At 44.0% G+C, this 140,991-nt stretch overlaps 10 protein-coding genes and 1 non-coding gene across 11 annotated transcripts; 5 read left to right on the forward strand and 6 right to left on the reverse strand.

Moving 5' to 3' along the window:
- Window positions 1–42,336: 42,336 nt before the first annotated feature.
- Zmat2 (zinc finger matrin-type 2) lies at window positions 42,337–46,922 on the reverse strand. The gene is made up of 5 exons (XM_032885749.1): window positions 46,520–46,922; window positions 45,735–45,858; window positions 44,583–44,656; window positions 44,029–44,174; window positions 42,337–43,689 (listed from the first exon to the last, which is right to left on the reverse strand). Exons 2-5 carry the CDS (start codon window positions 45,740–45,742, stop codon window positions 43,546–43,548), a joined length of 372 nt encoding a protein of 123 aa, XP_032741640.1. The 5' UTR covers window positions 45,743–45,858; window positions 46,520–46,922; the 3' UTR covers window positions 42,337–43,545.
- A 2,069-nt stretch (window positions 46,923–48,991) lies between these two features.
- Hars2 (histidyl-tRNA synthetase 2, mitochondrial) lies at window positions 48,992–57,806 on the reverse strand. Its single transcript, XM_032885381.1, has 12 exons — window positions 57,551–57,806; window positions 55,298–55,375; window positions 54,926–55,045; window positions 54,718–54,813; window positions 53,416–53,541; window positions 53,017–53,124; window positions 52,759–52,857; window positions 52,343–52,436; window positions 51,732–51,859; window positions 51,405–51,647; window positions 50,781–50,897; window positions 48,992–50,569 (listed from the first exon to the last, which is right to left on the reverse strand). Exons 1-12 carry the CDS (start codon window positions 57,656–57,658, stop codon window positions 50,345–50,347), a joined length of 1,542 nt encoding a protein of 513 aa, XP_032741272.1. The 5' UTR covers window positions 57,659–57,806; the 3' UTR covers window positions 48,992–50,344.
- An 84-nt stretch (window positions 57,807–57,890) lies between these two features.
- Hars1 (histidyl-tRNA synthetase 1) lies at window positions 57,891–74,289 on the forward strand. The gene is made up of 13 exons (XM_032885382.1): window positions 57,891–58,025; window positions 58,270–58,359; window positions 64,722–64,841; window positions 67,311–67,406; window positions 68,583–68,708; window positions 69,586–69,693; window positions 69,827–69,925; window positions 70,129–70,222; window positions 70,458–70,585; window positions 70,675–70,917; window positions 72,527–72,643; window positions 73,506–73,652; window positions 73,842–74,289. The coding sequence occupies exons 1-13, from the start codon at window positions 57,936–57,938 to the stop codon at window positions 73,908–73,910; spliced, it is 1,527 nt and encodes a 508-aa protein (XP_032741273.1). The 5' UTR covers window positions 57,891–57,935; the 3' UTR covers window positions 73,911–74,289.
- On the forward strand, window positions 65,112–65,243 carry LOC116885105. Its single transcript, XR_004385970.1, has one exon. It is a non-coding gene; the product is annotated as a small nucleolar RNA SNORA72 (small nucleolar RNA).
- A 114-nt stretch (window positions 74,290–74,403) lies between the features above and the next one.
- Dnd1 (DND microRNA-mediated repression inhibitor 1) lies at window positions 74,404–77,234 on the forward strand. The gene is made up of 4 exons (XM_032885385.1): window positions 74,404–74,693; window positions 74,825–74,942; window positions 75,284–75,745; window positions 76,373–77,234. Exons 1-4 carry the CDS (start codon window positions 74,670–74,672, stop codon window positions 76,825–76,827), a joined length of 1,059 nt encoding a protein of 352 aa, XP_032741276.1. The 5' UTR covers window positions 74,404–74,669; the 3' UTR covers window positions 76,828–77,234.
- Window positions 77,098–80,620, reverse strand: Wdr55 (WD repeat domain 55). Its single transcript, XM_032885383.1, has 7 exons — window positions 80,354–80,620; window positions 78,836–78,936; window positions 78,666–78,753; window positions 78,385–78,564; window positions 78,159–78,258; window positions 77,898–78,067; window positions 77,098–77,817 (listed from the first exon to the last, which is right to left on the reverse strand). Exons 1-7 carry the CDS (start codon window positions 80,536–80,538, stop codon window positions 77,493–77,495), a joined length of 1,149 nt encoding a protein of 382 aa, XP_032741274.1. The 5' UTR covers window positions 80,539–80,620; the 3' UTR covers window positions 77,098–77,492.
- Window positions 80,621–83,235: 2,615 nt separating this feature from the next.
- Ik (IK cytokine) lies at window positions 83,236–98,163 on the reverse strand. Its single transcript, XM_032885552.1, has 20 exons — window positions 97,989–98,163; window positions 97,081–97,147; window positions 94,958–95,050; window positions 94,094–94,153; window positions 93,510–93,677; window positions 93,252–93,366; window positions 92,953–93,023; window positions 92,775–92,821; window positions 89,252–89,415; window positions 88,217–88,325; window positions 87,303–87,342; window positions 86,963–87,188; window positions 86,707–86,725; window positions 85,813–85,898; window positions 85,344–85,417; window positions 85,098–85,155; window positions 84,238–84,326; window positions 83,942–84,050; window positions 83,550–83,584; window positions 83,236–83,463 (listed from the first exon to the last, which is right to left on the reverse strand). Exons 1-20 carry the CDS (start codon window positions 98,002–98,004, stop codon window positions 83,436–83,438), a joined length of 1,674 nt encoding a protein of 557 aa, XP_032741443.1. The 5' UTR covers window positions 98,005–98,163; the 3' UTR covers window positions 83,236–83,435.
- A 91-nt stretch (window positions 98,164–98,254) lies between these two features.
- Window positions 98,255–100,238, forward strand: Ndufa2 (NADH:ubiquinone oxidoreductase subunit A2). Its single transcript, XM_032885551.1, has 3 exons — window positions 98,255–98,390; window positions 98,522–98,628; window positions 100,034–100,238. Exons 1-3 carry the CDS (start codon window positions 98,296–98,298, stop codon window positions 100,123–100,125), a joined length of 294 nt encoding a protein of 97 aa, XP_032741442.1. The 5' UTR covers window positions 98,255–98,295; the 3' UTR covers window positions 100,126–100,238.
- A 54-nt stretch (window positions 100,239–100,292) lies between these two features.
- On the reverse strand, window positions 100,293–106,828 carry Tmco6 (transmembrane and coiled-coil domains 6). The gene is made up of 12 exons (XM_032885549.1): window positions 106,608–106,828; window positions 106,371–106,483; window positions 104,459–104,574; window positions 104,187–104,370; window positions 103,817–103,921; window positions 103,567–103,652; window positions 103,276–103,392; window positions 102,956–103,067; window positions 102,666–102,852; window positions 101,357–101,451; window positions 100,853–101,020; window positions 100,293–100,627 (listed from the first exon to the last, which is right to left on the reverse strand). The coding sequence occupies exons 1-12, from the start codon at window positions 106,690–106,692 to the stop codon at window positions 100,511–100,513; spliced, it is 1,485 nt and encodes a 494-aa protein (XP_032741440.1). The 5' UTR covers window positions 106,693–106,828; the 3' UTR covers window positions 100,293–100,510.
- Window positions 106,829–117,726: 10,898 nt separating this feature from the next.
- On the forward strand, window positions 117,727–119,580 carry Cd14 (CD14 molecule). The gene is made up of 2 exons (XM_032886019.1): window positions 117,727–118,025; window positions 118,117–119,580. The coding sequence occupies exons 1-2, from the start codon at window positions 118,023–118,025 to the stop codon at window positions 119,230–119,232; spliced, it is 1,119 nt and encodes a 372-aa protein (XP_032741910.1). The 5' UTR covers window positions 117,727–118,022; the 3' UTR covers window positions 119,233–119,580.
- A 14,741-nt stretch (window positions 119,581–134,321) lies between these two features.
- Window positions 134,322–139,422, reverse strand: LOC116884910 (flavin reductase (NADPH)-like). Its single transcript, XM_032886133.1, is given in 3 exon segments — window positions 134,322–134,613; window positions 134,616–135,074; window positions 139,383–139,422. Coding segments are annotated over 3 exon segments (756 nt in total). The 3' UTR covers window positions 134,322–134,356.
- Window positions 139,423–140,991: the final 1,569 nt, after the last annotated feature.

A 140,991-nucleotide genomic window follows, 5' to 3' on the forward strand; every position in this document is an offset into this window, starting at 1 on the left:
GCAAATAGGGATATTTTGACTTCTTCTTTTCCAATCTATATCCCCTTGATATCCTTTTGTTGTCTGATTGCTCTGGCTAGAACTTCAAGAACTATATTGAATAAGTAGGGAGAGAGTGGGCAGCCTTGTCTAGTCCCTGATTTTAGTGGGATTGCTTCAAGTTTCTCTCCGTTTAGTTTAATGTTAGCTACTGGTTTGCTGTATATGGCTTTTACTATGTTTAGGTATGGGCCTTGAATTCCTATTCCTTCCAGGACTTTTATCATGAAGGGGTGTTGAATTTTGTCAAATGCTTTCTCAGCATCTGTGGTTTTGTTCTTTCAGTTTGTTTATATAATGGATCACGTTGATGGTTTTCCATATATTAAAGCATCCCTGCATGCCTGGGATGAAGCCTACTTGATCATGGTGGATGACTGTTTTGATGTGCTCTTGGATTCGGTTTGCCAGAATTTTCTTGAGTATTTTTGCGTCGATATTCATAAGGGAAATTGGTCTGAAGTTCTCTTTCTTTGTTGGGTCTTTGTGTGGTTTAGGTATAAGAGTAATTGTGGCTTCATAGAAGGAATTCTGTAGTGCTCCATCTGTTTCAATTTTGTGGAATAGTTTGGATACTATTGGTATGAGGTCTTCTATGAAGGTCTGATAGAATTCTGCACTAAACCCGTCTGGACCTGGGCTCTTTTTGGTAGGGAGACCTTTAATGACTGCTTCTATTTCTTTAGGAGTTATGGGGTTCTTTAAATGGTTTATCTGTTCCTGATTTAACTTTGATACCTGGTATCTGTCTAGGAAATTGTCCATTTCCTGGAGATTTTCAAGTTTTGTTGAATATAGGCTTTTGTAATAAGATCTGATGAATTTTTGAATTTGCTCTGATTCTGTAGTTATGTCTCCCTTTTCATTTCTGATTTTGTTAATTTGGACACACTCTCTGTGTCCTCTCGTTAGTCTGGCTAAGGGTTTATCTATCTTGTTGATTTTCTCAAAGAACCAACTTTTGGTTCTGTTGATTCTTTCTATGGTCCTTTTTTGTTTCTACTTGGTTGATTTCAGCTCTGAGTTTGACTATTTCCTGCCTTCTACTCCTCTTGGGTGTATTTGTTTCTGTTTGTTCTAGAGCTTTTAGGTGTGCTGTCAAGCTGGTGACATATGCTCTTTCCTGTTTCTTTCTGCAGGCACTCAGAGCTATGAGTTTTCCTCTTAGCACAGCTTTCTTGTGTCCCATAAGTTTGGGTATGTTGTACCTTCATTTTCATTAAATTCTAAGAAGTCTTTAAGTTCTTTCTTTATTTCTTCCTTGACCAGGTTATCGTTGAGTAGAGCATTGTTCAACTTCCATGTATATGTGGGCGTTCTTCCCTTATTGTTATTGAAGAACAGCTTTAGACCGTGGTGGTCTGATAGCACTCGGGATTATTTCTATTTTTCTGTATCTGTTGAGGCCTGTTTTTTGACCAATTATATGGTCAATTTGGGAGAAGGTACCATGAGGTGCTGAGAAGAATGTATATCCTTTTGCTCTAGGATAGAATGTTCTATAAATATCTGTTAAGTCCATTTGGTTCATGACTTCTCTAAGTCTGTCTATGTCTCTGTTTAATTTCTGTTTCTATGACCTGTCCATTGATGAGAGTGGGGTGTTGAAATCTCCTACTATTATTGTGTGAGGTGCAATGTGTGCTTTGAGCTTTAGTAAGGTTTCTTTTACGTATGTAGGTGCCCTTGTATTTGGAGCATAGATATTTAGGATTGAGAGTTCATCTTGGTGGATTTTTCCTTTGATGAATATGAAGTGTCCTTCCTTATCTTTTTTTGATGACTTTTTAGTTGAAAATTGATTTTATTTGATATTAGAATGGCTACTCCAGCTTGCTTCTTCAGACCATTTTCTTGGAAAATTGTTTTCCAGCCTTTCACTCTGAGGTAGTGTCTGTCTTTGTCTCTGAGGTGTGTTTCCAGTAGGCGGCAAAATTCAGGGTCCTCATTGCATATATTCATATTTGGATATGAGGTTATGTTTGTGTGCTTTTCTTCTCTTTGTTTTGTTGCCAAGACGATTAGTTTCTTGCTTCTTCTAGGGTATAGCTTGCCTCCTTATGTTGGGCTTTACCATTTATTATCCTTTGTAGTGCTGGATTTAAAGAAAGATATTGTGTAAATTTGGTTTTGTCATGGAATATCTTGGTTTCTCCATCTATGTTAATTGAGAGTTTTGCAGGACACAGTACCCTGGGCTGGCATTTGTGTTCTCTTAGGGTCTGTATGACATCTGTCCAGGATCTTCTGGCTTTCATAGTCTCTGGTAAGAAGTCTGGTGTGATTCTGATAGGTCTGCCTTTATATGTTACTTGACCTTTTCCCCTTACTTCTTTTAATATTCTTTCTTTATTTTGTGCATTTGCTGTTTTGACTATTATGTGAGGGGAGGAGTTTCTTTTCTGGTCCAATCTATTTGGAGTTCTGTAGGCTTCTTGTATGTTTATGGGCATCTCTCTCTTTAGGTTAGGGAAGTTTTCTTCTATGATTTTGTTGAAGATATTTACTGGTCCTTTGTGCTGGGAGTCTTCACTCTCTTCTATACCTATTATCCTTAGGTTTGATCTTCTCATTGTGTCCTGGATTTCCTGTATGTTTTGGACCAGTAGCTTTTTCCACTTTACATTATCTTTGACAGTTGTGTCGATGATTTCTATGGAATCTTCTGCTCCCGAGATTCTCTCTTCTATCTCTTGTATACTGTTGGTGGTGCTTGTATCTACGGCTCCTTGTCTCTTCCTTTGGTTTTCTATATCCAGGGTTGTTTCCATGTGTTCTTTCTTCATTGCTTCTATTTCCAGTTTTAATTCCTTCACCTGTTTGATTGTGTTTTCCTGGAATTCTTTCAGGGATTTTTGTGATTCCTCTCTATAGACTTCTATTTGTTTATTTATGTTTTCCTGCGTTTCTCTAAGGGAGTTCTTCATGTCTTTCTTGAAGTCCTCCAGCATCATGATCAAATATTATTTTAAATCGAGATCTTGCTTTTCTGGTGTGTTTGGCTATTCAGTGTTTGCTTTGGTGGGAGAATTGGGCTCCGGTGATGCCATGTAGTCTTGGTTTCTGTTGCTTGGGTTCCTGTGCTTGCCTCTCGCCATCAGATTGTCTCTGGTGTTACTTTGTTCTGCTATTTCTGACAGTGGCTAGACTGTCCTATAAGCCTGTGTGTCAAGAGTGCTGTAGACCTGTTTTCCTGGTTTCTTTCAGCCAGTTATGGGAACAGAGTGTTCTGCTTTCGGGCATGTAGTTTTTCCTGTCTACACGTCTTCAGCTCTTCCTGTGGGCCTGTGTCCTGAGTTCACCAGGCAGGTCACTTGAAGCAGAAAAGTTGGTCTTACCTGTGGTCCTGAGGCTCAAGTTTGCTCATGAGGTGTTGTTTATGAGCTCTCCACAAGGGCAGCAACCAGGAGGACCTGTGCCACCCTCTCCAGGAGCCCCATGCACCAGGGTCCCAGATGGCATTAGGTGTTTTCCTCTGGAGTCAGAAATGTGGGCAGAGTGTAGTCTCTTCTGGCTTCCCAGGCGTGTCTGCCTCTCTGAAGGTTTAGCTCTCCCTCCCACAGAATTTGGGTGCAGAGACCTGTTGATTCGGTCCCTTCAGGTTCTGGCGGTGTCTCGGGCGCAGAGGACCTGCAGCTCCAGTGCCCCTATCTACCGGTTCCCAGAGGCCATATACAGTTTCATCTTGGGCCAGGGATGTGGGCAGGGGTGGGCAGTATTAGTGGTCTCTTCCACTCTGCAGTCTCAGGAGTGCCCACCAGTCCGGGCGGTGAGCTCTCTCTCCCACGGGGTTTGGGAGCAATGAGCTCCTTTCAGTTACTTCTAATAGAAATATCTTGTAAAGACCCTAGTAATTAACTCAGAGCCAAGAATTTGCTATCTGGCCTTTAACTCATATGTTAAATCATCTCAGAACAGTTTGTAATGACATTTATAAAAGAACTTGGTCCAAGTCTTGTACTTTTAAAATTTTTGTAATAATAGAGGATATTTATGTCAATGAAAACCCTGAGTCTGCCTCAAAACAAATTCTGTGCCAATTTGAGAAATTATAACTTTAACTTAGTAACAATTATAAGGATTTGTGCCAAATATTATTAATGATGTGCAATCAATTCTAGCTAATTCCTCCCTGTTAAATTATGACCATTTCTAAATTCCCCAAAAAGACAACCTTAAAATATCCACCTCCAGCCCCCCAAGTCTTGGGAACCATGGTGATGAGTCTTCATAACTACTTCTAGCTGTATATAGGCATTGAGATATCTTTGAGGGGGATGGGTAGGGAAAATGGGGGAGTTATTTGATCTTAAGAAGGCCACACCAATGATTGTTGTAGTCTCTGACATATGTCCTGACTGGATCCAGCTGAAAGTCCATGAGGTTAGGAGTTCAAGCAGATCAGTTCAACATGTCTGACAATGGATCTCACCAAAGCTGTATATTCTACAATATACAAATCTCAAAACAAAATTCAAGTATCTTCAAGATACCTGTAAGGTTTGTATCAGTCGGTGTAGGATGCACAGACTCGTTAGGATGAAATCCTGCTTCTTTTTTTGTTTTATTACCTTGAATCTAGTTCTTCCAGGGGTCTTCCTCTAACAAATATGATCCTTATAGCTCTGGAAGAACTATATCACCTTTTCTAAAAACATAAAACACAAATTCTTTCTTCCAAATCAGCATATCCTTCAGCCGGCAACCAGGAAAACTTGTAGCTTGCCCTCTGTCCCAGGGGAACAATAAAACAACCATAATACTCAAAATCACACCCATTTTTAAAAATAAAGACATTTTAAAACTAATGAAGTAAACTAAACAAATACTGTATAAGCCTATTTAGGCCTTTCTTATTTGTCATGTCAGGATATAAACCCAAAATTCTCATGGAGCCCATATTTAAAGAATATGAGTTTCATGTAGACTTAAATATACCATCTATCTGTTATGTTCTCTACTTGAAGTCGTAGACTTTTATTAATTAACATCTATTCATAGGAAGCAAATTATCACTGCTCTCTACTTGGAGTCAATGACTAGTTGTCTCTATCTTAGCTCTGAACCATGGGTGAAATTCCCCACATGATTCAGACAAAATCTATATACAAATCTATCCTAAAAGCAAATAATCCCAATTTGATAAGTTCACAGTTTAATTAATATCTGCCCCAAGAAGTAGAGAGCTTCCATTCTCCGGCTCTCTGACTCAGAGCAGACATCTTGTCTCTTTTCACAGCAGGGGACCTCAGAGTTCTCTATTTTTTTCAAGGTTCTTGCACTTGGCCATCACATGCCCCGACTTTGTCCTGCTTGCCAAACCTCCAATTTCTAACTAAATTTCTAACTATAGGCTAAGAATCTTAAATTTCTTGCCTGCCATGTTGGTTGTCATCTGTAGCAGGAAATACTAAAAAAGCAATCCACACTAGCACCAGCAAGGCACCGTTCTGTTCTCATCTCATGGAGACTCTCTGACCCAGAGCTCCAAAATCTCTCCAACCGACTTTTTTTTTTTTTTTTTTTTTAGTGTAGAATCAAGCTACATTTTTTCTTCAAGTTCTCCCCATCCAAAAGAAGCAAGGCACCTTTTCCTGCTTCCTCTCTTCTCCTCTCTGACCCGAAAGTCCTACCTACTCCTCACCCAGTAATTGGTCCCCTGAAGTCTTTACCCATTAGGGGATAGGTTTTGCCACAGCGTCATGCTTAGACAGATGGCCCTAAGCATCATAAGAAAGGTAGCTGAGCAATACACAGAGAGAAAGCCAATTAATCACATTCCTCCATGGTTTCTTCTTCAAGCTCATACCTTGAGTTCTTACCTTAGCTTCCTTTGATGACAGATTATAGACTGGATGTATGAGCAAAATAAGCCCTGTCTTTGCCAGGATGATTTTGGTCAGAAAATTTTCTTACAGCAACAGAAAGCAGACTAGAACAGGCCTTAGCTGTTCAATCCACAATATCAGAAAAGAACAATCTTGCCACAGGAGATACTACCTCAAACTTAAAGGGCAACTCTCTAAAAACAAAAATTGAGGGGCTGGAGAGATGGATCAGTTGGTAAAGTGTTTGCCATGGAAGACTGAGAACCTGAGTTCAATTTCCAACACCTCTTTATAAAAGAAAAAAATCAAGACACTCTTCCAATCTGAATCAGTGCCCTGAACAGACCTTGGACACTCGTTCTACACCCACTACTATAACACCCACAGGGAGTCTGACTCCTAGGTCCTCTGAAACACCCAGGATCGCAGAAGAGACTACAGCATCTGCCCAAACACCGACCCCAACACTTGAAGTAACTGGGTCCCCCCAGGATGCAGGGATGCAGGAACCCCAACCCAGCCAGTGACACAGGTTCCTTCTGGTCTGAAAAGTGCCCTGGGCAGACCTTCGGCTCTAGCTCCCAACCAAATCCCACAAAACACAGAAAGTTTGACTCCCAAGTGCTCTACGTGCCCAGTATCAGAGGTGAGAAGGCCACAACATCTGCCCCAACACCCAGAGTAACTGGGACCCCCAGGATCCAGGGATACAGGAACCCCCACCTGGACAGTGGCATGGGTTCCTTTCAGTTTGAACCTGCACTAGGAGCAGACCTGGGATGCTGGCTCTGCATCCACTCTTACAACACCCAGAAGAAGCCGGACTCCCAGGTGCTCTGAAACACCCAGGATCACAGAGGAAGGTCGATTACCAGGAAATCAGGCACAACTAGGAGTACTAAAGCTCTGACATACTCAAGATCACAGTTGAGGCCACAATATTTTCCCAACATCCAGCATAACTGGAACTCCCACAGGAACCAGGGAAACCCAAACACTGCCCAGCCAGAGGCACAGGTTCTTTCGCGCTTGCACCTGTGCACTGAGCAAATCCAGGGCTCTGGCTCCCCATCCAGTCTTACAAAACCCTCTGACACAACAGGATCTCAGGAACTTGGTAACACCAGGATTTCAGGATCCCTGAGGCAGCTTAATTCCCAGTAGCTCTGACATACCCAAGATCTCAGAATCAGAGGAAGCCAAAATCACAGGATCACAGAGACAACTGGACTCTGAGGAATTCTGACACAACCAGGATCACAGGAGGCAGAGACTCCAGCCATATACAGCAAAGGCAGGTAGCACTAAAGATAACCAGATGGTGAGAGACAAAGACAAGAACATAAGCAAGAAAAAAAAAAAAAAAAAAAACAAGGCTACTTGGCATCATCAGAACCCAGTTCTCCCACCAAAGCAAATACTGGATATCAAAACACACTGGAAAAGCAAGATTTGGATTTAAAATCACATTTCATGATGATAAATGAGGACTTTAGGAAGCACATAAATAACTCCCTTAAAGAGAACACAGGTAAAGAGGTAGAAGCCGTTACAGAGAAAACACAAAAGTCCCTTAAAGAATTGCAGGAAAACACAACCAAACAGATGAAGGAATTGAACAAAACCATTCATGATCTAAAAATGGAAATGGAAACAATAAAGAAATCACAAAGGAAGACAATCATGGAGACAGGAAACCTAGGAAAGAGATCAGGAGTCATAGATGCAAGCATCACCAACAGAATACAAGGGATAGAATAGACAATCTCAGGTGCAGAAGATAGCATAAAAAACATTGACACAACTGTCAAAAATGCAAAATACAAAAATTTCCTAACCCAAAACATCCTGTATACCCAGGACACAATAAGAACACCAAACTTAAGAATAATAGGTACAAAAAAGAGCAAAGTATCACAACTTAAAAGGCCAGAAAATATCTTCAACAAGATTATAGAAGAAAATTTCCCTAACCTAAAGAAAGAGATGTCCATGAACATTCAAAAAGCCTACAGAACTCCAAATAGACTGGACCAGAAGAGAAATTCCTCTATCACATAATAATCAAGACACCAAATGCACAAAACAAGGAATATTAAAAGCAGTAAGGGGAAAAGTGACATATAAAGGTAGACCTATCAGAATTACACCAGACTTCTCAACAGAGACTACAAAAGCCAGAAGATCCTGGGCAGATGTCATACAGACAACAAAAGAACACAAACACCAGCCCAGGCTACTATACCCAGCAAAACTCTCAATTACCATACTTGGAGAAACCAAGATATTCCATGACAAAACCAAATTTACACAATATCTTTACACAAATCCAGAAAGAAAAATAGATGGAAAGCTCCAACACAAGGAGGGAAACTACACCATAGAAAAAGCAAGAAAGTAATCTTGTAATAAACCCAAAAGAAGATAGCCACACAAACATAATTCTACCTCTAACAACAAAAATAACAGGAAACAACAGTCACTTTTCCTTAATATCCCTTAACATTAATAGACTCAATTCCCCAATAAAAAAGACATAGACTAACTAACTGGATACATAAACAGGACCCAGCATTTTGGTGCATACGGGAAATGCACCTCAGTGGCGAAAATAGACACAACCTCAGAGTAAAAGGGTGGAAAAATTTTTCCAAGCAAATGGTCCCAAGAAACAAGCTGGAATGGCCATTCTAACATTGAATAAAATCAAGTTTTAGCCAAAGTTATCAAAAAAGATAAGGAAGAATACTTCATACTCATCAAAGGAAAAAATCTACCAAGATGAACTTTCAATTCTAAACATCTATGATCCAAATGAGAGTACATCCACATTCATAAAAGAAACTTTAATAAAGCCCAAAGCACACACTGAACCTCACACAATAATAGTGGAGACTTCAACACCCCAATCTCATCAATGGACAGATCATGAAAACAGAAATTAAACAGAGACACAGTAAAACTAACGTAAGTTATGAATCAACTGGATTTAATAGATATCTATAGAACATTTCACCCTAAAACAAAAGAATATACCTTCTTCTAAGCGTCTCATGGTAACTTCTCCAAAATTGACCATATAATTAGTCAGAAAAAGGCCTCAACAGATAGAAGAAGACTGAAATAAATCCATGTGTTCTGTCTGAATACCAGGAATAGGGTTGGTCTACAATATGAACAAAAACAACAGAAAGCCCACATACACATGGAAGCTGAAAAACACTCTACTCAATGATCACTTGGTCATGGAAGAAATAAAGGAAGAAATTAAATATATTTTAGAATTTAATGAAAATAAAGGCACAACATACCCAAAACTATGGGATACAATGAAAGCAGTGATAAGAGGAAAACTTATATCTCTGAGTGCCTCAAAAAAAAAAAAAAACTAGAAAGAGCACACATTAGCAGCTTGACAACATATCTGAAAGCTCTAGAACAAAAAGAACCAAATTAAGCCAAGAGTAGTAGACAGCAGGAAATAATCAAACTCAGGGCTAACATCAGTCAAGTAAAAACAAAAAGAACTATAAAAAATATCAAAAAAGAAAAAAGAAAAAAACAGGAGCTGGTCCTTTGAGAAAATCAACAGGATAGATAAACCCTTAGCCAGACTAACAAGAGGGCACAGAGAGTATCCAAATTAACAAAATTAGATATGAAAAGGGATACATTGTAGGGAGCAGCGTGGTCTATAAAGATGGCGCCGACATCTGGTATTTGATTGTGGTAAACACCCACACAGCACATGTGTTGACATGTCTCTGACAGCTATCAGGCCAGAGTGATATTTATGTTAATGAAATATTTTATGTTCTATCAATCTCTAGAGGACAAATATATAGTCATAGTCTGTTATGTATATAAAGCGAGCGCCTTTGTTGTTCGGGGTCTCCGTATCAACAATGAGGTGGTCCTACAATAAAGGCTGTTGAAAAAAATTGACAGTGTTGTGTCATTCTTTGTTGGCCGAGGTGGGCGCGACAGCTGGTGGCCCATAATTTTTGGCCCTGGTATCAATGGGTATTGTCAAATGGACAGGCAGCATACACACCTCTGATTCCCTTTGCCCAATTGTTGGGTGAAGACTTTACATTGTATAATATTTCAGCCACTAGAACAAATAACAAAACCAGTTTAGTAAATGTAAAGATTAATGGCCTTTTACCAAATGATACTGCCATTAGTGCTTCAGTATGTGTTAGGCCACCTTTCTTCTTTCTGATAAGCACTAATGTAAGCAATGATGCCTTGAATTGTAATAACTCTGACGTAGTCTGCTATTTAGCTGAATGCTGGAATGGCACAAATGATACCACAGTGATGGTCAAGATTCCCTCCTTTGTGCCTATCCCTGTGGAAACAATTCCAGATAGTTTTCCCATACTTCATTTGCTAAGAACCAGAAGGGATTTTAGAATTACGACAGCCATAATTTCAGCTATTGTGCTGTCTACTGCCACAGCTACCACAGCCGAGATTGCTATGACTAATCAAGTACAGACAGTTGAGACTATCAATCAGATTGTGAAAAAGACCACAGTGGTGCTAGAGATACAAGAAGAATTTAATACCCACTTGACATCTGGCCTTCTATTAGCTAATCAACGGAAAGATTTAATCCAAGAACAAATTGAAACACTATATCATATGACACAGCTGTCTTGTGTTTCCTCCCTTAGAGGTTTATACATTACTCCTTTACAAGCTAATTTTTCTCAATATTCTCAACAGAACAAAGAAATCTCTAATTATCTGAAAAGAAACTGGTCCATGAAAACAGAACAACTATCGAGACAATTGCTGATACAAATTGCTGTCCTTAACAACACTAGACTGGACCCCATCACGTTTAGAGATTTCACCTCATGGATTACCAATGCTTTCTCCTTTTTTAAAGAATGGGCTGACATGTTTGCCTGGGGGGCCATTGTTCTTTTGGGATGCAGAGTTATGTCTATGGCTCTTCTGCCGTTTACAACGAGAACATGCCAGACACAAAGCGATTGTTTACCAGGCTATGGTCGCCATTAAAAATGGTGCTTCTCCCAACATATGGCTGGCCTCTTTAAAAAAATTAAGAGTTCGCCCTAGATCATTCTTGTCACTATTAAGTGAAGTCATTGTATCCAGAGATGGACAACTTTCCTCGGGTTCAGACCAACCTAAGACATGGGGCCCGGTGGCGATAGGATAACCCAATGACGGGTAAGTAAGTCCGAGTCGCCGAGAAGAACGACCTAAGACAAGAACAATGACAAAAATTGACGTGACACCCTGATCTAGACCAGTCATTTTAGAAAACAAAAAAGAGGGAGATGTAGGGAGTGGCGTGGTCTATAAAGATGGCGCTGACACCCGGTACTCGATTGTGGTAAACACCCACACAGCACATGTGTTGACATGCCTCCGGCAGCTATCAGGCCAGAGTGATATTCATGCTAATGAGGTATTTCATGTTCCACCAATCCCTAGAGGACAAATATATAGCCATAGCCTGTTATGTATATAAGGTGAGCACCTTTGCTGCTCGGGGTCCCTGTATCAACAATGAGGTGGTCCTACAATAAAGGTTGTTGAAAAAATTCTGACAGTGTTGCATCATTCCTTGCTGGCTGAGGTGGGCGCGACAATACATAACAAAAGAAACAGGAAATTCAAAAATCATCAGATCCTACTACAAAAGCCTATACTCAACAAAACTGGAAAATCTGCATGAAATGGACAATTTTCTAGACAGATAGCAAATACCAAAATTAAATCAGGATCAGATAAACTGTTTAAACAGTCCCATAACTCCTCAAGAAATAAAAACAGTTATAAACAGTCTGCCAATGAAAAATTCCAGCACCAGATGGGTTTAGTACAGAATTCTATCAGACTTTCATAGACCATAATAAAAATACTCTTCAAACTATTCCACAAAATAGAAACAGAAGGAACACTACACGATTAGTTCAATGAAGTCACAATTATGCATATACCTAAACCACACAAAGACCCAACAAAGAAAGAGAACTTCAGACCAATTTCCCTTATAAATATCGATGCAAAAATACTCAGTGAATTTCTCCCAAGCCAAATCCAAGAACACATCAAAATGATCATCCATTATGATCAAGTAGGCTTCAGCCCAGGGATGCAGCAATGGTTCAATATACAAAAATCCATCAACTTGATCTGAAGGGACCCAGTCAAACAGCTCCCTGCACCCAAATCCTATGGGAGGGAGAGCTAGACCTTCAGAGGGGCAGACACACCTGGGAAGCCAGAGGAGTCTACTCTCTGCCCACATTTTCATGATAGAGGAAAACGCCTAGCACAATTTGGGCCCCCTGCGCACAAGGTCCCAAGCGAAGGCAGGGCAGGCCCTTCTGGTTGCTGCCCTCACACAGAGCTAAAACTCGGATCTGAGAAGTGACTCAAGTCCTGAGACCAGAGGTCAGACCAACTTTTCTGCTCCAAGTGACCTTCCTGGTGGATTCAATACACATGCCCACAGGAACACCTGAAGACCAGTAGACAGGAACGACTACAGGCCTGAAAGCAGAACACTCTTTTCCCAAAACTAGCTGAAAGACAACAGGAAAACAGGTCTACAGCACTCCTGACACACAGGCAGGACTATAGGATGTTCTAACCACTGTCAGAAATAGCAGAACAGGGGTTGGAGAGATGGCTCAGCGGTTAAGAGCACCCGACTGCTCTTCTAGAGGTCATGAGTTCAATTTCCAGCAACCACATGGTGGCTCACAACCATCTGTAAAGAGATCCGGTGCCCTCTTCTGGTGTATCTGAAGACAACTACAGTGTACTTATATATAATAAATGAATAAATCTTTTTAAAAAAAAGAAATAGCAGAACAATATAATACCAGAGACAACGTGATGGCAAGAGGCAAGCGTAGGAACCCAAGCCGCAGAAACCAAGACTACATAGTATCATCAGAGCCCAATTCTCCCACCAAAGCAAACACTGAATATCCAAACACATCAGAAAAGCAAGATCTAGATTTAAAATCACATTTGATCATGATGATGGAGGACTTCAAGAAAGACATAAAGAACTCCCTTAGAGAAATGCAGGAAAACACAAATAAACAAGCAAAAGCCTATAGAGAGGAAATGTAAAAATCCCTGAAAGACTTCCAGGAAAACACAATCAAACAGGTGAAGGATTAAAAATGGAAATAGAAGCAATAAAGAAAGCACAAAGGGAGACAACCCTGGATATAGAAAACCAAAGGAAGAAACAAGGAGCTGTAGATACAAGCATCACCAACAGAATGCAAGAGATAGAAGAGAGAATCTCAGGAGCAGAAGATTCCATAGAAATCATCAACACAACTGTCAAAGATAATGTAAAATGGAAAAAAATGGCCCAAAACATACAGGAAATCCAGGACACAATGAGAAGATCAAACCTAAGGATAATAGGTATAGAAGAGAGTGAAGACTGCCAACTCAAAGGACCAGTAAATCTTCCAACAAAATCAAAAAAGAAAACTTCCCTAACCTAAAGAAAGAGATGCCCATAAACATACAAGAAGCCTACAGAACTCCAAATAGATTGGACCAGAAAAGAAATTCCTCCAGCCACATAAGAGTCAAAACACCAAATGCACAAAACAAAGAAAGAATATTAAAAGCAGTAAGGGAAAAAAGTCAAGTAACATATAAAGGCAGACCTAGGGCTGGAGAGATGGCTCAGAGGTTAAGAGCACTGTCTGCTTTTCCAGAGGTCCTGAGTTCAATTCCCAGCAACCACATGGTGGCTCACAACCATCTATAGAGTGATCTGATGCCCTCTTCTGGTGTGTCTGAAGACAGCAACAGTGTATTCACATACACGAAATAAATAAAATCATAAAGGCAGACCTATCAGAACCACACCAGACTTCTCACCAGAGACTATGAAAGCCAGAAGATCTTCAGATCCTATATTCAACAAAACTTGAAAATCTGGAGGAAATGGACAATTTCCTAGACAGATACCAGGTACCCAAGTTAAATCAGGAACAAATAAACCATTTAAAGAACCCCATAACTCCTAAAGAAATAGAAGCAGTCATTAAAGGTCTCCCTACCAAAAAGAGCCCAGGTCCAGATGGGTTCAGTGCAGAATTTTATCAGACCTTCATAGAAGACCTCATACCAATACTATCCAAACTATTCCACAAAATTGAAACAGATGGAGCACTACCAAATTCCTTCTATGAAGCCACAATTACTCTTATACCTAAACCACACAAAGACCCAACAAAGAAAGAGAACTTAAGACCAATTTCCATTATGATATTGATGCAAAGGTACTCAATAAAATTCTGGCAAACTGAATCCAAGAGCACATCAAAACAATCATCCATCATGATCAAGTAGGCATCATCCCAGGCATGCAGGGATGGTTTAATATATGGAAAACCATCAACGTAATCCACTATATAAACAGTGATAAAAAACCTGTATGGTATTGGTACAGAGACAGGCAGATAGATCAGTGGAATCGAATTGAAGACCCAGAAATGAACCCATATACCTATGGTCACTTGATCTTTGACAAAGGGCTAAAAACATCCAGTAGAAAAAAGACAGCATTTTCAACAAATGGTGTTGGTTCAACTGGAGGTCAACATGTAGAAGACTGCAAATTGATCCATTCTTATCTCCTTGATAAAAATTGACAAATGAGACCTCATAAAGTTGCAAAGCTTCTTAAGGCAAAGACACTGACAACAGGACAAAATGGCAACAGATTGGGAAAAGATCTTTACCAATCCTACATCCCATAGAGGGTTAATACCTAATATATACAAAAAATTCAAGAAGTTAGACTCCAGAGAATCAAATAACCCTATTAAAAATGGGGTACAGAGTTAAAGATTTCTCAACTGAGGAATATGGAATGGCTAAGAAGTACCTAAGGAAATGTTCAACATCCTTAGTCATCAGGGAAACGCAAATCAAAACAACTCTGAGATTCCACCTCTCACCAGTCAGAAAGGCTAAGATAAAAAACTCAGGTGACAGGTGTTGGGTCTGTGTGGTTTAGGTATAAGCATAATTGTGACTTCATAGAAGCTCAAAAACTCCAGTGACAGCAGATGCTGGTGAGGATGTGGAGAAAAAGGAACACTCCTCCATTGTTGGTGGGATTGCAGACTGGTACAACCATTCTGGAAATCAGTCAGGAGGTTCCTCAGAAAATTGGACATTGAACTACCTGAGGACCCAGATATACCTCTCTTGGGCATATACCCAAAAGATACCCCAACATATAACAAAGACACATGCTCCACTATGTTCATAGCAGCCTTATTTATAATAGCCAGAAGCTGGAAAGAACCCAGATGCCCTTCAACAAAGGAATGGATACAGAAAATGTGGTACATCTACACAATGGAATACTACTCAGCTATCAAAAACAATGACTTTATGAAATTCATAGGCAAATGGATGGAACTGGAAAATACCATCCTGAGTGAGGTAACCCAATCACAGAAAAACACACATGGTATGCACTCATTGATAAGTGGATATTAGCTCAAATGCTCAAAGTACCCTAAATGCACAGAACACATAAAACTCAAGAAGGATGACCAATATGCAGATGCTTTACTCCTTCTTTAAAAGGGGAGCAAGGGGGTTGGGGATTTAGCTCAGTGGTAGAGCGCTTGCCTAGGAACCGCAAGGCCCTGGGTTCAGTCCCCAGTTCCGAAAAAAAGAACCAAAAAATAAAAAATAAATAAATAAATAAAAGGGGAACAAGAATACCCTTAGCAGGGAATAGGGAGGCAAAGTTTAGAACAGAGGTAGAAGGATACTCATTCAGAGCCTGCCCCACATGTGGCCCATACATATACAGCCACCAAACTAGATGAGATGGATGAAGCAAAGAAGTGCAGGCCAACAGGAACTGGATGTAGATCTCTCCTGAGAAACACAGCCAGAATACGGCAAATACATAGGCGAATGCCAGCAGCAAACCACTGAACTGAGAACGGGACCCCTGTTGAAGGATTCAGAGAAAGGACTGAAAGAGCTTGAAGGGGCTCAAGACCCCATATGAACAACAATGCCAACCAACCAGAGTTTCCAGGGACTAAGCCACTCCCTAAAGACTATACATGGACTGACCCTGGACTCCAACCTCATAGGTAGCAATGAATAGCCTAGTACGAGCACTAGTGGAAGGGGAAGCCCTTGGTCCTGCCAAGGCTGGACCGGCAGTGAACCGGATTGTTGTGGGGAGGGGGATAAAGGGGGGGATGGGGAGGGGAACATCCACATAGAAGGGGAAGGGGAGGTTTGCCTGGAAACCAGGAAAGGGAATAACAATTGAAATATAAATAAGAAATACCCAATTTAATAAAGATGGAGAAAAAATGAAAGAATATCAAGATAATTCTTTTTTTTTCTTAATTGAGGCTCCTTCATCCAAAATATTTGTAGCCTGTGTCCAGGTGACATAAAACTAGCCAACACAGGCAGTTTCTTGGTGCTTAAACATATCCGCATTCACATGTGCTCTCTCTCTCTGTCTCTCTCTCTCTCTCTCTTCCCAATCTTTGGGTTGCCATTTTGTTCTATTGACAGTATCCCTTCTCCTTACAGAAGCTTTCAGTTTCATGAGGTTTATTTGTCAATTGTTGGCCTTAGAATCTGAGAAATTGGTGTTCTGTTCAGGAAATTTTCCCCTGTGTCAATGCGGTATTTCCCACTTTCTCTTCTTTGGGATTCAGTGTAGCTGGTTTTATGTTGAGATCCTTGATCCACCTGGACTTGAACTTTGTACCAGGTGATTAATATGGATCAATTTGCATTCTTCTACATGCTGACCTCCAGTTGAACCAACACCATTTGTTGAAGATGCTTTCTTTTTTCCAATGTATGGTTTTGGCTTCTTTGTTAAAGATCAACTGTCATAGGTGTGTGGGTTTGTTTCTGGGTCTTCAATTCTATTCTATTGATTGACCTGTCTATCTCTATACAAATATCATGCCTTTTTTTATTACTACTGCTCTGTAGTACAGCTTGAGGTCAGGGATGATGATTCCCCCAGAAGTTCTTTTATTGTTGAGAATTGTTTTCACTATCCTGGATTGTTTGTTTGTTTATTTGTTTGTTTTTCCATATGAAGCTGAGAATTGATTTTTCCATGTCTGTGAAGAATTGTGGTTGGAATTTTGATGGGGATTGCATTGAATCTGTAGATTGCTTTTGGTAAGATGGACATTGTCACTATGTTAATCCTACCAATCTATGAGCATGGGAGATCATTCCATCTTCTGAGGTCTTCTTTGATTTCTTTCTTCAGGGACTTGAAGTTTTTGTCACACAGATCTTTTAATTGCTTGGTTAGAGTTACACCAAGACAAATGGTCTTCATGTGGTCCTAATTCAAATGAAATTAAAGCAGGCTAGGAGTTAGAACATGACTTTCTCCTTCCTTAAACCCACTCATGTTTGTTAACAGTAAATCCAAAATCTCTGTCTCATATCAGAAGACCACCTGGTATGGGACAGAGGAAAACAAAAAATCATGGACTCTTCTATTGCCACTAATCTCCTAATCTTTTGGTTTTCATTTGACTCTTTAAAACTTTTCTTAAGGTATAAATATTAACTCAAAATCTGTAAGATTATTATGTACATATAAGCTTTCTGCCATGATACTAGTAGTTATACAGGATACTAACTCTAGAAATAAGCTTTATCTAGCTTTCTGTGTTTTCAGGTTTGAGTCTGAAGCAGATAGGCAGGAACAAGATTTGTGTGCCTCAGATACAGTTAATAGAGTGTGGTTCTCAAACCTTTCTGAGACCTCCTGAATATGGCATTTAAAATGTTTGTGTTTTATACCATTCCTGTCAGTAACCTTTGTGGTCTTCAAGAAGATGTGAGACCTCACAATGAATCTACCAGGTTTGTGGTAATGCTAACCACTGGGAAAAAGCGTCCCATGGCTCTTCTGCTACCAGGCTCTACACAAATGATAAACACCTTTGGGTTCACCACTGTGTTCCACCTAGCCAGGATTGCAACTAAATTTACAAACACCACCGAAGATCAGCTTCAGACTACAAACTACTCAGGATATTCAAATTGCTTAGTTCATAGGAAACTGACATGAACATTTTATAGAACTCTAAACTTGAAAATACTTAATCCTAAAACTACTAAATACAACCAAGCTGGACAATTGTGAAGATAGATAGATAGATAGATAGATAGATAGATAGATAGATAGATAGATAGATGGATGAAGGTAATCTTTAAACACTTCAGAGATCTGCAGAATATGGCATTTCACATGTTTAATAAAGGACTTTTTTGGTAGAGAGACACATAATCTTCTTCAAAGAAGATGATAGACACAGAAGAACTTCCACCTGGAGCTTGCTTCAAATGTGACAATGCTGAACACTGAGCTATAAACTGCCCTTTACCTCAAATGCTGACAGCACACTGTCCAAATTGTGGACCAGCAGGACACTGGGGAGTTGACTGCCCCACTTTGGCTAAACAAGGTAGAACAGTCTGTTGGGGTAGAAATCTCTCGGCTTGCATCCAGACAGACCACACCAAGCCAGCATGGTTCCACATGTAAAGGTTTAATGAGAGAAGAGTAGAAGAGGAGAGGAATAAAGGCTGGCCATAAGCACGTGGAGGGAAGGAGAGAGGGGAATGGAGAGAGAAGAGACAAAGGGGAAGAAATATAGAGCAGGGAGCAAGAGAAGAAAAAGAGTGAGGAGGAGGCACGCAGCCTCCTTTATAGTGCCAGGCACAGATGGCTGTTGCCAGGTAACTGTGGGGCAGAGCATACCTGGCTGTTGCCAGGTAACTGTGGGGGTGGAGCTTAGACAGAATACCAACATTCCCCCATTTTGGTTTAGTTAAAAAGGAAAAATAAGAAAGGCAGTGATGGAACAGGAATAGGGGCGTTGTGATCTCTGACTATTTCCTGCTTGCTTTGGGGTGACTGTCTCTAGGGAACTTAGAAAAATGGTTATCAGATGTTTGTCCAGTCTTAAGAGTTGGCTGTTTCCTTGTTGTCCAGGGTCTGTGGAACCATCTGAGGATAGTTTAAAAGGAACAGGGCCAATAGATGTGTCTGTGTCTGTGAGAGGAGATTGAACATCTGGAGGTCACTTCTCTAGAGCTGTCCTGGGTGTAGTAAGCACCTGGACTTGACAAGATGCTGGAACACACATATATGTATTATAGGTAGAGAATAAGATTAAGTGCATTTGGAAAAAAAGAAAAAGTTTTTTCTTAGATGTACATTTGAAACCCAGAGGAATCCCACACTTTGAAATAAGTAATAAGTGGGAGCTTTAGGCAGATGTACTTATCTGGGTAGAGTCTATTTGGTCCATGAGAGGTAAGTCTGAGTGGGTTTTCTGTAGCTTATAAGTTTACAAAAGAGATTACAACATGAGTTAACAACATGAACATTCTTTAAGATAGGCTTTTTGTGGAGCAGAAGGAAGAATTTGTGATTACAGTTGGATCATATAGTGTTAAATTTAGCAAGAAGAGGAAATATGAAGCATTTAACCAGTTGTGGAAAGTCAAGTTATAAGATTGAGTAATTTACTGAAATTCTGTAATAAAGGCAGAGGAGTTACAGGTATAGGAACCCAGTCTGCTTTCTATCTGAGAAAGTTCATTAGCTAGCTCGAGGGTTGTATTATCATCTGGTGTGTGCCTCATAGCTAAGAGAAGTCAAGTTCAAAGACAATGAGTTACCCATGGGGAAAGGTATTGAATTATTCATAGGGGCTTCCCAAGAATAACCTCAACATCCAAAATTTCTGCCAGGCTAGATGTCTAAATCATCACGCAGACCCTCTAGAGGCCGTACAGTGAGTCCCGGACTCACCAGAAAGTATCTCTACCCAGGCTTGGGAGTTTCTAATCAGCTACAAGAGCCCAGAAGGGGGAGGGGATCGAGAATTGCTCTCGAGAGAACACTTGCCCAAGGGTCAAAGTCTACTCCTAGTTCAGGGAAAAGGAGTACCAACGTATACCTGAATGCCATAAGGCAGAGATGAGGCATCACGGGTTGTGATTCTATTGCAGTTTAGGGAGCCCAGTATTCCTACAAAATGTGTCCCAGAGGTCTTAAAACAGTTTGTCACACCAAAAAGACAGAGAAAGCAGTTTCTAGATCCTATTTGGAAAGATTATTTGTTTAGCAATAGAAGGGTTCTGGACCTCCCAGACTCGGGAGGTCTACCTGAGAAGCTGGTAAAGGAAGCAACATGTCTGTGTTAGTAGGTTGGCTGGCTAGAAGGAGCAGAAGGACTTCAGGAGAGCTTGGGTTTAGGCAAATGGGTGGAGCAAAATAGAGGCTCCCAACTTAGCTAGAAGATCCCTTCCCAATAAGGGGACAGGGCTTGTTGGCACCACCAAAAAGGGATGGGTGAGAGGTACACCCCTAAAAATGTAGTTTAACGGTGGGGTTTGGTGAGAAAGGTTAGGTTGCCCCCTTCCCCAACAATAGAGAAACAGGAGAGAGAAACGGGTCTCCAAAACTCCATTAGAACCGAGTAAGTGGACCCAGTGTCCAAAAGGAAGGAGATGGGCTGCCCAAATACCACGATAGTTACCCGGGGCTCCCTGCTGGTGATAGTAGTGGTCAGGTCCAGGGAACTCAGGCCCCTTCAGTCATCCATAGGCAAGCCTAGGAGATTAGCTGGAGAGCTATCTGGACATAATGTCCCCCTGTCCTGCACAACATGAGGGCAATCGACAGCCCAGTGTCCCTCTTGATGACATCTAAGACATGACCCCCCCCCTTGACTTGTAGAAGTTAGGGCAAGCCCTCGCCCAATGACCTTATTGACCACATTTGTAGCAGGAGCCTGGTGGTCTCTTAGCCTTAGAAGACCAGGAGTTCTGGGCAGTGGCTGAGGCTGGTCAGACAGCCTTTGCCAGCATATGGTCTGCAAGCCTTCTCATCCCTTCCATAGTTCACTTTAAAGGCCACCACCAAAACTTCTTCCTGTGGAGTTAGGGGCCCCCTCTCTAGCTTTTTAAGTTTGTCCTTTATGTCGGGGTAGCTCTGGGAAAAGAAATAGGTCATCAAAAGTTGCTTACCTTCTGGGTTTTCAGGGTCCAAATTAGTGAATTGCAATAAAGTCCCTGTAAGGCCAGCCACGCAGAGGGAAGGGAGGAGGGGGATGGGGAGAGACGGGACAAAGAGGAAGAGGGGAAGAGCAAGAGAGCAGAGAAGAAAGAGCAAAGAGAGTGAGGAGGAGCCAAGCAGCCCCTTTTATAGTCAGACATGCCTGGCTGTTGCCAGGTAACTGTGGGGCGGAGCATACCTGACTGTTGCCAGGTAACTGTGGGGGTGGAGCTTAAACAGAACACCAACACAGTCCCCTCCCCCACAAGTTCCTGCTTCACCAAAAATGTCTGTCAGGTCTTCCAGGTCTGGTTGCTGAAGATGGATGCCCCCACTGACACAGAGGAAAGTTTAGTGACTGTCCAGGTAGCCAGTAAGTTTGTCATTTTTATTAGATTTTGAAGCTGCTTGCTCTTCACTTCCTCTTTACTCAGGTGAAATATATTCTTCTCAGGTCTCTGATAGATTTGAAGACTAGACTAGTGGTAGACTTCAAAGGTTCAGAGCTTTAACATTAATCAACGGAATTCTGATAATATTATCATAGTCACAAGCTCAAGATCTTAAATTTATTTTGGTTGGTGTCTAAATACAAATTTAAAAGGGACTTCTCATTGTGCTCATTTAACACAAACCCTCTACAAAACTTTAGACTCAGCAAGATAGAGCCCATTCTCCAAAGTTGCCAGATACAAATGGGTTGAGCATTGTGGGTAGAATTCTGGTCCTGACAGTTTTCACAATTGTTCTCATTGTATATAGTTCACTGATGTTAGAAAGAAAGCCATTTCTCAAACTAAAAGTTGGAGATGTTGGAATAACCCACCCCCATACATATTGTGTCAACTAGCTGTGAAGGTGCATCCCTGTATTCTCAAACATCAATTGCTATACCAGCAGCACCAGGCTAGCTTCTTCACCTGAACAAAAAGAAAGGCAAGTTGCTGTGAGGGAGGAATCTCTCTCACTATGTTAATAGCTTTTTGTTAGAGAAAGAAGTGTGGCATTTGAGTAATAAAGTGCTGGTGGCTGAAGCTGGGGAAGAAAGAAAGAGGCAGAAAAGGATAGAAGAGAACAGGAGCAGAATAGGGAGATTAGAGCAGAGAAAGCCCCAGCAAACAGACCAACGGTCTTATTATACAGGTGTCTCTGGGTCTGTATTATTAAACCCCAAGTGGGACCCCAAAAGCCCCACAATATGTGACATATGGAAATTCATCTTCTTCTGGCCTACTGAGAGAATGAGCAGAGCCAAGAGGATTTGAGTTCCCAAAAAGATGGCACAGGTCTTAAGTCAAGGGGGTGAATCTTGGACCAGAGAAAGCCATCAGTCAATGTAGGGAAACTGGTCAAGTCTCCTGACACCACATTCTAGATGATCTGAACCATCTGGGGGTCCCGAGATCTGTCATTGGGCCATCTGACTCCAAAAGCAGACCAATCTACTTCACAGAAGGGCCAGAGTTTCCTGGATAAGGGAGACACACCATATCTATCATCATCAACAAAACCTTCTTTGAAGTGTTTTAACATACACTTCAATGGTATCTTGGAATTTCTCATTCCCTCTCCCATCATGGCTCCCTTTATTCCACCCAACAAAACTGACAAAAACACAGAGAGAGAGAGAGACACGAGACAGTAATAAAGATAACCAGGGGTGGCCACCAAACAGATTTAAGGGGATCCAGTGACATATCTTTAGGATCCTAGACACTGGAATTTAGGCTGTATCCAGGATTTCTAAAGTGTCCTATCTAGAAGGCACTATAATCAGACTCACCTCTAAGCCTCTGGGGCAATAGGAGTATAGACTGGAGTCTGTAGGACCCTGAAACATCTCAGGGTTCTCAGCCCCCAGGAACTGTCCGTTCTCTGCATTGTCACCCAGAGGAGGTCCAAGAACCCTGGTGCCTCAGTGTCTCAATCTCTAGGGATCTCTCTGGTGCTTCCAGAATGCTACAAGGTAAGGCTACCAGATAATACACAGGGAAACCTTTAAAGCCAGAAAGTCTTTATTGCTGAACAGTGGTTACACAGGAAAAACTTGCCCAAATAATGCAGCCCTCGAGCTTCACTGTTGTCTTTCATGAACAAAAGACATACCTGGATGACACACCTTGGTTAGAAAGAACAATTAACAAGAAGCAAAACAACAGGAGCCAAAATCAAGAGGCTTTGGTGGATCCCAGAACTATAAACTTGGGTCTTTGATGGATTAGGTCTTTGTTCCTGCTTTTGACATGTGTTAGAGCCTATGTGCTGGGTTTTAAGGTCATAATTATGCCTTCAGCATGGTGTCAGTTGTGGTAATGTGTACCAGGGAATGTTAGTGATCCCTAAAAATCAGACAGGAGCTGATCTGATGCAACTCACAGCAGGGTCTTTATTCTATTCGAGCTAGTTTGAGCCACCAGCTCACAGCTGATGTGCAGGATGGTTTGGGTAGAGAGAAGCCCAGAATATCTATCAGGGCAAGGCTTAATAATAAGCAGCAAGTGGGGGTAAGTGTGTAATCATCTATTTGGAAAGCTACTGTAGCCTTTAACATAATTGGCTGGTACTGGGAGCCATATCATAAACTTAATTTCTGTTCTCCTCTACATTGGTTATTATAACCTGGAGGTTCAGGTTTGTTGAGGGTTTGTAACCTGGAGGTGCTGGTCTTGTTGAGGGTGTAACCTGGAGACTGGAGCTAGGCCCGGGTTTTGTTGTGGGTGGGCAGGGGTGGGAGGGGGTGCCTAGCAACTTGGAAACTAATGCAAGGTACCAGCCTGTTAGTTTACCTGAGTTCGAACTTAAGTTCTCTAAAATGGAGTCTGAATTTAAAAGATTTGGTCTCACATCCCTCCTCCCTTCTCTTGTGACTAGAAGTCCCAATCATGGGACTTCCTGAAGCTTCATGAAAACAATAACAAGGTTATGCCTTTGTGGTGTCCCTGGTGCATGGGTAAGGGCCTGATGGGAGATAGGAGGGAGTCCTTTTTTATTATTATTATTAATTTGAGTATTTCTTATATACATTTCGAGTGTTATTCCCTTTCCCGGTTTCCGGGCAAACATCCCCCTCCCCCCTCCCCTTCCTTATGGGTGTTCCCCTCCCAACCCTCCCCCCATTGCTGCCCTCTCCCCAACAATCTAGTTCACTGGGGGTTCAGTCTTAGCTGGACCCAGGGCTTCCCCTTCCACTGGTGCTCTTACTAGGATATTCATTGCTACCTATGAGGTCAGAGTCCAGGGTCAGTCCATGTATAGTCTTTGGGTAGTGGCTTAGTCCCTGGAAGCTCTGTTTGGTTGGCATTGCTGTACATATGGGGTCTCGAGCTCCTTCAAGCTCTTCCAGTTCTTTCTCTGATTCCTTCAACGGGGGTCCTATTCTCAGTTCAGTGGTTTGCTGCTGGCATTCGCCTCTGTGTTTGCTGTATTCTGGCTGTGTCTCTCAGGAGCGATCTACATCCGGCTCCTGTCGGCCTGCACTTCTTTGCTTCATCCATCTTGTTTAATTGGATGGCTGTATATGTATGGGCCACATGTGGGGCAGGCTCTGAATGGGTGTTCCTTCTGTGTCTGTTTTAATCTTTGCCTCTCTATTCCCTGCCAAGGGTATTCTTGTTCCCCTTTTAAAGAAGGAGTGAGGGGTTGGGGATTTAGCTCAGTGGTAGAGCGCTTGCCTAGGAAGCGCAAGGCCCTGGGCTCGGTCCCCAGACTCTGAAAAAAAGAACAAAAAAAAAAAAAAGAAGAAGAAGAAGGAGTGAAGCATTCACATTTTGATCATCTGTCTTGAGTTTCATTTGTTCTAGGCATCTAGGGTAATTCAAGCAATTGGGCTAATAGCCACTTATCAATGAATGCATACCATGTGTGTTTTTCTGTGATTGGGTTACCTCACTCAGGATGATATTTTCCAGTTCCAACCATTTGCCTACGAATTTCATAAAGTCATTGTTTTTGATAGCTGAGTAATATTCCATTGTGTAGATGTACCACATTTTCTGTATCCATTCCTTTGTTGAAGGGCATCTAGGTTCTTTCCAGCTTCTGGCTATTATAAATAAGGCTGCGATGAACATAGTGGAGCATGTGTCTTTTTTTATATGTTGGGGCATCTTTTGGGTATATGCCCAAGAGAGGTATAGCTGGATCCTCAGGCAGTTCAATGTCCAATTTTCTGAGGAACCTCCAGACTGATTTCCAGAATGGTTGTACAGTCTGCAATCCCACCAACAATGGAGGAGTGTTCTTCTTTCTCCGCATCCTCGACAGCATCTGCTGTCACCTGAGTTTTGATCTTAGCCATTCTCACTGGTGTGAGGTGAAATCTCAGGGTTGTTTTGATTTGCATTTCCTTATGACTAAAGATGTTGAACATTTCTTTAGGTGTTTCTCAGCCATTCGGCATTCCTCAGCTGTGAATTCTTTGTTTAGCTCTGAACCCCATTTTTTTAATAGGGTTATTTGTCTCCCTAGCGGTCTAACTTCTTGAGTTCTTTGTATATTTTGGATATAAGGCCAATAGGAGGGAGTCTTAAGGCTGAATCCTCCTCCTGCTGGCCAGGGTCTTCTTCAACTGCAAACAGATGTGTGGTGGATCCACGCTGTAACTCTGTAGCATAGGGACCCTTTCAGTGAAGCTCTAGTGACCCCTGGCAGTCTCTTTTGGCTAGGACCCAATCTCTAGGGTAAAGTTGGTAGAGCTCTGGAGATGGACCTGTTTTATGGAAAGCAAGAAGTTTAAGCCAAACATGTTTGTGTGCTCATTGGACAACCTTGAAATTTTGTAACAATTAGCAATCATCTGCTTCTGTAACAACTTCTGTCAGTAGGTGAACCAAACATAACTTTAAAAGGGTGAGTCCCATCTGGTATGGGGAGTTCTGTACTCTATAAAGAATGAAGGGCAGAAGAGTCACCAGTCACCATCAGTCTCTGAGGTCAATTTAGTTAAGGTCTCTGTCTTAGTTAAGATTTTACTGTTGTGAACAGACACCATGACCAAAACAAGTCTTATAAAGGACAACATATGGGGCTGGAGAGATGGCTCAGTGGTTAAGAGCACCCGACTGCTCTTCCAGAGATCATGAGTTCAATTCCCAGCAACCACATGGTGGCTCACAACCGTCTGTAAAGAGATCCTATGCCCTCTTCTGGTGTGTCTGAAGACAGCTACAGTGTACTTATATATAATAAATAAATAAATCTAAAAGAAAAATAAAGGACAACATATATTTGCAGCTGGCTTACAGGTTCAGAGGTTCAGTCCAGTATCATCAAGACAGAAACATGGAAGCATCCAGGCAAGCATGGTGCAGGAGGAGCTGAGAGTTCTACATCTTCATCTGAAGGCTGCTAACAGAATACTAGCTTTCAGGCAGCTAGAATGGAGGGTCTTAAAGCCCATGCCCACAGTGACACACCTACTCCAACAAGGCTACGCTTTCTAATAGTGCCACTCCCTGGGCCAAGCATATACAAAGCATCACATTCTACTCCCTGGCCCCATAGGCTTGTCCAAACATATAAGTATGGGGCAGGTGCATGCCTAAACATAGCGTAATGCATAATACATTTACTCCAACTTCTGAAGCACCCATAGTCTATAGCAGTCTCAACAATGTTAAAAGTCCAAAGTTCAAAGCCTCTTCTGAAATTTATCCAATCATTTAACTATAATTCCCAAAGCAAGCCAGGAAACCAGCTGGGCAAACTCTAAACTCTGCATCTCCATATCTGATGCCAAAGCATTCTTCAGATCTCCAATTCCTTCTTCATCTTTGTTGACTGTAACAAACTTGTTTCTGCTGGGCTGGTTCTACTCACTGTTAGCATCTTTCCTATGAGATATCCTATGGCTCTGGCATCTCAAAAATCTTGGAGTCTCCAAAGCAACTTCATTATTACAGCTTTTTGTTTCAATGTCTGGGATCCACACATGATCTGGGCTCCTATAAAGGGCTGATGTCACTTTTCCAGCTCTGCCCTCTGTAGCACTCTAAGCTCAGGTTAATCTACTCCACTTATGCTGGTATTCTTGGTGATCATCCCATGGTACTGGCATCTCCATTACACTGGGGTCTTCCGCTGCAACTAGGCTTCACCAATAGCCTCTCAGAGGCTCTCTTCATGGTGCCAAGCCTCAATTCCTTTGAATGACCCCCTCAGTCCTGGGCCATCAACTGCAACTGAAGCTGCACATTCACCTTGGCCTTTCATGGCCTCTCACAGTGCCAAGTCTCAGCTGTTCTACATGACCCCTTCAGGCCTTCACAACCAGTACCACCTGAGTGATTCTTACACATCACCAAGTCCAGCTGCAGCACGAGGTAAAAACCTTGGCTATTCTGAAACACAGCTCCTTTGTGCTCTCAGAAAACACTCCCCCAGAAGATTTCATCTCAGTGATGCTGGTCTTTTCTTAATCTCCGATAACTTCTTAGCTCCAGCTCACCAGCATCAGTTGTTCCAATAGTCCCTCCTATTTTTCACTCTAAGGCCAGAGCCACATGTTGAGTTCTACTGCTTGTAGGAACTGGAACATGGCCCTCCTGTTCTATTATATCGTCACTAGCTTTCTGTTTTCCAACTCCTTCATTGCCTAAGCTTGGCTGTTCTGGATGTTGCTCTGTGGATTGACCTTGAACTCAAGAGATCTGCATGCCTGCCTCCTGGAATTAAAGGTATGGACCACCATGCCTGGATTTTCTTCGCCTAGAATTTGCTCTGTCCCAGTCTGGCCTTGATTTTAGAATCTGCTTGGCTTTATCTCCTGGGATTAAAGGTGTGCACCACCATGCCTGAATTTAAATTTAGCTGGGTAGAATCTTGCCCCAAAATCCCACTCCCTTAATCTGCTATCTCCTAGAATATAGGATTCAGCTCCATTCTACTTCCTGGTTCATCCTTAATACACGAACCATATATTTTATATTTTTTCCTTTCTAAGGTTGCTATGCTTGTTTAAAATGCTCTTCATGAGACTTAACTAGAAAACAAAGTTGATGATGGGTATTTCTGAGATTTCCTTTGTCAATGCAATTAATCTGAGTCTCTTCATCTTAGCCTCAGGCAGACTCCAGAAAAAGATAAAATGTAGTGGCATTCTCTAGGCCACCTATTGAAATTCTCCACAGAAACCTCTTGGGCCAGGTAAACACAATTCAAATCATTCTCAGAAACAAAGTCTTCCATATTGCTACTAGGATGGCCCACTAAGCCCTAGTTAAAGCATTCCACTGTTTTCCAAATCCAAAGTCCCAAAATCTACATTCTTCCAAACAAAAGGATGGTCAGGCCTATCATAGCAATACCCCACTCCTAGTAACAACTTCTATCTTAGTTAGAGTTTTACTGCTGTGAACAGACACCATGACCAAAACAAGTCTTATAAAGGACAACATATATTTGCAGCTGGCTTACAGGTTCAGAGGTTCAGTCCATTATCATCAAGGCAGAAACATGGAAGCATCCAGGCAGGCATGACACAGGAGGAGCTGAGAGTTCTACATCTTCATCTGAAGGTGAAAGACCCCCAGAGTGGGGAGACCCTCACTCAAGTCTCGGGATAACGTAACCCCCCAAGAACTCACACAAGACCGTCCTTGTTGTAATCACATGAGGTTTATCGATAGCAACCAGTGCACTGGGGTCGAGACTCGTATCCCACGCAGGGGCAGTGGAGTTCGACCCCGAGAGGCTGGGAGAAGAGGTATTTAAAGGGAGAAACCACAACCCGAGGGGGCAGGGATGGTGTCATAGAATAACAGTGAAAATCACAAGGAAGAACTCTGTCTCCCAAGATTGTTTCCTAGGAGAAGCTGTCTCCTACTTCTCAGATTGTTTAACTTCATGGTCCGCTAGTTCCTAGGAGAAGTTGTTTCCTGCTTCTCAAGATTGTTCTCTAAGATTTATGGTCAGCTAGTTTCTGGGAGAAAGCTGTTGAGCTGGCCAATGTAATTATCCATTCTATAGCCCTAGGAGAGGCTTCTTGGAACATACAATTCTGGGGCCTAACCTGTTTTCTTTTTCTGCTCTAAACTTTGTGTCTAGGGGGGCAACTTTAAAACTTTTATCTTTCAAAGGCTTCTATCAGAATACTAGCTTTCGGGCAGCTAGAATGGGGGGTCTTAAAGCCCATGCCTACAGTGACACATCTACTCCAACAAGGCTACACCTTCTAATAGTGCCACTCTCTGGGCCAAGCATATACAAAGCATCACAGTCTCTTTTGGGGTTCTGTTTCTCTTCCCTGTCTGTCTTGAACTCTAAGGTCTATAAGCAAAATGAGTTTCCAATCATTCCCCAGAATATTAGCTCATCTTTAACTTACCTGGGACACAAATGTAGTCAATTGTCTATCCCTATAAACTTAGAAAAACCATACCTTGGAAGAATTTTTTTCAATAGTTTGTTACCGTCTGTAGTCTCATGCTTAGTTGGGAAAGTCTCAGTCCATCCTGAAGAGGTATCTAAGAACAACAGCAAATATCTGTATCCAGATTTCTTGGTTTTACCACTGTGAAGTACATCTCCTCATAGACTCCTGGTTTGGTGCTCTGGTATTGAGTACTGGGGGTTCTTTTCATTAGCAACCACATTAGTCAATTGACAGGCCTTACAGTTTTTTAACAATTTCAGCTATTATTGATTAGCATCTCTAATTCTGATGTGGGACTGGTGAACTAAGCCTTGCATTCTCTGGAATCCCATATGTGAAGATCTTTTTCAGTATGTGTATATCCATTTTCTCTGGTACAATTAGTTCATAGTCAGCTGTATTCCATCATCTCTTATGACACTGAGACATGGACAGGTTTTTGGCCCCAATCACATCTTATGTCTGGTCAGAGAGTATGGGATCACCTGGGTCTATGGCTATCAAGGACTTGTAGGGGTGGACAATTTCTAGGGCTACCCACTGGGCTGTCTTATTGCCCTCTAGTTGGAGTTTAGTCCTTCTTTCTGCCATCAGAAGGCCTCTTTCCCTATAAATAGCCTCACAGATATGAGCTGTAGCAAAGGCACACCTACTATCTGTGTCTCTTGTCTTTTCTCAACTCTACTGCCTTGGTCAGACTTTCTAGTGCCAGTTCAACTTTCTTGGCTGACATTACTGCCAGGAGTGACTCTGCCCATATGATCTCAATGTTTGAGACCACTGATGCTCCAGCATACCTCTGTCCATCCTGAATGAAGCTGTTACCATTGGTGAACGTTACTTCTGCATCCATCAAATCAGTCATGCAGAGGCCCATCAATCCAGTCAGGGTCAGGCAGCAGGGCAGCTGAAAAATTATCTTGGGGGCATTCAAGAAAATGAGTCATTCTGGCATCATCTTTAACCAGAATGTTGTTGTTGCACTGATGTGTAAACAGGGGAGGGGCCATCTTCAGTCAATTGGTGACACATTGGCCATTGGTTGATGCCAGGGCCTCAAGTCTGAGTATGCATCCCCTAGGTCCAGGGAGGTTATCTGCAGTTGGCAGAGTAAGGCATTCTTACAGAGGCTCAATAGTCCAATTTTTCAGGGCCTCTAAAAGGTCTTGAGTTTTCATTTTGTTTCTGTTGCCACTAGGAAATAATTTATAAACTGATGAAGAAACCTTTATCTTCAGGTTTTAACAAGATAGAATGTTGAATTTATTAATTATCAGCAAAAAATTTGGTGAGTTTTCCTTTTACTTTTATGGTTATTCTGGGCTTAGGGAGAGGGCATTTGTTATCTTCAGCACCTTCCTTACTTCCTTCTTCTGAAGCTATCTGTTTTAGGCATCTCCTATAGTCTTCTGGTTTGGCCATAGTTGCCAAAAGGATCTTTGCCAAGTCTGGAGTCTGTTGCTTCTGTCCTCTCATCTGTTTCTCCTCTGTAGTCTTTCTTTTATTAAACATTCTCAGACTCCTTTCTCCTAACTTCTCAACCCTCTGGAGCTTTTGTTTAATATCTGGTGCTGCCTGATTAATAAAAGCTAGAACAACTGCTGCCTTTGCTACCAGAGAAAAAGCTGTGGGCCTTTTATTTTCTCTCTGCCTAATGTCATTCAAATTTGTGGGAAATCTTGTGGATGCCTTGAGACCTGCCAACAGAGCCTGATGGTAGACCAAGAGCCTCCTCTTACCTTCAATGGTGTGAAAATCCCAGTCTGGAAGAGTCAGGTAAAAGCAAGCATATGGGGTTGGGGGGGGGGTTTCCCTTGTGGAGCCAGGAACCAGCTTGTTTGCCTCTTCTGTAGTGAAGGGAACTTGCAGAATGTGGTAGCCTGTCTCATGTTAATAAGCCCTTCAAAGTCAAAGTCACCTTGTCAAAGTTATCAAAGTTACCTCATCAAAGTCATCTGTCAAAGTCATTTCATCAAAATTATCTCATCAAAATTAGTTCATCAAAGTCACCCTCATCAAAGTCATCTTGTAACAAGAAACATAAACACGACATATAAAAACACAAATAAAACCTTCCCTGTCTGTCTAGCAGAAATAAGAAACGACCAGAATACTCATGAAAAAGATCTCTCTAAAACACCCAAAACACAAATTCAACCATCTCTATCAGGCAGAAATGAGAACTAACCAGAAAGTGGTGCATACCCACAGAAAAAAAGGACCAGATTGGTGGGCATCTCTCAGCTCCCCTGAACCCACGCCCACCTCAGACCTAGACTCAGGATGTCTCCTGACCCTGCTGTAACCACAGCTCCCAGACACATCCATCCTAACTGAAAACCAGCCACGGAAACAAATCCAAGGCCTTATTGAATGTGGTGCCATTTAGAATCAGTGAACAGAAAAAGGCACAACCAGAAACAAAAACCAACCAAAACCAGAAAAAGATACATACAGCCTATAGTAACAAGAACCAACCAGAATGTAGCACACACAGATGACAAATGTGGCACCATTCAGAATCTGAACAGAGATAGCCAGCAACAAAAATCAAAACCAGAAAAAAGTACCCACAGTAACAAAAACAACCAAGAAGGTGGTGTTCACACACACCACCACCACCAACAACAACAACAACAACAACAACAACAGCAACAACAACAACTCTCAGTACTGCACAAATGTTTACTCAGTCCTGGAATAAATCATCATGGCGACATAAGTTGTTTATCTTTACACAACTTTTTCTTACATTCTATAGATCTGACAGAAAGTTTCTAACATTCAGACAAATTAGCCGCCACACAAATCACAAGCTTTTGCGCCACTGCTCAAATACTCACCTGCTCAAACCACATAGAAAACTTCTGACACTCAAATTCCTCAGCAGGGCTCAAACCTAGGAGAATTACGATGGCAATGGAAGCCACCAGCTTCCACACAAATGAATCATCTCAGCACACCACAGCTGGAAGAGTGACCACAATCACCTCTACACAAGCTTGCTTCCATTCCTCTCTGCAGATCTCACGCAGAAAGCTCAGACAAATTCAGTGCTCAGATAGGCAAGAAGCCGGAAGTTTAACACAGTGTTACAAACATGAAAACACAAATACCTAGACTATTTTTGCTGGCTTCAAGATCCTCCAGATCGGTAGTCCTCTATGTCCTGGTGAACTTCCCAGCTAATGCACCAAAAGGTAGTGCCAGGGAAATAGTAGTAGTCCACCAAAAAACAGACAGGAGCTAATCTGATGCAACTCACAGCAGGGTCTTTATTCTATTCAAGCTAGCTTGGGCCCCTCAGCTCACTGCTGACATGCAGGATGGTTTTGGTGGAAAGAGGAGCCCTGAATATCTAACAGGGCAAGGCTTTATAGTAAGCAGCAAGTGGGGATAAGTGTGCAAGCATCTATTTGGAAAGCTACTGTGGCCTTTAACATAATTGGCTGGTGCTGAAAGTCATAACATAAAATTAATTTCTATCCTCCTCTTCATTGGTGGTCATTAGGCAAGGGATGGGCTTGTAGCCTGGGGGTACAGGTTTGTTGGGGGTGTTACCTGGAGGCTGAAGCTAGGCCCAAGTTTTGTTGGGAGGCAACTTGGAAACTAATGCTTGGTACTAGCCTGTTAGTTTACCTGAGCTCAAACTTAGGTCAGGTTCTCTAAAATGGAGTCTGAATTTAAAAGATTTGGCCTCTCAGCAAGGTCTGGGGGCCTTTTAGTCTTGGTTCAGTTAAGAGAACTTGTCTCAAAAAAAGAAGGTAGAGCAATCGAGGAAGACACAGACACAAATACATTCACCTGCCATGTGTGCACAGGGCTGCACACACACACACACACACACACACACACACACACACACACACACACACACATACAAATACATATACCACCCCCCCAACTCTGTAAAAAAGGTAAAGGTTACACTGAAAATGTGCTAGTGAACTTGTAATTAGGCTCAGCAAGTATGGGAGCTTCATGTGCATTCATGAGGACCTGAGTTTGAACCCCCAAACTCACATAAAAAGTTAGATATGGAAGGTTGGAGAGATGGCTCAGCAGTCAAGAGCACTGGCTGCTCTTCCGGAGGTCCTGAGTTCAATTCCCAGAACCATGTGGTGGCTCACAAACCATCTGTAATGAGATCCGATGCCCTCTTCTGGCACACAGGTATGCATGTAGATACAGCACTCATATACATAAAATAAATACATAAATATCTAAATAAAAGTTAGACATGGCTGTGCATGCCATGGAGGGGTGGAGACAGATGGAATCCTGGTAGCTCACTGGCCAACCAGCTTAACCAAAATTTTGAGTTCTCAATTCAGTGAGATACTCTGCCTCACTGGAATAAGACAGAGGGTGATACAGGAAGACATCTATCATCCTCGTCTGACCTCTGCATGAATATACCCAATAATGTACATGCATATACATACACCATATGAATGCATATGCACACACACAAACACACTCTTTTAGAAAGAAATGTGTCGGGTTGGGGATTTAGCTCAGTGGCAGAGCGCTTGCCTAGGAAGTGCAAGGCCCTGGGTTCGGTCCCCAGCTCAGAAAAAAAAAAAAAAAAAAAAAAAAGAAAGAAATGTGTTAGTGAAGATATGGAAACAGGTGCTAGAGAGATGGCTCAATGGTTAATACCATTGACTGCTTTACCAGAGGACCCAGGTTCAAATCCCAGTGCCCACATGGCACCTATCTGTAACTTCAGTTTAGGGAAATTGCTGCCCTTCAAACTCCAAAGGCACCAGGCATAAATGGTGCACATACATGCATGCAGGCAAAACATTCACGTGTATAAAATAAAAGTAAATAAATTCTTACTACCCAGAGTCTTTCTACACAGCCCTAACTGTTATGGAATTCACTATGTAGACTAAGGTGGCCTTGAATACACAGAGATCCACCTGCTTCTGCCTCCCCAGTGCTGGGACTAAAGGTGTGTGCCACTGTACCCACCAAAAGTAAATAAAAATACTGTAACACAGAAGTTCTTATGCTAGGTAGAGTCTAAAATGACTGAGCAAAGAAGTTTAAACACATACCTGTATATCCATTGTTGCAAGGTATTTGATCACACTGTGAACCCTGAGATTGTATTATTTACTTGAAAAACCTGTTTATAGTTGTAGTGTGGCTCGATCCTAGAAAACACCTTTAATCCAAGAGCTTTCTGTTTATTGTAAACAGGAATAAGTAGTCAACCATAGGTCAAGAGGCAGAGCAACCAGTTGACAAGGAATGAACATAGGAAAAAGACATAGACTGTAAAAAGGATTCAGGAGGATGGATAGAGACACACACAGGAAGAAGAAGGGAGGGACACTGAGTTTGAAAGGGTTTTTCAGGGCTGGAGAGATGGCTCAGAGGTTAAGAGCACTAACTGCTCTTCCAGAGGTCCTGAGTTCAAATCCCAGCAACCACATGGTGGCTCACAACCATCTGTAATGGGATCTGATGCCCTCCTCTGGTGTATCTGAAGACAGCTATAGTATACTCATATATAATAAATAAATAAATCTTTAAAAAAAAAAAAGAAAGGGTTTTTCAGACAGCAGAGAAGGAGAGTTTGATTTCGCTTTTGGGACATCAACTGAGGAAGGTCAGCTGGGTGCTTTCTCTGTTTCTCTGAGCTAACGGTATCTGGCTCCCAAGTCTTTATTGGTAAAATCTAACAATTGGGATTTTGTTAAAAACAGCAATCCATGTTCTTAAGAAGCATTGTGTTCAGCAAACCTAAAACTACCTATATGTCCAGCCACAGATAGATGCTAAAACAAAATGTAACATTTCAGAAAACAAGATTTTTCTAGCCTACTTATGTTTTTTCAGATGCAATTTTATGTTGGTTTATGTGTATGTGTCTGAGTGTACACATATGGGCAGGAACCCCCAGGAGACCAGAAGATGCGTTCAATCTCCTGGAACTGAAGTTCTTGGCAGTTGTGAATCACCTCATCTGAGCACAGGAAATGGAACTAAAATCGTCTGGAAGAGCAGTAAGTGCTCTGAACTGCTTTGCCATGGCTCAGATCCACGTCTTTCCTTTTTAAAAGGAATGAAATTCTGACTGCACATGCTACAACATAGATGGACTTCACTGCCATTATGCTAAATGAAGAATTAATCTTAGAAAAGACTTATACAGCTGGGTGTGGTAGCAGGCACCTTTAATCTCAACACATTGGAGGCAGAGGCAGGTAGAGAGATCTCAGTGGGTTTGAAGTCAGCCTGGTTTACCTAGGAGTTCCAGAACATCCAGAGTTACATAGTGAGACCTAGTCTCAAAGCACCAAAAAGAAAGACAGAAAAGACAAATAGGAGCTGGGTGTGGTGGCTTATTCCTGTAATCTCAGCATTTGCAGGTCGAGACAGTGGGAGTTCAAGACCATCCTCTGCTACATAAGTTCAAGGTCAGCCTGGGATACATGAGACTTTGTCTCAAAAAAACAATAAATAATGAACAAACAAGCGTTGGATTATTCTACCTTTATGATATTCTTAGAAATATCTATGAAAACAAACAAATAGTGGTTACTAGGGTTTAGAAATGGGAGACAGGAAGTTGCTATGTCGTGTGTATGGAGTCATAGTCTTACAAGAAAAAAGAGTTCTGTATATGGAGACGGGTGGTCATTACACAGCAGCATGGATGTACCTACTGCCACTGATTGAACAATGGAAAATGTTACTATACTCCATTCTGTTATGTGTACTTTACCATAATGAAACAGTTTTAAATGTTTAGATGCACTAATTGTATGGGTTGTAGTGGTTTGAATAAAAATGGCCCCCATAGGCCCATAAGGAGTAGCACTATTAGGAGGTGTAGCCTTGTTAGAGGAAGTGTGTTACTTGGAGTTGCTTCGAGGTTCCAGATGCTCAAGCCGGACCCAGTGTTTATTTCTCTCTTCCTGCTGCCCACCAACCCAGATGTAGAATTCTCAGCTACAGCCAGAGGTTATAGCACATGCCCATAATCCCAACACTTAGGAGGCAGAGACAAGCAGATCTTTGCATTTGAGGCCAGCCTGGTCTACAAAAAGTGAATTCCAGGACAGTCAGGGTTACACAGAAAAACCCTGTCTCAAAAACCAACAACAAAAAAAGAACTCTAAGCTACCCCTACACCACCATATCTGCCTGCATGCCGACATGCTTCCCGCCATGATTATTATGACTAAAGAAGCTCCATTTTATGCTAAGCATCCATCTCTGTACCTACCAACCAACTCCAATCCCTGGAAAATATGTTCCTAGTAACCCTAGCTCAGTGACATCCCCCCAAAAAACATACGGTTGTGACTATCTACTTGTTATATCACTAACTGCTTTTTTTTATTTTTGCTCCTGTAACTCCTAAGTTTGTTTTAAATTGTCTTAACCAGTTAATTTGGCAGTTTTTACTTGCTTGCATAGATATCAAAGGTCTTCCTGTGGTTTTCCCCTTTAAAAGTCATTCCCCACACTCCTCTTCCACGGCAATCTCAAATTTGGCTCAGAGATTGTTCATCCTGCTAGCAGCTAATCAATAAATCTTTTACTTATAATTGGATCGAGTTTATGTTTTTCTTCTCCAGAGATCACAAACTCCATAACAATGGTAATGGACTAAGCCCCTGAACTGTAAGCCAGCCCCAATTAAATGTTTTCCTTTATGAGAGCTGTTGTGGTCACAGGGTCTCTCCACAGCTGTGGAAACCCTGACTAAAGACAGAAATGTAAGTATTTTGTATAGCATGTATGCATTTTTATGTATCATTCAAGTGTCTGATCTGGTGCCTGCAGAAGCCAGAATCCCCTGGAACTAGAATTAGAGATTTGTTATGAGCCACCATGTGGGTGCTGGGGCCAAACTCGGGTCCTTTGCAAGAGTAGTAAATACCCGTAACCACAGACCATCTCTCTAGCCCCATACTCAAAATTTTAACAGAAATGAAGCAGGTATGGTGATGAGTATCTGTCATCCCAGCATTCCAGAGGCAAGAGAACCACACACTCCAGACCAACCTGGACAACATTCACAAAACAAAGAGCAGTTAGAAAGGTGCTGGCTCCCAGGTGTCCAGAGAACTACATCAGCCTTCTGAGTTTGAATCTTCCACATTTCAGCCACACTCTAAAAACAAAGGGCAGAGAAAGCAAATAAAACCACACGCGTTGGGACTGGAGGAAGGACTCAGTGGTTAAGAGCATGTACTGCTCTTGCAGAGAACCTGGATTCTGTCTGCACATAGCTTAGGTAGCTACTGACGGTAACTGTGACAACTGTGGGCACCTACATTCACACAAGAACATACCCGCCTACGGCAACAGCATAAGGCAGAGACAGTTCGCATGTAATTTTACAAACATGCCCGTAAAATCTTCCTAAACCAGCAAACACAGTTACAGAGTCACGCTACAGAAGAGAAATCAAGATGGCACACGGTAGGCTAGAAAGCCTACTGATGACGAATGAAAGAAACTGAGAACGCTAAAAGAATGTTCTGAAAGAGCTTGAAACGAGAAATGGCAGTCTGGGAAGCGATTCCTTCCAGGGAAAAGAGGTGATATGAAGGGGTGTGTTGGTTTTGTGAGGAGAAGGCTTGGAGCATACACAGGAGACTCTTGCAGTCCGGAACGAAAAGCAAACCCAGAATCAAACCTCTAGCCAACTAAATAGGTGCATTCTACTCTAGGGACACGAGAGGGCACTCGAACTCAGAAATCTGATTAACCTCATTGGCAATTGCTAACACCGGAAAACAAAACATTCAAAATGCACAGAAAATAGCAGCGATTGCATAACGTGAAGGAAATTAAAATCAATCATCTTATTTAAAAAAAAAAAAAAAACCTAACCATGAAATAGGAAAATTTGAGGACAATACCCCAATCTAAATTAAATAGCCTTAAATATCACTTAATGATGTGAAAGGGAAAATAAGCTTTAACCCAAAATATAACTCAGAAATTGACATAAAAAATTAAAAAAAAAATAAAAGAACAGAGGTGTCTAAAAACACAAGACGTTGGAGAAAATAAATCAGTTCGGGGGAAAAACAAAATTTGTTAGACGACCTAAGGGAAATTTTATTTAAATGAAACCACTGCTACTGAGGAAAAAAATACAAGTAAAATCAAGAAAGCAGTAAGCAGGTGCTTGGAGAACGTGAAAGATACAGATCCAAAGGAAAAAATAATGGAATACTTTCAAAATGGTATCAGAAACATTTTTGGAAGTAAAACTTGTGTCTGCACATTTAAAAGGTCTTACATGAACTCACCGGGCTACTCCGAGGAGTAGCGTAGAAAATCAATTAAACTGAGTTCGATTCCCAGAGCCCAAGACAGTGCATACGTGATATACATTCACACCATCACATAAATAAAAATTAAAATCTTAATTTTTTTAACTAAGTGAAAAAAATCCTCCAGATTTCAAGGGGAATATGACATAAAAGATATGAATATACCTAACTATTGGAACAAAAATATTACTAAGTGCTCTAATTTTTTTAATTAAATTCTTCTTGCTGTTGTTGTTGTTGTTGTTGTTGTTGTTGTTGTTGTTGTTCAGCCTCCCACCCCCATTTTTTCTTTCTGGAGTTACATCATGTGTGTCAGCTATCTCAGTATTTGAAACTGCAATTTATTCAAGAAGTTCTGGGGTTGGGGGGCAGGAGGGTTTAACATGCAAAAGTAGCCAAAGGTAATTCGCAGCAAGCAAAAGGGCCAGAGAGCGCCCGCGGGTCTCGAACCAACCACTCGCCAGATAGGCAAGCGGCTGGTTGTGTTGCTCGAACTGACCACGTTACATAGCCTACGCAAGCTGAAGCACGTCGAAGTAACCGCTGAGCTAAAGCTGGCCCGTCCACCACTTCCTGGATACATATACTTGACTGTGCGAGAAACCTACGTCATACGGATACTTTGAAAGTTCTGTGGTAACAGACCAATCGGATTCCGTTCCGGCCATTGAGTCCTTCCCGGGCACCTAGAGCGCCTGCGCAGACTCCAGCACCTCCCTGGTGCAGAGCACTTCCCTCATCTAGTCCGCAGTGGGTAACCTCCGTTCTTCCTTACCGGCAGCAGTCACCCGCACTACTAAACCACGCCAACTCCGAGCTCGCCCAGCAACCGCCCTCGTCACTGTGTTACCTTAAGCTTTTCAGTCACTACCTCAATCACCCAAGTGGAAACTTTGCAAAGTGTAAACTGTTACTCCAGACATACCTTGGAAATTCGCTGCTTAAAGAGGTTCTCCCACATTATATATTCGTATGTGTCCTCCTGTCACTATATAATTTCAAATACCTAGTCAACTCTTATGCCTTTTTTTAAAAGAAGATTTATTTATTTATTATGGTAAAGCATACAAGAAGAGGGCACCAGGCCTCATTATAAGTGGTTGTGAGCCACCAGATGGTTGCTGGGAATTGAATTCAGGACCTCTGGAAAAGCACACAGTGCTCTTAACCGCTGAGCCATCTCTCCAGCCCCTCTTATGCTTTTTACGTACTGAAATCAACTAATTTCCTCAAAATTCCTGTCTTTCCAGTTAGCCACCATATTTCAGTGTGAATTCAGATTCAATGTAGAACTTTTGATGTTTTGCTATGAATGTTGAGTATTCTTTTTCATTTAGGTAACTTAGACAGCATTTGAAAGGTGAAAGGCAGAGACTGGCTACATATGACTCTGTCTCAAACAAAAAACAAAACTTAAGTCTTGGAGAGCTTTTCTACGGTGTATAGGTAACTCATCTCCATTGTAGTGGCCGCCCTAAATGCTCTGGCTTTTAACATTCCTTTATATCTACTGATGTATACAGAAGAATGCTACTTGTGTATGACTTGTTTTGGAGACAAGGTCTTACTCTTTAACCCAGGTTCTCCCTCAGGATTGTCATCCTCCAGCCTCAACCTCCCAAGTAGGGTACCCCTACACCTGTTTGGAAGGTATAGGCTGGGGATCAAACCCAGGCCTCATGAAGGCTATTCACACAAGAATCATTTCTGTCCATAGACAGGGTCTCATACAACCCAGGCCTGAACATGTTATATAGCTGAGGGTGACCTTGAGTTTCTGACCTTCTTGGATTGCAGTGCCCCAACACAGCCAGTTATAGGAGTTTCCAAGGATTGAACCTAGAACTTTGTACACGGTAGGCAAAGCACTTTACCAACTGAGCTATATTACACACCCACAAGAATTTTGAAAGACAAATCCTTACAGCAGCATGGTGGCAAATGTCTATTATCCCAGCGCTTAGGGGAAGTGGAGGCAGAAGGAACAGGATTCAAGTCCATCTTTGGATACATAAGTTAGTTCAAGGTCACCCTAGACCATTTGAGATCTTCTCTGAGAAGCTACAGAGCCACCTTTTATTCGGTTTTCACTTTGAGACAGGGACTCACTATGTAGCCTTGACTAACCTGGAACTCACTATGTAGACCAGGCTGGTCTCAAATTCAGAGATCGGATGCCTCTGCCTCCCGAGTCATGGGTTTAAACGTATGCATCACAACACCTGGCTCCTGGGTATTTTAGGTAACATTTATCAGGGGAAATTCCCTACCAGTGGATCTTGACACTGTTCCAGAAGATACTAATGACTTAACGAGACATGGTCATGCATGCCTGTAATCCCAAAGTACATGGGAGACTGACACAGGGGATCATAAGATTTTGTCTCAAATATAACGAAGTTTATCTTCTAAACACTCAATGAATAAATGGAATATATAAGACAACAGGTGCATTCACCTAAAGTACAAATTCTTCCATGGATTACAAACTTCCCTTTCAGAGATTCCTGAGTTATATGGGATTGTTCAGTGTTCTAAATCCCCCACCGCACCCAATCTTGACTTCCCAAACCACCATCTTAGACACCACACCCCCCCATAGAACCTACCCAGGTCATTCCACTTACCACTCCCTAGAGAGTTTACAGAACCTGGAACACATGATTATAATGGAAACAGCAGAGATGACCTCACCATACACTAATTAGCCATTACCGAGTTGAATGGATGACTTCCCAAGCTGTGAATATTGTTAGAATCTCACTGAAACCTTGTCCTGCCTTGAAAATATGGAATGATCCATTCTACAAGGGTAATCTAAGACTTGTAGTGTAACTAATCCTGCCAATGAAAGCATACATGAATAGCAACTGGCCTGCAACTGTGAGGTTTCTTTGATATAAGGTCTTAGTATACAGGTATAGTAATCCTGCTTCTGCTTCCCAAGTGCTGGGGTTACACTGTATTTAAATTCCCAAGCCAGGAGTTGAGCCAACATATGGATGGAGTATTTATGCAGCACTCCCAGTGGCCAAATCCCATTGAGAATTCATTAAGCAAAAAAGAGTCATCAGTAAGGGATAGGGTAGAACATTTTGTGGGATCCTGTGCTTCAGATGCTACACACAGGTGAGGAGCTATATGGGTCAAAGAAAAGTCACTGTGGCAATCTTGTCAAATGGACCCCTTTATTGAGAGTATAGAGCCAGCAAAGGGAGCTTCATCTATTTACAAGACTTATATCCCCTCTGCCCTCATCCCCATCTCTCCCTTGAACTCCTTTAGGCAAGGCACAGTATGTGATCTAGTTCTGAGTGTTTGGGAGGAATTTGTTTTCTAACTAGTCTGTCATGTAGTTCACAAGTTACACCACAGTAGATAAGAGTTTCTTAGTCATTTTCAATGGAGAGCCATTTGCCCACTCCCTGGGAACAGAGATTATTTGTAGTTGTCACAAACTGGATGGGTGAAGGCCAGGGAAGCTGCACAACAAACTACAGAGCACAAGACAACCCCTTAAAAAAGACCTGGCCGGGGTTGGGGATTTAGCTCAGTGGTAGAGCGCTTGCCTAGCAAGCGCAAGGCCCTGGGTTCGGTCCCCAGCTCCAAAAAAAAAAAAGAAGAAAAAAAAAAAAAAAAAGACCTGGCCAGGCATGGAGGGCACACCTTTAATCTCAACACTGGAGAGGCAAGCAGAGTCAAGTGCCCGCCCGTGTGCAGATAGTTAAGTTTAACCCTGAGTTCTCCTAGGAAGATCAGAGGGGACGAAAATTATAGGGGACTGAAATGTTTTGTTCGGACTCCCAAGGGCACAGATCCTGTGCCTATCTGCAGAGGGAAAAACTCACACTAAGGAAACCTCTATGTAAGGGGGGAGGGGTGTTAAAAGACTCTACAGAAAGGCTCTATAGAAATTCTTGGTGTAGGAATGTGTGGGGCAGGGAATGATATGGACATGTTCCCAACAAATGTGAAGCAGGCCTCATCACTGTCATTTATTGTACATGTTGAACAGTGTCTGAGAACCGGGGTCTCCCAGCATGAGTTTCTTTGTTTGGTTTTAGGGTTGTTTTGTTGCTTTCTTTTTTGCATCAAACAGGTTCTTCCAAGAACCATTCCCAAGGAAGACAAAACCAGAAATCCTCAGTGAAGTGAAACGGAAGAAACAAGGTTAAAAACTCACCAGACACAAACCACACCAAACACTCATCCCATTTAATATCCTGTTACATGCACCGAGGAAACCAAGAACATTAGGTCTCAGGGCAACAATGCTCTGAGATTCTAGCCCAGGTCCCCTCTTTGTGACACATCATGCACACATACCCACACACACATTGACCCAGGCAGAAATCACATGCATGCACAAGTGGGTAGAGAACCGCTGGGTGGGATGGGAGGAAGAGCTGGGCCAAGGATATGCCAGCACCTGCATACTGGAGACTCAGAAAACCCTTCTGTTGCAAGCTGAACAAAAGTAAAAATTAAAACAATAGCAGGACACAGGAAAAAGGAGGATGTTCAGACAAAAGGTGGAAAGATGAAGAGGGAAAGATGCAGGGGAATTTGGGGAGAGCAGTCTCAAAGAGGGAGATCTTTCTTTATTGGGAACACAGATGGGCAGAGGTTCTGTGACTCCAGTACTGTACTGAGGCTGAAGGAATACGCCACAGCATCTCCTCTACATCCTGTGCCCTCTCCCAACGTAGAGGGAAACCACCAACACCCACCCTCTAGCCCTGCCCATTAACACTCTTAAGGACCTTCTCCAGTACCCAAAAAAGAAATGACACCCCCACCCCACCTCAACACACACTCAAAGTTAGGTCCAGTAAAGGCCAAAGTTAGGCCACAGAGAACGCTTCAGTAACTCTTCTTGGTAGAACCAAAGCCAGAGAAGCCCATCACAGCCGCCATTTCATCCTCCTCCTCAAAAGTCAAGTCCTCCTCGGCCCTCCTTTTCTTCTCCTTCTGTTTCTCCTTCTTGTATGCTTTAGCCTTTTCCTCCTGACGGGTAAGGAAGAAAAAAATCACTCAGAATCAGTTGGCTCCAGAGCTGATACTGCTGAAAGAGAAAGGCTTTCCATCTGTAAGCATGATAAAATCCACAGTAAAGACTGAGGGGGCAGTGATAAGTCAGTGACTTGCCCAATATGCATGAGGACCTGAGGCTGATTCCAGGAGGGCAATGGGGGAAGACTATAAGGAAAGATTTTAAGGGATAAGAAGAGATTTACTAAGTCTCTGGAGTTCTTAATCACACACCCTAGTTCATCTCTAGTTTCTAACCAGACAACATTACAAGGGGAAAACTCAAAGCGGGGAGCACGGTTAGGAGAGCCTCACCTCTTCTCTGAGCTCCTTCATCCTTTCCTCAAAATCATAATCTTTCTGCTTCTCCTCCATCTTCTTCTTGTTAACCTCAAAACGTTTCTTTACCTGATCCAGAGTGGAACGTTCCACGCGCATAGACATACCCAGGTTTCGCTGATCTGGGTAAGGTTAACAGTGAAGACAAGCAATCATTATAACATCCTCAGCCCTTCAAAAAGTCTGGTCCTGGCTTTTTAAAGTTTGTTTACTTGTTTTTTACCTTTTCATAATCAAGTACACAACAAAAATAACTATGGCTAAAAGAAGTTCTTGGCCTCACCTGCTCTCAGAAGTGGCAGCCCCAAATAATAAGCAGTCTCTGTCAACTGCATTTACAAGGCAGATTATCATCAAGGCCAGCCAACCTCCTCCTCTAGCCTCTGTGCTCATACACAGGCAGTCACATAGCCAGGAATACTCATACGCACACATACAAAAGGCCCAAGAAAACCACTCTACCACATTGCCCTCCACCACACCTTTAAAAACAATCCTAGCTCCAGTCACAAACTACCTCCAAGTCTTACGTTTCTTTCCATTAATGTGATCCAGGAAGTTAATGGAGTCCTTCACCACACAGTCACAGACATTGCAGTAGTAGCTGACAAATGAGAAGAAACAGTACATGGTCAATCTGGTTTTTAAGGATCTTACTGTTTTCAGTGAAAGAAACTCAAATCTTTAGGTAAAGTTATATGATGTCTAATGTCTCAATTAACAAAACAACAAACTTCATGACTAGCTTTGGGGAAACTTCCCTCTTTACACTTTTTTTATGATGATTCACAGAAATCTTTAGTTAAATTTCAAACTAACTTACACGCAGACTACTCAATAGTAAATACATTTAGAAGTATATTATTAAATATTAGTATAAAAACAGAAACACAATTTTTTAGACAGGGTTTCTTTGTGTAAGTCCTGGAACTTGCTGTGGAGACTAAGTCAGCCTTGAAATTAGAGATCCCTCTTTACACTTTATTGTGAACAACCTTACAAATAGGCCCCAGAATAAACTTAAGCCTCCAAACCACAGGCATGTGAGGGCCTGGAAGAGGATCTTCTAATATGTAAGCATCAGTGAATGCAGACCTAGTCAATTCTACAACTGCAGCTTTATTAAAGACCCCGATCCAAATCCCTAACCACCCCTAAATCCCTTGCCCATGGAAACTATGAGCTATTATTATGTTATGCTACTAAATATTTAGTTTGCTACTTTACGCTGCAAAGGCATCACAACAGAGGGTTTACTAATTAATCTGCATACAGATTGCTTTCTGTCTGATTCTCCTAACAAAAGTTGTTACTTGACAGACTTTAAGGAATGGTGGCAAAGGGTGACAAGTTCTGTGGAACTCTTGTATAGGTCCCAATCTTGGTACACAAAGCTATAGTTAACAGCTTCACCTAAAACACTTCCTTAGTTTTTTTTAAAGATGTATTTATTTATTATATGAGTACACCGTAGCTGTCTTTAGACACACCAGAAGAGGGCATCTCATTACAGATGGTTTTGAGCCAACATGTGGTTGCTGAGACTTGAACTCAGGACCTCTGGAAGAGCAGTCAGTGCTCTTAACCACTAGCCATCTCTCTAGCCCCCTCAACACTTCCTAAAACCAATATAGTTTATTAGGCCAGCCTTGGTATTAAGAGTCCGACAAAAAGCAACTCACCCTCCCATTTCAGACTGTGGGGTGGTCTTGGTGATAACAATTGTCTTCCCAAGCTTGGACTCCAAGTCCACCTTGTAATCCCTGTGCCGTAGAAGCTCCCGCTTAACTGGCTGCACTGGTTTTCCTGAAAAAAACAAAATTATGAACCCCAAAATTCTGATGACTACTCATTTCTTAATTCTTCAAAGAATGGGCACAACAGGTACTTTATGTAGCAGTTAAAAGAGGCTAAAAAAGACTCTAATTGGCCCAGAATTATGTAGACACAGGCCTGGTCACTATGTGGACCAAGCTGGCCTCAGACTTGTTATGGTAACGCCGACTCTCAAGAGCTTTTCTCACTTTAAAGCCAGCAAATTTAAACAGTGTTCCCTGTGTGTTGTCTAGTTGAACTGAGGAGTTCTGAATTTTTTCCTAGAGGTAACCCTTTCAAAAGGTGGGATACTCACATCCAATAGCATATGTTCAATGTTTTCATGCAGTGTGATGGGTAATCCTGGTTGTCCAATTGACTACATCTGGAATCAACTAAAATCCAAGCAGCTAGACACACTTGTGTGGAAGGTTTTTATTTGGTTTGATTTTAATTTTTTTTTCATTTGGTCTGGATTGCTTAAGATAGGAAAACCCGCCCTGAATATGGGCCATACCTGAGGGAAGCTCATGTAAAGAGAGGAAGAAGCTTTGTTTACCTTCTTGCCCTCACTCCTTAACTGGCAAGTGATCTACCCTGCCACTGCATCAACTCTGTCATCCCCTTATCCCTTCATGGACCAAGCACCCACCATCCTTCTTTTCTCTCTCTTCTGTGAGTCTCTTCTCCGCGAGCTTCTCATACTCATCTTTGTCCCACTTTCGGCGAAAGTCCAAGTTTTTAGTCTGTAGGGGGAAAAAGTGCTCAAGATCCGTCGCTGTGCCTGCTCCCCTGGAGAAACTAAGGGAACCGCTTAACGGCCACCGAGACGGCCCCAGGACCTTTCGAAAGAGAAGTCTCTCTGGAACGCCCAGGGGTCTGGTGTACTCGGGACCCCAACCCGAGAGACTTCCGAGATTCCACTGTCCCTTCGCCAAGGCCTTACGGGGGAGTTCTCGAACCTGAACCCTGAGATCGCGAAGAGGTGTCGGGAAGTCAGTCAAGTCTCACAGCCTGTCTCTATTTAGTTCTGAAAAACCACCCCAGACCCCTCAAACCTCACACCAACACCTACCCCGCTGCCAGACGCCATCTTCACAGCGAAGTGAATGGGAAGCCGTAAAATGCCGTAAAACGCGCCCTGGAGCCAGAAGGCAAGATCACGCTCCAATAAGATTCGAGCCTCGCATTCTAACTGCGTTAAGACTGGAGCGATTCTAAGGCAGTCCTGTTGGCCCCGCCCACTACTCCAAGGAGATGGCGCAGGCGCAAAAGGAGTATGAAGCAACACGGAAGTAAGGGCACCGGCCAACGTTTTTCTCACTGGCTTTAAAAACAAGCCCAGAAGAATAATAACTCAACTCTTCTATTATGCAAAGAATCAGAGTTTTGGAAATAGTGCCCCAAGAGCTAACCAACTTTACATGAATCTCCAGGATTTCTAAACTTTTTCTTAAAAGACAGGTTCTCAGGTAGCCAAAACTGAACTCTAATTGGCTATGTAGTCAAGGCTAATCTTGAACTTCTGATTCTCCTGCCTCCACTTTCCAAGCGCTGAATTTACAGGCATGTACCACAATGCCCAGTTCATGTGATGCTGGAGGCTTTGTTCATGCTATCAAGCATTCAAACAATTGAACTACTTAGCTCAATTCCCTGCTAGGCAATTTCCTGCCTAGCAAACCTATTTTAAAAACTAAAAAACACTTGCGGGTCTGGATGTCCTATTCACTAGCATGTACTATGAATGTGACAGAAGACAAGTAGTTTACATTGCCCCTCCCCCCCCCCCCCAAAAAAAAAAACGGTGCTGCTTTTTGGCTCAATTCATTTTCATGTCTGGAGAACATCTAAACTCATTCCATCTATACAGTATAATTTAACCTTGAAAATGTCATCAGCCAATACCCTAGAATGAAGCACTCGCCACTCTGACAAGTGCTTCAAAATATGTTTGTGGGAAAGGCTAGTGCTTGAGTCAGGGTGGCTTGTAACCCAAGCTACAGTGCAGCAGCAGATGACTTCAACCTCCTGAACTCCTCACCACCACTTTCCAGCGGCTGGTATTGGATTTTAGGTGTGTTATGTTTGGAGACAAAGTCTCACTATTTGGCCCTGGCTGGCCTGAAACTCTTTGTAGAGATTCGTTGATATATTACTAGAGTCACAGAACCTCTGCCCATCTGTGTTCCCATAAAGACTTCCCTCTTTGAAGCTGCTTTCCCCAAATTCCCCCTGCATCTATCCCTCTTCATCTATCCAACCTCCAATCTAAACATCCTCTTATGTCCTGCTAGTTTTTTTTAAACGTTTCTTTTTTTTTTTTAAAGTAAATGATGTTGATAGAACTCAGTTCTTTTTTTTAACAATTTATTTTATTTGTGTACTGTCCCTCTCTTCAGACAAACCAGAAGAGGGCATTAGATCTTATTACAGATGGTTGTAAGCCACCATGTAGTTGCTGGGAATTGAACTCAGGACCTCTGGAAGAGCAGTCAGTGTTCTTAACCACTGAACCGTCTCTCCAGCCTGTGTCCTGCTAGTTTTAATCTTTACTCTTATTCAAGTGACCCCACACTCAAGAGATTCCCCTGCCTCTGCCCTACCAGTTCACTGCTAAGATTAAAGGTACGTAGCTTCAGGCAAAGGGTTTTTCTTTTGTTTTATCGACATAGCATCTCATGTAAACCCAAGGCTGAATGAATTTTTATACAGGGTTTCACTATGTAGCCATGGCTAACCTACAACACAGATAACTGGCCTGTCTTTACTTCCCTTGGACTAGGATTAAAGTCCTGTGCCACCTTGCCTGGCGCCAAAGCTGACTTTGAACTTCTGATCTCTTGCTTCACTTCCCAGGTGCTAGGCAGACATTCTATCCAGAGAGCCATGTCCGTAGCCACACTTGATGTTGGTGTTTTGGTGGATTGTTTTGTCTTTTATACTTTATTTTGTATATGAGCCTGCGTGTGAGCTTTACAAGTCGTGGTAAGTGGGTAGAGGCCAGAGGACAAACAAGGGTAGGTTACTCGTAACTCACACGATTCTCCAAATTACACTCAAACATTTCCTAAAGCCTACACAGATTAATCCTTCGGTGACAAATTACTCAAAGTGTGTTTACTTTTTAAAATTATTTTATTCTTAATTATGTGTATGTGTCTGTGCATAAGTATGTGCACATTAAGTGCAGGTGTTTGTGGAGGCCAGAAGAGGGCCTCAGATAACTGTTACTGGAGTTACAGGCAGTTGTAATCACTCTGATGTGGTTGCTAGGAACTGAACTCAGGTCCTCTGGAAAAGCAATATGCCCCCTTAATCAGTGAGCCATCTCTGCAGCCCACTAGTACATTTTTGAAATGTAACCTATCATATAACCACTTCTAGAACAATCTCCAGAGCAGGATATGGAATAATCCAGAAAAATTACTATAACAAATGGAATGGTGTTCAAAACCTCAAAAGAGCAGATCACTAACTTATCATCCATTAAGGTCAATGTTCAAAATTATGAAGTAGCCCAACCTTCTACTGTTAACTGGAAGAACCAACAGATGCACTGCTGGGCCCATGGTACAGCATCTCTTTTTTCTGTCCATTCCTACTGTCCATGTAACTCCATGGACAACCCATAGTTGATGTAGACAAATTCTCCAGAATCTGGTTCCTAAGCTACAGTCAAAAGTGAAGTACATATTAGCTTCTCATTTCAATGGGTCAGAGTCTTAGCCTTAGGCAACTAACTCTTCCAGAGCTTTTCTCATAGCAACCATCCTAACATCCCTTTGACAGAATTCAGAGGCACTTTAGATCTGCCTTTGCAGCTACAGGATGCCTCTTTGGCATGACAGCCATGTGCATTCTAACAGAGCAGCTGCTAATGTTAGTCCACGAGTCCTCAGGTCCTTCTGTAGCTCTATATCCAGGAGAGAATAGAAGCAGAAGGCACTTGTACAACATCCATGCTGGCCAACTTGGGTAAAGTCCGTCAGAACTCGGTCCTAGCTGAAAACTTTTCTTCTAAGAGCAGGAGATGGAAATCAGGCACTAATCAAGGCTCAGACAGTCGCTTCTGAATTTCAGCCACAAGACTTTTTCGATTAACAGTCACCTAAAACATAAGAGAATCTGTGTGTGACAAACTAGAAAACGATACTAGTGTCTTAGCCAGTTTTCCCAAATTCACTTCACTCTGTACCCATTCTTATTATTTACACCTGGGATCCATATGGTGGAAGGAGGGAACTGACTACTGACTCCTGCAAGTTGACATACACACACATGCATGGAATATGTGTGCACAAACACACACACACAAATGTAATTTAAACGACATATTTTTAACACATCTCTTAAAAGAGAGTCTGGGATCTAGGCATGACAGTATATGCCTGCTGCCATAGTACCTAAGAGATTAAAGCAGGAAGATCATGAGTTCAAGGCCAACCTGGCTGACACAGTCCCAGACCAGTCTGGGTTATACCACAAGATCCTGTCTTTTAAAAAGTGAGGGTAGAACATTTAGAACTCTGTATTTCCACCAGCTCCAACTCACTTCTTCTCTGCTGGCCACTGAACGGAGCTTGACAACACCTTCATTCTGTTCTTGCTCACCAATAATGACCATTAGAGGAATGTCTTCTTTCTCACAATAGTGCAGCTGGGTTAACAGTTTAGGGTTGTTTTTATAAAGCATCTCTGCCTGAAAAGAATACATAGAAGGTTAGAGGACTTAAAGTGATTGTGGCATATATGTACCCAAGAACATACATTTCCAAGGGAGCCCAAATCAAGTGGCTAGCCCTCTAGTGGTGAGCAAAAACAGCCTGAGTACCACTGCACACATAGGGTAGACTCATGATCACTACATACATTCAGATCACTCAGATCACTCAGACACCGACACCACACACCTTGATCCCTGCATCCCAAAGCTGTGCAATTATCTTCAAACGCTCTTGGAGGAAGTTCTTTTGGGGCGTGGCCACAAACACTTGGGTCTCTGTGGTTCGAACCTTCTCACAAGAAATCTAATAAAACAGAGAAGAAACTAAATCTACAGCCAAGGGCAGTTCTCATAACTGTAATCCCAGCACCCATGTAGCCAAAGCAGAAAAACAATTAAGTTCAAGGCCCACCTGAACTCAGAACGAAATCCTATTTCAGAAAGCTATTTTAAGAGGGCAGAGAAAGGGAGGGGCTGGAGAGATGGCTCGGAGGTTAAGAGTACTTGTCCTTTCAGACCAAGTTCAGTTCTCAGCACCAGCACTGTGGCTCCCAACCACCCATAGCTCTGATTTCCCCGACTTCAGACATCCACTGGCAGCAGGCGTACACATACATTTAGGCAAAACACATACATTTTTATTCTTTTTAGAAGGAATAAATCTTTAAAAAAGAAGATATTTCTGTTGCACTAGCAGTTCCAAAAGGCAAAAGGATCATTAAGAAAAGGGAAAAAAAAAAAAAAACCTAAATGCACCTCCAGAAACTAGTTATTAGCTTTCAAGATTACTTCACCTCTACTTAGGACCTACCTTCATCTTCTGCTCCACAAGATAGAAGATTCTCTCTACTCCAATGCTCAACCCCACACAAGGCACGTTATGTCCCTTGGGATCAAACTGGGCTACCAGCCTGTCATAGCGCCCACCAGCAGCCACACTACCCACATTCAGAGTCTCCTTTCCGGCCTGAGCTGGAGACTCTAGCAGTACTGCTTCATAAATGACTCCTGTATAATAGTCCAGGCCCCGGGCCAGACTCAGATCAAGGGAGATCTGTAAGGAAAAAGCTAGTCAGTCTCAGACCAGACTCTGAGAACCCAAGAGCTCGACAGGAGGCCCAGTCCCAGCTGTGCCTACCTTATCGGCAATTCCAAATAACCTCAGGTATTCAAAGAGCAGCTTCAGGTCCCCTAGGCCCTGCAAGGCCAGCTGGTTTTGGGACAGTCTGGGATCCTTGAACAACTCCTCTACCAGGGATATCCCCCCTGGGAAGAAAAGTTGGGTAATATCTCTGCTAGGTACCTGGTACTATTCCATCCCTAGTTTTTGTTATTGTTGGGCTTTGGGGTTGTTTGTTTTGTTTGGGGTTTTGGTTTTAGACAGGGCTTTTCTACATAGCCCTGCCTATCTTGGAACTCACTATGTAGACCAGGCTGGCCTAGAACTCATTAGGATCCACCTGCCCCAGTCTCCTGAGTTCTGGGATTAAAAATGTATGCCACCATAGCCAGTTTGAATTTATATGTTCTAGCCAGATTTCCTCGCCTTCTTTAAAAGGACCACAGCCTTGGTCTCATGGCTAGACCTTCCTCTATTCCTGCCTTTACTAAGAAGACATAAGGTAGTTAGAATACATAAAAGGCAAACTTTATCCAGGTCAGATTCTGGAGCTGATCCAGAGGTAGGAGTTCAACACACACATCAGCCTCAGCCTGTTCTATCACAGCTCTGAAAACCCCAGTTCTTACCATGGCATTGGACGTAGTCCCCGATTCGATCAGCCACCTCAGGAGCTAGGCCTTTCCCTGCCACCATCTCAAGCCTCACATCTTCCCAAGACATCTGCATTAAGATCCAAACATCAGTTCAGCCCCAAGTCTTCCTTTCCCTAACTGGAGCAGGACCTCTCATTTTCATTTGGCATGGATATCTTAAGGGACTAACAGTAAATTCAGCAAAACCAAGGGCAACTCAGGAAATCCAGCCACAATCCACACTGCATGGCATAACTCAGACCTTGTTTAAAAATGTCTCTTTCACTTTTTTCTTTTTCATGAATAACCACTTCTAGCCATGCTCTCCTTACTCTACCCCTAATGACAGGGATTTGAGAGCAGGGCAGAAACTCAGGCAGGATTTATTTAATGCATGTTTTCTTGGTTACCTTGTCTAGTTTGTCCATTGAGGAGCAGATGGTACGGAACTTGCTCTCAGGAACACCACATACAGCAAACATCCCGTCTACAACCCGACGGTCATTTACCTGTGAACTCAATATAATTAACCTATGTCCTGGCACTCAATGCCCTTTCCCTCAAAACAATGGCCAGCTCTAAATTTCTTGACTCATTAAAGCAATACTAAGACATTTTCACAGGCTGAATTCAAACTTCTCCCTCATTATGCACAAGGCTGGCCTCACCTTAATGAGAAAGTCCCCCAGCTGCAATCCACTTAGGATTTCACACATAATCCTCAAACACTCTGCATCAGGGATCATTGGGTCAAACTCACCAGCAATGTCAAAATCCTACAGAAAAAAAAAAAAAAAAAAGAGGCAGAAAGTCAGGTATGGTGGTGCACGCCTTTAATCCTAGCACCTGGGAGGCAGGGGCAACTGGATCTATGAGTTCAAAGCTAGCTACATAGTGAGTTACAGGACAGTCAGGATTACCTAGAGACCCTGTCTCAAAAACAAAAAGCAAAACAAAACAAAACAAACCCAAACAAACAAAATGGCAGAAAAACAAACCTTCCACTGATCAGCTAAGCCCAACTTCAAACTATCACGTAACCATGCTGTCCCAGTCAGGCCACTTACACACTGGCAGAACTCCCGGTAGCGGCCCTGGACTATAGCTGGACTCTCTCGCCTCCACACCTTTCCCACTTGATACCGTTTCATCCTCTTCAATTTATTCATGGCCAGATATCGAGCAAAAGGGACCTTACATAAAGAGGTTGAGGAAGAGAGATACTATGTTCGATGTGAAGACCTACCATTCAGACAGGAGGGATAACTGAGTTCCTGCAAATCCTCATTTCACAGAAGGAAAACAAGGGCCTCCCTGGGCTTGTTTCCCACTGCTCTGAAGCCTAGCAGTGCTTGGTGTTAACAAAGGCATTTCACTTACGGAAACTGAAAGTTGACCAGGAAAAAGAGGCAGGGAGAGAAATGACCTAAGAAAGCAGGCCTGGTCTGTTTCTTCTCATTCAGACCATTACCCAATTATCTATAGATTAGTCAAGCTTTCAGAACTGACTTCACCTACAAATTAAAATCCTGTTCCTGAAAGCATAGGCCAAAGACCACATGCATATTTTCCAGGATTCTGTTTTTAAATGTTCAGAGCAGTGGTTCCCAACCTTCCCAATGCTGCGACCCTTTAATGCAGTTCCTCTTGTGGTGAACCCCCTCACACACACACACCATAAAGTTATTTTGTTGCTATTTCGTAACTGTTTTTGTTTTGTTTTGCTACTGTTATGAATCATGATGTAAATATCTGATATGCAGGATATCTGACATGCAACTTCTGGAGGGTTGTGACCCACAGGTTCAGTGCTTACAGAATGGCGGAGCAGGGAAAGGGATTGCTGTACAGGTCTGGCAATCTGAGTTCTATGCCTAGGACCCATACAGGAGTTAGGAGAGAAATGACTCCACGAAGTTCTCCCCTTATCTTCACATGCATATCCACATAAACACCATCTACATGTGAACAATAATTAACAAATTTTCTTTTGGTTGGGGATTTAGCTCAGTGGTAGAGCGCTTGCCTAGGAAGCGCAAGGCCCTGGGTTCGGTCCCCAGCTCTGAAAAAAAAAAAAAAAAAAACAAATTTTCTTTTACAGGCACATTTATAAACACCACTCCAGTTATAGAATTTAGGATCTCTGGAGCTAAACTCAGTATTCTGTGTTTGTGCAAAATTCCTGGAGACAATCTCATACACACTGAAGTTAAACAACAGGGCTTTCATGTTAGGCTCTGAAGGAAGAAATGCCCTCTGAGAGAAACTGGACATGAAGGCACTGTCAAAGTTCCTCTATTCCCTTCTGCCAGAGAAAGTCCTCTGGATTTGGGTAGAAATAGGTCGGGCTCCTGCATTCTGAAGGATACAGTAAGGTCATAGCGCAGAGACAGCAACTCCCCACCTTGATCCTTCAAATCATACATGAGGCCGAAGTTGTCTTCATACTTCTCGGTGAGCATTTCCTACAAGAGTCAGACAGAATTCAGAGGACTGACTAGAGGCCACAGATGAGAAGCCCTGTGGGAGACCAAAGGCAGGCCAACAATGGGGCTCTCGGTACCCTTCTGTTCTTACTTTTAGCTCAAATGCTGGCGTGTCCAACCCCTTTGCCCCATGGCGTTTAAAACAGCTGATAATCTTATCAAGAATTTTCTCCCTCACAACCATCTGTTGAGGACTTAAATCCCTGGTGCCCTGTAAAACAAAAGTAGCCAAAGTAAAGCTCAAGACCATTTAGGAGGATAGGTCAGGTCATGTCCATAATCTAATGTTTAACCTGAGGCCCATCCAAAATTTCAAGAACAATAAAATAACACACACACACACACACACCCACACACACACACACACAAAAAAAAAAAAAAAAAAAAAGGATTTAAAAGGGAGAGGCAGGGAGAACGGGCTTGCCTGCACCCCACTCTAACAGCAGGCAGCAAAGGGTGTTACCTTTGGAACCTTGATGATAAAATTCGGTTTTTGTTGATGTGGTTTCAGTTGCTCACATGTTAACACTGCCTTCGCAACCTGTCAGAAAAGGAAATAAGAGATCTGCCCTCTCTGGACACAGGCCAGACCTGTGACATCTTGGACCCCATGGACTATCAGCCTGAGAAGACCCTTGACCGCAAGCAAAAAGTTTCCTGAACACCATTTTCTCCATCCTGATTTCCTGCTACCCTCAATAATTCATGTTGAATTTCCAATTATACTTGCAATATATATGAAGTCCAGTCTTTTTACTCCATAAGCATCTTCACTTAAATGTCCAAAAAAGTTGAAGCATCTGAGAATCCATCTACACATCACAAAGACACTGAACCCAGAACTGCCACCATTAAACTTCTAGAAGCAGGGATTAGAACTCCAGTTCTCAGCTGGACATGGTGGCGCACACATGTAATCCCAGCACTTGGGAGACAGAAGCAGGAGGATCTCTGTGAGTTCGAGGCCAGCTTTGCCTAAAAAGTTGCAGGATAGTCAGACCCTATCTCAAACAAACAAAAGCAACTCAGTTCTCAGTTCTTACTCAAATAGCAAAAAAGGCTGCCTTTAATCCCAATAGCTAGAGGCAGAGGCAGGCAGATCACTGGGGGGGGAAAAAAAGAAAAAAAGGAAGAAAAGAAAGAGAAGAAAGAGAGGGGAAAGAAGGGAGGAAAGGAAGAAAGAAAGAAGAAAAGAAAGAAAAAGAGGAAGGAAGGAAGAAAAAGAAGGAAGAGAGAGAGAGAGAGAGAGAGAGAGAAAGTAAATGGAGCATAAAGACAGAACCAGCTTAAGAAAAAGGAACAAACCTGGGCCAACAAGGTGGCTCAGTGGGTATTCACCAAGCCTGACTACCTGAGTTGGATCCCTGAGACCCATTCACATGGTTGAGAGAGAAACCAATTCCCACAATTCTCATACTCTCTCTCTCTCTCTCTCTCTCTCTCTCTCTCTCTCTCACACACACACACACACACACACACACACACTATGGAATGACAGCAATAACTTCCTGGTTGAACAACAACAAAACCGGTAAAATGCTGTGACTGAAAATGGTGAGCATGATGATAGAAAGCACCCAGTTTCTGAAGACAGGTAACAACCACTGACTTAGTGCTGGTGAGATGGCCCATGAGCACGGGTGCTGGCTGCTTATCACGACCACCTAAGTCCAATCCCCAGACTACACACGGTGAAGCAAGGACCAGAAATGCCCCATGGCACACCATCACCCACCCACATCAAATGACAGATAAAAATCCTGTTATGAAAAAGGAATTAGGCCTAAAGTCCCACAGGTCCTTCCAGAAATACAAACAGTGGTAATTCCACACTTTGGAGAGCCTCTCCCCAAAGAGAAACTGAGTTCAAGTCCCCAAGCCCTTATTCTAATTCCAAAACCCAACTATGTCTGAAAATGTTTCTCTGAGATTCATGTTAGGGTAAATTCACTTGATGGTCATAAACTCAGTTCATTTATAGTTTGAGGGAACATCTGTATAGATTTGGCTCAAATTCTAATATGTTCAAGAATTTCAGATGATTGAGAGTAAACCTCACATTACTCAGTTGCTATGTAGCCACAGAAGTCATTTAACCCTGTGATCTCTGCTTACTCAACTGTAAAATGGAGATAAAACCCTCAACCTCTAGGCTGGAGAAACGGCTCAGTGGCACCGACTGCTCTTCCAGAGGAACTGAGTTCAACTCCCAGCAACCACATGGTGGTTCACAAACATCTGTAATGAGGTCTGATGCCCTCTTCTGGTGTGTCTGAAGACAGCTACAGTGTACTTATATGTAAAAAATAAATAAATCTTAAAAAAAAACAAAACCTCAACTTCTGAGATTGCTCCAATAAGAAAACGACAAAAGCATCCAAAACGCTTAGGACAGTGCAGGTACAAAGTGGCTAATCGATACAAAACAACTGCAGGGCTGGAGGGATGGCTCTTTTAGAGGACCCAGCCATTCCCAGCTTCCACATGGTGGCTCACTATCGGCTCTAACTCCAGGCTCAGGGGATCCAACGCCCACTTCTGGCCTCTGCGGGCATGTGCACAGGGCACACATACATGCAGGCAAAATACCCATACTCACAAAATAAATAAAACTTTAAAAATTAAAAACCAATTGTAATGATACAATAGAAGTCACGAATCTAGGCTTTAGGGCTAAGAGGCCCCACCGGGACTGAGCCGGCTCAGGGCGGCTCACCTGGCTATGACAGCCGACCGCCCGGTTGCACACAGTGCGGGGAGGTCGCAGGAGTTGGCGGAGCAGTGCAGCCCAGGTCCTGCAGCGCAGGGGCCCTAGGTGGGACATTTGTGCAACAGGACGCCGGCTTTCTGGAACAGACGTCAAGGGACTGGGAATGAGACCAGTCCGATTTCAGGAAGGCTACGGAGAGCTGGAAACGCCTGAGCTCGGAGTTAGTCCGGATGGTGGAACTCCGATTATCTCACGCTCCCTGACCCGGAAGTGTCTTCTCCACCTTCGCCAGATACGCTCTAGGCACGAAAGCGGGGACTCGGTAACCGGAAGTCATCCGAACCTAGGCTGAGTCCACTTAGACAGTCCTCAGTTCCGGTTGGCAGACAGGATGGCAGATCGTGCTGCGCTGGAGGAGCTGGTGCGACTCCAGGGAGCGCATGTGAGGGGCCTTAAGGAGCAGAAAGCGTCCGCTGAGCAGGTACGACTCAGATGGAAAGAGAGGGGCCCGACAAGACCAGAGGAGCATAGAAGGTGGTCTGGCTGGAGGACAGGCATGTGGATGAAAGAACTAGGTTGGTAGAGTGAAAGGGGCTGAGTGGGGAGATAGCTAGGGTGGGTCCCCAGAGAAACGAGGCTAGGCCTAAGAGATAGGAGTATCGAGTGAAAGAGAAGGGAGGGAGGGGGTGACAAATGGTCAGTCAGCGGCATTTTTCCCTCCACAGATCGAGGAGGAGGTGACGAAACTCCTAAAACTGAAGGCACAGCTGGGCCATGATGAAGGCAAACAGAAGTTCGTCCTCAAAACCCCCAAGGTAAACTATTCCTGTGAGAGGCCTCAGAGAGAGGCCCTGATCCACAATCTGAAATATTGCAAAGGAGCAATAGGTGTAAGCACGGGGCTGGTTTGAACACAACCTGAGTCATTCGGTGATGACAGAAATGAGACTGCTCAGGGGAGACGGCCTGCTAACTGCTACTCCTTTCATTCATTATGTATTTATTGAGTAAGTCTCTGTGGGTGTCATTGTACTGGATACCTGCCTTTGTGATGCTTGCATTCCACTGAGAGATTTAGGGCAAATAATTCCACCCAGGGATGCGCAATTACAAAATATGAGTGGTGATGTGAAGAAATAAGGGGGAGCTGGGGAATCTGAGAAGCCAAACTGAGGAAGTGACATATCTGATGAACCGCTCAAGTGGGTGAGAGACGGCCAGGGAAAGACTGTTAGAATCATAAGCGCAGTACAGTATGTCAACTCTGAAGCAGAAAAGAACCTTGATACTTCCTAGGAACTAGAAGAAGGCCTGCACAAACAGAACCAAGTAAAGTTGGAGATGCTTAACTCAGCTGAGGGACTTCGGTTCAGATGCTATTCTGTAACTTCTATAAACAGAACTCTGCACCTTTTCTGGGTCGCCTTGGCATGTCATACATAGTTCTGTTATTGTACTGACTTTGAATTTTCACTTTGGTGTATGTGTGTGTGGATCTATATAAGTGAGTATGGGTATGTGCAGAGGCCAGAAGAGAATGTCAGATTCCCTGGAGCTGGAGTTACAGGCAGTCGTAAGCCAAAGTGCTGGAAATTGAGTGAATTAATGTCTCTGGAAGAGTGGCAAGAGCTCTTAATCCCTGAGTCATCTCTCCTGCTCTCTACAACAGTTTTTAGTAGTTAATTCATGTTATTTAATGTAATCACTTATTAACTATATTAATTAATAATAAATAAAATAATGCAGTATTATTTAGTAGTTAATTTAGTTTATTTACCAGAGGTAAGACTGGGTGCCTGGAAATAAACATATATTTAATGAATATATTTCAAGTTGATTTCCAAAGATGAGAGAAGCCATGTGTGGTGATCCACATCTTTTTTTTTTTTTTTTTAAGATTTATTTATTTTATGTCTGAGTACACTGTAGCTGTCAGACACACCAGAAAAGGGCATCGGATCCCATTATAAATGGTTGTGACCCACCATGTGGTTGCTGGGATTTGAACTCAGGACCTCTGGAAGAGCAGTCAGTGCTCTTAACGACTGAGCCATCTCTCTAGTCCCAGTATGGAAAATCTTTAATTCCAGTATGAGGTTTTATATTATTGAGACAGGGTATCTCCATGTAGCTCTGGCTGTCCTGGAATTCTCTATGTAGTCCAGGCTGGCCTTGAACTCATAGAGATCCACCTGCCTCCTTTATTTCACCAATGTTGGGACTCAATTCTCTTAAGATTTTTGTTTTTTAATGATGTATTTTTATTAATGTATATATGTCTATGTAACTGTGTGCTCTGTGTGTGTGTCCGTGTCCTTGGAGGGCAGCTAGAGTCACAGGCAGTTGTGAACTGCCCAGCTAGGTACAGGGAACTGAAGTCAGGAGAAGCCTGGTGTACAACTTCCAGGCCAACAGGAACTACATAGTAAGATAGTAAAACCTTGTCTCCAGAAGGCTAGGGGTAGGGTGGAGGGGAGGGGATAGATGGTATGATTAATTCTTCTGTGTTGAGGTTAATTCTTTGAGCTAAATTCACAAAGCTGTGCCTTTGTACACAGTTTTAAAAACCAAAGGAAACAAAATTACAAAAAGCCCTGACCAGCCTCAGACTTGCTATATAGCAGAGACTGGCTCTGAAATTCTGATCCTCTGGTCTCCACCTAACAGGTGCTGGACGTATAGGCAGGTACCACCATGCCCATCCCACACAATTCCTTTTCGGAGGTTCAAGAGGAGTTTAAAATCTCAAAGAAATGGTGGCTGGAGAGATGACTCAGTATTAGGGGTGCTGGCTGTTCTTCTAGAAGAGCGGAGTGGTTGCACCTACATATAGCAGCCCACACCTGTCTGTAATTCCAGCTGGCCTCCAAGGGCATCCACACACATGCCATTCAAGAAATGGTCAATAGGGTTGGGGATTTAGCTCAGTGGTAAAGCGCTTGCCTAGCAAGCGCAAGGCCCTGGGTTCGGTCCCCAGCTCTGAAAAAAAAAAAAGAAAAAAAGAAAAAAAGAAAAAAAAAGAAATGGTCAATAATTGCTCAGAGTATTGAATGGAGAGAAAATGGGGAATTTTTGATAAAACAGTCCCTCCTCACCTCAACCCACTGACCAGTCAATGTTGCTGAAGCAGAAGCAGCAGATATTATGTCCCTGCAGATATGATGCAATAAAAAATACATAGCACCACCTATGAATTCTCATCAGGGGAACTGGAATGTAATTAGGCCTTTAGACTAAGGTGGAGAAACACAGAGCAGAGAACAGGTTAATGACTCATTGGTGACTGGATCCAGAATGTAATAAACTTTTTGGGACAAATTATGCAGTTTCTTCAACAAATAAATAATGGGATGGGGGTGGGGGGAGATAAGAGTGTGGTTCAGTGTTAGAAGACCTAGAGTCCAAATGAGACACCACAAAAGAAGAAAAAAGGAGGGGCTGGAGAGATGGCTTAGTGGTTAAGAGCTCTGACTGCTCTTCCAGAGGTCCTGAGTTCAATTCCCAGCAACCACATGGTGGTTCACAACCATCTGTATTGGGATCCGATGCCCTCTTCTTGTGTGTCTGAAGACAGCGACCGTGTACCCACATACATAAAATAAATAAACACATCTTTGAATGAAAAGAATGTATTAAAAAAAAGAAAAAAGGAAAGAGAAAGCTGTTGTTGATTAAATGAAGATATCTAAAAATAACATGTTTAGAAATTGATTCAAATAGAAAAGATATTATTGAGATAGTTGGGGGAAGTTGAACATGGCTTGGTCTTAGATACTATTAAGGGATTCCACAGCTATTCAATTTCCTTATGGAAAGTGGTATAGCATTTGCATATACCCTATGCACATCCTAGTGATTAAGTCATCTCTAGGTTACTAACACCTAATTTAAGTAGTTATTGCTCAAGGATAATGACGTGGAAAACATCTATATATTTAGCATAGCAAGAATTTTCTTTTAACCCCAAGTACCTTCAGTGCAGTTTACTGAACCCGTGGATATGGAACCTGCAGATACAGAGGACCAACTATATGATCCATACACTGTGCACTCACCATTAAAACAACCGGGCTGGAGAGATGGCTCAGAGATAGAGCACTTGTTGCTCTCGCAGCCAGATTCAATTCCCAATGTTCACATAGTGGCTCACATAGTGGCTCACGAGCTATGGTAACTCCAGTTCCAGGGGCTTCAACATCCTCTTCTGACCTCTGTGGGCACCAAGAACACACACAGTACATAGACATACATGTAGGCAAAACACCCATACACATAAAATAAGATAAATCTTTCAAAATAAAAAAACTGAACTTAAGATGGCTCAGTGGTTAAGAGCACTTGCTGGAGGCTCAACCATTTCTAACTCCAATTCCAGGGCGTCTGATGCCTCTTTCTGACTTACATAGGGAACAGGTAGGCACATGGTGCAAATAGATACTTTCAGACAAAACATACACAAAAATAAAGCCCTTATATGCATAAATTTTAAAAAATAATCTTTTTATAGTTAAATTATTAATTTTAACCAATCTTGGCTCTTGTCTATAACAAGTATCACTAGTAAGAAGCCAGTATTTATTTATTATATATGAGCACACTGTAGCTGTCTTCAGACACACCAGAAGAGGGCATCAGATCTCATTACAGATGGTTGTGAACCACCATGTGGTTGGGGATTTGAACTCAAGACCTTTGAAAGAGCAGTCAGTGCTCTTAACCACTGAGCCATCCTTCCAGCCCGTGGTAGTGTTAATAAATGATTTTCTGAGTATTATATAATGAAATATGTCAACGTTATAGAGCGTTCTAGTTTATCAATGAGCCAGTGTTTTCTAGATTACCAGTGTAAGGTGGTCTAAAATCATACAAGGGTAAAAGATTCATTCAACACATAAGACACAAGGATGGGCTTTAATGTGTAGTTCTGAGCATGAAATACACTGATATTATAATCATCATTACTTATCTTTTGTTTTTCTTCCAGATAGGGCCTAGTTTGTAGTCTATGCTGGCCTAGAACTCACCACAATCCTCCTGCTTTGGCCTCTGGAATGTGGAAACAGGAATGTGCTATGACTGCTTTTCCAGCATTTTTCATCATTCAGAATCGAAACTGCACCCATTTAACAATATTCCTCTTCCACCCTCCCTTCGTCCCATAGGTGGTTGCTATCCACTGTCTCTGTGTATTTAACAACTCTAGTTACCTATATCACTTAGAATGGTACTTGTTCACATTTGTTTTCTTGAGCCAGAATTTTGCTATGTGATCCTGATTGACCTGGAACTTACTATGTAAACCAAACTGGTCTTGAACTAAGGTTGATACTCATGCCTCTGCCTCCTAAGTGCTTGTATTATGAACATGCACCATTCTCCCCGAATGACCAGGCCTTCTAAATGCCACAATATGAAAAATGTATTGCTACGGCTTTCAGATCCCACATTACACCAGTCTTTAAGAAACGAGTACTAAGAGCTGCGTTGTCTGGATTTGGCACCTCCTGAGCTGAACTGTCTGTCTCGAGACTACATGTATTAAAGTCTGTGTGTCAGGTTTGCAGCAAGACCATGTGCATATCACCCCATTGTAAGGCAACTTCGAAAATATGGGAACAGTTAGTTATGACTACACAGTTCTTTTTGTTTGTGTGCTCGCTGTTGCTTGTCGACAACAGTTCTTTGTTTTCCTCAGCGAGGAATGTTGCTCATTTGTGAGCCTTCATTAACTCAAAGTGAAATGGTTAAAAATATTTATCCTGTTAGAATAGGCTGCATCTTTTTAACAACTCATTAAAAACAACAATGAAAACAAAACTCTGGCTTTTGAGATGACTTACACTAATTCACATTGTTTACCAAGCTGTAGTGCTTTAAGAACACTACTTAAAAGGCAAAATAAACTTGGTTTACATTTTAAAAAAAGGAAGGAAGGAAGGAAGGAAGGAAGAAAAGGAAGGAAGGAGTACTAGTTGGATTTTGGTGGTGTAGTACCAAAAAAAGAATATCCAGAGTTGAGAAGCTCATTGGGTACTCTTATAAGAGCACACCTGTTTGACTTTGAGTTTCTTCATATTTTCAACCAGACCAATACACATCATTAGAAATTTAATACAAAAAGCACATAGGAAAATTAATTGTCTTTATTAAGGGAAACATTGAAAATTTGCAAAAATGGGCTGGAGAGAAGGCTCAGCTGTTAAGAACACTTGCTGCTCTTCCAGAGGACCTGGGTTTGGTTCCCAGCACCCACATGGCAGCTCACAACCATCTGTAACTCCAGCTCCAGAAGGTCTGGCATGCTGTTCTGGCCTCCACAGGCAGCAGACATGCAAGGGATGCATGGACATACGTGCATGAAAAGCAGCACACACATCAAATAAAAAAATAACACTGTAAACAGGATGTGCAAAACTGTGATCAGTGTTAACTCCTCTCACTACATCTTTTAATTCACTCAAAATATTATTTGTGTTAACGTGTAATGGTACGTCGATAAAATGTTGCACTTTGAATTTCGTATGTACATAGAAGTAATACACTGTGGCTGGAGAGTTGGCAGCTAAGAATGTGAGAAGGTCCCTAGACCAAAGCTCTGGCCAGGCTGGTAGACAGGCTTCACAGTGCATTTGCTGAGTGCTCTGAGGTGGTGACTTGACCTCTTGACAGCCTGCAGTTTAGCTATAGAATATATCTGCTTAGCCTGTCTTGGAGCTTTTTCCCTTCTTAGAAAGGTCTCACCGTATGGATCAGGCTAGCCTTGAACTCAGTGGTCCACCGGCCTTTGCCTTCCAAGTGCCACCACACCAGACTGGGAGAGCTTGCAGTCAGAAATAACTTTGTTAAATAGAATTTGAAAGGAAATTATGTTAGAAAAAAATTGCACATAAACTTTAGAATTCAACCTGTGGGGCCACTTTGAATTGATAGTATTTGTGTTGAGCAAGTATTCTCTGCTGACAAGGAGATGCTGTTACTGTTGGGTACTGAGAAAATGGCTCTGACGTCTGGGAAACAGAGCCTAGCTGGCCAATGGAGTCACGGGGCCTGTTCTGAGCTGTCTTCCCACTTTTACAGCATCACTTGTGTCCCTTGTTGCTGTGCTGGACTTTGGATATTTCTAGAGTTTATTCTTTGTTTTAAATGTCATCCTTGCCTTTTGATTTTGACTCTCAAGGGCACGAGAGACTATAGTCCCCGGCAGATGGCAGTCCGAGAAAAGGTGTTTGATGTCATCATCCGCTGTTTCAAACGCCATGGAGCAGAAGTGATCGATACACCTGTGTTTGAACTAAAGGTAAGAACTGGGTAAGGAGAAACTGCACAGTGGAGCCATGATTACGTAGAGGGGAATAGAGGAGCCTAAGGTTAGAATCTTGACATATTGATTGAACAGGAAGAGTCCAGTCCACGACACCACCAGAATACAGATGTTCGTGGGTTCACACACTGGGGTTTTTACAGCTTTTAAAATCCTGGCTGGTTTGGTCAGAGGGATATGTCATAGCCAATTGAAGACATCGAAAGGGCATGGACTATTGCTATGCCTTTAAGACTTTCTATTTTGTTGCGAATATTCTCGCTGTTGTGATTTTGTGATAATCAGGACAGGCTAGACATTCGCTATAGTAAGACCATGCATGTGTCCCCAGACCTAGTTCTTTACCTGGGTCTGGTTTTCTAAATGCTGGTGACAAGCCAGGGAAAAAAAGAAGAGGAGGAGGAGGAAGAGACGACTTTGTATTTTGGTTTCTGACACTGTTCAGATCTCTGATAATGTATTCCTATAAGCTTATCTTTCAAGTGCTAGAAAGCTGTGTGCATAGATATGCCTTGTAACACATTTTGGAAGTGTATTTTAACTGGAATAGCATGAATGTCAAACAGGATGGTTTTAGCAAACAGATAAGTGTAGAGCTTCTTACTGTAGTTCTGAGATAGTCTCATTATAACCCAGGCTGGCCTCGAACCACAAGCTGGGTGCTTCTGCCTTCCTGAGTTACAGGTGTATCTCACTGCACCTAGAGTCTCACTGGAAAATTATACATCTTTTTTATTTGCTTACTTTTTAATGGTGGAGTTAGATAGATTGTGTGGATGTGTGCACATAAGTAACGGGTGCCTGGGGAGTCAGGTATAGGACTCCCTTGGAGCTGGAGTTACAGGAGGCTGTAAGCTGACTGACAGGTGCTGTGACTCAAACTTGAGTCTTCTGCAAGATCAGTACAAAATCCTAACTACTTCAGCGGGGCTGGAGAGATGGCTCAGCGGAACACTTGTTTCCCTGCAAAGGATCTGGGTTCAGTTCCCCACATCCATGTGGTGGCTCATAATCACTTGCAACTGTTCTAAAGGATCCAACAACTCTTCTGACCTCCACAGGCACCAGGCGTGTGTATGATGGACATACAAACATGCAAAACATTCACACACATAAACGAAGTGTGTGTGTGTGTGTGTGTGTGTGTGTGTGTGTGTGTGTGTGTGTGTGTGTGTATGAGGTAATGATACCTTAGGACTGACAAAGATGGCTCAGTGGGTAAAGACATTTACTACCAGGGCTGGAGAGATGACTTAGTAGCTAAGAGGACCTGGATTCCCCAGTACCCACATAGGACTCCTGTGCACAGACAAACATGCAAGAAAACACCAATCTACATAACATAAAAATAAAATCCTATTTAAAAAAAAAAAAGACATTTATTATCAAGCCTGATGGCCTGAGTTTAATCTTCAGAACTCATGAGATAGGAGAACTAACTCTCAACAGGTTATTCACTGACCTTATGCATGCCTCGGCATATGAACACACACACTATAAATAGTTATAAAAAAAGTAATACTTTAGCAGGGCCTGGTGGTGCACACCTTTGATCCTAGCATTGGGAGGCAGAGTTTGAGGCCAGCCTGGTCTACAGAGTGAGTTCCAGAACAACCAGGGCTAAACAGAGAGACCCTGTCTTGAAAAGCATGGGGAGCGGGAGGGGAGGAAGGGTAATACTTCTCTGCCACAAAATAGAGAAAAGAGCAGAATACCAACCTGAACCTGAATTGTTATTCTATTTTCGTTTTTGCTTTGTCTTTTTGAAACAGTCTCTCTATGTAGACCAGGCCAGCCTCGAACTCAAAGAGATCCACCTGCCTCTACCTTCTGAGTGCTGGAATTGAAGGTGTGCTGGGCACAATACTTTTTAATTGTACCTACATCAAATTTACAAGCATTAGGATGAAAAGCAGAGGGACCATAGAAATATAGACAAGGTGAAATTAGTCATATTAGAGTAGTAAGTTTTTCTGTTTACAATGGTCTTTTTTTTTAAGATTTATTTATTTATATCCTTTATGAATATTAGTGCTCTATTTGCATGTATGACTGCATGACAGAAGAGGCATCAGATCCCATTACAGATGGTTGTGAACCACCATGTGGTTGTTGGGAATTGAACTCAGGACCTCTGAAGAGCAACCAATGCTCTTAACTGTTAAGCCATTTCTCTAACCCCTATAATGGTCTAAGAGCAGGGAATACAGCTTAGTGATAGAGTAATTGCCCACCAAGTACAAAGCCTAGGTTCAATCCCTAGCATCAAATAACAACAACAACAATAATAGTAGTAATAATAGCAATTTTAAAAAAATATTTATACCCAGATGTGGTGGTCCAAGCCTATCCCAGCATTCAGGAGGTAGAGGAAGATCTCTGGTAGAGGATGATCTCTGGTAAGTCATTCGTTGTTGTAATCATATTTCTCCTTCTTTTCTCCAGGAGACACTAACTGGAAAATACGGGGAAGACTCAAAGCTTATCTATGACCTGAAGGACCAGGGTGGGGAGCTGCTGTCCCTCCGTTATGACCTCACTGTATCCTTCTAAACCTGGGTTCTTAAGACTTTGCAGGAATTCGCACTCACAGGAGTTGAACTTGGGTTTAGGGGCAGTGGGCACAGGTAAGATTAAATATGAAGCCATTGACAGTGAAAGGAATTTTCTTCTCTAAAGCAAGATAAAGGACTTTGGGTAAGCAGAATGCAGTACAGCCTTAGAAATCGCCACTGTTGCCAGGTGGTGGTGGTGCAAGTTCCGGGACAGCCAAGGCTACACAGAAAAACACTGTGTCCCCACTCCCCACAAAAAACCCAAAAACCCAGCTTTCTGTCAGGACCCTGTTCCCAATTTTACAACATTCTCCCGTCTCAATAACAAAAGTGGACAGAGGGGTTGGGGATTTAGCTCAGTGGTAGAGCGCTTGCCTAGCAAGCACAAGGCCCTGGGTTCGGTCCCCAGCTCCGGGAAAAAAAAAAAAAAAACTAAAACAAAAGTGGACAGACTTTTCTGTGATTGATTACTATTTCCTTTATCTTCAAGTGTCTCAGTTAGTGTTCTATTGCTGTATAGAGACCAGGTCCAAGGCAACTCTTAGAAAAGAAAGCATTTAATTGATGGCTTGCTTATAGTTTGTAGGATTAGCCTATTATCACCATGCCAGGAAGCACGGCAGCACAAAGGAAGGCATAGTGCTGGAGAAGTAGCTGAGAGCTTTACATCCTGATTCACAAGCAGCAGAGACACAGACAGACAGACAGACAGACAGACAGATACTGGGCCAGTGGTGGGCTTTTGAAACTTCAAAGCCTACTCCCAGTGACACACCTTCAACAAAGCCACACTACCTAATCCTTCCATAGTTCATCAACCGGAGACTAAGCATACAAATGCACAAGCCTATGGGGGCCTTGCAGTCTCATTCAAACTATCAATCCTCTGATTAGGGATCCCACATGGGCCCTTTTCCTGCTGTGTCTCATCTCCAAGTTCCTTGTCTCCTCTAGTCCGCACAGTCCAGGGGGACAGTCCAAGGGGAGGGAGCCTTAATCAGCTACCTTTTGTGACTATACAGTTAATCCTTCCTGACAGACGGAAGTGCTGTTTCTCTTATAGGTAGTGGTTTTATCTCTACCCACAGGGAATAGCTTCTGTGGGTGACGATAACTTCCAACAGCCACAGGAGGCCCTTTTTCCTTAACACTGTGTTATCAGGTCCCTTTTGCTCGGTATCTAGCAATGAATAAACTGACCAACATTAAACGCTACCACATAGCAAAGGTGTATCGCCGGGACAACCCAGCTATGACCCGAGGCCGTTACCGTGAATTCTATCAGTGTGTGAGTGTTAGAAAACCATGGAGCAGGATGTGTGACTCGGGCCCTCTCTCAAGTACTGTGTGCTATGGCGTCCTGAACAAACCAGATGGTCTCAAAAATGCTCTCAGATTTCCCTGGTGTTTGCATGTAGACCTCTAAATGGCTTGGTGAACATGAAGAGTAAGATAAACAATCAAGGGCGAGCTTACCTGGTTTGGTAGGAGTTTCTCAGAGGAAGTGGGTTGTTTTGTTTGAAGGAAAAGAATTGTTTTTTAGTGCTGGGGATTGGATGCAGGGCTTTGTACATTAGGACACCAGGCAGTCGCTCTGTCGTTGAGTTCTGCCTGTGGCTCCTGTTTCTTTATTGCCCACAGTATTGTGATCACACCAGAAAATGAGGAAGTTCAATGTGTTGTTCTCAGATGAAGGTGGGAAGGGCTTGGGCAGTAGCTCAATGGTAAAGTGATCTCCTCGGTGCTCGAAGCCCTAGGTTCAATCCCCACAATTGCCACACAGAGAGACAGACAAACAGACAGGCACAGTGACAGAGATACACTGATGAAGGCTGGGAAATTTCCCCACAACAGTAGGAGAATTTAAAGAAGATGAATTGGAGGGGGTTGGGGATTTACCTCAGTGGTAGAGCACTTGCCTAGCAAGCGCAAGGCCCTGGGTTTGGTCCCCAGCTCCGAAAAAAAGAAAAAAAGAAAAAAAAAAAGATGAATTGGAGGAAGAACAATAGTTCCATAATTGTTGTCTGCCCAGGATCACAGGACCAGTGAGAGCCCGAGCGCTGATGAGGAGACAGAAAACAAAAAGGAAGGCCTGTGTTGGATGCCAACAGAGTAGAGGTTTCAAGAGTCCATCACATGCTACCCACCTTCCTCTCTCCCTGCAGGATTTTGACATTGCTGGACAGTTCGACCCCATGATTCCTGATGCAGAGTGCCTAAAGATTATGTGTGAGATCCTGAGTTCACTTCAGATCGGCAACTTCCAGGTCAAGGTCAGAGCTGGATAGGACTGGGAGGGCAAGGTGGGGCCTGGCCTCTCACAGATCAGTAGCCCATGTGATAGAGACTATAGGGAATGATGCCAAATAAACAGATTCCTTCTTCCCTGTACCTTGCTCCTCTCAGGTAAATGATAGGCGCATCCTAGACGGGATGTTTGCTGTCTGTGGTGTCCCTGATAGCAAGTTCCGTACCATCTGCTCCTCCGTGGACAAGCTAGACAAGGTAACAACCCAAACCTGACTCTTCCTAGACCCTACCCTGTTTTGAGCAATGAAATTTTATGAGAAGAGGAGTAGCTACCTCTATGCCTACCTGACTGGCCCCAGCATGTAGGGTGAAGGGTGATTGCTCCTTGAGAAGGGTCCATATTTGTTCTGTAGTAGGGAAGATGTGTTATTGGCCTCTGACTGTTGTTGCCTGTCCAGGTTTCCTGGGAGGAAGTGAAGAATGAGATGGTGGGAGAGAAGGGCCTTGCACCCGAAGTGGCTGATCGCATCGGGGACTATGTCCAGCAGCATGGTGAGGAAAGAACCCAGCAGCCATGTCACTGCCCTCAGTCCCTGTATGTGCATGCGAGCGTGCATGCGTGTGTGTGTGTGTGTGTGTGTGTGTGTGTGTGTGTGTGTGTGTGTGTGTGTGTGTAGACGAAGTGTTCATTGTACATGTAACTGCAGTCCTGACATAATGTAGACCTAGTGGGGTTTTTTTGGTTTTCTTTTTCTTGTCCATCTAGCCTACAAATTTGTTTCCTCAGGTGGGGTGTCTCTGGTGGAACAGTTACTCCAGGATCCTAAACTCTCCCAAAACAAACAGGCTGTAGAGGGCTTGGGAGACCTAAAGCTGCTCTTTGAGTATCTAACCCTGTTTGGCATTGATGACAAGGTAAATGAAGTTGGAGATAGGAGCCTCAGCTGACCTTGGACTTGGAGTCCCTGATCCTGTCTGCTACTGACATTACCTTGCCTCCACAGATCTCCTTTGACTTGAGCCTTGCTCGAGGGCTGGACTACTACACTGGGGTCATCTATGAGGCAGTGCTGCTACAAATGCCAACCCAAGCTGGGGAAGAGCCCTTGGGTGTGGGCAGCATAGCTGCTGGAGGGCGCTACGATGGACTAGTAGGCATGTTTGACCCCAAAGGGCGCAAGGTGCCATGTGTTGGGCTCAGTATTGGAGTGGAACGGATCTTCTCCATTGTAGAGCAAAAATTAGAGGTAAGTCCTAGGGCAGGTGACGGTACCCACCATTCCCGTGATCTCCTAGGGACAGGCTCTGCTTTAGATAGGAGGCATCTCTGAAAAATGCAGAAAAGAAGATTAATAGCCTTCAGACTTGCTCCTTTATAGACCAGTATTGTGTGTGTGTCTGGATAGATATGTTTCATGATCCTGGAAACTGAGCCTGAGCATTGTGCATGCCAGGCAAGCACTCTTATCACTGTGTTCTTTTTCACTTAGTTTAAGACAGGGTCTAACTAAGTTGCCCAGGGTGACTTTGAACTCAGCCCAAGTAGGTCTTAAATCCTCCTGGCTCAGCTTCTGAATAGCTGGACTAGGTTGAGCCATCAGGCCTGGCTTCTAGGATCGTTTTGTGAATCTTGGTTCTTTCCCCACTGGAGAATAGTGGAAGAAACAGTATTCATCCTCTCAGTGGAAAACATGCCTGAGGCCCTGGGCTTACTCAGATGGCTGCTCTGACTCCAGAGGACCTGGATTAACACCAAGGAAGCTCCCCACAATCCACAGGACCCCTCTGCTGCTGCTCTAGCTCTCCGCCATTCCTGCCTTGTTTTCTCTAAGATGACCCTACCCAGGGTTCTCAGCGGACATCATTTTTCCTGCAGGCATCTTACATTGTGGCTTTGAAAACAGTTTTTCAGAAAGAGTCAAGGAGCAGTAGACATGTTCTTTGTTCCTGCATCCACACATACCTAGTCTCACAGATGGGGGAGTGGGAAATGAAGACTAGATACCAGTGGTGGCTTGTGACCTCCTGGGGAGAAAGGAGTTTGAACTTTACTGTGCTGCTACCTGGAATAGTAATACCTTTTGTTATTGTTGCGTTTTGGTGTTTTGTTCTGTTTTTGTTGTTTTATTTTTTTACCTTATGTATATGAGTGTAATGCCTACATGTGCATCTATGCCTGGTCCCCACAGAGGCCAGAAGAAGGCATCAGAGCCCCGTAGACCAGAATTACAGATGATTGTAAGCTGCCAAGTGGGAGGCAGTCAATGCTCTTTTTTTTTTTTTTTAAGGTTTATTTATTTATTATATATAAATACACTGTAGCTGTCCTCAGATACAGCAGAATAGGGCATCAGATCTCATTACAGATGGCTGTGAGCCACCATGTGGTTGCTGGGATTTGAACTCAGGACCTCTGGAAGAGCAGTCAGTGCTCTTAACCTCTGAGTCATCTCTCCAGGCCCATTATTTGTTTTCTTGGGTTTTTGTTCTGTTTTGTTGTATGGTCGTTTTGTTTTGTTTTGTTTTTGAGACATACTAAGCTCAAACTCACGTATTCAAGGCTAGCCTTAGCTGCCTGATGTTTCTGTCTCCATCTCCCAAGTACTGCAATTATAGACGTATACCACATCACATCAAGCTTTCCCTCCACCTTTATTCTGGCAAGCCATTCAAGTCTGTTCATTTCTTATACCTTCTAAGATCTGTTCCATGTCCAACTGGTAGGTCAGACGGCTGCCATCCTTCCCTAGTTAAGCTCACTGAGTTTGACTTAGTCTCTCAGGATCCCAACTACAGCCTTCCTGTTTGTTCCTTGATAGCATAGTCCAGCTCTGACTCTTACCTGCCTCTCCCTAGGCTTCAGAGGAAAAGGTGCGGACCACAGAGACGCAGGTGCTTGTGGCATCTGCACAGAAGAAGCTGCTGGAGGAGAGACTGAAGCTTATCTCAGAGTTATGGGATGCTGGGATCAAGGTACAGGGGCCATCCCTAAGCTGGCTACAGACTTGGGAGTACTAGACACAACTATACAAGTTTACATAGTGCCATCTTCCCATTGCTTCTTCGAATGGAGCAAAGAAGGTGCCTCATACATTATAGTGTGTAGCTTGGTCTTCTTGTGATATTCCAGACATCAAGAGCAGGGTCTGTCTCTGACTCCGGTTGCCTGCCTTTGGGACCCTTTCCTCCTAGTGGGTTGCTTTATGGAGCCTTAATATTGAGGAGGTGCCTAGTCTTGCTGTGACTTGATATGCCAGGGCTGTTTGATATCCACGGAGGTCTCCTCTTCTGAAAAGAAACACAGGAGGAGTGGAGGGGAGAGGTAGGGCATAGGGAGGAGAGGAGGAAGGGGATACTGTGGTCAGGAAAGAGAAAACAAAAAGGAAAAGAAGAAAGAAGGAAAGAAAGAAAGACAGACAGACAGACAGACAGATACAGCCTAAGAAGGATTGCTTGATTGAGGGGGCTTTGTCAATTATATTCTCCCAATTCTTATACGCTATTAATAGCCTTTTTATTCTTATCAATACCAACATCATATGTTATTGAGATTCTACTTTATAGTGCATCTTAAAGAATTATGAGGGGTTGGGGATTTAGCTCAGTGGTAGAGCGCTTGCCTAGGAAGTGCAAGGCCCTGGGTTCGGTCCCCAGCTCCAAAAAAAAGAACCAAAAAAAAAAAAAAAAAAGAATTATGAACAGGATTTAGTAATTTATTGAAATGAAAGCAAAAGTACTTAAAAAAAGAAGGTGCCTGCTGCATCCCTGCCCCACCCCCCAGAGTTTGTCTGTGAGAACAACAGAAGCCTTTGTTTTCTTCCTTGGTCATTTGCAGGCTGAGCTGCTGTACAAGAAGAACCCAAAGTTACTGAACCAGTTGCAGTACTGTGAGGAAGCAGGCATCCCACTGGTGGCCATCATTGGTGAGCAGGAGCTTAAGGATGGTGTCATCAAGCTCCGTTCAGTGAAGAGCAGAGAAGAGGTAAGGAGGCAGGCAAGAAGGCTAAAGGGCAGGGGGGCCTGTTTGAGACCTGAGGCGTAGGCTTATAATCGTGGCATCTAAGATCTCTGGGGTCCTAGCTGGGTATATGTCCCAGTGAGCCAAACCTGGTAACTAGAAGGGAACAGCTGAGTGGGAGATGTTCATACCTTCTTCCTCTGCTGTGGCCAGGTGGATGTCCGAAGAGAAGACCTTGTGGAGGAGATCAGAAGAAGAACAAATCAGCCCCTCTCCATGTGATGAACTGAGCAAACTAGTGGAAGAAACAGGATTGGCCTTAACTGAGCTAAAACAAAACTGCATATGTACTTAAACAGTTTGGACGTTTCTGATCCAGCAGAAGACTGAAGGGTGGTCAGAACAGAGGCTTTGTGGGGGGTTGGGGTTTTTTGTTTTTGTTTTTTTATCATTATTATTATTATTACGTTATTATCCGTAATCGCTGGCAAAAAATGGCTAGGCACTACACTTTCCTTGTGTGGGGGATGGGGTCAAGCAGTATAGGTGGATTAATCAAGTCTCTAAACTCCTGTTTGGACTTGAGATGGCTTCATTGAAAAGCCACACCTCAGATGAACAACCTCCGGCCAAAAATTCCAATAAACGTCTCTGCCGCTAACACCTGTCTGTGTCCATGATGCCTAGCGCTACCTTCCTCCGGTTCTGAACCTTCAAACCACTAGTGTAAAAAGGAGGAAACCATCGCAAACTCACTGCGCCTTGCTATAGACAGAACGTTCTGAGGTTCCTGTGTCCACCCTGCCCCAGAGCTTCCCTCCACCCCACCCCCTTTAGGCGATGGAGCTCCTCCCACCCACGGTCTTTAGAGGGGGTTCGAGATTTCCAAGAGCGTGCGCAGCGTGCAAGGATGCCTCCTTGAGAGGCGGGGTCGTGCCCAGAGCCAATGAGAACTGGAGGGGGCGTGGAGGATAGGGAATCTTCCAGAGGCAGAAACCCAAGGAAGTTCTAAAGAGGAGACTGCAAGACTTTTGGGAAACTATGCAGTCCAAACGGGAGTGTGAGGTAAGGAAATGAAGACCTAAGTGATCCTTGGACCCTACATGCAGAGGGGGTAGTTACAGTGACCCCCAACACCTCTAACGAGGTGGGACAGGGCCAGTGATACGCCATTCCAACCTACCTCTTTCCCCCAGCAATGGTGTGAGAGGGTGAATCCAGAGAACAAGGCAGCCCTGGAGGCGTGGGTAAGGGAGACTGGCATTCGTCTGGTGCAGGTCAACGGGCAAAGGAAGTATGGCGGGCCACCCCCAGGTACAGTAGCCCCAGCCCCTGTGGTACTACGCCATTCTTGGCCACTCTATAGAAAAGCTCCAAAGTTAGAAAACCCAAATAACCTGACATACTCTATACTAGATGTGGGTATTTGTCTGACTTCCCTTAAACTCTTCACGTCAAGGATGGTACGCCTATTCAGTGCCAGCCTAGTTGTTTTCACAGTCTAGTTGCCCGATTATGGTAATGATCCCGGGAGCCAGAAAGATAGCAGTTTTTCCAAATGGTCGCCCTTCTTGCCCCTCCACACCCCAGCTTTATCCTGGAGCTTAAAAACATCTTTGTGGATGACAGAAACCAACAATATCCTCTCCCTCCAGGCTGGGTGGGCAGCCCGCCACCGTCAGGGTCCGAGGTGTTTATCGGACGACTACCGCAGGATGTGTACGAGCACCAGTTGATCCCACTCTTCCAGCGCGTGGGACGCCTCTATGAGTTCCGCCTAATGATGACCTTTAGTGGCCTGAACCGCGGCTTTGCCTATGCGCGCTACAGCTCACGGCGCGGTGCCCAGGCCGCCATTGCTACGCTGCACAACCACCAGCTGCGGCCTTCTTGCCAGCTCCTGGTATGCCGAAGTACCGAGAAGTGCGAGCTGACGGTGGACGGGCTCCCTCTTAGCTTGAACCGACGTGCGTTACTGCTGGCCCTGCAACCGCTCGGTCCCTGCCTGCAGGAGACATTGCTGCTACCGAGCCCTGGGTCTGCGCCCTCTCAAATTGCACTCCTCAAGTTTAGCACTCACCGAGCTGCTGCCATGGCCAAAAAGGCTCTGGTAGAAGGTAGGGGTAGAAGCTGCGGGAGGGTGGCTGGCTACTTAATATATCCCCAAATCTTTACTCAGACATGAATTCCTGAACCGCCGCTATATAATAGTGCTACAGCCACTACTTACCTATATTTAAGCTACTTAAGTTCCTCCCTTTTGATGTATCCTATTGTTTTGGGGTTTTGTTTCTCCAAGACAGGGTTTCTCTTTGTAATAGCTCTAGCTGCCCTGGCCTCCTTTGTAGACTTAGGCTGGTGTCAAACTCAGTGATCTGCCTACCTTTGCCTAAGGATTAAAAGGTAGCTCCCAAAAGTGCCAGTGCAGCCAACACCACTTCTAATTCAGTGGAGGATGAAATCTTACTAAATCTTAGTTTCAGTTTTCATTGACCAGAAAGGTAGCTATTGTGATGATTATTAAGCAAATGGAGCCAGGCAGCTCCGTATTCCCCCAGGGACTGTTAGAAGGTATTGTTACACCTTCTTTACAAATTAAATGAAGCCTAGGGAAGTTGTCACACCAAGAAGTGGAGAGGCATTCAACAGAGCCTGTGGCAAGTCACTTCAAAGTCTGGTCTTAAGTGCTTGGCTCCAGGTCCCAGTGTTTAGCTCTGCCCTTGTCTCTCGCCTTTTTCTTGCAGGGCAGTCACGCCTCTGTGGAGAGCAGGTGGCTGTGGAGTGGCTCAAGCCAGACCTGAAGCAGCACTTCCGCCAACAGCTTGCGGGTCCCTCACTGCGGTTTCTAAGGCCAGATGTCAGCCAACTAGCCCAGACCAGGGACAAGCTGGGGTCCCAAGGGGCTCGGGCCGCTCTGCAACAGCTGTGTCAACGGATGAAGCTAGGCTGCCCAGTGTTCCTTACCAAGTGTTTAGGAACGGGGCCTGCCGGCTGGCATCGCTTCTGGTACCAAGTTGTGATCCCTGGGCATCCAGTGCCTTTCAGTGGCCTCATTTGGGTTGTGCTGACCTCTGATTGGCAGGATGGGCATGAGGTGGCCAAGGATGCTGTATCTGCACAGCTGCTGGAAACACTGAGTGAATCTAGGACCAGCTTATGGTCTCCTAGGGCTGAAGCAGGTTCTGTGGTGAAGCAGTGACCCCTTCTTCCTACAGGCACCCTAATGGGTAAGCAGAGCCTGTGCCAACCCCCAGCCCAGCAGGCCTGGGCAGCCACTACTTATCCCAAGGAGAAGGTCTGGTGACAGCTTTCCCTGCTGGGACAGGACCCTGTCACACCTAAGTGCTACTTTAGTTGTGAGGAACCTTGCCCTCCCCCACTGAGCCCAGGGTCTGATTAGACCTCTGACCTATTATCCTTAGTCAGTTCCCTGCTTGACAAATAACCCGCCACACACACACACAAGGGCTTACTATGAATCTGTGATTTTATTTGGAGAACTGGCTGAACCAAAGAGCCCTTCCTCCCACCACTGGTCACTGGTTTGGGCTTATATGGTTCTTGTTTTCCTATACCGGTTTTATTTATATTAAAACCCTGGTTGGTATACATGTTTCTGTGTTGTCTTGCTCTAGTGGTAGTAGAGATTGTTTTACCATAGGCAGAACAAATATTCTCCTACTTCGGGGCCCTGAGTTCGTGTGTGTCTTACATGATTCAGTAGAATACAGAGATCTCCTGTCTGGGGAGTTGGGTGTAGCTCAGTGGTAGAGCTAAGCTTATCCTGTTCAAGGTAGCAGGGTCAGTCTACAACATCAACAGATTCCGTTAGGGAATCTGTCCCAGAAAACAGCTCCTTGTCCCTCAGTCACTGTCATCATCGCTCTCCCCCGCCACCTCCTCTGGAGCCTTGGCCGCCTCCTCATCTTCTCTCAACCCTGCAAAGAAGTCGTCCGTGCTCCAAGCTTTACTGCTCAGGGCACGAAGCGGCCCTCCTTTTTTCTTGCGTCGACGATAGTCATCCACAACCACAGTTCGAAGCTGAGTCATGTCCCAAAACTTGAGGCGCTGGTCGTGGCCACTACTAGCCAGAAAGTGGCCACAGTGGGATAGGGCTAGCTCCTCCACAGGCTCCCCGGCATGCTGGCCCACGGTGCCTACCACTCGGTTGGGCAGGATGTTCACAGCCCTGAGCAGAGCAGAGTGTCAGGAACTGGCTAGCTTGGGTTATCATCCCCGTGTTTGAGGGCTGCTTCCAGCTTCCCTTACCTGATGATTCCGTCAGTAGAGCCAGTGCATAGCAGATTCTCAGTGATTGGAACCATGCAGTCGATGGACTCCGCTCTCAGGGCAAAGCGATCACTTGTGGCCCCGAAACCGTTCCAATTGAAGAGGTAGATGGTACCTTCGCTAGACCCACAGGCCACCTTCTTCCCGTACTGCAGGTTAACAGGGCAAACCGTGTTTTTGGAACCATTTCACAATAAACTCCCTGGTATGTGTACCCCATCCCCTCATACCCAGCTGTACTTTCATGAGGGCGACGGAGGTTAGATCTCCTGACTGAGGCTCTGAGAGTAACTCAAACCGGCGTCTCTTGATGTTGAAGACACCAAGGCAGCCATCTCCGCTGTAAAGAAAAGCAGATGAAAGGGGACGCTCCAGTCTAGGGAGGCTGTAATAAAAGGTGGGCACAGGCTCCTGTTTGCCTGCTGTAGTGGGAAGAAGCGAGCAGGGGGTGAGCTTTCAGGTTTACCTGGCTGTCAGCAGCAGCTTTTTGGCTGGGTCTAGAGCCATGTCAGCAATGTACTCCTCATGCTGCCGCATATCCATCAAAGGGCCCTCTTTACGCTGGTCCCATAGCCGGATGCCACCAGTGTCATCCCCAGTAACCAGGACATTCTCATCCACGAGCAGCAGACTGTTAATGGGGGCACTGGAAACACAGAAACAGGGATGCGTTGTGGTAGAGACCTCTCTACTACTAAGGTGAGCCCTCAACCCTAGGTCCACAGACACCTAACTGATTTTCCTTACCTGTGAGCCTTGGAAATCCGTCTTTCCAATTGTCCCTGTTCCACATCTAATACATGGATTGCTTTGTCCTTAGAGACAGTAACAAGTTCTAGGGGGGAAAGGCCCAGGTTATGGGATTGCTCATTGTCCTCTACCCTCTACCACATGTTGTTGCCTTCCCGAGTACTTACTCTGCCCATCCTCTGAGAAGACAACAGCTCGGCAGGACTTGAGGTGGTGTCCTGAGGACCACAGCTCCTTGGTTTCTCCCTCCTGACAAGAGTAGGCAAAGCTGAGGAAAAGGAAGTGAGAGTGAATGATCCCACACCACACCCAATGCATGGAGCACAAAGACCAAACCTTCCCACGTAGACAGGACACTTGCAAGAGCAGAGAACGCCTATTCTATTTTCTTTGTAGTACTGGAGACTAAACTCACGTCTTCACACATACCAGGTAAATAATTTGCAACAATCGAGTCACACACTCCCAGCCTATTTATCCTTTTTTTTTTTTTTTTTTTTTTTTAAGCTTTTTTGGTACCGGGTTTCTCTATGTAGCCCTGGCTATCCTGGAACTCACTCATTCTGTAAACCAGGCTGGCATCAAACTGATGAGTTCACCTGCCTCTCGGGAGCTGGGATTAAAGGTGTGCACCACCCAGTTTAGCCTGGGACCTGTAATCCTTTTGTCTCATCCTTCTGGAGGCTGGGATTACAGGTACACACCGTCAGACTCCACCCTTTTCACTGTTCTCAAAACCCTGAGCCCAAAGAAAGATTGGGTGTGGACCACTGTGGGGGCCCAGAAACAAATGAACTAATAGCAAGCTGGGTGCATCCATGGGTGCCTATAGTCTTAAGAATTCTGAAACCGGGTTGGGGATTTAGCTCAGTGGCAGAGCGCTTGCCTAGCAAGCACAAGGCCCTGGGTTCGGTCCCCAGCTCCGAAAAAAAAAAAAGAATTCTGAAACCAAGATGAGTGGGGTGGTCCATGCCTTTAATCTCAAATGCTAGGGAAGCAGTGGTAAGCAGCCAAGTCTACAGAGCAAGTTCTAGGACAGCAGGACTACAAAGAGAAATCCTATCTCAAAAAACCAAGGGGGGGGGGAGGGTACTAAGACAAAAGCCAGAGAATCCTTAGTACTCTAGGCCACAGTGATATCTGTATCAAAGGAAAATAACTATTGGCAGAGATCCAGTCCCAGAAGTTGAAGGAGTAAAAATTAGGCAGGGCCCACTAATGCTAAAGACAGTTAATTACGGTATATTCTGACTAATGTCACAGTGCTGACAAGTTGAAACAAAATAGAGGTGGAGGGCTGGGGAGATGGTTCAGTGGACAAAGTGTTTGCCTCAGGTTTGGGGATCCCCAAAACCTATGAAAAAGCTAGGCAGGTATGGTGGCCAACTCTAATCCAAGCACTTAGAAGGCAGAGATGGGATCTCTGGCAAGTAGCTAGCTAAGACTAGCCAGGATCATGAAGCTCCAGACTTAATAAGACACCCTACCTTAAAAAAAGAAAAGAAAAGGAGAGGGATGTGGAAAAATGGCTGGACTCAATCTGAGCCTCCACAAGCACACTTGCCTTATGTTACTGAACGATTCGGCCCGCCTGAGTTTCATAAAATGTCTTCCTGCCACACTCCCTATTCCTATCTCCTCCCAGAAGAAGAGCTTTAACACACACCGCCCTACGCCCCACTCACACGAACACGTCCCCATCCACGTCCCCCGCTGCCAGCAGATCTCGAGTCGGATGGAACGCCAGGCCACTGGCTGGCGCTTCCAGCACGATGTCTTCTGGGGTATCACGGATCCGGGGTGCTGCCTTCGTGGAGTCTTCTTTATTGTTTGAGTCCTCTGCAGGACTCTCTTCACACGTGGGGTCCATAGGATCTACGCGCGCTGGGGAACAAACTACAAGAATAGGGGCGTGGCCTAAGTAGTTGCTTCCGCGAGTAGGCCGGATCGGAAGTGCACTGGGAGGACGTCAGAAGAGGCGGGCCTGCCGCAGCTGATGTGAGTGGAGCGAGCGCAGCGTCCCGCTTCCACTAAGACTCAACAACCCACCCCCTTTTATTTTTTTAAATGAAGCCGAGTTACAGCTCATTAAAGTTTTTAGTTGTTGTTTTGTTGGTGTATAAATACGTTTTAAACACAAAGTCTAAGAGAAAAAAGCTGAGGAAGAAAGGCACAGCAGAACGTATAGGGGTGGTTTCAGAGCATCCCCTTCCGCAGGCCCCAGTTTGTTTTCCGTGTGTTATGAATGCCCATCACGGAGCGAGTGTAAGTCAGAGATAAACCTTATTAAGTTGTTTCTCGCTTTCCACCTTTACGTAGATTCAACGGATTAAACTCCAACCTAAAGGTTTGCTCTACTACCAATTTATTGGCTATGCTATCGCCCTGCTCCCTCACCCCCAGATCAATTTTACTTGACCTACTGTGGCCTGTGCTTGGGGTAGCTAGATTTTGTGACCTTCAAGGCCTGCCCTCTCCAAGCCGCTTCCCATATTTGGAAACACCCTTAATTCGTTTCTCCACCCAGTCCTATCTTAACAGAACAAAGGGATTTCAGTTATTCCTGACTTGGTGATACCTAAAACCCAGGACAGCAGCAGGCAGGTTGCACAAGAAGGAACAAAAATCCACATATCCCTAAAGTTAATAGACAGGGGTCACCAACAGGAGGCAGCCCGCACACATGCTCAAACTGCCACCGGCACCAACATCTTCCTGGCCTCCAAAGTAACAGTGCTGAACATTTGTACTTTAGCTCATGACAAATTATACTTAGGCTACCAGGAAAACAAGCATGACAGCTGATGTTCTAGGTATTCCTTTTTATCAAAGGTCCCAATAACGAAAGTGCTTTGCATGGTGGAGCAGTCCCTGTGACTGGCTGAAAAGGTGAACCTAAAACCTAAAAAGTGAGGTGAGTTGAACACGGTAGCCAGAACCTTTAGTTACCGGTGTGGGAGGCAGGTGGATCTCTTGAGAATTCCTGGCCAGCTTGATATAGTGAGAACCCATTGAAATGGAAAATAAAAATATGACCGCGAAGTGGGGTTAAGGGTTACAAAGAGCAGGAATATCCTTTATGCCTAGTGATTGGAGCATTAAGAGTACAATATTAAACTGATAGTCAACCCTCAGATCTTTTTTTTTTTTTTTTTTTTTTTTTTGGAGGTGGGAACCAAACCCAGGGCCTACCACTGAGCTAAACCCCCAACCCCTTAACCCTCAGATCTTAATTTTATCGACTCTAGGTGTCCATATGAATCATGTCTCTGTGACTTTTTTCCTAATTAGGACTGTACCTACAACCATGGGACCAAGGCATCATTTGTTTAAAGCCATTTTAGGTACAGTTGAAGATAGCCCTTTTTTTTTTTTTTTAACCTCTGAAGCACTATTGGGTTCCATAAAAAGGCACTTTCCTACAGCTGGGGCTTTAGTGGTAGAGTGCTTGTCTAGTATGCAGAGCTGAGTTTGATGTGAAACAGCGCCAAAACAAAAATACCCTTTCCTATCAAGATGAAAATGATCAAAGTCAAGAGCTAAGCTTGGTGACGTTCTAGATTCCTTGGATCCAGTGAAACTACAGAGCATGGGCTCAGTGTTAAGCAGAAAAAGTAGAGCCTAATGAATCCCTAATGAAGCCCAGGCCAAAGTGCTGGCAAAGAGCAGAAAAAGACTTGGTAGGCCTGCCCTGGGCCTCCCCAAACTTCTCAGGGTAAAGGATCAAGAGGATAGACCAGTTTTAACCTCAAGGAACCCACCACCCATTTAGTCTTTTAGCCAAGGTCTTGAGTTTAATTCAACACTACTAATGCTCCCCTAAAGGCATAAATTCATGAAAGACGTTTGTTTCCACAGGTGACTTCCATTAATACAGCTTCACTAAGAGCTCAAGCCTGTGAAGCCGTGACAAGTTCTCAGGATGATCTTAAATCCCCAGAGAATCTGTACTCTTGGATTAGGACCCTGGCCAGATAGGACTGAGTAGGTCTGACCATTCATCTTGACAATTCTCTTGCCCACAGTGACTCTTTCCTTCTCCCCTGGAAACTGGCCTAGTAAACAGCCTTGCTGTCTAGGAACCTAGAATCCGAACAGGGAAAACAAAGCAGACTGATTGAATGAAAAGAAGAAATAAGAAGACCTGACGGTTCCTAGGTACGGTGGAGGTTTAGTGTAGATATGAGGGAGAGCATGCCAGAGGCATTTGGAAGGTGAAATGAACATGAACCTAAACCAGGCCATGTGAGGATGGGGCAGGGGGGAGGGGCTTACCTGGAGCAGCTGCCAAGAGGCCAAAGGGGCGTGTAACCAAAATGGATGGGTTAAACAGTAATCAGAGAGGCTAGGGGAAAGGAAAGCCCAGGAGTTTAGGGTGGAGAGTAGGGTATGCCACCAGGAGGACCCTGGAACAGGTAGGGACTGAGGTATGCTGGGAGAATCTGGCAGCCAGTGTCAGCTTTGATATGTTGAGAGGCACCTCAGATGAGACCTAACAGTCCATACACTACTGGAACGAGCCTTCTTATGGGACCCTTAAGATGGAAGGCCCAACACAGAAAAGACGGCAGGTTTAACTGATTTTAATTGAACATGCTGGACACATGGTGTTGCATTGCCATTAATCTTAGCATTTGGGACACAGATCTTAAAGAGTTATACAATAAACATTTATAAACATTCACAAACAAAAACAGTTTGCAACTTTTTGAGGAATTGTAGAAACAAGCAACTAATAACAGCCATGTGGTCAGCTGGAACTTGAGATTAGTACTTTGGTCTTTTCACTTCAACCCTGAAATCAAAAGAGAAGTAGATTAGCATAGGATCAGTGCAGTGAACAGTTCTCACCAGGCCAAGGACAAAAGGGAGGCCGCTTACCCGTCAGCTTCCATCTTCTTCCTCTTCTCGATGATCTGTAAAAGGACAGTAGTAGTTAATAAGCATGCCGTTAGCCGTCTACGTCCATGTAAAGCTCAAAGGTAATCTCTCTCCATTTCCATGGCTGCTCCACCTGCCTGTTCCTGGATCTGTCAATGTCTCTTCTCAACTGAAACCCCCCCACCTAAGAACGAGTCCACTATGCCAAGTGGTGGTAGAGCACAGGCCTTTAATCCCAATACTCAGGAGGCAGAGGAAGGCAGATTCCCGAGTTCAAAAACAGGCTGGCCTACAGAGTAAGTTCCAAGACAGCCAAGGCTACACACAGAAACCCTGTCTCAAAAAAAACCAAAACAACAAAAAGAAAGAAAGAAAAGAAAGAGTCCACTAACCGCACTTATTTTCTTCCACTGTCGATCAAGCTCTGCCTTATCATTGGTTTCTTTGAAGCGCCTGGTTTTCCGTCCTTCAGACATCTTGATGCCATACTGGAATGCAGCTCTGGAAAGGGCCATTGTCGGAAGAAGGCATTAGAGGTCTCATAGCAGTAGGAAGGTTTTCTTAAAGGGCTCTGTGGGCAAAGTACTTATCTAGAAACATTGCAGCTACACTACAGAGTACCACTTAACCCAATACGGGATACTTCACCGAAATGCCCCATCCTCGTTCTCTGCCCATGTTTACTCACTTGGGCAAAGCCTCCTTGTTGTTCATATACTCGCTGTACTCCTCCTGAGTATCAAAATCCCAGCGGCCTAAGGGGCCCTTCTTGTTACCCTGTAGTAGAGTACATAGAGCTATCAGTGGAAAAGGCATTTTCTCTGAAACAAAACCAGACACCCACAATTCCAGATAATAGTCATCCACCCATAATAAATCCAACCCTAATAGTTCCTATGCACTTACAATGCACACATTACTCTAAACACTAAACATATACCTTAATTCTAACAAAAATTCTAAAGTGAGAATTATATTCCTATTTTTCTGATATAGAAGCAAAGGCATTTGTAGACAGGTGAGGAACATGGCAAGGCCACAAAACAAGCAAATGGCAAAAGTAAAATTAAACAAAGCTCCAAGATTAAACCATGTTCTTGGGAACGTGGCTCAGCAGTAAGCACGTGCTTAGCACGAGTACAGCCCTCAGGCTGATCCCTAGGACATCAGAAAACAACTTTCTCTGAGTCTGCGAAGTACTCAGTGGTACATTATTAGCCGAGATGCTAAGGTTCCTGGGTTCAATCCCCAGCAGTGGAAGGAAAATAAGTTTTCTTTTATTTGGGAATGATAGTGCCCCGCTGTCATCTAAAATCACAGGACCAGAGAAGGATCGAGAGTTTTAAGTCGTCCTCAGCTGTATGTCCAGCCTGGGCTACAAGATCCTGTCTCAAAAGCAAAACCATCTTTATAGCCAATCACTACAAGGAGAACAAGTTGTACTCTGACCTCATGCTCATGAATGGCACATACTAAATAAAAAAACTTTTTTTTAAATTGCTGATCAAAGGTCCCCCAACATCCTTAAACACCCTTTTAACTTCATACCTGATCCATTTTGCTATAATCTACTTCTTCATCACTATCTACAGCCATGTCATCCATCCTAAAGAGAAAGAGCAGTTGATTAGAGTCTTTAGATGTGTATTACTATATTTTATTCAGAAACCCACCCGATAAACATCCCACAACTAAATAGAAGAATTTACCCAAATACAAAGTACCTTTAGCTCCCAACAGGTCAGATTTCTATCTGGTCACCCAGTCATCTCAACTCAGTTAGGTCTCACTTACGTGGCTGGATAGCATTCTGCGTAACTGTTGGACATGCCGAAGAAGTCACCCAGCTGCTTCTTATCTTCCGGCTTCTTCAGCATATGCTTTGTTAAAGAAAATTCCACCACTGGCAGAAAATTCAGCCAAGAGGGACCAGAGGCCAGAGGCTTCAACATGAACACTTCAGAAAGCCAGTTGCAAGCCTGAACTGGTTCTCTGGTTGACACATAGCATTTCATCCTAGCCAAAACACAGCATAAAACAAAGAAAGCAAAGACAGGAACAGAGAAACAACTGGAGGTGGATGAAAAGAAAATGGCTCTCTACAACCCAAAACAGCCAGGCATACGAGTGCATATTAATCTCAGCACTCAAAACACAGAAGCAGGAGGATCTCAAGTTACAGGCCAGCCTAAGCTACAGAGAGAGATGCTGTCTCAATATAAGTAAGGAAAATTAATTAAAACCCAGGGAGAAATGTAAATACAGGATATGATTCAGTGCCTTCCCAACCAGCAGACCCAGCAAATTTTTCATTGATGGACTTGATCAACTCTTTTGCAGATCCAGGTCCTGGAAGAAAAGACAACTCTGCTTAGATTTGAACTGATGCTTTTACAACCTCCTCTCACTAACCTCATTCCAGCCTTAAAAATGTTTTTATGGGACTCACAAGATATCTAGCAGGCAATAACCCCTGCTACCAAGCCTAACAACCTGAATTTAATTCCAGGAATGAAATAAATGTGGTAGTTCTGGGAGTTTTGTTTTTGTTTAACTTTTTGTTTGAGACAGTCTCACCATGTTGCCCAGGCTAACCTAGAACTATGGAGTTTAGACTGGCCTTGAACTTCTGATCTTACCTCAGCCTCTAGAATGCTGAGGTTACAGGTGAGTACAACCACATCTTGCTAGTTAAAACATACTTGTAAAGTGAAGGAATACTTTTATCTATCTAGACTTTAACCAAACTGCAACTACTGAGCTTCTCTGGTCACCAGGATAACTAGAACACTCCACGCCTGAGCTGGTCACCAGGATAACTAGAACACTCCACGCCTGAGCTGGTCACCAGGATAACTAGAACACTCCACACTTGTGCTGGTCACCAGGATAACTAGAACACTCCACACTTGCGCTAGTCACCAGGATAACTAGAACACTCCACACTTGTGTTCAGCTTCACCTCAAAGCTTCAGAATTGAAGGGATTATATGGAAGAGCAAATGTGCCCCATCTAGTCCATAAATTAAGACATGGTTCCTATGGAGGCCCAAACTAGGCAGTCCCCCAAATTCTGCCTTCATCAGTTGAGAGCAGGAGGGTTCTGCAAGGAGAGTAGACTGTCGGAGAAATGGAAAACACTGTAGACACGACCCACCTTTGTCAACATCCATGGGCTGAAAAGAAAACAAAACTGAAGTAAGTTTTATTATATGGAATTTACATTCATCTCTCCCTCAAATCTGAATTGATTCCCTAATCCACTTCTGCCCCATTTCCAAGATGCTTCCCACCCTCAGTTAGCTGGTCAGTTATTACTGTGAAACTACAAAGCTACTGAGGAGGAAATGGGTCCTGTACCTGGCTAGAAAGGGTCAGTTTTCACAGTCTGGTATCAAGAGCGCACAGCTCACCTCATCATCCACTTTTGGCTTCTCAAAGTAGCTGTGCCTTTTCTTTTCCTCCTCTCGTTCCCGTTCCCGGTCTCGCTCTCTCTCCCTCTCACGGTCTCGCTCCCGATCTCTCTCCCTGTCTCTGTCCCGTTCCCGATCACGTTCACGTTCCCGGTATCTCTCACGCTCCTTGTCCCGAGGTGTCTTGGTTGTGGAAGGAACATAATCCCCGATGTCTTCAAAAATGCTGGGAAAAACAGGTTTCACTAATTGCTAAAATCATACATACCCATGCTGGCCATTTCTCCAAAGACAAGAAACACATATCTTGTTCCCAGATACATGGGGCTGGGATACATACTTCATGTCAGCCTCAGGAGGTTTCTTTTCTTCCAGTTTTCCTGCATTATAAAGAATATCATTCAGTGCTTTCTTAATTTTTAAAAGAATGTTCTATTTTTTAAATAAATAGTGGGGAGGAGGGATTTGTAAGGATGGGAATGGGAGGAGGGGCAGGAGGCCTCAATGGGGAATAAAGAAAAAAAAAGCAACATTCTGCAATTAAATAAATAATTTTTTTTTTTTTTTTTTTTTTTTTTTCTGGAGCTGGGTTCTGAACCCAGGGCCTTACGCTTCCTAGGCAAGCGCTCTACCACTGAGCTAAATCCCCAACCCCTAAATAAATAATTTTTAAAAAATGAGGCACGCCTTTAGTCCCAGGGCTTGGGACGTAGAGGCAGGCAGATCCCTGTGGCCAGTCTGGTCTGTATATTGAATTCCAGGGCAGTCAGGACTACATAAAGAGACCTGTCTAAAAAATCAAAACCAACATAACAACAGATTTTATGTGTATGGCTTTTGCCTATCTGTATGTCTGTGCACCACATCTGTGCCTGGTGCACTTGTAGGCAAGAAGAAGGTTCTGGGTCCCTTAGAACGGGGAATTGACAGATGGTTGTGAGAATCATGAGCATGCTGGGAATTGAGCCTGGATGCTCTTTACTGCTTAGCCTCTCCAGCGGCCTCAGTGCCTTTTAACATCTGCTGTTTAAAACAGACAGAACCTTTCCACTCTCCTTAACGCTTCAAACCCAGCCAGTGGGTTCTGAGTGGGTCAAGCGGAATTTAGACATACTCGTGCTAATGCTCCATGTCATTCTTTTCCTGCTATCTAGAAGCCATCCAATGTCTACCAAACAGAGGCTGCAGGACACTTTGTTCTCACCACCAAATGCCCCTCCAGGAGTAAAGTCTCCTTCCCTTCCCATAAGGTACCTTTATCCTTCTTCTTGAGCTTCTTGTTCCGGGTCCCCTGTCTCAGATATGACAAAATCTGGGTGAGCTTGCTAATAACAATGTCATTTGTAGTCAGTGTAGTCTGGGCCTAGAAAACCAAGAAGCAAGAATATCTCTTAGCAGGAATCTCACTGTCTTATAATCAATTCGATTAAATTCAAGGATAAGATACATACAGTTGTTAGCTAGGTAGATGACTTGTAAGAAGGTGAAATGAAGAGGCACTCAAAATAGATGAAATGGTATGAAAAAAGGCCCTGGATCAAAAGTTAATATAAAACATTCAAGAAACCAAGGAGATTTAGAGAACATGCTGAGAAAAGGCTAGTCCAGCTATTGCAAGACCACAGACTTTTTACTCTGAACCCTAAGAACAAGAAACCACAGAAAACTTCTACACAGTGGTGAAACAAAAAATTTGCATTTATAAAACATCACCTTAGCTATGTGTAAAATCTATTAATGAAAGGTAGAGGAGAGATTCAGGTAATGGATGTTAAAAGAGTACCAGGTTTCTTTTGAGGAATGCACTAATATAATGGTAGTGGCTATATAATTTAGTGAATATGATAAAACTAATTGCAGTGAACCCTAAAAGGGTAAATTATACAGCGTGGAAATTACACTGGCCAGTTGGTAGTGGTACACACCTTTGATCCCAGCATTCAGGAGGCAGAGACAGGCAGATCTCTGAGTTTAAGGCCAGTTTGGTCTACAGAGTAAGTTCCAGGACAGCCAAAGGTATAAGAGAAAATTTATCTTGAAAAACCAAACCAACAAACAAATAAACTAACAAAAAATACTCTGAACTAGAGTAGGAAAAATTCTCTTTTAGTAGCTCAAGTAAGAAACTGTGGTTTAAAGACTATTTCTGGTGGAGACAAATGTATGCAACTGAGACCGAGGGGATTTTTAAAAATAAAACAGAATGTAAGGATACAGTAGATGAGGAACAGGACAAGGGCAGGCAGATTTGAAGATCATACGACAGGTTCTCAGAACTTGGTTACTCACCTCCATGGTGGGGCAATCAGCTTTGCTGCGGATAAGAGTAGTAGGGATATCCGTATCTGCATACTCATCATCCAGGTCCACCACGTAGGCCATCCGGCCCGGTAAGAACAGCTCATTTCGCTCATAAGATTTACTCTTGAAAAGCATCCGATACACATTTCGGCCTATACAAAGGAAAAGATTAGCAAACTGCCATTGTTACAGTAGTCATGTATTAACTACCCACTCTGGGCTGGGCATCAGGCCAAGTGCTATTTATGCTCTGCCACATTACATCTTCAAAAGCCCTATGCCATGAGATAAGCATTATTACTTTTTACTAAAGCTAAATACTAAAGCTGCCACACAGTGGTGCTAAATGCCTTTAATTCCAATACTTTAATTCCAGCAGAGGCAGGTGAATCTCTGTGAATTCAAGGCCAGCCTGCTCTACACAGTAAGTGACAATAGCTACATGAGATCTTCTCAAAACAAAAGCGAAAGCGAAAACACAAAAAACCCTAAAACTGAGAATTAAGTGATTTACCTAGATTCACAGCTACCAAGTAACAAAGTAGGTCAAAGGCAACCTCCAAATCTTGAGCTATTACTATTCCATACTGCCTTCTCAAGAATACTACATGCCCATCTTATATTAGGCCCCTTTGAGGAAGAAGGATGAAGGTTAAGAGGTTCTAAGGGCTTGTTTGTCTGTTGTTGTTTATTTTTAAGAATTACTATTATCATTGTATATACGGATAATGTGTTTTATGAATGCATAAAGGACGTGTACACATCTGGAAGTCAGAGAATAACTTTGTATAGTCAGGTCTACCCTTCCACCTTCATGTTGGTTCTGAGGATCAAACTCAGATGGTCAGACTTGAAAGATAAGCACTGTATCGGCTGAGTCATCTTGCTGGTCACAAGGTTTAAGTATTTGGAGTTTTTGTTTTTGTTTTTATTTTTGGAGGGGGGATCTCAAAACAGGGTTTCTTTGTGTAGACTTGGTTGTCCTGGAACCCACTCTGTAAACAGGCTGGCCTCAAACTCATGATCTGCCAACCTCTGCCTCCTGAGTTTTGGGCTTCAAGGCATGTGCCAGGGGATGGGAACAGGAGGGAAAGACATAGGGAATACGGTGGGTGGGGGTTGGGGGGACTAGAAGGGGGTCCTTTAGGGTTAGATGCAGACGCCTAGTGCAGTGGAAGTTTCCTGGAACCTTTGAGGGTGACCCTAGTGGGACTCCCAGTAATGGAGGATACAGAGCCTAAACCAACATCTTCTGTAACCTGGAAGGCTCCCAGTAGTGGAACCAAGACACCAACCCAGCCACAAAACCTGACCCACACCTGTCCTGCCTGGAATATGTGCTGGGGCAACGGTGACTCAAAACTGATGAGAGTGAACAACAATAACTGGTCTAACTTGAGGGCCAAGTCACAAAAGGGAGCTGAAGCCTGACACTGAATGGGAAACTGGATGGCTTGGAGAACTATCATGAAACCAAACACAACTGACCCAAAAAAAAAGTCAACTGAAATGACTCCTAATATATTCTGCTATACTCATAGATCAGTGGCTAGACCAATCAATATCAGAGGTTTCCTCTGGCAACTGATGGGAGCAGATGCAGAGAACCACACCTAATATGAGCTGGAGCTCGGGGAACTCTGCAGAAGGAGGAAGGATTGTAGGAGCCAGAGAACACAACCCACAGAATCAACTGAGCTCATAGGGGCTCACAGAGATGAAAGGGCCACCATGGAGGCTACATGGGTCTGTGCTGGGTTTTGTACACATGCTGTAGTTTTGGCCTGGAGTGTTTGTGGGACTCCTAACAGTGGGAGTCCTTTCCTCTTACTGGTTTGTCTCATCAAGGCTTGATAGGATGGTTTGTACCCAGTCTTACTCCATCTTGTTATGCTGTATTCGTTTGCTATCCCAGTTCTTTCCTGAAGAGAACTGGAGTAACAGTGGATCTGAGGGGATGAGTGGGGGATTGGTGACTAGGAGGAGTAGAGGGAGGAGAGGCTGCAGTTGGAATGTGTTGTATAAAAGAATTTAACAACAAAAAAGTGTGCACCTCCACCAGAGGCTTAAGTTTTTTTCCAAACAGGGTTTCTCTGTGTATCCCTGGCTGTCCTCTCTGCAGACCAAGCTGGCCTTGAACTCAGAGATCCCCTTGCCTCATGCACCAGCTCCACCCAGCTGGTTAAAGATTTTATTAATGACAATAGAAAAAACTACACTGCATACACATTATACACAGTATTATACATTCCATTTCTCTTCATTCCTAAACAATCACATGGTACACATTAGGCTAATCTTTATATATGAAAAAAGTGAGCAAAGTTACACACCTACTGTGATTTCATCGTTAAGAATCAAATCCAGGTCTCTCCATATTCTTCTTTTTTTTTTTTTTGGTTCTTTTTTTCGGAGCTGGGGACCGAACCCAGGGCCTTACGCTTCCTAGGTAAGCGCTCTACCACTGAGCTAAATCCCCAGCCCCTCCATATTCTTTTAATCACTAACCATGCTACATTCTTTTCATGTATGTACACTTGAAAGCCAACAGTCATTTTAGGTGTCAGCCCTTAAACTCCATCCTCTTATCGGTCTGTTGGCTAAGCAGGCTGGCCAGGAAGACCCAGGAATCCACCTGTCTCTGGGCCTCCAGCACTGAAATTGTAAGAGTGCCACCACACCCAGCATTTATATATGGGTTCCAGAATTCAGGTCTTCCTGCTAGTGCTTGTGAAAAACACTTTACCAACTGAATTATCTCTCTAGTCATCCATGCTACCTTCTCTATGTCTTTGTTGTTTTATGTTCAGCTTTTAAAAAATTAATTAGCTTTATTTATTGACTCTTCCCCTCCTTTGTACTTGAGGTGGGAGTCTCCTCATGTAGCCCAGGTTTGCCCAGTTCTTGATTATCCTCCCAATACTGGGATTACAGGGATGCAGCACCATACTATCAGTTATTTTGAGCTTTTCTTTTTTTTTTTTTTTTTTTTTTTTCTTTTTTTCAGAGCTGGGGACCGAACCCAGGGCCTTGCACTCTGCCACTGAGCCAAATCCCCAACCCCTATTTTGAGCTTTTCAAAGCAGGTACTTGCTAAGTACCTAATGCTGGCCTTCAACTGGCAATCTTCCCACCTCAGCCATGTGAGTTCTAGGTCTACAAGGATGCACCATCACCTCCAACCTATCCATCCTTCTTTGATAAATATCTAAAAAGACGTGAAAAGGCTTCTGGTCTAACTGAAGAGACATAAATGATATGGAAAATAATTAAGTCCATGTCTGAGTCCTATAGAAGTATTTCACGCCAGGTGGTGATGGCCCATGTCTAATCCCAGGACTTGGGAAGCAGAAGAGACTAGATCTCTGTGAGTTTTAGGACAGCCTGGTCTACAAAGTGAGCTCCAGGACAGTTAAGGTTACACAGAGAAACCCTGTCTGGGAATAAACAAAAACAAAAGCCGTCCTTACAACCCAGCTAACATGCAGTTACTGCTATAGAAATCACTCACCAAGCCGAGTTTTGAATTCAATTTTGTTCTCAGGATCCTCATCTTTCCTAAAAATAGAAGAAAATATTGTGGGTGTGTGGGAGACAGTAAAAACAGAAGAAAATGTGGGGAGCACTAAAATATGCCCCACTTTAAGCATACCCTTCCAACCATCGAGCCCTCTCTGTTGCTGACTCACTTGGTTTCCTTTTGGGGCTTTTCCATGAGTTCCTCTTCCTCCTTCTCTTTGCTGGCAATCTCAGCTCGCACCTAACAAAGTGCACAAGTGTACAAAGAAGGAAGTGAGGGATCCAGGCCCTTAACCACACCAGGGTGACAAGGGAAGACCTTCCCAAGGAATTCAACCACAAGTTCTACAGACAGGCCACCTATAATTCTGCCAAACCAATGGTCTGGGCAATCGTGTCCTTCACTTCACAAATGTCCAAACATGAACACTAAATAGTATTTCTCTCCCCATCTTTAAACAGAACTCACCTTTTGAAGCAACGCAAAATCCAAACCTTTCACCAAATGGGTGTGTTCCATATCACCACCCAAGAATTTAGACTCCTGAATCAACTGTCTTCTCTTCTCTGCTGCTGATTTGTCCCTGAATAATGAAAGAACCATGTTGAAGCAGTCCATTATGAAAGACAAATTCCTGCTGAAATTCAAGCATGTGCTCCCGAGCAGGTTAAGCTGTAAGAAACCTAGAGTGTGACTGTGGCTCTGCTCGGAGGATCCCCTACTCACGCCTCAGCAGTGGGGCCCACGGCCCTGTAGTTGGCTGTTGTACTAATCAGCTCAGTTTCCTCGTAATCTTTGTTCACACCATCTCTCCGTTCCTTGGCACGGTCCCGGTATTTCTCTGCGAGTTCTCTCTCTCTCTCAATTTCTTGCTGGCGAAGCTTGGCATAATAACTGTGACCAGAGAAGAGAAATATACACGGCTTACCAACTCCTATCTCAAGGCCAACATAAGTGGTCCTGTTTCCTTATATCTGTGGTGAAAACTATGTATATACTGACAGAACTGCCAGTCGACTCTTGATCATCGTCAACATCAGAAATTCAGTTTCCGGGGTTGGGGATTTAGCTCAGTGGTAGAGCACTTGCCTAGCAAGCACAAGGCCCTAGGTTCAGTCCCCAGCTCCGAAAAAAAGAAAAAAAAAAAAGAAATTCAGTTTCCTCTACCTCAGATCTTCCTTTTTACTGCTACCACATGCCCTCTCTAGATGTACTTTCACAGTAGGAAACCTGTTACTGGACAACTCCTCTGCTCCTTCACCCACAGACAGTCTCACCTTACAGAGCACTCTCCTCTCCCATCCCTTTACCTTTTCTTCTTCCTCCTCCGTGCAGCTGGGTCTTCATCCTCATTGTACTCTCTTGGCATCCTAGAAGATACAAGAGACTCACTCATAGCAAAATAATGCCCCAGTCCTTAAAACTCACAAGGCATTGAGAACACATCAGAGGATGAGATAATAGGATAAATTCAAGGCCAACCTGGACTACATGGTAAAGTCCAGTCAGGTCAAGACAATGTCTCAAAAAAGGAAAAAAGGCAAAACAGCCAGCTGTGCCAGGACACACCCCTGGGCTCAGCACTCAGTAGGTCTCTATGAGCACAAGGCCAACCTTATCTACAGTGACAAGGCTAGCCATGGTTACACAGTGAGACCATTCTTAAATAAGAGAGAACAAAAAGGAAAACAGCACAATACAAAAACCAGTGTTGATCAGGCAGTATATTATCAATATCTGTACCTCTCGTTATAAAAAGCATCATAAATATCTAATTGACATTAACATTAAATACTACCTTAAAAACCTGTCATAGACTATCCAGTAATAACAGGCCCAGAAATCTGTCCATTTGCACAAGCAATGACTCTATTACAATATTCATGAAGGAATAATAAGAACCCAGAGGGGTTGGGGATTTAGCTCAGTGGTAGGCGCTTGCCTAGGAAGCGCAAGGCCCTGGGTTGGTCCCCAGCTCCGGAAAAAAAAAAAAAAAGAACCAAAAAAAAAAAAAAAAAAAAAAAGAACCCAGAGCATCCCAGTCATCACTAAAACTTCAGTCTTCATAGAGAAAAAAATTGGAAGCAGAGGCTTGAAAAGAGGTCTGGCTCTTGAGAGGAGTCTACCAAACTCTGGCTCCACAGAAATGGACAGGCAGGAATGAGAAGGCTTACTCATGGTGACGTGACTTAGAAGGTGGTGCAGAAGTAGGTGCAGCTCTTGGGGTCATAAGAAGTTTCCTGAAGTCTTCATTGGTAAGTTTTGATCTGTAAGAAATTATAAAAAAAAAAAAAAAAAATCAAAATCAAAATCAAAACCAGTAGTCAATAGGAAAGAAGACGGTAAAATACATGGTTAACTGTACTAAAATAAGGGAAATGCCAATTCCAACACAGTACTGTTAATATTAGAAGTCCTTTTTTTTTTTTGAAGATTTAATTATTTATTTTATGTGAGTACACTGTAGCTGTTGTCTTCAGACATATCAGAAGAGTTTATCAGATCCCATTACAAATGCTTGTGAGCCACCATGTAGGAGCTGGGAATTGAACTCAGGACCTCTGGAAGAGTAGTCAGTGCTCTTAACTGCTGAGCCATCTCTCCAGCCTAACACTAGAAGTTCTTGCTTTTGTTTTGTTTTGTTTTGTTTTGTGTTTTTTAAGACAGGGTTTCTCTGTGTAGCCCTGGCCATCCTAGAACTTACCTCTATAGACTAGGCTGTCCTCAATCTCAGAGATTCACCTGTCTCTGCTTCCCAGAAACTAGGATTAAAAGTATGTGCCACCACCTCCTGGCTCAGAAGTTTCACTGAATCAAATGTGAGTAAAATTTGGGAGTATGGATACTCTCATATAGATTCAAGAATACTGTGATGGGGGCTTAATTCTGTACTAAAACTAGGCATACAACAAAAGGGGAGGTTAAGTCAAAACTGGGGACTTGCAGGTCATAGTGGCACACATAGTGACAAAAGATGAAAATAGGAGGATAGCTAATTTGAAGCAAGCCTGGGCTATATCTTAAAGGGTAAGGGTACAAGACCCTAGGTTCAATCCTCAGCATTATCAGAGAGAGGGGATGGGAATAGGCGGTAGACAGAGAGAAAGACAGAGAGACAGAGAAAGAATTTTAGATTAGAATGTAGGAGTACAAGTATATAATCCCTGCACTCGAGAGGCTGAGACAGGAGGATCAGATTAAATCCTCTCTGAAATAAATAAAAACTAAAAGAAGGGGTTGGGGATTTAGCTCAGTGGTAGAGTGCTTGCCTAGCAAGTGCAAGGCCCTGGGTTCGGTCCCCAGCTCCAAAAAAAAAGGAAAAAGAAAAAAAAAATAAAACTAAACAAAACAAGGTATAGTAGTTTTGTATGAGCCTGCAATCTCAGCACTTGGGAGACTTGGGGGAGGAGGAATGCCATGTCAGTCTGGGATAAAGAGTGACCCTATCTCCAAAAGGGAGGGCTGGCAAGAGTGCTAAGTGGGCAAAGTGTGTGCTCTTCAAGCTTAACAATCCAAGTTCAGGTCTCCAGAACCCAGGTAAGAGCTGGGCACAGCAGTACAAGTGTCTGTAATCCTAGCACAACCCTTCTCAGGAGATGGGAGGCAGAAACAGAAGAATCATCAGAAGCTTGCAGGCCTACCAACCTGGCTGCCAGCAGTGGACAAAAGAAATCCTATCTCATAACAAAGTGGAAGATGAATACCTCACCCCAAGGGTATCCTCTCATCTCCACACGTGCATCTACCCGCACACTCAAAGTAATAGTAAGTATAAAAGGGATTGAATTGGTGAAGTTACAAAAGACAATTTTACATTTTCCAATGCTTAACTTTCACCAGGGAAAATTCTTATATATGCTTACATATGCAACACAAACACTAGACTCTTCCTGCCCATAACTTCTCTTCAAATTCTCTTATGTGGGATTCCTAGTTCACTTAAGGTTCACAGAGATAAAGAACTAAATGTTCTGAATGTTTTATGTTTTGGTTTTTTTTTTTTTAAGTCCTTAATTACAACTTTACTAAAAACCTGACACCAAAGTAATCATTTTGTATGACTTACGAAACTAAGCATAATTACCCCATCTTGGTAACTGAACTTACGATAAAGTTTTCTGTGGGAAAAATAAGTTTATCGTGTTATACAGGTTAGCATTTTTCTCTCAATAAACCATTTTCTAGGAACTGTTGGTCCATTCTTGCCAACAAAATACTCTGAATTCTTTCAGCCTGTCTACCGTCTCTCTTGCTCATGGCTCAAATCATTCTGTTCTCCAAAGACAAAATTACTCACTGGTGGAAAGAATGAGGATCATCCACATCGTGGCCATCTGGGGCCAAAGGGTTAGAGAAGGGCTCACCTTAAAAAAAAAAAAAAAAAAAAGGACATTAAATCAATCAATCGTTTAATGTGTGAAGTTCCGTACAAAAACTAGCAGTTATAAAAGTGAACAACATAGTGGACGAGATGAAGGGCAGCAGTACTTAAGCAGAAAGTATAAGTACTGAAATGGGAGGACTACAAGAAACTCTATTACCAGAAACTGGGAGTGGTACCTACATCTGTAATTCCAGAACCAGTGAGATTGAGGCAGCAAGACCACCAAGATTTTGAGGCCAGTTTGGGCTACGCACTCAGACTATCTCAAAAAGAAACGAGCAAAAGAGCTGTTTGTGCCTGTATGTGCCTGTCACCTCATCACTTGACCAATGGAAACAGAAAGATAGGTTCAAAACCCGCCCGCTAGATCCGTTCTTGATCCTTGCCCACTTGGGAAGGGAGGTAGGGAACTATAGAGCCAGGTTTTCCTAAACGAAGAATTAACATTTTTCTCCCTAAAGATTGCTTCCAAAGTACTACATCAAAGAGCTCAGCATCCGGTAATCCCAAATACTTGGGACTTTTGAGGTTTGCCTGAGAGCGTAGCGAGCCTCTCCTCCCGCGTCAAATAAACAAAACAAGCCCTAAAAGAGAGGCACAAGCCATGGTTTACTAAGTTGGGGATAGGGAGGTGGGGCTGCATCAAAACGCCGGTCCTCAACAAAGAAACAAAATTTGCGGGCAGTTCAGCAGGGCCTCTCCTAAAGGCCAATGGTTCGCGCGCCTCCAACAGTCACACAACTGGCTTAAATTCAGCAAACTCAACGAGCCTAGTGTCTCTAGTCCCGCGGGCAAGAAAGAGTGGTTGACTCTAGCCTTACTATCTCGCTCCGGCATTTCGGCCGCGGTCTCTCAGCGCCAGCAACCGCGAAATATCCTCAACAAAACAGCGGCGACAAACTTTTATCCACAATGCACCACGAAAGCCTGCGACAGAGCTTTGCCTTCTGTGCCTTCCGGCTTCCTTCGCGTCACTACCATTCTGCCCCTATAAAGGCCTCATTTAATTGCTAAGATTTGTCCCGCCCCTCCCCGCGTCATCCAATCGATGACGGAGAGTAGAGGGTTGCTATTGGTCCGATTGAGGGAGCTGAAAGGCCGTGATTGGGTGCTCCTTTGCTAGCAAAGATGGCGGCCGCAAGCCGAGTAGTCGGTGCAAAGCAGGTACTGCGTGAGATTCGCATTCACTTATGCCAGCGTTCCCCAGGCAGCCAGGGTGTGAGGTGAGTCGTAGCGTGGGAAGGCGAGTGAGCTTCGGAAGGTGGAGCTATGACCTTGACCTCCGGAGGCGGGGGGTGTCAGGGTCAGTGTGTACCTTTGCCCGCTAGCGACAGTCTCTCCTCCCGCCCCGCAGAGATTTCATCCAGCAACGGTACGTGGACCTGAAGAAGGCGCACCCCGACCTGCCCATTCTAATCCGCGAATGTTCAGAGGTGAAGCCCAAGCTCTGGGCCCGCTATGGTGAGTACTGGTCGTTGGAGGTCAGGGGCCCGGGTTGCAGAATACGGGATGGAAAAACATAAGGGGCCTCCCCACGTCATGGGAAGACGGGGCTGAAGGACCAAAACTCGAACTGATAAAGAAATTCACATTTACTTAGTTGTGTGATGCCTTTTATTCATGGCAACATATATATGAGGTCTGACTGGGTCTTGGGCTGGACTGAGGAATTTTTTGCAGTTCAGAGTGTACTTCATGTAAAAGACACGCTTCTCCATGTCAGCATAGGTCCTTCTGAATCACATCTTAGCCAGGACAAATTAAGGGACGAAGAATTTTAGTAACGTTAAGCACTTTATGCTTACAGCTTGCGCTGGGTACTTTAGCTCATTCTCATTAGTCTTCATTAATGTTGTGGATGGGTGCTTTTCCTTTGTAAATATTAGAACACTGGCACTAAACGTTATGGAACACACCTAAAACTACAAAGCTTGAATAGGATTGAGCTTTTGCATTTGGGCCCCTTCCTTAGAGCGTACAATGGTTGGCTTCCACCATTCAGGTAGTTACTTGTCCCTAACTGCATATCACTGTCTCAAAAAGGCATTCCTGAGCCAGCCTGTAAATCCCAGCTCTAGATACTCCCAGGCAGAAGCAGGAGGATCACAAACTCAAGGTCTGTCTGAGGCTAGAGTGAGTTCAATGCCTGAGTAAAAAATTTAGTGAAATGTTATCTCAAAATTTTAAAGATACACAAGAAAATGGTGATTGCCTTTCTTGTGAGAGGTACTGGGTTTGATCATCAGTACCAAAATAAAGCATTCCCTGACCAATTATAATATTGCCTCTTAAATAATCCTTAAACTAAATGGTGACATTTTAATCATTTCAACCCTGACAAAGCACTTTCTGCAGGTGGGGAGAGTCACATCCTACTACAAATTTGTTGTAATCAAGACTCCTATAAACTAATAAAACAGGTTTCCTCCTAAAAGCACACAGAAGGACAGACAGAAGTAACTAGCGTGTAGTGCTATATGTACATAATACCACATATTATGCTGAGTGCACTATGGCTGGCCAAAAAGTGGACAGTCAGCCAAGGCTAGACCCCTGGTCAGTAGTTAAGGCCTACGGTGACCCTAAAGCATCACTCAGATACATTTCTTCCTGTACAAAACTCTACTAAGACCTGGGAATTTTTAGTAGATTCACTGGATTAATGCTAAGTACAGCAAGACCACTTTTTTTAAAGGCAGGATTGCACTGTAGCCATAGCCAGCCTGGGACTGGCTGTGGAGCCATGAGCCACCATGTTCAGCAAACCATCTCTCTTTCCTTTCTTAACAACTTTAAAAAAAAAAATACCCTTTATAATTTTGTGGCCCCGTTATGCAAGATACTCATTTAAATCATCTTTCCTCAGCTTTTGGCCAAGAGAAGAATGTGTCTCTGAACAATCTGAGTGCTGCTGAGGTGAGCAAAGCCATGGAGAATGTGCTAAGTGGCAAAGCATGAAGTGTCTCCACTGAGGACTGAGCAAGCCCACCAGAAGCTACTGGACTGGAGACAATGTGGGGAAATGTGTTCTTTTGGTCCTTATAAAGCTTACGCTGTACAGTGTTGCTTCAGAATGTTCTCCTCATTACCTTCTCCCTCTTACTGCGTAAACACTGTAAAGTAGCTTTATATAAAAATACTATTTTATTTCTCATCAATAAACCCCAGCTACCCGCTGGGATGTCGCATGTCATTACCCAACTTGCTGAAGAGGATGAAACAGTACGATCTCAAGTGCAACGCCACTCTCAGGTATACAAAAAGCTCCTAGCTTCTAAAATGAAATAGGAGCCCCTAGGATAAATATGCCATAAGGGACAGGGGGTGACATTAAGCAGCCAGATCATCCAAGAATAGCAGTTGTCTGTCGGAGAGCATGTATCCTATCGTGAAGCTGAGTTTCCTCCTGATGCTTTTCTAGGGCCTGAAGCCCTGACTGCTGCAGGAAGGCGTGGGCAGCCTGAGGATAGAGAAGGACCAACACATAAACCCTGAAACCCAATTCCTGGAGCTCCCTGGGCCAGTCCACTTCTTAGACAATACATTCCTAACAAGATGAAGGTTCTGACCTTCAGCCCACACAGGCTAGACTTGCCCAGAGAAACGAATATGGGTAGGACCAGAAGAGGAGGGCACCATGGGAGGACCAGTGGCTTCTGAGCAACAGATTGCAAACCAGACCCACCTCTGGCTGATACAAGAACAGCAGCTGCAGCAGCTCCAAACTCTGGCCTACCACGTCGGTGTCAGAGAGAGCCAGTGTGTTAAGCAAGCAGGAGAGCAAGGGTCCTGGCCATAACCGCTGGCAGTAAGCGGGACCCTTCTCTACGACGTTGCACAGAACTGTAAGCACCTGCAGACACAGAGACAAAAGATGAAAACCAAAAACTATAATAGGCTAAGCAAGGCTGATTACGTACCTAAACACTAGTACAGGCTCTTTATGTGTCGTTCCCACAACCACCACTGAGACATTACCCACTTATAAGGAAGAGATGGGTGCTTCCAATAGTTTGCCCAAGGACCATAAACAGGAGTCAGGCTTAAAGACCTACACCTGGACTGTACTAGCTCTTTAACCATACCACACCACCTACCAGCCCTCAACTAAGGGTACCTAAGAAAGCCCAGGTCTGTTCTCCCTATTTGCGTTGAGCGTTCATGAACTCAGATGTTATGGAATACTTACCAACATGCAGACCACATTTGACAGCGGCAACAGCTGCAAGAGGGGCTCGATCAGATTCAGGGAGAGCAATGAGGTACAAAAAGTAGGACTATTTGCTGAAAAGGAAAATGTCATAGGAAGTGCCTTTAGTGCTAAACTGCTACTCCCACAATCCTACCCGCTACAACTTAGGCCATGAAGAACTAGCTGCTACGTCAAAGTCCATAGCCTGCTCTATCCAAATGGGAGGCATAGGGGCCTTCAAGGATAAGAGGCATGTCCCTGGAGAATGTGCAAGCAGACTTTGCCATCTTCCTTGAGTCTCTCTGCACTCCCACACTCCATTCCATGAGGCCCCTGACCACAAATGTAGCCCCCAGGAGGATATGAGCATCAGAAACTTCCTTAATACAACTTTGAGGAGCCACCATTTCTGGATCTTAGATAGGGATTGATGGGGACAGCATCTCCACCCAAGAGTACAAGATGGGTACATTCCTGTTGTTGAACTGCCCTCGGTTCTTCCAGACCAACTGTTCCCACTTCCTGACTCTAGTAGCTTCAAGCTCTGAGGTCAGTGTACCAAGAGGCTGAACATGTCATGGAAGAAAGGGTTTTATGTTTGTTAACATGTATATACATGGCATCCAGTACTCAACATGTGCACACATACTCAGAAGTTAAGGGGACGGACTCTTTCAGGTGTGCAAGGCACTGCGTGTCCACATGGGGGAGCTCTGACTTCATTTTTAGTCTCCTAATTGCAGGAAGTTGAAGCCTAGGGTGGACACATGCCCCAGTATTTTCAGAATGACTAGGTCAGAAGAGGAGACCCTTGGCTAACTGGCTCTACAAGAGGTGCGCTTCATCTGGAATATTTTTCTGATCGAAACTTCAATAGAGTTAATTTACAGAGCATCTTTGGCAGTAATTGGTGAACAAGCTAAGGTTGAGAGACAGAAGAGTGTAGGCCCTGAGGAAGAGGTCGGGATCCCTGGGAATACTTTCATCCCAACCCGAACGGAATGAGGCAAGTTATTGGGAAAGTGGAGGAAAGGACTGCCTAACAGCCATGGGTAGATAGAGGGAGGGTCTTCCTTCAAAGGGTCCTTTCAGGGAACCAAGATGAGAGACCTTCACTGACACGGTAGGGAAAGGTGTGGACCCTCCTATATAGGTTTTGAATTTTCCTCCTAGTCCCCCCGCCCCCTTATTCTCTGCCTTTCCCTCAATCTGTATTTTGTTTCCTAACAAATCTACCCTTCCTTTGGCCTTAATAAATATTTTAATGATGATAAAAGACCAGGCCTAGGCAGAATGTAACAGATACCAGTGAGGTTGTTGAGGAGCCAGAGGCCCTCAGGTAGCAAGGCGGGCTGTTTCTGAAGGAAGAACTGGAGAAAGATAAATAAGGCCGCCACAAGTCGCTCGTCTCTGAGCTCCATCTGCTGTCCCATGGCCTCCGCGGGCACTTCTGTTAACAGGTTGCTTAGACACCGAACCACAGGGCATGCAAGCTGCAAAGACAAGCTGAGAATAGAAGGAGAAAGACACGGCAGAGATGGACAGACAGAAAGACAGACAGACAGAGTGTAAAATCCCACAGACCCTCTCCCTTACCAGCTCTAGTCCCACATCATCCGTTCTCTGCACAGCCCCAGCCAAGTCCACCAGCAGCAGTGCCAACGTGGGCAGAGCCCCGTGGGTGAGGAGCACAGCATTGTTGACCTGGCTGGGTGACAGGAAACAGGCAGTCACTATCAAGTCGACCCCACCGTTAAGCTACAAAACAACCCAGTCTGTGGGTTTCCGAAGCAAAAGAAAGCACCACAGAGGGATGAAAAACTCACCAAAGCAATTCCAGAAACTAAATCCAGTCCTTAGACTTAAGTCATCTGTAGGGAGCCCCAGGAAAGACATTTTCCCAATTGGCCCGTTACCTGCAAATGATATAGTGAAGGCACCAGGCAAACTCCATAGCAACCCCAAGATTCAGCTTCGGGCCTGGTCCCATCAATCGCAGCATCTGCTGGGGAAGGCTGGAGTCCAGAATAGAGCTGCCACAAAAGCAGGCTGTGAGCAGGAGCCATGGAGATACCAATGGCTCCCCTCAAACACTTGTAGTGAGAAAGTGTCCAAACTGTGGGAATCAGATCTGACGGAGCACCCATGGGCTATACTACCAAGAGCGTCAACCAGAGCTGGGCATCTGAAGATAGACTTTTACTCACGGAATGATCTTCTCTGGAGCTTCCTTAGCCTGCAGAAGCTGGGACAAGGCATATCCAAGGGCCTCCAGCACAGCCACATGGGGGGACTAGAAACAGACAGGGTAGGGATCTGACTGGAAAATGGGTCAAAAGGACCCAGACGTTTAACCCTTTGACAAAGGGTAGAGGTTGGAAGCCAGTGGAGCACGTGAACAGAACGTGAACAGAAGCTAGGGGAGGCTTGCTAGGGAGAGACCAAGGAAGCACTCACCTGGATGCAGGCAGCAAAAGCCGGAACAATGCCCTGTGGCAGGAGCTGCTTTCTCACAGCCTCGCTCTCCACGATAAGGTTCCCCAGTGTGTACAGACACAGCTCCTGAGAGCAGGCAACAAAAGCACTGGGCTGGGCTCATCTCACACCAAGCCAGGAATGGGAGAAGGACGATGGCATGTCCCTGTCCTCGGAGCTCACAAGAGAGGGGAGATGATGGATGCATGCACTGTTTTGTATTTTCCTGTACCTGCCAGATCAAGCTGGCCCCAAAGGCATGCATATATTATATACATATACATATACATATACATATACATATACATGTACACTCTAAGCCCAGAGCAAGATTAAAAGGAACAGGTCTTACTATGAAGTCTGAGCTGTGACCAGAGAGGTAGGTGAGGAGGTAGGAAGTAGCTGGCAGGCAGGCCTCAGCCACTGCAGACTGCTCAGAATGAGAGAGCTCATGTAGGCACCGAGCCGCCTCAAGCTGCAACAGGGCCCGATTGCTGGTCAAGAGCCCGACAAGGGTCCGCATGCTGCCCTCCAGCCTACATGAATGACACCAGAACCCCGCTAAGCTTGTGGTCTATGCCCTCCACTCTCTTGCCCTGGAAAGCCCCAACCACCTCCACTGACCTGATGAAGGTTTGCTGTGTGTCAGGGTGCTGCAAGCCTCGACGAAGGCTAACCAGAGCCTTCTCCCTCTCCTTTTCATCTGTTCCCCGTTGGGCTAGCCGAAGGAACTGCTGGACCTGGATCCCAGGACAGGAAAAGGAAGACATGTAATTGCCATGAAGCATACCCTAAGTCTCTTGTCTACCAACTTTATCTGTGGCATCTACAATATCAACTCATACTTGGAACTTGTTATTGGTAACCGTATGGCCTGGCATGGTGGGACAAGCCAAGTCTGACGTCAGCCTGGTCTACTTAGTGAGTTGCAGGACAACTAGAGCTACACAGAGACCTTATCTCAAAAAACAAAACAAAGAACTAATATGGCTACTAAGCACCATCTGGGCAGGCCTGTTAGGCAAGGGATCCTGGTACCGGGCCTACCACTAACTTCCAAAGAATCTGAACCTGTGTCAGCATCTGAAAAATAATACCGACTTCACCTTCTTATAGGGCTACTTCCAGGATAATGTAAAGCTCTCCACCTGGTGAAACCTCCCTCCTTTCACCTGTTCTCCCATGCAAAATACAGTCCAGCAACACCTACTACTAATGTGCTTCATGCTTCCGCACCTTTGCACACCTATCGCCTCTGCCTGTGATATACTCCAGACTCTAAGTCTTTCAGATTTCTGCTCTTCATGGCCTCACGGCAGTTAGTTCTAGCTTCCTCCAACAAATTTACGAGTTTTTCTTGGGCCTCGTGTTTCCTCCTACGATAAAAGTGGGAAGAAATCTGTCTCCTTCCTTGGTCTTTGAACACTCTGGGCTCCATCTTGTCAGTCTTTGGGTGCCTCAAGGCCCTGGTATAAAGGAATGAATCACCATTCAATGAATCAACATCGTAACCTAGGAGCACCCGCTCTGTCAAGTAACACAGGCGTCACTAAAACGTAAGCAATGTCTGCTGAATGTACAGACACTTTCCTTTACTCGCTCAGTAAATCTGGGCTAGAGAAGGAGTGCAGCTGGTAAAGGCCTAGCTCAGTCAAATTCCTAGACTAGATTCCCAGCACTCCCGTAAAGCAGTGTGGTGGTGAACAACTATAGGCCCAACACTTAGTATGTGGAAGAGGATAAAGGTTCAAGATCACCATGAGTTAGATCTTGAGTATAGGCTGGGATACAAGAGACCCTGTCAAACAAAACAATAACAACAAAAGGGTAATGAATAGATTTATTCCAGATATTGTGGGAGTGTATCTGGAATTCTTTTCAGGGTCTTGCTATGGATCCCGCATTGCCCTCAAACTCAGGATCCTTCTGCCTCAATCCCCTAAACGCTGGAATTACAGGTAAGGCACACATCTGCCTCCTGTCAGGGTCTAGTTAAGTCTAGTTTGGAGAGCTAGATATGATGGTGCATACTAGTAATTCTAGTACCTGAGCTGAGGCAGGAGGAGTTTGTGAGACACTTGAGAAAACAAAACAAACTTTAGACATGGTAAAAGCACAGATCTTGAGACAGGAAAGCAGCTTCTATATGTTCCAGGAACTGAAAATGAGACAGCGGCCGGGTTGAGGTTACTGACAAGTCGGTAAGAGGTTAGACTATATATAGTTTAGCAGGTCAATGGAAGGATTTTGGTTTCTTTGTTTTAAAAGGAAATCGGGATGGCAGATGAAGGCCCTTTTAAAAGGATGATAATAGTATGTAGTTGGTGGAGACACCTATGCTAGAGGGGCACCATAGACTCAGGAAATCTTTAAAAAGGTTTAAAAACAACAGGCAAAGACTTGGTTGATGATGTGCTGATATAAGGATGTGGGACACTGAGTGGTACAGGGTTTCCGGCTGTTTCCGGCTTGATCCAGCGAACAGCTGGAGGTTAAGAGCGGCTGGCCAGCAGATGTGGGTTGCCCAGACCCTCACCTCGGCTTCCCCAAGGAGCACAGCTGCACTCTGGCCTCCGGTTTCTTCCGGGGCGTCTTCCCTCAGCAGCCTCTTGCTGACCAATTGCTGCTCCCTCCGCGCCTTCCGCAGGGCTGGTGGCAGAGGAACGACTCAATTAAGCTAGGCGGTACACACTCGGCTCCGAGCCAGGGGTCTCTTTTCCCTACTCCCAACCGCCACATTTGCATTTCCCCTGGCTTCCTCCTCCATCCGCACCTGCCTCCCGTTCCCGCCGCCGGCGCCGCAGTTCCTCCACCCCACACGCCAGCGTCCTGAGGCGGCCCTGCCGCCGACCCCACATCTTGCAGCCAAAAAAATCCTAGAGATCGGCGGCTACGGCGCGGCCCGGGGAAGGTTGGGACTGCGCAGGCGCTGGACAAAACCAGAAGAAAAAGTCACTCCTGGCACAGGGGTGAGGGGTGGGGCTGTGCGTGAGGGCGGGGCGATGACGCGAGGGCGGGGTCAGGCCGGAATTTCGTAGGTGGTAGGTTGACTCTGCTGTCTCTCAGAAGTCAAGCTCATGAAAGAGACCTCCTCGGACATGCGCTGTCACTATCCGCTCAGCAAGCACATACTCTTAAGAATTCACTGATTAATTCACCGATTACTCGGCTTCCACTGATGAGCTCTTCCTAAATGCTTGAAGCATAATATTCCACTGAGAGATGGCTTTAAGAGCATGAATGGGTCTGGGACCAATTTCCAGCATTCACCTCAGGCAGCTCACAACTACCTACCTATAACTCCAGTTCCTTCGTGCGTGCGATGCCATGCAGGCACAGTAGACATATCATAAAAATAAATCTTGGTGGCACACACTTGTAATTCCAACACTCAGGAAGCAAAAGCAAGATTCCTGAGCGTTTGAGACTACCTGGCCCACATGCCGAGTTCTAGGCCATCCAGGGCTACATAACAGAAGAATCCTATAAAAGTAACTTTTATCCACCTGACCTAATTGTCGTCTCCAAGGCTCACTACTGCCTTTGTCTACTAACTTAGGCCTGGTCCTGGAAGCTTCTAGACTCAGTACAATCTAATCTTGGCCTGGAATATTTTCAGCCTCTGAGATTCACTGCTGAATAAGCTCACCCCTTCCTAGTTGTTGCTGAACTCGAGCTGGCTGATTCAACTCAGCTCTTCTAGCTCAAACTCCTTACTAAGTTGACTGATTCAATCTGGCTTCTCTCTCAACCTCTGACATTTTGCTCTGTTTGACCTGTAAGAGTCCATGATTCACCGAAGAATGATACCCCAGAGTCAAATAAGAGGTAAACGCAAAGAGTGTCTTATTCTGCCGAATTCCAGCATGCTGGAGTCTCCCATTACCAAAGTAAAGAGACAACCAAATGAGCTTGCAAGCCTGATTTAAGGCACCTTAGGAATTTCTCCCATAGATGACCTCTATGTTAATCTGTTGGGTCCATCTCTACAGACATTCCATCACGGGAGTGTGGGGGCCGGAAACTTGCTGGGGGGTCTGGGAACTGTTGCTGAGGAAGTAGCTGGGGAAGTCTGGAAACTGCTTCTGACCCATTCTCATCGCCTCAGGCCAGGTGGTTGGGCAGCTTCTGAGGCCTGGACTTGTCTGGAATTGCCCAGCTCTTGGAAACAGAGATTTAGGCCTAATCTCCTTAACTGCCAATTTCTCAGACCTCAAACTATCTCTGTTACTCTGTTCTAGTCCTGGCTCTTCATTCTCCAGATCCTTCTGTCTTCACTTGTGTGTTTACTTTGTTCTCTCTCTGCAACCTGTCTCTGTACAACTATCCCAATAAAAATGCCTCTGTCGCCTCTGCTGCTGCAGCCGCAGCCGCCGCCTCCTCCCCCCTCCTCCCCCTCCTCCCCCTCCTCCCCTCCCCCCTCTCTCTCCTGTCCTGTAAGTAACTTCTCTTTCCTCTCTCTTCTCATGAGAGTTGGGCATATTCTATTTTGTCAAATCTTTCTCTAATTTGTGACTTGAAGTCCCTTTCAAACACGGCTGATTTCTTCTACAAACTAACTTTTTATGTGGTCAAAATATCCTGCAACAGGATCCCTTTTAGAAAGGGGGTGGGATGGTAACTAAAAATAAATCTTTCAGTCTAAATAAACATGTATTTAATTTTATGTGTGTGAGTATTTTGCCTGAATGTATGTTTGTACTCAGTGTCTGTGGAGGCCAGAAGACAGCATCAGAGTCCCTGGAACCAAAGTTAACGACAGTTTTGTTTTGGGTTTGTCGGTAGTTTTCTGGTTTGGTTTTTCTATTGTTGTTGAGGGTTTTTTGTTTGTTGGTTGGTTGGTTTGGTTTGGCTTTGGTTTTGGTTTTTGAGACCTGTGTAGTAGATCAAGCGAGCTTTGAACTTTGAAATCTGCAGGTCTCTGCCTCCTGAGTGCCAGGATTAAAGGTAAGCACCACCATCCAGTGTAATTGGTTTTGTTTGTTGTTTTGTTTTGTTTCATTTTGTAAAAATAATATTCAACTGCCATTTGGATGCTGGGAATTGAACCCATGTCCTCTGGAAGAGTAACCAATGCTCTTAACACAATGTACCCCAACACCCACCCATCCTATGGACCTCTGATAACACCTAGCAATAGAGATATTTACGAACTAGTTGATTTCTTTCATTCCGTGGTCACTCCTAACAAGAGTCAGTCTCAGGACAAAAAGGAAGCCCTTCGACCCTCTGTGCTAGCTAGTTTTGTGTCAACTTGCCACAAGCTACAGTCATTTTTGGAAGAAGGAATCTCAATTGAAAAAAATACTCACAGAATACAGGCCAATGGATAAGCCTTTGGTACGTTTTCTTGGCTCACTATGGGTGGTGCTATCCCTGGGCTGGTGGTCTTAGATGCTATAAAATGGCAGACTGAGCAAGAAAGGAGGAGCAAGCCAATGAGCATCAGTCTTCCATGGTCTCCACTTCAGTTCCTGCCTTGCTTCCTGTTCTGACTTCCCCCGGTGATAGACTGTTGCTACCTGGAATTGTAAGATGAAATAAACTCTTTTCTCCTCAAGCTCCTTCTGATGTTTATCACAGCAATAGAAATCTAACTGAGACACGCCCATTCCCCATCCTTTCCTCCTTTCTCCCTGTTACTATCCCCAGTCTATAAGGGGTCCACAAACTCTCCGGTTTTCCTCAGCTAGAGTCGGCTCTTCCTCAGGTTCTCTCCGGTTAAACCCATTCCTTTGTGAAGTCACGTGTTTCCTTGTTCTCCTTCTCTCTGACCCTTTCAAAACTGTCACTCAGTCGCAGTATAATCTGTTGATGGTTTTCTCTCATACTTCCTTCTCAGCTCCAAGAGAATTAGTTGTTCTGGTGACATGACGACTTTCCTTGGTGCCTTTTACTCTTTTTTTTTTTTAAAGATTTATTTATTTACTATATATAAATACACTGTAGCTGTCTTCACATACACTAGAAGAGGGCTTCAGACCTCATTCAGATGGTTGTGAGACACCATGTGGTTGCTGGGATTTGAACTTAGGACCTCTGGAAGAGCAGTCGGTGCTCTTAACCTCTGTGCCATCTCTCCAGCCCGTGCCTTTACTCTTAAGGCAAAATGCTGTAAGTAGCTTCACAGGAAGGAGGGTCCTTGAAGAGACAATTCTGTCTCTCTTCTTTTGGTTATCAGACTACTGAAATACTGGACCCCCAAGAAACTGGAATTTTCTCCAGAAATCTCATGCTGGGAAAAGAAAAAACCTAAAGCTAAAAACGTGGCTTCTCGGGCTGGAGAGATGGCTCAGCGGTTAAGAGCGCCGACTGCTCTTCCTGAGGTCCTGAGTTCAAATCCCAGCAACCACATGGTGGCTCACAACCATCTGTAATGGGATCCGATGCCCTCTTCTGGTGTGTCTGAAGACAGCTACAGTGTACTCATATGAATAAAATAAATAATTAAAAAAACAAAAAACAAAAAACGTGGCTTCTCTCCTCACACCAATGCACATAAAAAACAAAAACAGAATCACAAAAAAATAAATCTTTTAAAAAGAGATTTATTTTTACTTTATATGTGTTACTGTTTTGGCCATGTGTGCATAGGTATATACACCATTGTGTGCCTACTGCTCCCAGAAACCAGAATAGGGTGCTAGATTCCCTGCACCTGGAGCTGCAGGTGGGTTTGAACTGCCATCTAGGTGCAGTGAACCAACCTACCAGGCTGAGAGCAAATGCTTTTAGCTATAGGTCTCTCCACAAATTGTTTTTCACATCAACTTCCTTCCTCTGAATTTAGTTCTGTCCCCTTGGAGTCTCTACCACAAAACAATCAGTTAAATATGTACAGCTATTTAACACCTTGTACCATGTCTCCAAATCCAATACTTTTCCAACCCCAGGACATACTGATCACCTACTATGTACCATCCTGCCGTGATGAACCTCTTCTTCTTGCAACAAGCTTATAGCAGTGCCGCCTCCTCCTCCTCCTCTTCCTCCTCCTCCTCCTCCTCCTCCTCCTCCTCCTTTTCCTCCGCCTCTGAATTGATGGGAAGGAGGCATGTACATGCCACTACACATGTATGGATGCAAGTCAGAGAGCTGGTTCATTGGTTCTCTTCTTACATCTTTTTTTAAATTATTTATTTATGTGAGTACACTGCAGTTGTCTTTAAACACACCAGAAGAGGGCATCCAACCCCATTGCAGATGGCTGTGAGCCACCATGTGGTTGCTGGGATTTGAACTCAAGACCTCTGGAAGAGCAGTCAGTGCTCTTAACCTCTTAACCACTGAGCCACTTCTCCAGTTCCCCCTCTTCTTACATCTTTAAGCGGACCCTGGTGCCTGAACTCAGATGTTAGGCTCTTATGGCGCACACTTGACCACTTGCTGACCCCAGAATAGTCAGTCTCTCTCTCTCTCTCTCTCCCTCCCTCCCTCCCTCTCTGACATGTTTTTTTTCTGTGTACCCTTGGCTGTCCTGGAAGGAACTTACTCTGTAGACCAGGCTGTCCTCAAACTCACAGATCCACTTGCCTCTGCCTCTGCCTCCCATATGCTGGGATTAAAGAATTGTACCATCACTCCTTGGCCCAAATAGGCTCTTAAACACATATCTAACTCCTGGTGGAGAAGATGAGATGAGGTCCCTGCCAAAACTATGTCCTGCCTGAAGAGTCCATTCAGACAGCTACCACTGCCCAAACTGCCTCCTGTATCCACCTGTCTGCCAGCTCTGGTACCTCCACAAGAACCAGACCCATACCCTGCACTACCATCATCTTGGTGTTACTTTGCAAGCATATGAGGACCTGAGTTTGGATCATCCCTGGAGTTGGTAAGACAAGTAGAACACCTGTAACCCCAACTCTTGAACAAGGCGGAGAGAAGGGGATAGCAGGGCTAGCCAGTATAGCCGAGATGATGAGCACCAGGTTCCCTGAGAGACCTTGTTTTAGACAAATAAGAGGGAGAGCAGTAGAAGAAGACATTGGACATCAACCTCTGTCCTCCACATGTGTACCCATCACATGCGTGCATGTACACACACACACACACACACACACACACACAGAGAGAGAGAGAGAGAGAGAGAGAGAGAGAGAGAATCCAGAAATCTAAGGTCGAGAAACTTACCCAAGTCTCCAGCCTCCGCTCTTAGTATGTGTATAGTCAGCTACGCTTAGTGAAACTCGTCAGGGATGTCACAGTGACCTGGCCTGGATTTGAAGCATGATTCCGGAAATATAGAGAATGCTCAACAGGATATACAATAGGCGGTATGCTCTGAGGTTTCCTTGTTTGGATTGAGAGCAGACATGCAGCTATTCATCAATTAACACTTCTGTGGAAATAAAATATCTTCATCAGGTGAGGTGGCACATGCCCGTAATCCCAGGACCCAGGAGGCAGAGGCAGACGGATCTCTTAAAGATCTTGTCTTTAAAAGAGTGGGGCTTGGGGGAGAGGAATTGGGAGGAGAGAGGGAAAGGAAACTTCGGTCAGGATATAATAAATGAGAGAATAAATGAAAAATAAAGCAAATGAGTAAGAAATAAGAGTGATAGATGGAAACAGTAGTGTCACCCTCTGATCTGCATAAGAGCATGCAACACACACACACACGCGCGCGCATGCGCGCGCGCGCACACACACACAGACACGCGCGCACACACACACTCACGATTCCAAGTAGAATTCTCCCCAGAAGTCTAGGGATACAAACCTGTGTGGGCTGTTATAACTGTATGGTTGCAGTCTTCCACCTATGGGACACTGGTTTCTTTCCCTCTATCAAAACCAGTGACATACTAGTTAATTCTCATTCAACACAGTCCAGCTCTAACTTCCAAATTTACTGGAATTGTTCTTGGTGGGAAAATGAGAAAGCAAAGTGGAGATGGAAAATGCTTCCCTCAGGCCATATTGGAAGCTGGAATTACCCCCAAAGGCAGATGCAAGTGAGTTCTCATAGCGGGACAACTCCAACCCTTTGGAGACGGGGTCATCAGGTTTCCAAAGAAAGAAGCAGCAGATGCTAAGATGATCCATCTAATGCACTTATTAAAGCGCTTACCTACCAAGGACTGTGGCATCCTCAAGACACAGAGCAAGGGAAAGAGGTTTCTCCTAAATATGTCTGTCACAGGAAGTTTGTCTGAGGTTGGAAGCTTGAGGTCTGGTGTTGGTTTTCTTTAGTGTTTTAACAACCTAAATACCTTAATGTCCAGACTCCCTGATTGGGTTCAGAAAAAAAAAAGTGACATTTAACTAAGACAGACTGTCTAAGGCACTCTGAATTTCTTGGTCAAGACAAGAAAAAAGTGAGGACATCTGGAATATCCAGCAGAGTGTCCGTCCCTCCCTGCAGAACACTTCATTGCCATATTTACTAGAAGTGAGGATAGGAGGAAGAGAAGTGAGGAAGCAATTAGAGTTCACAGAGGAAAGGACAGGGTGACATCCCAGGATTACATAAACTTAAAGGGGCTGCCAAATTGGTCAAAAACTGCTTTGAAAAACACCTTGCTTTAGTTGGGCATAGTGAGACATGCTTTTAATCTCAGAAGACAGAAGCAAATGAATTTCTGTGAATTCTAGGCTAGGTCGGTCTACATAGTGAGTTCCTGAACAGCCAGGGCTATATAATGAAATCTTCTAAAAGATGATGATGATGATGATGATGATGATGATGATGATGATGATGACGACGACGACGATGACTACGACGACGATGGTGGCGATGATGATCATGATGACCATGATGATGACAATGACAACAATGACGATGATGATAAACCTTGCTTCCCAATTCTAGGAATGCTGTACAATGTGATTTGGCCAATGAACCACTATCAAATACCACATTTTGTTTTGTTTTGTGTCAACGAGGGTGCTGAGGATACCTGGAAGAGAATGGGGGACAAGAGACATGAAGAAGGACGCCAAGACAAGAGTCTGATCAAGGCAACAATTTTATTTTTCTCCAAGGCTGAATTTATACCATAACAGGGGTAACAGAGGGAGGGGGAAGTGTTAAACATTTACACAGGCCAAGGACACAATATTTGTGTGGTCAGGGAATCGGCTGATATTGACAGGATGTCAGAAAGGTTACAGGTTTGTCATATCTATTAGTCAGCAGGATGTTGGTTTTTCAGAAAGGTCACAGGTCATCACATTGGGCATCTTGACGTCAGATGTCTTTCTCAGCAAGGTCACAGCTTTATCATATCATTGTTCATCCTGGCCACCAGATTTGTATTAGTCTTCTGCAGCTGGCTGGGGATTTTCCATGAACCCAGTCATACTTAATTCTAACCATAATAATAACATCAATAATGGAGGGTTTCAAGGGCATCACTCCCAACATCTCCCCCTTCCTTATAGTCAAATGAAAAGGTGGCCAAATGGCCGTGCTGTCCTGGAATGAGCCCCTTGGGAACTGCATCTGTCTTAGGTTGGAGTGATATTTGTCACATGGCCAAGAGAATCTTGTGGCCAGGGTCCATCATGGGATAAGGCAGCAGCTAATGGCGGCCCTCCTGTCTTAGGCCCTTTATTGTGAATATATCACTCTCTTACCCATCATTGACTGTCCAGCTCAGCACGCAGGAGTGACAACTCATTGATTTTTCAGCAAAGACATCAGGACAGCGGCAGAAAAGAATGTTGGCCTCATTTGGCTGAAGGACAAAAATGTCCTTGCTTGGGCTAGGAGGAGATGTGTAGGTGATCTTGGCCCTCATCAAAGGCATCCTCCATAGCTAGACCTGAATAGGTTTTGTTGCAATATTATCTACCTGTTGTTTAATAAAGCTGGTTAAACGATTAAGTGCCCAAGGGCCAAAAGATATAAGCAAAAGAAGGCCTACTAGGGGGCCCAACAGAGAGGGAAGCAGGGTGGACAACCAAGGGGAGTTGGAGAACCAATTTTGATACCAGTTCTCAGCTCTTTCTCTTTTCTAAACCTTCTCTGACCTTTTTCATGCTCTCTTTAACTATTCCTGTCTTATCGGCATAGAAGCAGCATTCTTCTGTGAGTGCTGTACAGAGTCCTCCCTGTTGTAAAAAGAGCAGATCGAGTCCTCTGCGATTCTGAAAGGTCACTTCTGCGAGGGATGAGAGGGAGTCAGAGAGATCATTGACCCCTTGTTGGAGCCTCTGGACAGCAGCGTCGGTGGTAGCACTAAGTTCTTGATATCTGGAGTTAGATAAGATCAGGGAAGAAATGCCTGTGCCTGCACCCACCACCCCAAAACCGAGGAGTGCAGAGATGGTGGGCGCTGAGATGGGTTCTCTGAGCTGTCTAGTCAGCACAGCGGGTGGGGACTCGAATGACTGGTCCCACAAGTGGGAAAATTCTTCAGAATGATAATGCACAAGATGGGGAACCAATTGAGCCAATACACAAAAATCAGAACTATCAGTGAAAAAAGCCTCAGTAGTCAAACAGGGTGAGACCATCAAGGCAAATCCACCAAGCATCATTTTGAGGTAATAAATATTGAGAATATTTCTCAGGGACTATGGTTTGATTACAAAGGTGGTGGGGAGATGAGATCCCCCAACACAAACCCCCAGCCCTGACACCTGGGACAGGGACAAACCATTCCATTCCCCTGGTTGCCATCTGCAATGGTGGGAATCATTTATGGGGATAAAGTCTCCAACCACAGCTATTCCTTCATAAAAAGGGGGTTGGGAATGATAGCAGAGCCAACAATCTTCAACTAACTTAGGATCTGTAAGGTTTAAGGTCAAAAAGGTCTGATTGATCGAGGTGAGAATCAAATTTTTGGTATTGGGAAGGTTAATCTTCAGGGGGCTAAGGGGGCCCGAGGGAAATAAACTGGGTGGGCTGGAATCATTGTATATAATGGGGGCTGTTGTGGGGCTCTGGAAAGTTTTTGGAGGGGCAGGAGGAACCAGGATTGGATTAGGGCCCAGGAGGACTGGGGAGGAGGAATGCACAGGCTCTTTAACAATTTTATGGTAAATAGAAGGCCTGTATCGGCACCTGGTTGAAACATTCTAAGGCACCAAGTATATTCACATGTCCAATCCTGGCTTCAAATTGAGGAGGTAAATAATATTTGGGGGGATGCACCATCCCCTTGTTTTAGAATTAGAACCTTCACAATGGGAATCTGAGACATGCACATTAGTAGGACGGGAGGTATTATAAGTCAAACAACGCAGTATATTAGGTGATAAAATTCTTAGGAACAGGAGAAAGGGGCCAGGCAAGAAAGCTAGGGGGTGGCCTGGTGAGAGCTGGTGGAACAACCAGATCAGGTGACAAATAGCATTCAGTCACACAGCTAAATGAGGAAGCTTTCTTGGGACAAAAAGGCCATTGCAAAAGTAAGTGCAAGCTTTGTGCCTGTGAAACAGAAAGGCGAGCAGAGAGGCAGCTGGAGGCTGTTACAGCTGTCTCTCTGGACTTAGATTCTCCTTAAGGAGTACCTTCCTGGGGTTGGGGATTTAGCTCAGTGGTAGAGCGCTTGCCTAGCATGCGCAAGGCCCTGGGTTCGGTCCCCAGCTCCAAAAAAAAAGGAGTACCTTCCTTCAGTGTCAGCTTGGTGGCTCTGTCTCTCAAGAGACCCAGCCTCCCAAGGACACTAGGCTTCCAGTAAGAACTAATAACAAAAGGGTGGAGAGATGGTTAGGACCTGGGTGCTAGATGCCAAGCAGCTGACAAAAGAATTGTATGACTTGTCCACTTTAGGGGGGAAGTTTCTTCCAGGCTGTCAGACATGCATGGCAACCTTGAGCCAAAAGACCAGGAGAAAATAGCATCTGAGTCTCTAGAGTATTGAAGGAGGCTTGCCCAGGGGGGTGTGACCCAATTGAAGCCTTGGGTATCAGACAGTAAGCTATAGTCAGAGATAACTGGCTATAAGGACTCTTTCCACTGCCATTCCTGAGGCAGGAGTCACAGTTGAGCTGGGCTTCCTGCCTCTTACATCCAATAAAGAGATTGGTAACACTGGAGTACTGATCTTTAATAGAACTACAGCCCTCCCAGGACTGCAGTAGTAGCCCTTCACCAAGCTGTCTCACTGGGTTAGAGGACCATGGAAAAGAAAACATTGATCCTGACCTTGGCCACAGCCTCCAGTTGGAGTAGGCTGAAGAGCCGATGCCAAGACTTTCTCCTGTTACCATTGTAGGGTAAACGTAGTCAAAGCCTGTTCCGAATTCTGTCTGGCAAAACAAAGTTACTCAGTCTGCTGCTGACTCTTTCTGAAACTACTTTAGACCTTGCTTTTGAAACAAGGTCTCTATTTAGTCCTAGTTGTCCTGGAACTCTATTTGTAAACCAGGCTGGCCCTGAACTCGAGCTGGCCTGCCTCTGCCTCCTAAATGCTGGGATTAAAGGCATGCCCCACTAGCCAAGCTAGCTTTTTAAAGAAAGGTATTGAACAAGCTGGACATGGCGACTCACACCTATAATCCTAGCGTTTGGGAGGCAGAGGCAGGAGGAGAATTGCCAGTTCCAGGCTAGGCTAGACTGGGCTACTAGAGTGAGAGACCACGGGGAGAAAGGAGAGGTAGAGAGTGAGAGAAGAATGAACTAATAAACAACGGAGTGAACAGGGAGAAGGGAGAACTGTTTTTCATATTAACTCTCAACCTTGAGCTGTATTCTGCCTCTGGAACCCATAGATGAGTTCACAATCTTTCCACAAGTGTCCAGTTACACTCAAAAAAAATCAAGGGCTTGGATTCGGACGGTGGAAAATTGCTAGTAACTATGACTATGGGGGAAATGGAGTTGAACTGATGGGACTGAGCAACAGAATACTGATCTAAGGCACTGTGTGATTCACCCTTTTCCTGTATGTACCAGACAAGCCCGGGGCGCCTCGGTCATCCTCCTGGCACAGAATGCCCTAATGCCACTTAGAATTCTTCCTGTTTCCGTCCCTCCCTGCAAAACATTTCATTGCAATATTTACTAGAAGTGAGTAGGGTTGTTAGGAGGAAGAGAAGTGGGGAAGCAAGTTGAGTTCACAGAGGAAGGGACAGGGTGACATCCCAGGATTACATAAACTTACAGGGGCTGCCAAATTGGTCAAACCAGCCTGTGTAACCTAGAAGCCAGAGAACGCTGCTGTAAAGGGAAGAAACTGAAGCCTTTCTCGGAGCCTGTCTGGGCTGCTCCCACTCTCAGAATCTACCGACCATGGTGAGTCAGACTGTCTTGGAGTGGAACTGGAGCCAACCTGAGGAATCTCAGGATCTGGCTGGAATCTCTCTGACCCTTTCTTTCTCCTCAGAAGCGTATGCTCGGCTTGTTGCTGTTGTTTCTGACACTGGTGCATGCCTCTCCCGCCACACCAGAACCGTGTGAGCTGGACCAGGACGAGGAAAGTGCCCGCTGCTACTGCAACTTCTCAGATCCGCAGCCCGATTGGTCCAGCGCTTTTCTATGTACGGGGGCAGCAGACGTGGAGTTCTACGGCGGCGGTCGCAGCCTGGAGTACCTTCTAAAGCGTGTGGACCCCGAAGCAAATCTGGGGCAGTACACTGATATTATCAGGTCTCTGCCCTTGAAGAGGCTTACTGTGCGGTCCGCGCGGGTTCCTACTCAGATTCTATTCGGAGCCCTGCGTGTGCTCGGATATTCTGGCCTCCGGGAACTGACTCTTGAAAACCTCGAGGTAACCGGCACCGCGCTTTCGCCGCTTCTGGATGCCACCGGACCCGATCTCAACACCTTGAGCCTCCGCAACGTGTCGTGGGCAACAGGGGATACCTGGCTCTCAGAACTGCAGCAGTGGCTAAAGCCTGGACTCAAGGTACTAAGTATTGCCCAAGCACACTCACTCAACTTTTCTTGCAAACAGGTCGGCGTCTTCCCTGCCCTTGCCACCTTAGATCTGTCTGACAACCCTGAGTTGGGCGAGAAAGGACTGATCTCGGCCCTCTGTCCGCACAAGTTCCCGACCCTCCAAGTTTTAGCGCTGCGCAACGCGGGGATGGAGACGACCAGCGGCGTGTGCTCTGCGCTGGCCGCAGCAAGAGTGCCACTGCAGGCACTGGATCTCAGTCACAATTCACTGCAGGATACTGCAGGCACTCCGAGCTGTGACTGGCCCAGTCAGCTAAACTCGCTCAATCTATCTTTCACTGGGCTGGAGCACGTACCTAAAGGGCTGCCAGCCAAGCTTAGCGTGCTGGATCTCAGTTACAACAGGCTGGATAGGAAACCTAGGCCAGAGGAGCTGCCTGAAGTGGGGAGCCTGTCACTTACAGGAAATCCCTTTTTGCACTCTGAATCCCAGGCGGAGGCGTATAACTCTGGCGTAGTCATAGCCACAGCTCTTTCACCCGGATCAGCGGGCTTGTCAGGAACTCTGGCTTTGCTCCTAGGACATCGCCTCTTTGTTTAAGGAACGTTTGCATCCTCCTGGTTTCTGAGGGTCCTGGTCAACAAATCCTCTGCTTTAAATTTATTAAAATCTTAATCCACAATGTAAGGAAGGACAATCAAGATGGCTCAATGGGTAAAAGCCACCAAGCTTGACTCCTGATTTTGATCCTCGGGATCCACACCAAAGGAAAGAACTCTCTCCTGAAAGTTGTCCATCGGTGCTCACAAATAAATATATATATTTTTTTTTCCGGAGCTGAGGACTGAACCCAGGGCCTTGCGCTCACTAGGCAAGCGCTCTACCACTGAGCTAAATCCCCAACCCCATAAATAAATATTTTTAAAATAACGATGTGCTTGTTGGTTTTGTTTGCTTGGGTTTTGTTGTTGTTTGGTTTGGTTTGGTTTGGTTTTGAGACAGAATCTGCCTACATATCCTTGGCTGGCCACAAACTCACAAAGATCTGCCTGCTTCTGCCTCTCAAATGCTCTCAAATGTTAAAGGATGTGCCTCTATGCCCAGTTTAAATAAACCTGAACCACGAATGAGTCCAGGCCACTCACTCCACAGATCTTTACTGAGTATCTGTTACACATCAGGCTCTGTACTAGATGAGGAATTCTCTCTCTTCTTCTTTTTTTTTTTTTTTTTCTTTTTTTTTTTTTTTGGCATTTGTTATTCTTTTTTTTTTTTAAAGATGTATTTACTATATATGAGTACACTGTAGCTGTCTTCAGACACACCAGAAGAGGTCATCAGATCCCCTTACAGATGGTTGTGAGCCACCATGTGTTTGCTGGGATTTAAACTCAGGACCTCTGGAAGCGCAGTCAGTGCTCAAAACCACTGCGTCATCTCTCCAGCCCCAAGGAATTCATTCTTAAACTTTCTCCATCTCTCTAGAAATCCTACTTCTCCTCAAGAACTGCCCAGAAATGTTCTCGAGCTCAGACTATGGAGAATGATGAATATGTAATGAGGGCTTTCCCAGCAGATTACTGGGCACTGGGGTTAAAGGATAGTTGAACAGACACTGAGGAGGTTTGAATGAGAATGGCACCACAGGCTCATATGCATAAATGCTAGATTCCCCAGTTGGTGAACCTGGAAAGAAAAGAATTAGGAGGAGTGGTCTTGTTAAAGGAGATTGAAGAGGTGGGGCTTTGAGATTCAAAAGCTCAAACGATTCCCAGTTAGCTCTCTGTCTAGTGCTTTGTGATCAAGATAGGAATGAGACCTCACCAAGCCAGATGCCACATCCCTATCATGATGGTCATGGACTCAGATCCTCTAAACCAGTAGTAGTTCTCAACCTTCCTAATGCTGGGACCTTTTAGTATAGTTACTCATGTTGTGGTGACCCCCAACCATAAAATGATTTTTGTTGCTATTTCATAACTATAATTTTGGCTACTGTTATGAATCATGATATAAATATCTGTGTTTTCCAATCACTTAAGTGATCCCTGTGAGAGGGTCATTCAACCACCAACTTTATTTTTTTTAAAGATTTATTTTTATTTATATGAGCACACTGTAACTGTCTTCAGACACACCAGAAGAGGGCATTGGATCCCATTACAGATGGCTGTGAGCCACCATGTGGTTGCTGGGAATTGAGCTCAGGGCCTCTGGAAGAGCAGTCAGTTCTCTTAATCACTGAGCTATCTCTCCAGCCCTACCCCCAACTTTCAAGAGCCAAACCTCCAGCAATTTTCTTACATTCCTCCTTTCTCTTCCACACCCCGGAGGAGGTGAGGGGGACAGAGATGTCTTCTGTCCTACATGAACTTTGAGTTTTGTAATTCCAGGTGTCCTTGTCACTTACATAAAACTTCAGTGGCTTTCAACTTGTTAAACCGTCACCCAACATTGGGGGATTTGTGTAAGATTCAAATGTTGATTTCTGTGCCTACCCCTTCACCTCCAATCTAGTTGCAATCCTTATTCTGAAAACTCTCTGCCTCAATGTTGTCTAAACATTGCTCCCCAATTATTTCCCAATTGGTCAATAAAGAAGCTGATCCACCAATGACTGAGCAGAGGAGCGAAAAGGGCTGGACTTCCTCTATGCCAGTCAAAGGAGAGGAAACAGGAATTAGCCTCTGAGGAAAGGGTCCAGAAGACACCATAAGAAGACACCTGGAGCAGAGAGAACCAGATCAATACTAAAGTGCAAATATCTTAGGGAGTTTGGCTGAGAGGTAGCCAGGTTCGTTTGGAGGATTAAAATAGATTAAAACTGCTCAGTTGTAGTACCTTAAAGTTATTAAATAAACCTAATAGCCCTGTCTCAATTATCTGGGAGATAGCTGGGTTAAGAGAAATATGCAACACTTATAAATTTGCACTAACAGATTTGGACTTTGGAAACAGGTGAGGCAGTCTGTCTATAGTGGTTGCTCTGGCTATAAATATGAGGATGGCCTTTCCAAATTGACTTGCACATTTGGAAGCAGGATAACAGCTCATCCCCTGGGAATAGTTAGTAGCAGAAAATTGGTCATCTTAAGACAGTTTCTTAGATTTGAACAGTTTTATCACATTTCATCATCATACAAAGATGAACTATAAACACATTACCCTTTCACATAACACCCAATCCGGTTACACCGGCAGACAAAAACGATAGTTGTAACTCATGGAAAGGGAAGAACCAACTCCTTCTTGGAAGGAATTGCAAAAAATGAAACATCCTTGTTGTTTTTAAAACAAAATCTCAAACGTTTGATTTGCCAAATGAAGACTCAGGAGCCAGATACTGTGGCAGAAGCCTGCTAGCTCGGAGAGGCAGAGAAAGCACCCAGACGACCTCCCTGAAGGAAAAAGCTCTCTCTCCTTCTCCACTATGTCTTAAATGCCCTTCAACTCAAAGACTCCCCGTTCTATTTCCTGGGTTTTCTTATGTTCGATCCCTGGCAACTGTTTGCTTGCTCCACCTCTTGACCTATCATTGACCTTCTTTAGCTCTTGTTTACAGAAAGCTCTTGGGTTAAGAGTGTGCGCTAGAACTGAGCCATACCTCAACAAGAAACAGATTTTTTTTTTCAGCTCACAATTTCAGGGTTCACAATGTGATCAAATATCCTGTAATACATGCCAAACATAAAATGGCCACCATTTCAAGGCCATTTCAGAACCTGAAAGTAGACAAACAAAACTGAGTTTTAGGCGGGAGAGATGGCTCAGAGGTTAAGAGCACTGACTGCTTTTTCTAGAGGTCCTGAGTTCAATTCCCAGCAACCACATGATGGCTCACGACCATCTGCAGTGGGAATTGGATGCTCTCTTCTGGTGTGTCTGAAGACAGCGACAGTGTATTCACATACATGAAATAAATAAATCTTAAAAAACAAAACAAAACCAAGTTTCATGTGGTTAGAAAGAGTTAAAGCCGTAGGCAAGGAAGCCGGATATATTTATACATTTAAGAATTCATTCCAGGGGTTGGGGATTTGGCTCAGTGGTAGAGCACTTGCCTAGCAAATGCAAGGCCCTGGGTTCAGTCCCCAGCTCCGAAAAAAAGCAAAGAAAAGAGAGAGAGAAAAAAAAAAGGAATTCATTCCATAGTGTATTGCACTAAACCCTGAGAAATGAGCAGGAATAAAGAAGACCCTTCTCTTATGGAGTTTAAATTCTAGCTGGATATGGATGCTATGAATTAAATAGTTGTGTCTTGTTGGGATATGTTTCATAACTTAGTTGTTAGCGTGCTTGCCTGCATGCCCAAAGCCCTGAGTGAGTTCAATAACATAAACTCTATAATCCCAACATTCAAGGATGGCGGCAAGAGGTTTAAAAAAGTTCAAGGTTGGCTTCCTCTTCCTGTAAGCGGCCAGAGGTGACCTGTGAAGATGATTCCCTACTCTCTTGACTCAGAAAATCCTACAAAATCATGCAAATCAAGAGGTTCCAACTTTCGAGTTCACGTTAAGAACACCCAGGAAAGTGCCCAGGTCATCAAGAGTAGTCATATCCATATCTGAAAAGTCACCGAGTATCTGAAGGATGTCACTTTAAAGAAGCAATGTGTCATTCTGGTGGTATAATGGTGGTGTTGGTAGGTGTACCCAGGCCAAACAGTGGGCTGGACAAAGGGACAGTGGCCAAAAAAAGAGTGCAATTTTTGCTGCACATGCTTAAAAATACAGAGAGTAATGCTGAACTTAAGGGTTTAGACATAGATTCTCCAGTCATCGAACACAGGCGGGTGGACAAGGCACCTAAGATGGCGCCGATGAACCTACAGAGCCCATGGCCACTTAGCTCACCCGTGAGCTCCCCCTGCCACGTTGAGATGATCCTCACTGAGAAGGAATAGCCTGTTCCAAAGTCAGAAGAGGAGGTTGCACAGATGAAAAAGATATCCCAGAAGAAACTGAAGGGACAAAAACTCATGGCAGGGGAATAAATTCAGCATAAAATAAATGCAGATTAAAAAAAAGTTCAAGGTTATCTTTGGTTACATCGTGAACCTGAGGCTAGCCTAGAGTACATGAGATCATGGTGTTTTAAGAACCTACTGAGATTCATACATTGAAAGGTGGGCGTGGTGACACATGCCTATACCTCCAGCACCCAGGAGGCTGAGTCAGGAGAATCATGAATTCTGAGCTACATAGTAGAACCCTGTCTCAAAAACAACAACAACCCCCAAAACCTCATTTGTTGACACTGTAACCCATGGAGTATCAATATTTGGAAATAAGGTTCCCAAGGAAGTAATCAGGGTAATGTTAAGGGTGGGACCTGATCTAGTGGAATTATCAGAAAAGGTACTAAGGGCCTACATACCTGGTCTCTTTATCCCTTTATAGACCAAGGTGGGAATATAAAATGGGAGAAAGAAGTGAGCCCTCACTAAAACCCACAAGGTGTCTCAGAACTGTCTGTAATTCCAGTTCCAGGGGATCCTGACTGATCTACAATGGAGAGTTCCAGGACAGCCATGGCTACATAGAGAGACCCTGTCTCAGAAAAAGAAAAAAAAAAAAAAAAGAAATTAATTGAAGAAAAGAGAGAAACCATCCAAAGTGGGAGGAGTGTCCAAGGGAGAAAACACAGTAAATTTCCTTTGTCAAGGGATTTTATGGAGTAATGACAGAAACTGTACATAACTGAAGTAGTGTCTGTTGAGACTGGGTCATTTCAGTGATATCATAAGTCAGGCTCACACTACGCATGTGTGATGGCTGTGTTGCTCATGCCTACCCAGTTAGGGGTGCTTGGTCATCTCCAAGCTTTGACTGATTTGCTATCAATCTGACATTCAGCCAGTGTTACTTCCTTCTGAGCGGAAGTTGACTCAATTGCTGATGGTTTTATGAGGCATTTTTCTTCTTACATTTCATTGGTTCAGCTTGTAGTCTTACCGTGGCAGAGAGTTAACTCTACCCCATCTTCCAAGAGGTGGCTGCCATCTTTCTTGGTTACTTAGTGCCTCTTGGGTGGAAGCTTCTTACTAGGAGAACTTTACTGAAAATTGAGTCCGTTACAATTAGCTGTGTTAAAGGCAAGACTGTATCCCGGGACTCAAGCAGTATTACAGAGCAATAGTGATAAAAACTGTATGGATTGGTACACAGACAGACAGATAGACCAATGGAATAGAATTGAAGACCCAGAAATGAACCCACACACCTATGGGCACTTGATTTTTGACAAAGGAGCCAAAACCATCAAATGGAAAAAAGATAGCATTTTCAGCAAATGGTGCTGGTTCAACTGGAGGTCGGCATGTAGAAGAATGCAGATCGATCCATTCTTATCACCCTGTGCAAAGCTTAAGTCCAAGTGGATCAAGGACCTCCACATCAAACCAGATACACTCAAACTAATAGAAGAAAAAGTGGGGAAGAATCTCAAACACATGGGCACTGGAGAAAATTTCCTGAACAAAACACCAATGGCTTATGCTCTAAGATCAAGAATCGATAAATGGGATCTCATAAAACTGCAAAGCTTCTGTAAGGCAAAGGACACTGTGGTTAGGACAAAACGGCAACCAACAGATTGGGAAAAGATCTTTACCAATCCTACAACAGATAGAGGCCTTATATCCAAAATATACAAAGAACTCAAGAAGTTAGACCGCAGGGAGACAAATAACCCTATTAAAAAATGGGGTTCAGAACTAAATAAAGAATTCACAGCTGAGGAATGGCGTATGGTTGAGAAACACCTAAAGAAATATTCAACATCTTTAGTCATAAGGGAAATGCAAATCAAAACAACCCTGAGATTCCACCTCACACCAGTCAGAATGGCTAAGATCAAAAACTCAGGTGACAGCAGATGCTGGTGAGGATGTGGAGAAAGAGGAACACTCCTCCATTGTTGGTGGGGTTGCAGACTGATACAACCACTCTGGAAATCAGTCTGGAGGTTCCTCAGAAAATTGGACATTGAACTACCTGAGGACCCAGCTATACCTCTCTTGGGCATATACCCAAAAGATGCCCCAACATATAACAAAGACACATGCTCCACTATGTTCATAGAAGCCTTATTTATAATAGCCAGAAGCTGGAAAGAACCCAGATGCCCTTCAACAGAGGAATGGATACAGAAAATGTGGTACATCTATACAATGGAATACTACTCAGCTATCAAAAACAATGACTTCATGAAATTCGTAGGCAAATGGATGGAACTGGAAAATATCATCCTGAGTGAGGTAACCCAATCACAGAAAAACACACATGGTATGCACTCATGCATTGGGCTATTAGCCCAAATACTCAAATTACCCTAGATGCACAGAACACATGAAATTCAAGAAGGATGACCAAAATGCGAATGCTTCACTCCTTATTTAAAAGGGGAACAAGAATATCCTTGGGAAGGAATAGGGAGGCAAAGTTTAGAACAGAGGCTGAAGGAACACCCATTCAGAGCCTGCCCCACATGTGGCCCATACATATACAGCCACCCAATTAGACAAGATGGATGAAGCAAAGAAGTGCAGGCTGACAGGAACCAGATGTAGATCTCTCCTGAAAGACACAGCCAGAATACAGCAAATATAGAGGCGAATGCCAGCAGCAATCCACTGAACTGAGAATGGGACCCCTGTTGAAGGAATCAGAGAAAGGACTGAAAAGAGCTTGAAGGGGCTTGAGACCCCATATGAACAACAATGCCAAGCAACCAGAGCTTCCAGGGACTAAAGCCACTACCCAAAGACTATACATGGACTGACCCTGGGCTCCAACTGCATAGGTAGCAATGAATAGCCTAGTAAGAGCACCAGTGGAAGGGAAGCCCTTGGTCCTGCCAAGACTGAACCCCCAGTGAATGTAATTGTTAGGAGGAGGGCGGTAATATGGGGAGGATGGGGAAGGGAACACCCATATAGAAGGGGAGGGGGATGGGCTAGGGGGATGTTGGCCCGGAAACGGGGAAAGGGAATAACAATTGAAATGTAAATAAGAAATACCCAAGTTAATAAAGATGGAGGAAAAAAATAAAAGCAAGACTGTATAAAAGGACAATAGTGCCTTGCCAAAAAAAAAAAAAAATAGTGGCTTACAAATGTCCCTCAAGGGTTTTAGAGTGGGGGTGAGGTGGGGGAGGAGGTAAAGACCTGCCCCAGATACTTGACCGTCCTATCTGTTTAGCTTGATTATCTTGCACCTAGTAACAAGGCCTCTTACACATCTTTATTAGTGCTCTAAATTCTGCAGTTATAACCGTAATCTTTCTTTTAATTCTGGCATCTATCCATTTGATTTTTAAAGATTTATTTATTTATGTGTAAGAGTAATCTATTTGCAAGTATGCCTGCATGACAGAAGAGTCATCAGATCTCTTTACAGATGGTTGTGAGCCACCATGTGGGTGCTGAGACTCGAACTCAGGACCTCTGGAAGAGCAGTCAGTTCTCTTCACCACTGAGCCATCTCTCCCACTCGCCAGCATCTATTTTTACTGTAATATATGTGAGCCATCTGCAGTTTTCTCCATGAGGTTCCCCCTCTCTGGGAACTGAGAGCTAGCACCTGCCTCAGTGAGGAAATGAAGTGGTCAGGCAACTGCGACAGACCACAAAGCCCACGAGTCAGGAGTCCCCCTTAGTCAGCCCCCAAAGCTGTGCCTATATGAATCCCAGCAAGGACCCACTCTTTCCTGGAAGATTGACTGAATGAGAAAAATGGGTTTAGGGATGGGTCCTGCTATCATGAAGACGTAGAAAACAGTACTAAATAGCAACATATGCCAAAGAAGAATAGGGCATTCCGAGCTGACTATGGAGATTAGAGAGAAGGCTCCCAGTGTCAAGATGTGTGATATCTGTTTTTCTGGGCAACACCCAGCAGCCTAGGGAGAAAATGTATTCGTCTAAGATTGAAATGAGAAGTACGGGGCATCCCAGAGAAGACCCAAGATTGAGAAATCCGGACTGATAGAGCAAGGCCAAGTAGTTCACCCTCACAGTGACGGAAGGAAGTGGAGGAAGGAAGTGAAGAAAGGAAGCAGACGGGATTAAGAGAAGTGTGCGCTCTACATGGCACTCTGTGGCCAGATATCTGATGTGGAATGGCTTTTTTTCTGCTGAAGGGTGAAATGTGATGATAGCAGTTTCTGAGCCAAGATCTGTTTCCTTCTAGCTTCTTCTTTTGCTTTCTGGCATCTGGAGCTAACACACCCTAGGTCTTTTTCTCAACTCCTCGAAGAAGAGAGTTTTACCCTGAAAACAAATTCATTTTTTGTTCTCTCTGATCCATTCTATTCCTTCCAACCTATACACTCCAAGAACTTTTCTAAGTTCTTGCTCATTCCCCTAGATCTTTTAAAGATATTTTTAAGCCATTTAAAATCATATTACACAAAGAACATTTGAGTCTTGATTTAAATTATTGTGGCAAAACTTTTTGAGGCCATGTTATGTAATTAGGCTGCCCTCAAACAGGAAATCTTGCTTCTACATCCTGGGTGCTAGGTATGTGTCATCACTCTCAGCAAGACATTTCTTAAGTTGCTAGTTTCCTTTGCTTTTTCTTTTTTTTTCCCTCCTCCTCCTTTCTTGTTTGTTGTGTTCAATACAGGTTCTTTCTGCGTAGACCTGGCTGTCCTTGAACTCACTCTGTAGACAGGCTGGTCTCAAACTCAGAGATCCTGAGTGCTGAGATTAAAGGTGTGAGCGACTACACTCAGACTGGCTTAACTTCTTCAAACCAATGAATACGCCACATCGAAGGAATACAATTTTTTTCTATGACTACTTGAATAGATTCAAAAGAAACTTTTGGCAAAATCCAACCCCTTTCCTGAAAAACATCCAACAAAAGAAAAATCTAGAAAGTTTCCTCTTATGGTCATGAAGTGTACAGAAAAATGTGAGCTGTGACATTTGATGATGAAAGACTAGATATCTTTTGCCCTAAGATCAACAACAACACAAGAATGGATGTTTTCAAAGCCTCTCATCAACGGTTTACTAGAGGTTCTGGTCACGATGATTCATCATGGAAACTAGGCTTGGTATCTGCTATCCACCACCAGTGCTTAAAAACTTTCGTAACAACCTGTAAAGGTACAGCGTGGAATTTTAACGTCACCTGCCACATTTTCCTGCTTCTATCCCTCTTCCTCCTATCTCTTCTTCCTTTCCATTCCAGTCTCCTCCTCTTCCTTCAAACTTCTTACCCACCCATCCTTCCTTCTCATCCAATGACAGGCCTTCTTCTATCTGGTACCTGCCCCTCACCTGTATTTTACAAATTCAATGGGAAGAAGGTTCTGGTGAAGTCACCTGAGTCCTGAGTAAGTGACTAGGCAGCTGTCCTTGGGGCAGTGGAATTAGCATCAAAATACAGATAACTCCAGGGCAAACCACAACAAGGCTGTGCCCACGTCAACAATACACATTCATCTAGGACTCACACAAGGGCTTCCTCCAATTCCAATAGGCAGACCCAGGCCTAGAGAAACAAATGTGTAGACAGTTGAACAGAAATATTAACAATAGGCCACATTGACAGTGTGGACTCAGCCAAGCAGAAACCCTTAGACAGATATATGTCTCTCAGTTCCTTGTCACACACATCAGATAGGCAAATGACAGATCAGTGGTCACCATCACCATGTTAGTGTTAGATGTCTTGCTCTTATGGGGACCAGGTAAGAGTTTTTTCCTTTGTTTTGTTTTGTTTTGTTTTGTTTTGTTTTGAGACAGGGTTTCTCTATATTGTCTTGGCTATATTGGAACTTGATCTATAGACCAGGCTGGCCTCAAACTCATAGATCTGCCTGCCTCTGCCTCCTGAGTGCTGGGATTAAAGGTCTGTGCCACCACTGCCCAGCTACACTTTTTATTTTAATGTCTATGGTGCTTTGCCTGAATATTTTTCTGTGTACCATGTGTGTGTCTGGTATCCTTGGAGGTCATAAGAGGACACTGCATTTTGTACAACTAGAATTATAGATGATTATTAGCCACCTTGTAGGCTGTGAGAACTAAACCAGATCCTCTAGAAGAGCAGCCAGTGCTCTTAATAGATGAACATCTCTCTTACTTAGGGCTTTACTGCTGTGAAAAGACACCTTGACCAAGGCAACTCTTATAAAAACAGCATTTTATTGGGGCTGGCTTACAGATTTAGAGGTTCAGTCTATTATCATCAAGGGGGGAGCATGGCAGCATCAAAGCAGGCATGGTGCAAGAGGAGCTAAGAGTTTTACATCTTCATCTGAAGGCTGCTAGCAGAATACTGGCTTCCAGGAAGTTAGGATAGGGTCTTAAAGCCCACACCCATAGTGACACACCTACTCCAACAAGGCCACACCTCCTAATAGTGCCACTCCCTGGGCCGAGCATATACAAACCATCACAGCATCTCTCTGGCCTTGGTGTAACACTCTTACTTCAGTCTAGAGTGTTGTGTTGGGGTAACCCACCCCTATGCAATGAAGGCATGTCCCTGTATTCTCCATTGTTAATTGCTGTGCCAGGCAGCACCAGGCGAGCAGGAGGTGTAAATGTTTGTTGCTTCCTCACCTACACAAAAAGAAGGGCACATTGCCATAGGGAAGAAGTCTCCTATGCTAATGGATTTTGTGTGTGTTTGTGAAAAGGAAGTGCGGCAGAGAAGAGAGAGAGAGGCAGGGGGGTGGGAGTGGTTGGGGGAATGGGAGTAAAACAGAGAGAGCCATGTGGAGAAGCTTGTTGGCAGGAAAGTTGGGTTGAGTTAGGTGGACGAGCTGAGGGATTGCCCCAGCAAGCAGGCCAACAGCTTTATGCTAGTCAGATGTCTTTGTCTTTATTATTAAACCCCTGGCAGCCAGCCCCACGACAGTGTTGGATAAGTTCTCAGGCTTGGTTTTCCAATTTTGTTTTTGTTTTGTTGTTTGTTTTTTCAAGACAGGGTTTCTCTGTGTAGCCCTGGCTGTCCTAGAACTCTCTTTGTAGACCAGGCTGGCCTCAAACTCACGTAGATCTCCCTCCTGAGTTCTAGGACTAAAAGCACTCCCCACTTTGGTTTTTCTAATATGATTTTAACACATTCATGAGCCCAAGTTACTTTGATATATTATGGGGTGGCAACCTGTCACATTTATGGGCAAATTACTTACTGGTCTGTGCCTCATGGGTTCCACCAGCTGTTGTTATGTTCCTAAAAGGTGCAGAGTCATCTGCCTCTCTATTTGCCCACAGAATAGAATCAAATGCTGTTTGAACAGTCTGAAAATCCACTGGTTTACGCAACAGGGAGTAATGGGGCAGTTTGATGTCAACATGAATTGAGTTTGGTGAAAGAACTACGTTAGAAAACTCATACTTCCTAGTTTCAGATCCTATTGTTTAAACAACAATAATCAAGACAATGTGATAATAGTGTAAAGTAGTGGTAGATATCGATATAAAAAGAAGTGAAAGAGGGGTTGGGGATTTGGCTCAATGGTAGAGCGCTTGCCTAGGAAGCACAAGGTCCTGGGTTCGGTCCCCAGCCCCAGAAAAAAAAAAAAAAAAAAGAAGTGAAAGTTTAGAAATAAATCAGTGTGTCTATATACAATGCTTCTGAAGTGGCGTTGATAACATTAAATGAGGAATACTATAGTCTCAATTAGATTATCTCCTTGTAGATGGGTGAGATCGGGTGCAGACTGGAGGACATGCTCTGAAAGTGGAGTTAGAAGGATTAATCATGAGTCCTAGGTTAGCCTGAGCTACACACATAGTAAAACCATGTCTCAAAAAAGAAAAAACAGTCTAGGGATATAGTTTAGTTGCTAGAAATCTTGTCTAACATACAGAAGTCCTAGATTTGATTTCCACCACCATGTAAATTGAGCATGCGCATGTCTGTAATCTTTGTACTGGAAAAATAAAGAAGGATTAGAAATTCAAGGTCGGGGTTGGGGATTTAGCTCAGTGGTAGAGCACTTGCCTAGGAAGGCAAGGCCCTGGGTTGGGTCCCCAGCTCGGGAAAAAAAAAAAAAAAAAAAAAAACCAAAAAAAAAAAAAAAAAAAAATTCAAGGTCATATTCATCTGTGTATTGAGTTCAAGGCTAGCTTAGGCCACAAGAGGATCTATAAGTAAGTAAGTAAAGTGAAAAAGTAAAAGTAAAAAATGAAATGCTGTCCTTTTCCTGCTCTAGGTCTACATCACAGTGCCCCAAGATATCTGCTAGATATCTTAAGTCTCAGTCAGCAAAGCCGCTCACCCGATCTGCTCCATCCCATATCACACTGCCGAAGGCCTCTCTCTGAGCCTGGCAGCAATCTCTCTACCTATCTAGTTCCCAAGGCAGGTTTCCATGCCAGAAACACACATCCCAATTCCTCAGCAGCCCAGTGTCTCCAGCCACCACACACTCTCTTACACTTAGATCACTACATGAAAGAACACACAACACAATAACCTTTGATCCAAATGATAAGATATAATTGCCCACCTAAACATACAAATCCCAATACGCAGCCATCCCTCAAGAACATTCATAACGACCTGAAAAGGTACAGCGTGGAATCTTAACGTCAGCTTCCATACTGTGCCGCCATGGCTTCTCTGCTGTCCCTCCTCATCCTTCAAACTTCTTACCCACCTTCCTTCTCATCCAGTGACAGGCCTCCTTCTATCCTGTACCTGCCGCTCACCTGTATTTTACAAATTCAATGGGGAGAAGGTTCTGGTGAAGTCACCTGAGTCCTGAGTATGTGACTAAGCAGCCATCCTTGAGGCAGTGAAATTAGCATCAAAATACAGATAACTCCAGGGCAAACCACAACATTTTATAATGAGAATTTGTACCAAAATGTTTATATTTGTGATGCATAAAAGAAAAAAGACTCTAACTCTTGGTATCTTTTCCTCAAGAAATGTTTTGATCTCTCTTCTTCTCATTTAACAGTAGTCTAATCTAAAAGAAGTCTAGCTTGGAAGAGAAAGGTCTAATCTAAGTGATGTCTAATATAAAAACAGGGGCACCCTGTCTGTATATTGAGTACAGCAAACACAGGAAGCAGAAAGAGTGAGAAACTTTTATCTTAATCAACCTTAAAGGCATCTCATGAGGGATAAAATCATTCTTCTGGACTATCTGTCTGAGAAGAGCACACAAAGCCACACCAGATATCACTTTATACCCACATGGCGTTTCCAACATTTTGGGGTTCTCTAGGACATCACTTTCAATGCTTCGTGGCTTCCAGAAAATGGTCTCAGACCTGGTTGTCACCGCATCTCATGCATACATGTTGTTCTGAGTCAGAGACATGGATGGTTCACCAAGGAAATGTACAGAATATGGTACAATGAGAGCTGTGTGCTCACCTGTGCTTGGAGGAGTTGATGGCGTTGGAAAATACACTAAGATTGGTCACATCGTCTTTCCTAGAGGCCATATAATTCCAAACAGGTCAAAAATACAGTATATAAGCAGAATAAGGGCTTAGTTATAAATGATCAAAGCACATTACTAAATTTGGTTGAAGTTGGGCAAAAGCTTGATTTGTAAAAGCAAACTTTAAGAAGCATTTTTCAGGAAAAAACTTTGCCACACATTTTAGTATTACTCTCAATGGCAAAAACTTGGAAAGGATTCAATCAGCAGATGAGTGTGTAGTGAATTTTGTGATGCTTGTGTTATGTTAATTATGGTCCCCAGAATTGCTCAAGCTGCTGAGGGACCCTGACCCCAGTAGGTTTGACTGGTAAATAAACTTGCCTGAGGCCAAAGGCTGAGCGGGGAGAAAGAGGCAGGACTTCAGGATTTCTAAGCAAGGGGCTGAGGAAGGAGCATGAAGGGACAGTCTCTAAGCCTGGGAAGAGAGAAGAGAGACATCATGCAGAGGGCAGAGAAAATAGATGTCAAGTAGGTACCGGGGAATGCAGCCGAGGGGCTGCAGGTCTGGGTCCAGGGTAGCAAAGATGGGATAGAGATTTTAGTGAGTAATAACTCAGGGATATCGGAGGGGAGTGTACTAGCCACACAGAGGTTAGAAGTGGCCCAACCATTGAGCTATTAAAGGCATATTAAAATATAAAGAGAGAGAGAGAGAGAGAGAGAGAGAGAGAGAGAGTGTGTGTGTGTGTGTGTGTGTGTGTGTGTGTGTGTGTGTGTGTGTGTGTCTTTCATTAGGGAACCCAGAACATTGGGGCGGGTAGCAAGGAGTGAAATTGAGTAGCAATAACTGGGATCAGCTACATGAATGCACATGCAGAATGCGGTATATTAAAACAATGGAATATTGGGGTTGGGGATTTAGCTCAGCGGTGGGCGCTTGCCTAGGAAGCGCAAGGCCCTGGGTTCGGTCCCCAGCTCCGAAAAAAAAAAAAAAAAAAAAAAAAAAAAAAAAAAAGGAATATTATCCAACAATTATCCAGAGAAATGGAGTTTTAAAGATGAATCTTGAAAATAAATACTCTAAATGAAACAAGGCACACACAAAAGAACATAATGTGGCTTCGTTTATATATTAAACATTTAAAAGATAAAAATTAAGTTCGCTAGTAAATAGTCTAAAAGTTACCAGAGTCTAGAAGCAGGGTAAATAGGAAAGTTATTGTTTGATGAAAACAGTGTTTTGGTTTGGAGTGGGGGGAACCATTCTTTTTTTTGAAGCTCTTGGTTAAAATTTATTCATCTCTCCGTGTATGCCATTTCTCAGGATGGGACCCTGCCAGCCAGGGCCAGGGTCCTAGTCATACTGGTGGGAGGGGTAGGTCTTGTGTCTGTCATACTCATGGGCGGAGAGGCACAGAAGCATGGAGTGGCCCTGGTCATGCTTGGATATGACCCTCGAGGGCCATTGTCCATACAGGGTCACTGTGTAGGCCCGGGTTAGTGGTTGGTACCCAATGTGGGGGTGCATTACAGCCACGCATTTCAGACCCGACTCCTGCAGAATCTTATGCATCCGAATGTGGTCATCGGTCAGGTCCTGTAGGTGTGGGAGCACTTGATTGGGTCCCAGAGTAGGAAGGCCAAGGTGCAGGTCACGGCCTTGTCCACTCCATGTGCCTTCATGGCTGCCACAATGTCCCAGGTGCCCTCAGACATTCCTGTAGTGGGACTGAGGTCGTTGCCAGCGCCCAGTAGCACGATGACCGCATCCTGCCCAGCCACAGTCTTGTCCACATCGGCTGCCTGCTGAACATCTCCTACCACCATGTGGGCTGGCTGGGGCCCCTCTGACGGCAGCCTGCTGGAGTCTCGAACCAGCACTGTCACCTCGTAACCTGCTTGCACCACCTGCGCCAGTGTGGTGAGCCCGGTTCTGCCGGTGGCACAGAAGATCACGCTCTTCTTGACAGTCACGTTGCGGGGTCCAGGACCCGAAAAGCTGAGAACTCCGACGATGCGCGGGAACCCAGTAGCTGCAAGGTGGGGCACACAGTGGGTTCGAGGGAACCATTCTTAATAATGGTGATGGCTCCATGAGATTGTGATGTTAAATAATAATGTCACCACATTATACTGTATGGAGTTTTCACTTCATTATAAACATTAATTCAACATGATCCAAATGACAAATAATGAAAAATTAAAAGAGCTGGGTGTGGTGGCACATGCCACTTGAAAGGCAGGGGCAGGTGGCTCTCTGAGTCTGAGGCCAGCCTGCTCTACAGAGTGAGTTCCAGGACAGTCGGGCTATGTTGAAACAGGTGCCTGTAATCCTATCATTTGGGAAAGAAAACAGGAGGATCCAGGAAGGTAAAGCAGTTCCAGTTTATCTAAAGCTACACAGTGAGTTCTAGGCCAGCCTGGTCTCTATGACACCCTGTCTCAAAACACAGCAGCAGCAACAAAATCCAGCAGAGCTGAGATACAGCTCAGTTGGTAGACTCTTTGTCTAGGAGGCAGAAAGCCCTGGATTTGGTCCTTAGCACTGTATAAACTGAACCTGGTGTCATCTGCTTGTAACTCACAGGACTCAAGTGGTAGGCAGAGAACAACTGGGGGTCAGTTTATAAACTGAGTCCAGGAGGGGCTGGAGAGATGCCTCAGCTGTTGGGAGCACTTGTTGCTCTTGAAGAGGACCTGGTTCGAGTCCCAGCACCGATTTGGTAGTTCACGACCACCTGTAACTCCAGTTCCAGGGGATCTATTCTGACCTCTAAAAGCACCAAACCTCAATAGGTACATATGTGCACATGTAGGCAAAACACACATAGGATAGAACAAATCTGATTTTACAATTAGGCACAGGAAGAAATTACCAATGACAGCCCATTACAGAGTAGAATCATTCTGACAAACCCGATCACCGTGCCATTGCATCACGGCTCTGACTACCGAGAGACTCAGAGGTAGTGGTGTGTGGGTGTCAATGCCCTGCACAAAGGACTGGGTAGCCTACTAGTCAGGACTCCATTTGACGGCACAAAGTTTCATCATTCCTCCCAGAACAGGGTGCAATTGAGAACTTATGAATGATTGCTGGAATTTTCCATTAGCCATTTCCTGACCACAGCTGAGCTTAAGCCACGCATAAGGGGAGACGGTTGTGTTTTGCTCTATGAAAAGAAGGAATAAAAGGAAGGAGAATGAGGAACTGTAATTCCTGGGTTGGTTGCCACAGCTTTAACCCTAGCACGGAGGAGCAGCCATGCTCTGTGTAATCAGTGACTAGAAATAAAACCCTAGGTGGAATTTAGAAATGACTAATCCAACTCACGAGGAGCTGGGTTACTTCATGTGTAGGAAAACTTAAACTCGGGGTTTGGAGGGTATCTCAGCTAACAGAGTGCTTGTCTTGCAACACAAGGGTCTGAGTTTGATTCCTAACACCCACGGAAAAAGGCAGGCGTGGTGGCCTGCAATTGGAATCCCAGTGCTGTAGAGGCAGAGACAGGCAGATCCCTACGGCTCGCTAGCCAACAAGGAAAAGCCAATTGGCAAGCTCCAAGCCAGTGAAAGTCCCTGTCGCAAAGGAAATGGACACATTCCTGACCCAAGGAACAGTGTATAAACAAAATAAAAGCTAAGTATACAGTTGCACGGTTCTTATTTGCAATGACTGAAATGATAGGAAAAAAATGAGTCATACTATCTATCACCTGGGGGTTTGAACTCCAGCCTTTAGTCTCGGGGTTTTACTGAAGGAAGGGTGAAACCTCTGATACAGTTACTTAGACGCTGGCTGGCCTAAGTTACGGCCTCAGAACCCTTTCCAAAGGAAGCAGCATACTGAGGCAACAGCCAAGATTGTTTGCCGGGTCTTAATAGGGAAAGGATGGAAGAAAGAAGAGTCAAGGAATCCATCTTTGAGCAGTTAGTTATTAATACAATGGAACTGACAGCCAGGTAGTAGTGGCGGTGCACACCTTTTGTCCCAGTACTCCAGAGGCAGATGCAAGAGGACCTGAGTTCAAGGCCAGCCTGGTCTACAGAGTGAGTTCCAGGATAACCGGGGCTACACAGAGAGACCCTGTCTCAAAATTAAATAAAATGGAATTGTCAGAAGCAGCGGAAAGACACAGCCCAGATCTACTGTCGGTAGCTGGGTGTGTGTGTGTGTGTGTGTGTGTGTGTGTGTCTGTGTGTCTGTGTGTCTGTGTGTCTGTGTTTCAGTCAACACCTCCCCTCTTCTGCAGCCCCACTCTGATGAAGTCAGATCCTTGGCCATCCTACAGAAGAGAGTTTTAGGATGAATCAGAGTAAAACAAAGTTAGTGAATTTAGTATGTAGAGGCTGCTTCAGGCTGTCAGAGAAAGGAGAGGGGGTGGAGTTAGGAAACAAAATAACACACCCGAAGCACGGGTGTGGGCTTCCCAAGAGGTGCGGTCTTCCTTAGATATTTTTACAGTGGCCATATAGATGATTTTGTGGCTAAGTTATGTTGGTTAAATGATGTAATTTATGACAAGGTTTAAATATTAAGTAAAGTTTAAGGAAGGAGGAAAAAGGTGAAAATATACAAAGTGGTTTCTCCCTCCCTCCCTCTTTCTCCCTCCGTCCCCCCTCCCTCCTTCTCTCTTTTTCTCCCCCACTCTCATTCTCTCTCCAGTTCTTATACACCTGCAAGTTAGATTTCAATGTCCAAAAATGAGAATCAAGGCTCAGCCCAGGCTGGACTCTGACCCATAAGCTCTCAGCATCCCTCAGAAACCTTGTAAAGTGGGTTTCTGTTTGCCAGGAAAAGCCTTACTTTCTTATCCGGTCCTACAAGTCCCCCGCCTCACTCCAGAGAGGGCATCTAGTTCTCTATTAACTCAAGCAAGCCTCCAACAGATCCGAGCCCCTGGCTAGTTCCCAGGCTGTTCCAGCTAACCTACCCTCCTCCTGCCTCAACTTGACTTTATTACCCTTATAGCTGGCAGGACTCTCCTGCCATTTCTGCTAACCCCCTCTGTGTCCTAGAGGTAGTCCTGGCCATCTACACTCTGCTTCTTCTCTACCTTTCCTCTCTGCTCCTCCCAGTCCCCTGAGAGGTAGCCATGACAGACTCCCCAGATACCTCTAGCTATTCTCTCTCTCTCTCTCTCTCATCTGCAATAAAACCTTTCCCTAATCCTGGGGGGGGGGGCTGTTTTTGTGCTTTTTTACTACCGCCTCAATTGCACTGTGTACCTGGCATTACAAACACACAGCACTGCCCCACCAGGCAAAATCAAACTCACCAATGTGAAGGTGTTCGTGGTGCTGGGTATCAAATCCAGGGCCTTGTGCATGCTAGGGAATCACTCTGAACGACAGCAACAGCCCGTGTTTGTCGATGTTGAAGGTTTTTCCAATTGTAAGATGTTCTATGAGATGCACTGTTAAGGCCTGGAAGGAACCTAATAGGTAAACCACAAACACTCTGCTCTAAGTTTGCTAATTCTTTTAACATTCTTGTTTGAGATGTTGTAACCATCCTGGCACAGTCAGAATGTTCTAAAGAGAACTTTGTGGGCCCTCCCTTTGGCTTTCAGATGAATGAATAACGGTCCCTGTATAGACGGGAATCTCCTGAGAAGTCTCCTACTGGGAAAGGGCTGAGGCCTGATGCCAGCAGGAGGAGAAAGTCACCTCTGAGGGAGTTCTCACAGTTCTGACAATTTGCTAGACACCCTTGCAGGAAGTACTGGAGCCCAGATGATGGTCAGTGAAAGAACCAACTGCACCCACAGCAAGCTGGTTAGCTTTGCCTATTTTTTTTTTTTTAAGATTTATGTATTTATCATGAGTACACTGTAGCTGTCTTCAGATACACCTGAAGAGGGCATCAGATCTCATTCCAGATGGTTGTGAGCCACCATGTGGTTGCTGGGAATTGAACTCAGGACCTCTGGAAGAGCAGCCAGTGCTCTTAACCATTGAGCCACCTCTCCAGCCCAGCTTTGCCTATTCAAACCAAATCCCATGTCAGAATACCGAGATGCACTCGGGCCTTGGTCGCTAGGACTTTTATTTGTTCCTCTCCACCGTGTGGCTTCATCAAATACACTTTTCTTTTAAATAGCCTTTTTCTATTATATGTCTGTTTAACTGGCCTGTTGAGGATGGCTGACCACGCCCAACTTGTTGGCACTGCCAAGGACAAGGCTGTCCCTAATGACTCAACTAACAGTGGCTTTAGGAAAACACGCTCAATCTCTGTAGGCAACTTTGGCTTTGTCAGTAATGTTACAGAATAAATATTTGTCTTGGTTCTCAGTCAGCAGAAACAAAAGCTAAGATCCCACGGTGAGCTTCTTTTCCTTTCCACACCTGCCCCTTTCCTGTTCCCATCTTTCTACCTGCCTCAGAGTGAAGAGAATAGATAGGATATGGTGCCATGTTCCGAGAGGATAGGCAGTCGATGGGAGCCACTTAACGCTGCTCTCTCAATACGATTTATTCACCTTTGTTTGGAGAAATTCAAGACACCAGACCCCACTCACCTGGGGAAAGCCCAGCAACCAAATCCACACAGAGACTGATAACAAAGGGCAATCATGGAGAGGAGAAAAGATTTTGGGGATTTCCTGATTACATACGCACGACAGCCTCCCCTAGTGAAGCTCTAGTGGAGACCACAATCAGATCAAGACTGTGTACAAAGGCAAGCTGCCAAGGTCAAAGTGGACTGCTTAACTAGGTTGTATATGAAATCCTCATTTTTTCTTTTATCTGGGGAGTTTATGGGAACAAATATTACATTTGAATAGGGAACACTTTCCTTACCTAGCATAAATAAAACATAAAGTGTGTTGGTGTCCTAATGGAGGCTAAAGTTGCAAGGGTTAATGAAAGTCTGAATGAAGACTTGTTATTGCCAGGTATGGTGGGTGATTCATGCCTTTGATTGCCTAGCACTAGGGAGGCAGAGGTAATCAGATCTTTATGAGTTTGAATCCAGCCAAGTCTACATTGTGAGACTCAGGAAAACTGGGGCTGCAGACAGACAGGGAGATCTGCAGGCTTAGATTTTTTAAAACCTACTTTAGTAAGAATTCTCAAATGCATCAACCCCCCCAACCCCCTTCTAGACCACTGTCCAAAGGTAGGGGAGAAAGATGGTAAATAGGACAAGGGGATGTGGACTTGTTTAAAATTAGTTCTTTGGGGGTGATTCCAATCTCCGTTGTCAGGATACCAGCAGTCCAGTACAAAGAGTATCACCAAGCAAGAATCAGCAATGGTGACTCAATCCAGCAGAAACAGCCAGGCATCCACCAAATCAGCATGAGTCAGCAGCAGTGACCAGAACCAGCTAGAAAACCAGGAGTTCTCTGCTATACCTCTCAAATGAAGTGAAGATCAGTGAAGTTCTACAAGACTAATGAAGCATTGCATAGCTAGCTCTACAAGTGCCCCCGACCCCATCACTGTCTGTGGGACCCTACTCTCCAAACATCATTGTGTCCTCTCATGGATCTTCTTCGGCAAAGCATCACATGAGTCTGCATCACATCCACTTAAGTGACCCTATCTGAACACCACAAAAACCAAACAAACAAGGGGTTGGGGATTTGGCTCAGTGGTAGAGCGCTTACCTAGGAAGCGCAAGGTCCTGGGTTCGGTCCCCAGCTCCGAAAAAAAAGAACCAAAAAAAAAAAAAAAAAAAAAAAAAAAAAAAAAAAAACAACCAAACAAAAGAAGACCTGCTATATTTTGCTGGATGTGGTAGCACACTTTTTTTTTAGGATTTATTTTGTGTTTGCTTGCCTGCATGTAATGTGCACCATATACATGCCTGCTGCCCTGAAGGAGTCCCTGAAACTGGAGTTATAACCGATTGTGAGCCGACACTGGGGGGGCTGGGAACAGAATTAGGGCATTGCACAAGAGCAGCAAGTGCTTTTCACCATATCTTTCCAGTCTCTGTGATCCATGTTTTAACACTCTGGAGGCAGAGGCAGGCTA

The sequence above is a fragment of the Rattus rattus genome, chromosome 15, assembly GCF_011064425.1.
Source record: "Rattus rattus isolate New Zealand chromosome 15, Rrattus_CSIRO_v1, whole genome shotgun sequence".
Lineage (NCBI taxonomy): Eukaryota > Metazoa > Chordata > Mammalia > Rodentia > Muridae > Rattus > Rattus rattus.

Coding starts and splice junctions, on each gene's coding strand:
- Zmat2 (XM_032885749.1), bottom strand. Junction 44,175..44,582: donor TCACATTAATGGAAAGAAAC/GTAAGACTTGGA, acceptor AACCTTACCCAG/ATCAGCGAAACCTGGGTATG. Junction 43,690..44,028: donor TGAAGGAGCTCAGAGAAGAG/GTGAGGCTCTCC, acceptor CTTACCCGTCAG/GAGGAAAAGGCTAAAGCATA.
- Hars2 (XM_032885381.1), bottom strand. CDS start 57,658: ATGTCCCACCTAGGGCCCCTGCGCTGCAGGACCTGGGCTGCACTGCTC. Junction 53,542..54,717: donor CTCTGCGCTATGACCTTACT/GTATCCTTCAGA, acceptor TCTTTATGTAAG/GTCCCTTTTGCTCGATATCT. Junction 50,570..50,780: donor TTTGGGATGCAGGGATCAAG/GTGTGTGGTGTC, acceptor TATTCTTTTCAG/GCAGAGATGCTTTATAAAAA.
- Hars1 (XM_032885382.1), top strand. CDS start 57,936: ATGGCAGATCGTGCTGCGCTGGAGGAGCTGGTGCGACTCCAGGGAGCG. Junction 58,026..58,269: donor AGAAAGCGTCCGCTGAGCAG/GTACGACTCAGA, acceptor TTCCCTCCACAG/ATCGAGGAGGAGGTGACGAA. Junction 69,694..69,826: donor TCGGCAACTTCCAGGTCAAG/GTCAGAGCTGGA, acceptor TGCTCCTCTCAG/GTAAATGATAGGCGCATCCT.
- Dnd1 (XM_032885385.1), top strand. CDS start 74,670: ATGCAGTCCAAACGGGAGTGTGAG. Junction 74,694..74,824: donor AGTCCAAACGGGAGTGTGAG/GTAAGGAAATGA, acceptor TCTTTCCCCCAG/CAATGGTGTGAGAGGGTGAA. Junction 75,746..76,372: donor CAAAAAGGCTCTGGTAGAAG/GTAGGGGTAGAA, acceptor TTTTTCTTGCAG/GGCAGTCACGCCTCTGTGGA.
- Wdr55 (XM_032885383.1), bottom strand. CDS start 80,538: ATGGACCCCACGTGTGAAGAGAGTCCTGCAGAGGACTCAAACAATAAA. Junction 78,937..80,353: donor GTGGATGGGGACGTGTTCGT/GTGAGTGGGGCG, acceptor CCTTTTCCTCAG/CTTTGCCTACTCTTGTCAGG. Junction 78,754..78,835: donor CTTCTCAGAGGATGGGCAGA/GTAAGTACTCGG, acceptor TTTCCCCCCTAG/AACTTGTTACTGTCTCTAAG.
- Ik (XM_032885552.1), bottom strand. Junction 89,416..92,774: donor TGAATTCAAAACTCGGCTTG/GTGAGTGATTTC, acceptor TCCTTTGTATAG/GCCGAAATGTGTATCGGATG. Junction 84,327..85,097: donor ATTATAGCAAAATGGATCAG/GTATGAAGTTAA, acceptor ACTCTACTACAG/GGTAACAAGAAGGGCCCCTT.
- Ndufa2 (XM_032885551.1), top strand. CDS start 98,296: ATGGCGGCCGCAAGCCGAGTAGTCGGTGCAAAGCAGGTACTGCGTGAG. Junction 98,391..98,521: donor CCAGGCAGCCAGGGTGTGAG/GTGAGTCGTAGC, acceptor CCCGCCCCGCAG/AGATTTCATCCAGCAACGGT. Junction 98,629..100,033: donor CAAGCTCTGGGCCCGCTATG/GTGAGTACTGGT, acceptor ATCTTTCCTCAG/CTTTTGGCCAAGAGAAGAAT.
- Tmco6 (XM_032885549.1), bottom strand. CDS start 106,692: ATGTGGGGTCGGCGGCAGGGCCGCCTCAGGACGCTGGCGTGTGGGGTG. Junction 104,575..106,370: donor TGCTCCTTGGGGAAGCCGAG/GTGAGGGTCTGG, acceptor CCTGGGATCCAG/GTCCAGCAGTTCCTTCGGCT. Junction 104,371..104,458: donor ACACAGCAAACCTTCATCAG/GTCAGTGGAGGT, acceptor TCATTCATGTAG/GCTGGAGGGCAGCATGCGGA.